This window comes from Hippoglossus stenolepis, chromosome 4 (assembly GCF_022539355.2).
Source record: "Hippoglossus stenolepis isolate QCI-W04-F060 chromosome 4, HSTE1.2, whole genome shotgun sequence".
Lineage (NCBI taxonomy): Eukaryota > Metazoa > Chordata > Actinopteri > Pleuronectiformes > Pleuronectidae > Hippoglossus > Hippoglossus stenolepis.
In genome coordinates, this window is record NC_061486.1 from 23,703,314 (window position 1) to 23,847,492 (window position 144,179).

At 42.2% G+C, this 144,179-nt stretch overlaps 3 protein-coding genes across 4 annotated transcripts in view; all 3 read left to right on the forward strand.

Moving 5' to 3' along the window:
* Positions 1-1,177, forward strand: part of LOC118105752 (uncharacterized protein DDB_G0288629) — a 2,256-nt gene extending 1,079 nt beyond the window's left edge. Inside the window, exons 3-4 of the mRNA XM_035153554.1 lie at positions 1-194; positions 977-1,177. The exon at positions 1-194 is cut by the window's left edge and continues 91 nt beyond it. Coding sequence (XP_035009445.1) covers positions 1-194; positions 977-982 — 200 coding nt within the window. The 3' untranslated portion in view covers positions 983-1,177. The remainder of the gene's footprint in view (positions 195-976) is intronic.
* A 6,454-nt stretch (positions 1,178-7,631) lies between these two features.
* igsf11 (immunoglobulin superfamily member 11) lies at positions 7,632-114,268 on the forward strand. 2 transcript variants are annotated; one of them, XM_035154148.2, is made up of 9 exons: positions 7,632-8,215; positions 39,786-39,815; positions 96,642-96,805; positions 97,123-97,131; positions 106,143-106,350; positions 106,978-107,133; positions 108,985-109,107; positions 110,623-110,770; positions 113,021-114,268. In XM_035154148.2, exons 1-9 carry the CDS (start codon positions 8,155-8,157, stop codon positions 113,574-113,576), a joined length of 1,455 nt encoding a protein of 484 aa, XP_035010039.1. In that variant the 5' UTR covers positions 7,632-8,154; the 3' UTR covers positions 113,577-114,268. The 2 variants fall into 2 exon arrangements, with proteins under 2 accessions (XP_035010039.1, XP_035010040.1); XM_035154149.2 differs by lacking the exon at positions 97,123-97,131.
* A 28,168-nt stretch (positions 114,269-142,436) lies between these two features.
* Positions 142,437-144,179, forward strand: part of LOC118105911 (limbic system associated membrane protein) — a 609,939-nt gene continuing 608,196 nt past the window's right edge. Inside the window, exon 1 of the mRNA XM_035153944.2 lies at positions 142,437-142,687. Within this exon, the coding sequence (XP_035009835.1) occupies positions 142,624-142,687 (64 nt within the window). The 5' untranslated portion in view covers positions 142,437-142,623. The remainder of the gene's footprint in view (positions 142,688-144,179) is intronic.

Genomic DNA, 144,179 nt, shown 5'->3' on the forward strand with positions numbered 1-144,179 from the left:
CTGGCAAGGACAAGAGTGACAGCAAGTCTGGCAAGGACAAGAGTGACAGCAAGTCTAGCAAGGACAAGAGTGGCTGCAAGTCAAAGGACGGACACGAGAAGAAGCAAAAGAAAGAGCACAAAGATGGGGAGAAACATGGCTCCTCATCATCCTCCTCTTCATCATCATCATCAAACTCCTCCAGCAGCGATGAGGTGAGTCATATGCTGCACTTTTAAAGGGCAAAGTTTCCATTCGTCACCACATGCTTTTCTTGACTGTTTTACTGCTGCTTCATTTTGTTGGTTGTAGCTCAATAAAATGCAGCTCGACAGGTAACGCAGCTGTCACGCCTTGTTTCAAAGGTTGACTGCCTAATAGTCAGTGGTGTGTTCACTTGTGTGGAACATCCACACAAACAGGTCTGACCAGCACCTCCTGTTTTCACCCGGCATGCCACACCACACCCTCTGTGTGTGTGTGTGCGTGTGTGTGTGTGTGTGTGTGTGTGTGTGTGTGTGTGTGTGTGTGTGTGTGTGTGTGTGTGTGTGTGTGTGTGTGTGTGTGTGTGTGTGTGTGTGTGTGTGTGTGTGTGTGTGTGTGTGTGTGTGTGTGTGTGTGTGTGTGTGTGTGTCATTTATGGCTCATTCTGTCGTCAAGAGACTCCGTCCCTGCTTTACCTGCAAATGACGGAAGGGGAGAAGAGAAGCGACAGAGTTCAGCCCCACCTCCCTCAGATAAGAGAGTCGTAAAAGAGCTGTTGTTGTTCAATCACTTCAATGGACGAGAACACGCTGCTCTCAGACCTGCTCTAAGACTTCACGACATTCCTCCTCCACAAAAAAAAGGAACAAAACCCAGTGCTTGTTACGGCTCATGCTGCTGCAGAAATGATTCATACATTAAAGATAGAGAAGGAGCTGTGGCTCTTAAGATGTCCTTTAATAAATCATGTCTCCTTTCTGCAGTAACAGCATTGTCCTTTTTGTCATTTCAGGACTGATGCTTCCTGGGGGACAGGGCTGCTCTGTTAGTCTCTTATCATGTCGTCTATTGACAAAATGAGAGTGTGTGTGTTTGAGGGTACAGTAGCATCAACTGTCCTTCTCGTCCCAGCACTGGTGTCACAGAAACATCATGGTCTTGTGTAAACGAAGGTGCCAATTCCTAGAAGTAAATGTTCTGACGACAAACAAAACGACTCCGGGTGTTTTTTGGTCTTTTTTCTCTCCGTAAAATTCTCCTGTCAAGTAAAAGTGTCTTTTCTTGTCTTCACCACTAGATGTCAGCGTTTTCTATTTTAAGGTGTCCCAAGTATATGATTGAAGAAAGTTTATTTTTAGGATTTCTTTTTTTACAATACAAAAGAAATGACAGACACTTAATAAACATGATAAAAGGGACATTTTCAAACAGGTTGTAGATGCAGACATGCATCAAGCTTGTTGAAATGATAAAAAATTTTAAAGTATGTTCTACTCTTCAACTAAAAGAATGGATAAACAAAAGGAACTTGTTTATTGTTAACCATTTGAAAAATAATTTTTCATTTTTGGCATTTTTGCTTTCTGGCATTGCTTGTTGCTTCATATCTCATATCTCTCAAATCTGTACAACTATAAGCTTTGTTATTGTAAGTCAACAAACCATAATAAACAAAAGTACAGAAATTGTGTTTATAAATAGAGAAAAAATAATCATCCCATTTTCTCCTGCCACTCTCTGTTGCCATTGTGCGTTATCAACATGTTTTCCACCGCATGTCATTAAATGGAATAATGTAACATGATGAGGTAGAAGACAGAGGCCGAGGCTTTCTGTTGCAAAAAGAACAAATGTTCTAGCTGTTGTGGTTTTTATTTTAGATCAAATTGAACAGGATCATGCAAACAACAATCTCTCACTGGAAGTCAGGGCCCCCCCCACGTCACTGTTCATAGAGGATTAAACTGGAAAACCTTGTTCCTCGGTGACAGATGACAATCGGCATCGTTCTTATTTTGACCTGAAGTGATGCTGTCAACAGGTGACAATGGACCTGAAGGAAGTATTCAGATGATTTACTTCAGTTAATACAACAATCACAGTGTAAAAATCCTCCAATGACAATCCCCTGTGGGCATCTCTTAACCGGCTGCAGGGGCTTGTTTATAATCTAAGATAAAAACCATACATTTCTGTATTTTCACGGTGGCTGAGAGAGCTCAATGCACTGCATTTGCAAGGAAGTCACAACACAAGCAAACTTCGAAAACATCTTCATCAATTTGTGAAGTTATTGAAGTCTGCTCCTCGTCAGTGGTGATGGAACTTTACAAACCTTTGAACTACAGCCAGGTTCATCACTTCTTTTGGTCCCCTGGAAACATCTCCTTTGTGGTTTTCGCAGTTTTGCAGCGCATGTGTCGTCAATTTGATAAAGTTGTTTTCTTAATTTGCAAGTGTTTATTCTATTTGCATGTGTTTTCTTAATTTGCAGTGCGTTGAGCTCTCTCAACGTAGTATTCAATCCTTTGGCAGCAGAAAGCCAAGAGCTCTGTGTTCCACCTCATTGAGTTCCACACTCATGAAGACCAGAGTCATATCTACAAAATCAAGATAGCACATGGTTCAAATAACCTGTGAAGTATTAAGACATATTATGTTTTTTATGCTAAGACATATTTTGGTGTATTTTGGCTAAATTTTGGTGAAAAAGTGTTTTGTAGTTTTTAATTTAGAACACAATTCAGTACTTTTATGATTTATACCCTGTTAGTTTATGTTGTTCAGAGTGTGGTGATATGAAGCATTTTAAGATTCTCCATGACGTCAAATGACTGCAACTTCAATGTAGTCACTGACAGACCATTTCCATTCCAGAGTGCAACGGGTTATGCATTTAAAGTGTAATATAAGTAAAGAACACTGATGTAATGTTAGTGAAATATGTATAATATAAAGAAAAGTACTCGTTATGCAGAAGGAGCCTGTTTAGGGTTATATTATAGTTTTATAGTTTTCTCATGTATAAGCAGCATCTTAATGTTGGTTTATAAAAAATATGAAATGAATGAGGTAATACATTATATATCTGTGATTTGCAGATTAACTAGTGACCATATTAGTGAGATAATGTGAAGAGTACAACATTTACCTGTGGCACAAGAGGTAGAGAGGGTCGCCCATAGATGGTCAGTGGCTCGATCCCCGGCTCCTCCAGTCTGCAAGATACTGAGGGCTGTGCTGACAGTGTAGGTGTGTGGTAGAAAAAGTAACTGAATGGTTGTGAAGCACTTTATCAATACAGTCCATTAACCATATTAAGCAGCGTCGAAATAACTCAAGCACTAATGCCTAAATATTTCACTCATGTACAATGAGAAAGTACAAAACACAGTAAAAGTACAGTAAATTAATGTTAATTAATATTCCATGTCTGACATTGACATACTCTGAGCTGAAATTATAAAAAACTGTAGCTTCTCAACACACGGTCCGACGGCTCAGACAACTTCTCCGTTTACCTGACATCAATATTCCAGTTATTGTGAACTGCAGCCGGGGCTGTCAGCAGAAGAGAATTACAACATTAAGCATCGGGGATCTCCTTCAGGTCTTTTGAATCTTTTATGGGGCGCAGAAGAAGAAAAATGAAGCAGTCTCAGAAGGGAATCAATAATAAATCAAGCATGCATCTTTCGGTGGCTGCTGGAGAAACCCAATTTAACCCATCCATCATGTTCAAAGCCTTCTGTTATTTAACCTGTGAGGGAATATTGAAGGGAGGAATCAGTGGGCGAGGTACGAGAGCGTGTTCTTGATGTATTGATGTGGTCAAATGAAACATGCACGAGGTTCCATTTGGGCCAAAAGTGTGCGTCTCTTTTCAGAGCAGCATGTGTTTCATCCATCTGACATATCCCTCATGGAGCATGTGGCTCTGTGAACTGCGTCTGTTTGATTTTGTCTTGCTTCTGCCACCTGACTGGCTGCATCACTGGTTTAGGCACAGGCAGTTGCAATCACCAGCTCTTTTAAAATTCTACTAATAAATGCAGAAATCTGTCTGTTCTATGATTTCCTCGACAACCTCTATTCCAGTCGACTTCAGACTTGGCCAGGATGTTCCTGGTGACCAGAGGAGGTGCAGTGTCCAGACTCCAACCCCCTAACGCTCCATTTACTTCAAGCTGCACTGGCTGTTTCCGTGTAAAGACGTTTGAGATCCAACACTTTTATGATGTCCCTGATGTTGTCTGTGAATTGTCAGTTTACCACAAGGTTTTGTAACATGCTTACAGGCCTACAGTCACTAGTCAAGTGCTATAAAATCCTTGGCACAAAGAAAATCTCAAAAGTCTCCCTCCGGCAGCCTAATACACCCCTCAAAATTATATATTCAAAAGTTTTGTCATGAAATAATTCCCCTCGTGGCCCCAGAGAGCAAACAGATGAGGGCCACTTCAGGCTATGAGGCAACACGTCCGTCCTTCTCGTGGTCTGAACAAAATGGATGGGAGCCTAAAGCTGTCCACTATTAAAACAAAATATTCCAAGACAAATATGCAGTGCTCTCAGCAAGGTGTAATCTGGAGGGAACCTAAAGTGCCAGATGTGGGATGTGGGCCAAATCTGGGCCCAAACTCTTTTCCTATGTGGGTTAAATTGGCTCAAATGTAATTTCCTCCACCCGCAAGATGACAGGATTGGTTCCTTAGGTACGTGACATCACAAACCCTTGCTGTCTGAATCTGTCTTTTAGTTTTTTTTATCAAACTGTTATTTGTTTACTGCAGTGTGTGGGCCCGGTTATACTGAAACGTGAATGTTTCAGTCTCTCAATCTCTGCGTGCGAGGAGGCGAACAAAAACCCTAACTCCACTTACTGTGGCAAATCACATCATGGCTTAATCTGGAGTTTAACTTTGGTGAACGTTGACCCATAATTTTCATTTTGCATGGGTGTATGTGTGCCCTTAAGGAAGAAACACTCAGCTATGGCGTTGAGCTCATTTCTTTCAAAATGCGTCTTTCATCACATAAAAGGTGCAAGGGGGACATATTTAGGGGGACAAATGCCAAAAAACGTTTTGGTGCGATATCCTCAGTTGTGAGAATTTGCAGCTTTTCTGTCTCATGTGATATTAAATAGAGTTTGAACTGTGGAGTCTCAGATTAAACATGCAATTTCAAGATATAACATTTGGCTGTGGGTTAACAAAACCTCACACATGTAAGTTTTGAAGCTGAAGTACCGGCAGCATTCTACAGCCGACAGCGGCTGAAGCTTTAAATGCATTGCACCATTAAAGCCAGTGTTCTCTTGGGTGACACCAGAGTACTTCAGGTAAAACACCAAACACCCTGCACCCGTCTCTGCACCTCTCACCTGCACCTGGTGTTGCGGTAAGAAAAAGTTGCATGACCTTTTCAGAGCGGGAGCTGAGGGGGGAAGTGATGAAAGTCGGACAGAAAGAGAGACAGTGTGAATTTAGGGCTTTTGGTAAATCCTTAAGATTCCCTAACGTCTCTGAATTCCCACCAACAGCTTTGGGACAGAGTGAAGGATGGAGCTATGGACTGATGGATAGAGGGATGTAGAGGGCACTGACACCATCGTGTCTTTCCCTTGGATTTCTTAGCTTTCTCGATGATTAATAAAACAAATTGGGGCAAGAAAAAAAGTTAGTTCATTAGTTGTGTTTTTATGAGTTTTTGAGTCACATACCTGTGTGTGGAGTCCTGAGGTGAGCGTGGTGTGATCAGAGGGATGAGAGGAGCTGGTTTTGACGCAGTCTCCACCACTGCTTCTTTTAATCAAGTGGAGCCTTCAGCCCAGAGCTGTGAGTTTTCATCCTGCTGAGCTTTACTGAAAGTGAAAACGTCTTTTAATTAGTCTTCCACAACAGAATATTTATAGATTTTTATAGGTGACACTGATGGTGACAGACTTGGAGCAAGTGAAGAACTCACCTGAATGAAAGTCTCCTCTGTGCTGCAGCAACTTGATGAGCCTCGGTTGAATATATGAGTTAAATAAAACGGAGAAGATTCTTTTTCTAATGTACAAGTGGACAGTCTAACCAAAAACGTGAGAGTACAATAGAAGCATTTCAGTGTTAAACCAAATTGGAGCCGTTTAGGTCACTATTAGTCATGTATTATTATTCTTATCAACATTAATAATAATAATAATTCCAATAATACTAGAGCGGCTCCAGAGTGCGATATTATTATTATTATTATTATATAAGTCAAACACAATATTAAAGGTATTAAAAGGTGTATTAGTCACAAATTCCCTGACACATCGAAAATATTACTTAATGTGTAGACTACTGTAAATTGTTAAGTGTCGTGAGTCTATGGGGCTTAATGGCAGCCATTCATTTTACTTATTCTATTGTAATCTATCGGTCGTTCAGTGGACGCACCGCAGGAGGGCATGCACGTCTCTCTCTCTCTCTCTCTCTCTCTCTCTCTCTCTCTCTCTCTCTCTCTCTCTCTCTCTCTCTCTCTCTCTCTCTCTCTCTCTCTCTCTCTCTGTGGCGTCAGCGGTATCCTAGCAACAGCCCGGCTCGAGCTCAGCTCTATCATCCGCCGCTGAGCGCTGTCGTCAAGCCGCGTTCACGCGCTCAGACAAAAACAGGAAGCCATCTTGATTTCTCTATCCTACAAATTAAAAGCAGATTGAATTCAGGAAAGTTCACCTGTAGCTTCATCCTGGGAGACTGTCTTGAATGAGCTGTCATCCAGCGATAAGTATGGGACCAAGCCTTTTCCATGGGAGCAGATTATACATGTAAGTAAAGTGGTATTTTGTGACATTGGAGTGGAGGAGCAACAAATATGAGCATTTGTGTGCGTTTTGCTTTTATTTATCTCACGATACCTGTAGAACACCCACAAGACATTTCTCAGAGGTTACAACAGCCCACATAAACTATTCAGTGTGAAGGTCTAGTTTCTGGTGCACGAAATGTCCAAACCATTAAATCCACGTTCTGCTGATCTGATGTTATTACATTTACAGAATACAGTATTTAAAGTATGCATCTTAAACATCAATATTAAAGGTTACAAATCTACACATTTTTTTTGCAGGGAGAATCATTTCAAGCTGATGGTTGTTCAGGGAAATTAACTTCACAAATCTTTTTTAAACAGATAAACAGTTTTATTCAGATGGAATAAAAACTAGTGACATATATGTGAAAACATGAGTTTTATCATGAGAAATATGGAATGGCTCAGATTGTGCCAAGAAGGTCAATTGGATATTATGCTTCACTTTATTGGAAAAAAAAATGTGGCATTTCACTGAAATGTATTTTTAGACGGACACAAAATATTTAATTTAGATGTTTTCCATTGTGATGATATTTCTTTCTAAAATTATTTTCTTTTTATTATGTTGTTTTTCACATTTCCTTAGTCTTTTGTGTGTTGTATTTGAATACAGGAAAGTGCGGGGGAAGTGCACATGTGTGACATATTAAAGGAAGTGCTTCACTGACCTTTCACCCTTTGCCACCTCGTGACAACGCTGTTGTCCAAACTATAATCCGCTCTGTCCCATTTACGCATCACCTCCACTTTTTTTTTTATTTTGAAAGCCTTCAGTCGGAAGTGCAGTTATTCCCTCCGCTGTGTGACTTTGCTCGCGGCTCCGCTCAGCTCCCCGCGGCAGAGCAGACAAGAAACCATGGAGCGCAACAAGACGTGTTGGAGAGTGTCGCTGAGCGCACGGGAGAAGTGCCAGCTCCTGCTCCGTGCCTAAACTCACTTTCTCGACTGTGGGAACATCTTCCTTCACCAGCGGGCGCGCACGGTGCGGTTTCTCCATCCAAGCGTGCGTAAAGTGACAGGAGAGGTGCAGAGAATTTAAAACAACAGTTTGGAGTGACCAAAGAGCGCAGGAGCGAAGGAGGAGAAGAACTAGAAGCGCCCGAAGGAGAGAGACGAGTGCCCGGCGGCGGTTTGCAATGCTCTGCGTGTTCTACTCTTTGTGCTTTTCTCGCTGTTTCTGGAAAATGTGGTGCGTAAAAACCCGCTGATTGCTTTCATGTCCGACGCCATTAGAAGGAGCGGTGACTTTTCTTGAAGTAAACTGTGAAGAGGAGCTGTGATTCGACAAGGAGAAGAAGGACCTGGGCTCCAAACCGAGAGCGAGTCCCTGAACAGTTACGAACCATGGTGAAGTTTCACAACTCGGACCTATGGATAGCCTGGCTGGTCATCTTCTGCATGGAGGGTAAGTTCATCCACCTCTGGGAACTTCAGTCTACTTCATCCAAGCTGTACGCAGCTCGCACCTTGTACACTCACCACCCCGCAATAATAATAATGATAATAATAATAATAACGATGATAATAGGTTTGAGGGAGAGGGCTTACAGTCTGAATCACGTGGACACATCATCATTACAAATCATCTGCATCAGTATTGCAAAAACAGATGTATCTGGATTTAAATTGTGCCACGGGGGCTCAACCTCTCCTCTCCAGGAGCGCGTGCCCCCCCTCCCTTCTTAATACTGTATGTTTGGATCAAGCTTATAAATCCCCGGCATTTCCATCACAAAAAACTAAAGCACAGATTTAGACTCCTTTTTTTTCTTCCTCAGTATTCCAGTCACCGTGGCATCTACTCCCCCGAAAAAGCACTTTTGGATTGTGCGCGTCTCATCCATAATGCGCTCTGCCGACTGATACTACTTTTGCTTTTGCGCGTCTTACACAACACAGATTGCTGCTTTATTTAAGAAAAAACGAGAGTGATTCACTTTAAACGTGGCACAGGAGCGGGAGAGTGTGTGTTTTGAAATAGAAACGGAGCAGACGGTGCAGGGTGGCGCTGCGTAATCCGCCCGATTAACGAAACGCACGGTGGCCAGGCGGCACAGGAGAGAGGAACACAAATCACTGTATATTCCTACAATTGTTCTATGGGGAAATTGTGCTGTGTGTGCACGTGCATGTGTGTGTTACACTAAATGGCAAAGTTCATTGTCCTTGTGTAAAGGGCTGGAGGATGGGGCATTCAAATATATCAAGATAAAAATGTTCATGTGGGACTATCGATAATTAACACGATACATTTCATATTATCATTATCTGTACAGTTTAACGACTAAAGTGAAGGTTGTGGTTTTGAACTTAAACTTGAACTAAAACTTTACAAACCTGAGGAACATCAGTTCAGCCTTATAGCTCTTCGCTGTACTTAATATATATAGATTTATATTGAACCTGTTATTTCGCTATTGATGGAAATATTGCCACAAATATTGACCATGTATTAATTTCCACTTAGTACAATGGCCTTATTGTTATTTTTATTTTAGCAATACAAAATGTTTCCATTGAGAGTGCATGTAAGTTTAGTGAGTTTTGCCATAGGTTGTATACCATAATATTGTAGTATTATATAAGTTATATATCTGTTTCCTGTATTTCAGAGAAAGAAGTTTGAGCAGAAAAGATGAATCGGTGCTAATGACTGAATGAGCATCATTAGTGAATGTATTCAAGCAAATATGATGCAGGCTAATAAATGATGATGGTTCAAATATATTATGGGATTGATAAATAGCTGTGTGTTGACAATAAATCAGCTTCTGTTTGAAATACTTCAACTCTCATAGAATATTTCATGGAAATAAAAATGCTAGAAAACACAGTCTCCCCATTGAGCCTCCTCTCCGGACAAGAAAAGCATTTCCACTGAACCATGCAGACAAACACACACACACACACACACACACACACACACCCGGGCCTGACATGTCAATTTGGACAGAACAATTGTGCGAGATTGAATTTACAGCCAGATTGCCCAGGTGTTTCACTCCGCTGCTCACTTGTTTAGCTGTGTACGTCTGCGCTGAGTGGACGGACGGTGTCTTGTCAGCTTTACTCAGGCTTACACACGTACACGTATGTGCAACAACATGATTTGATTTTCCGTCCGTCTGCCCTTTGCAAAATGGCTCGAAATGAAAGCAGTAGATGGTGGCCATCCCGTCCTTCTCCCCCCCAAAGTGATCAAATGTCTACCCAGTTTATTGCCTCGCTTATTGCAGTGAGGGAAGAAGCTTCATGACTACAAATGACTTTACTGTAGGAGAACAAACAAGCATGTGTGAGCTGAGCGGCTCCATTAACAAGAGAAGCTGCGTGCGTTCCTTCTCTGGACAGTTTCTCTTCCCTCCCCTTGCGTCTTGGTGGGGAGCTGCCAGTGTTTCTATAAATAAATTCTGATGCAGCAAACTCGGTATTGATTGTGGTTGCTTGTTTTGGCTGTGTGTACTGACCTCCACTTTTTGCATGTCAGACATTGTCACCGGATTGATCTGATCTGTTCATTATGCTCACAGTCCGGCTTGTTCCACTCAGATTTTTCCGTGTCTTTTTGGCTTGAATGGGATGTACATGCCGTCCAGTGTGTGTTTGTACCCGTGGATTGGATGTAAACGTTGGATACAAGTTTTGAAAAGCAGAAATCTGTGAGCAAATGCAAGAAGAGGAAGTGAACTTCACAGTGGGCAGGTGTCAGCCGTGGTCAAGTACTTTCAGCATTTGTCAAAGGGCGTGTCATGTTCTCCTCCACCCCTGTTACACATAGATAGTGTATGTGTTTATTTAAAAGGGACAATGCACATTAATTAAAATGCGTCCTTGTTTCCAACATGTAAATGGGCCAGATTTAGAACTCAGGCTAGTTTACATGTTGCAGTGCCTGCAGTTTGATTGGTAAAAATCATACAAATCAGAAATAGACATAAAAACACGAAAGTGCACTGACACAAACATGGAAAGAAAAACACAAATGACCAGTAAAAAAATATATATACCAGCACAGATCCGCTCTGTCCACGAAGCCCCCTATTTAACGATCCACCGCCAACAACCCTCTGGGGTGTGGTGGGGACCGATGGGGAGGTCTAATCAATTCAGTAAATTAAAGTCAAGCAGAGGAGGAGGTGGTGGTGGCTCTGAACTTTTCAACTGCACTTGTTTGTTTTGGTTGTTTGCATAATAACGTCCTATAGAACAAGTTGCCTACAGAGGAATGTTCAGATTGGCCCCGCAGGCTTCCATCCCGCTGTTTGAGATGAGGAGTCCATCGAGGGATGAGGAACGCTGGAGCATCACAAAAGAAGGACGACGTGGAGTTTTCTCCAGCTCATTGACATTCAGGGCATTCGTGTCTGCATCAAAGCTGAACTTAGACCAGTTCCCTTCTGCGCTCTCTCTGAGTCTCTGCGCAAAGTCCCCGCTATGAAATTACAGAGTGAGCCGGCTCCGTTTGTTGTTCACACCGTCTCCTCTGCTAATTTGGCTGCTTTCACTTAAATCAACGAGTATGATTCACGTCACACAGTTGGTCCACAGTATCGGAGAGGATGTTTTTGGTGATTCAAAGACCGAAAGACATCCCGCTATTACGGTAAAAACTTGAAGAAGAACTTTATTGGCATTGCCCAAGCACAACAAAATTAAGAAAAGTGTCATCCACAAATCAAATTGTTCAAATTGTTCCTGTTCCAAAGATTTACTAAGGAAAATATACAAATGTAAAAAATAAGTTGAGGAAACACAAGTCGAGGGTGCAAAGAGTATACAACAGAAGTACAGTTATTGATATGATAAATAATATGAATATTGCACATTGTATTTATGTGGTATGATAAATCTGACATAATGATCAACCCTGCACATCATATTTATGGACAAATAACATTATTTTAACATCTATATTCAATAATTAAATTCAACTTTAATTTGTATTGCACCAAATCACAACATACATTATCTGAAGGCACTTTACATATTAAGGTCCAGACCTTAAACAAAGAGAACGAGCAAACTCTTGCTGACCGTGGAGAGAACAAACTTTTTAACAGGAAGAAACGTCGAGAAGAACCGGACTCGACGTGAGCAGCCATCCGCCTCGACCGGTTGGGGTGAGCGGTAACCATCATAACCACAGTCTTTTACAAAAGACTGAGGGTCCAATGAAGAAACAAACTGCTAATCACTTTTATTAATGGCGTCAAAGCTGATGCTCAAGTACTTGGCTAGACAACAGAATATCAAGAGCCTTAAAAAGAGAAAATATGTTGAAGTGTTGAATTCAATATTTAAATATGATTCATGACACACAGTTGGTCCACAGTATCAGTGAGACCGGTACCAAGGAACAAAATGGCCCTAAATTAGGTGGAAGAATGAGCAACAGATTCGTACCACCACTATTTCAACATCTATTTTTAATTACGTAGTATTACAAAGAACAAAAGGTCTAAAAAAAGGTGATAATCACCCAAATCCTGTCAACTCAGCTAGATTTTTTTTTGCAGGTAGTTAAGAGTGAGAAGAATCACCAGAGCTTTGAATAGAGAAAAACATATTAAAGTGCCGGACAGAGCAGCGGGTCATTTAATCAGACTCTTGGTTTTTGTAACCCCAGGTGATCTTGCACATTTTTTAAATCATGTAATACACTGAGCATATAACTAGAACATGCATATGATGAAAAAAATCCTGTCTGTGTCAATTTTATCTGATAAGTAGTGTTTTTCCTCTCCTCCGCCTGCCTGCCGCTAAAAAGGAGCAGCTGGAACAAGAGTGTTGGACAGATGGAACTTTCCACCTCGATTATTTTCCCCTCTAAAAATAACCTCTCAAAAAATTAAAAGACCTCTGGGACCGCTTGCAAAGTGCATGTGCGTGTGTATGTTTGAGCGACAGAGGCGCAGAGAACTTCAGACGACAGGGTCCTCAGATGATGGCGGCGGCGGCCATTCTGGGAGTGTGAATGAATAAATGATAGGCTGATATTTAGGGGGAGAGAGCGCAGCTTCCGCCCGGTCCCACGGTCTCTTAAGCACACATTAAACTAGGTCCCAGAGAGTCCACAGGCGGCTCAGCAACGCGGCGCTCGGCCAAGCATCTGGGGCGAAACATCTGATGTGGTCAGTTCACAGAGGTTTGGGGGTTTGGGGGTTTGGAGGTTTGGCGCTTTGAGATGGTGGGGCTGGTTGTACCTTTAATCAGGGTGGCGAATGAGGAAATCGTGAGTGAATCATGAGCGTGTAGGGAGCGGGGTGAGGCGGTTGATGCAGAAATGTGATCAGTTGTGTTTTTCTAACTGCATTTGGGTTAGATGATTAAAACGCGTGCTGGGGAAGTAGGGTGGCATTTATCATGGCATCAGCTCATCGGGATTATGTACAACTATATTAAAAAGTTTTATTTTAGGCCATGTGAGAAATTTAAGACTTAATATCAGGGATCAAAATCTGTGACGCAGTTCTGTAGTATGAGCAGCAGTGGTGGAGGACACATATAATGCAAATGAATAGACAAAAATGCACTCAAGGAAAAGTACCATAATAATGTTTCTATTTGAGATGAAGTAAGTAAGGACTTGCTTTTAAATATACTTAAAGTATTAAAAGTAAAAGCACTTGCAGAGTGTAGCCTATTCTCTCATGCAACGGTCCACTCCATCATTATGGCTGACTCCATTTCAGATGTTTCTTCACCAGTGATGATGCCGCTGCAAGAGGCGGGCTCTAATGTCACCTGTCTGCTCTGATTGGATCAATGGACCAATTCCCCTCTCATTATTGATTACTTTAATAAATGTAAAAAGCAATTTGAACATGTCACACAAATCATTGTATAATATAGTGGAGGAGAAAGTATCGATATTCACTGAAGTTTAGAGTACAGGTAAAAAGTATCTGAAGATAAATCTACAGAAGTTAAGGTACATGAACAAATGTGCTTATGTACAGTAATAAACTAAATGTAATTTGTTCCACCACACCACTGAGCAGCAGCAACAGTTTGGTCTGAACATGCTCGAGCCACGAGGCCATTCGCAGGATAACCTGTCTGTGGATCTGGGAAATTGCTCTGAGATGGTAAAGCCGACCTAAGTTAGAAAGAAGGAACCTCATAAACTTGGGGCACTTGTGAACCTTATAACACAAGGATGGAAAACTAATCACCATTTAAAAATATATATAGTTTGGGGGCTATTTATTGCCTTTAATGGATAGGACAGAGAGTAAGCTGTGAAGGGGGGACAGAGAGAGAGAGAGAGTGGGGGAGGACATGCATGAATGGCCGCGGGTCAGAATCAAACCCAGGCCTCTGCTGGTTGAGGCCTTGCCAGGTGAGCTATACACCGCCCCAAAAACTAATCACCATTGACTTGTAATAGTTCTTTGTATGTTTGGTGACAGGTGCTGAGGGGAAGATGTAGTGAGTCTACACATGCGTCATATCTCGGGTCCGTAACATACACTGTGACAGGTTGTGCCATACGGATGAGACGGATGAGATCTCTTAGCTTGGCTGTCCTTTCAAGTGTGTGTGAGTGTCTGTGTGTGTGAGTGTGAAGAGCCCTGGGCTTATACATATTTAAAGCGGCTGTCTTCCTCATGTCGTGGCACCCTGAAGCTCCTCTCCTTCAAATGAGCAGTTTTGCTTTACTGGCTCCTGAGGTTTGAAGGGACCTTTGCTGACAGAACTCGCACATCACATCAGTAACTCACATTTAGCCCGGCTGATTAATAAAGATTCCGAAAAGCGTCACATGGTCACAAAAAAAGTTTTAGTTTGCGGTTTATCCACATGGCACATGCACGTAGACCTTAACTTCCCATGAGTGAATGTTCCAAAGGCCGAGCGTGAACAAAGAGGGTGGAAAAATCCTCCTCAGTCCAAAAGAGTCAGAGCAGAGTCATGAGTGTGAGTCAGCGCTCGCAACTCCTCACAAATTAGGTTTCTCCACAGACGATACTCTGACTGAATAATCCCTGTTTTGTTGCAGACTCTTGTAACATATCACATCAACAGCACAAAAATAACAAAGTTAGACCTGTGATCTCACTCTACATCTGTGTAACAGTTTTATTAACAGAAATCGTATTCAGGCAAAAAGTGGGTTACGTGCTTGGATCAATTTCCTGCACTTTGTACTTGAATGAAGGTCTTTCATCGGTTTGTATTCATCCCCCCAGTCCTGGGACAAATAGTGCCATTCTCTCCCGCTTTAAGGAACCCGCTCACACACTTTCATGCTGGAAACAATCCATGTTAATTGACTTGTATTTGACCAGACTCCTCCTACACCTTTCACTTCCCTGCCTGTGTGATATACTGTGGCTCTCAATAAGTGTCTGCCAAAGGGTCGTTAAGTTGATCTCTGGTATTACCAAGAATAGTTGCTGTGTTTATCATTGTAAGCCTTTACGAGCGCCGATCAATGACGAAGGAAATGCTCCTGTGCACACATTATTCCCACAGGTGTGTGTTAACAGGCATTCTGTGTGTGTGTGTGTGTGTGTGTGTGTGTGTGTGTGTGTGTGTGTGTGTGTGTGTGTGTGTGTGTGTGTGTGTGTGTGTGTGTGTGTGTGTGTGTGTGTGTGTGTGCGTGTGTGTGGCTTTTCCCTGGCAAATAAATTACAGTGGATCCCAGAGGATCAAGGTTTCCCCCGGACTGTAATGACCTCATCAGTTTCATCCACCAATCGCAAATCTCCAGGTTTCCAGACAGTCAGATTGTCTTTTAGGTTCATTAAGCAGATCTGAGCTCTCTCCAGTGAGCTCACTGTGGAGATGAAAGAAACCTCACTTCAGTCTGTCCAGCTGTTCTGCATAGTGGGAAATCTGTGAACAGTCTTTCAACTCCTTCAGTGGAGCCTTTAGGAGACAAATTGAAAAATTGGCACATTTCAAAAACAGGGGGATAGCAATGAATAAAACCTCTTTTACACTGAAATGAGCGGGTATAAGCAGGTTTTTTAAAAAATGTGGGTTCACCCACTAAAAAGGCAGATTGATTCCTTTGCTTTTGCCAGAACATAGTTTTCCTTTCTGCCATGTTAGACGTCACAAATGCACCAGAGTTCAATGAATGTCATAACGTCACGCAATAGGTGCAGCGTCAGCTCCTAAGTGTTTAGCTGGATGTCATGTTTCCATCACTGCCGAGTTGGGAGTAGATCCGGAAGTGAATGCTGATTGTATTCATTCCTACTGCAGATAAAAGATGTTTGTAGGTGTTAGTGGTTTTTTTGACCAGTGGAAAAGAACAGAAAAACTACTTATAGCTATTTGACCAAGCAGACCTTAAGGTTTAGAGGTGATAACATCTGTTGGAAAGACAGAGACCCGACCAGGAGGAGAGAGACAGACAGACCTTATGAGGCTGTTGTAGCTTACCAAAAAAAAAAAGAAAAGTGAATTAGATTAGCCCTGTCTCTAGTTACATTATTAATTTGTTTCATAATTCATTTGTCATTGTGTGGAAAAATCACTATGGGAGGGTGCTGATGAGATGAGCTGCCTGAGGTGTTCCTCCAGTAGCCGGTCGTTTGAGAGTTGCTGATCTGACATAATATAAATTATATAATGAATTCAAACACCCTGAAAATGTCCTGGTCGGTCATGGTACAGGAAACACTGACAGCAAATAAAGTCCGCCGCTGTGACTGGCGCACATGACAAGACTCATATGAATTTTACTTCATGAATTCATTTTACTGCAACTGCAGCATGAGGAATGTAAACAGTTATTTACCACCCCATAAACTCTGCTCTGGGGAAGCTCAGGTCACCTTTCTGGGAATTAACCCTCACCCCGCTCCTCTGTAGACCACACACTGGTTTCACAGTCAAATAAATCTGCGTTTCAAAAGGGACTGCAGTAAATTTGATTCAACAGAAATGGGTAAAGTGACACGAGGTCTCACAAAAGGCCACAAATTAGGAAATTAGACGGACTAAATAATTCCAATTTCACATATACAATTGCTAAATTAAAGGAATGGAACATAGCATTTGTTCAAGTAGCAGCTGACTATAGTAACATCCAGTCACAGGGATTTTGAGACGCCTTTGTAAACGGTCAACTCTCACTATTACTTTGATGATTCTCTGATAATAATCTTGCTAAGCCCTAATCTTACCTCTATCGGATGCTAATAGCGGGTGTTTCGGGTCTTGATGGATCTCCGTAATGGCCCGTTCCTTTCAGAGAATGACTCATCATTCCTTTTTTTTAGCGGTGGGGGTTACACGGTTAAAATGTGAAAATAGCCAATACGTTCATGATGTGATAGAAGCTACTTTCAGATATGCATTGAACTCCGGACATTTTCTGAACGGGGCTGAATGTGAGAACGCAAATGTCAGTTGCCCCTGACATTGTCCGAGTGAGCCCATGTGAGAATACTGCAGGAAAATCCACGGCAAGCGAGTGGGCATGTTGATGAGGCTTCTAACATGTGAGGAATGCAAAACTGAAAAAGAGGTGTCATACATGTAGAAGACGAAGACAAATATGTCAATTTAGAAAGAACAAGATTTGAGGGAATGTTGGTGATAAGGGCTGACACAGGATTTCTGCAGCGGAATTTATACGTTCTGTCCTTCCTCCTTCATGTTGTACCAAGATGCCACCCCTCACCTGAAGGTTCTGGACATTGTCCTGTTGTCATGAACTTGTCTCACCCACACAATCTCCTGATGCATTGCTAATATGTGAAAGGTAAACTGTGGACATTTTGTAAGATTTGGATCAGAATCAAACAGCCAAACAATATCCTTTTTGCATGTGTGGACTATGTTTAACAGCAGTAAATGACTTGTGTTGCCAGTCCAAATGTCCATTTTCGTTACATGTAGCGATTCCATATTAATGTGAAGTCCCCTCTCCCCTTGCCCTTCTTTGCGACAGAAATCCTGTGTTCTCAGTGTTCATGTGAAAGGGAGAGGCGTGGCCTTAGGGGCTCACTCCAACGTTTTCTGGATATTTTGCTCGGGGGGGCTGGCAAGAAAAGTCCCTGAAAATGTCAGGAGCCACTGCAAATATCGGAACTTCTTTGCATGTCGAAAGCAGCTTTTGATGGACATTTTGAAATACAGTGTTGGGAGCTGCAGGGATGCAGATTCCGCTGTGGGTGGTTTTAGGTCAGAGCTCCCTGACACGAGCGAGTCCTGAAGCAAGGACTATATATATCGGTAATTTCAACTGTACTCTCCGGAGTCCTGTGGGCTTGCATCACTAATTTGAAATTGATTAGCAATTGATCTGCACGACGACTAAATGACCTTACAACACTTGATGAACCCAGGGGCTGAGCTCGCTGGTGTCACACTGAGCGATAATGCAGATCCTGTGACCTGCTTTGAGTACATGGTGGTCTATTGAGTTGTCTTGACCAGATAATTGCGCAGCCTCTAAAAATACACTGTGGATAATTTCATATTCTAGAGGAACGTCATTTTGTAAATTGCTCGCTGTTGCACACAATAGGCTGTCTGTGCGCTTCCTTAATGGCTACCTCGACTGTTAAGTGCTTGCCTGAGAGCATTGACAGAAATTACGTCTCAGCTTTTGAGCTTTTTAAAACAGTTTTTCCTTCATGAATGCGGAAATGTCCTCAATCAGGCAGCATGGTGGAGTGGAGTCCTTTCTCTTTCAAGATCAATTAATTCTGCTCGTTCCAAAAACAATGTGGTCGGGGTGAAGGGATGAACTGAACTTGAATTCCTTCAGCCTGTTGTCCTCACACTCACATGTTGTGCTGAGTGACAATGCAGAACACGACAAAAAGAGAGACAGCAGAGGAGAACAGGGTGAAAAAAGGGGGCTGGATTAAATAGGTTTTCTCTGACGTAGGTAATTCATAAACTGTCTGTTTGGGTAAAGCACTGCTATAGTAATTGTGCTTTTGCTGCTTTTCTCTAGTTAAATGACTCTTCTCGTAAAAGCTAATTACCTTTGTAATCAGTGGCATAGAAACAAGGGAGATTTTGGTTTATTTTGATTTAGTTTCAGTATCAAACCGGTTAAAATAACAACGTGTCACCAAGCTAGTTGCTGAGATATGGGAATGCAGTAACAGGAACCAAAAGAAGTGTGATCGAAAAAAGAATGGGAGCATTCAGATGATCTAAGAGGCTTTATATAAGCTCACATATAAAGGAAGAAGCAATAAAGTTGAACAATGACATCACCAATGCCCTTTTAGACAAAGTGGTTTGCCACACAACATTGTGCCACTCAGGGAGAAGAGCGAATAACCTCCCCTGCGAGGCGCACGCCATAGAAAAGAATAGGGTTCATAGTGGAGTGTTCTATCTGAAACGGCCTTTACACAAACTGTCAATTGCATTCAGTTTATAGAATAATCTGCTTGGAAAGTGCAGTTGCATTTGTTTAATTGTATGCGTTGCTTTTTCCCGACGTCTTTGTGAACACGCCTCTGAAATTGTACAATCAAAACCGATAGGAAGGACGGTCCAAACTATGAAAAGTTGAGCCATGAACAATGACACTTTTCTTTGAAAGTCCAATTGCAGGACAATAAGGACACTAACTGTCGCTGGTGACGTATGTGTCCTGCTAACCCCACAAAGCCTCTGCTACTACAGTGTTATTGTCTGCTTAGTAAGGACACCAGCGTGAGACATCCCTGCAGGAGTGGACGGGCAGCTCTGGGTGTGACACACTTTGACTCTCAGTAAATGTGTGTTAAGTGCCTGAATCGCTCCCTGTAGGAGAGGTCTTTCAGCAGCTCTCTGTAGTTTCATTATTAGTCCCTCTTTTGTACGGCGCCCCAGAGCCCCCACTCTCTCTCTCGAGTGTTATTCTCCTCACTCAGGAGTCTTACTTTCAAAACACAGGTCCAACTTCACTTTCTGTCTTCATCATGACCTACATCCCTCTACGTTCCACCTCAGCCTCCTTGTACGCCTGCGTTTCTCCCTGCGATGTGATTTCCCTAGACACCAATTGTTTGTCCAGTTCCAGTCTTGTCCAGCGTCTTTCTTTCCCACTCTCTATACTTCTCTTTCAAATACTCAACGTTTCTCGCTCTCTTCTATTTCTCCATCCTCCCACACACTCCGTCCACACACAAACGACTTTCCAGGGACGAGGATGAGACTGAGAAGTGGTCCCCGGTTGTTCTGTCCTCGCAGACGACGAATGAACATGTCAGATCTGATGCATGTGAACAGGCAGGAAGAATGGCGTGTTAAGGCACAGTGAAAGAGAGAGAGAGAGAGAGAGAGAAAAGGGAGAGAAAAAGAGAGCGAGGCAAGCAAGAGAGATCCCATCTGTGAATTGTTACAGCAGACATCACCTTAACGTTGTCACTGTTGTTTCCAATAGAACGGGAGGGGGCACAGGTGGGACTTAGACAAACTGGGGAATGCACAGTTCATGTGTGGACATACAGTATGCACACATTCAGATGCACTTGCAGATGAATATCACAGACATAATTCGACAAAACATACACATGCCTTTACACAAACACGTGCGAAAAATGCTACGGGGTGATTAAAAGTGTGGACATGTTGATGCGTTCACACAAACAGCTGATGCCTGAAATAGCCTTATACAGAATTTCTCATAGTTCCCATTTTTCAAAGTGTAAATTTTTGCTCTAATAGAAATTAGGGTGACTAGCTTTTGACACCTGAACTCTTTATCACAGCCTCTCTGGGAGAATTCAGTGGTTGGTGGGAAAGGACAGTGTGGTATCAAGGAGCTACAGGCAGATTGAACCTGTGATCTTTTGGTTGTGAGATTTTTATCTGTGATTTCTGAATTTTTTTCCAGTGCAGTATACATATCCACAAATAACTTATCATGTGTTGTTCCCCAAAAACTTAAATGGAGAAAATTATATTTGAGATCTTTTGGTTTCTTTATAGCAAAGATCCACTTTTTTAGTTAGAATCCAATTCTGATATGTGCTAAAAGCTTTAATACTAAAACTCTGTAAGAATTTAATATTATTGTTGCTATGATAGTATCATTACTATAGTTGTTGGGATTATGTGCAAGGTTACATGAGGCTGTAGTAAACCACACAACATGGTAGAGCAAAAAATATACAAAATGCATGACATTTAAATGTATTCCAAAGCAATTAATTGGAACTGTTTGTGCAGTAGGCTTCACATTCACACAGGTGTAGCAGTGCAAATTGTATTTTGGACTGCTTTAATAATTTAAATTTTAATGTTTTGAAAAACTTGATCAAATCAAGCGCACAGTTATGTATTATCACCTACTAGTAAGTAGATTTCTATAAATGAGTTGAAAAGTCATATAAACTACAGGATATATTCACAGAACAGTTACATGACTAATTAATATATTATTTACTTATTTATTTTTAATAGAGACTTCACACTGAGGAATCTGGATTGGGATGTGGATCATTGAAATCAGTCCGGTATATGCTGAGTGGATTATGTCAGCAACACCCAATGCAGCAGTGGATCTAATAGCATTCAGATGTGGGCCACTTCTCTCAGTAATGTGGCACCTCTGGCCTTCTTATGGTTCCAACCAAAATGGATGTGAGCCTAAAGTTGCCCACTTGTAAAATAGCAAATGTGGCCAAAATATCCCAAAACAAATGTTGGCCCTTTTTTTGTGTAATCTGGATGTGTACCTAAAGTAGCCCATATGGTAAACGATGAATGCTAGTATGTGGGCCGGATGTGGGCCAAAACCATAAAGCTATAACTCGATCAGTTTTCAGGCTAAATGGTTTATTAGCTGCTCTTGCAATTTGATGTGTTTATATGCTGGCGTGATCCCCACTCTTCAATATGCTAACAAAAGGCAGCCTGCCCATAGCTTGTACTCTACAGTGCAAATGTGTTCACTTTGTTCTGCTGCTCTTGGTATGGTGCGTTGAGGTCTGTTCCCCCTTCTGGTTAGGGCAAAGTTGGAAGTCAGGTTAATCATCATAAAAACGAGGGTTAGGTATAATATTTGGTCCAGACTTAGACCAGCTGCTGTCCACCAATCACAGACCCAATCCAGCTGCTGAGAGGTAAAGGATAATTTTAAAAGTTTCTGTATCAACTTTTCACTCCTTCCCTTAAAAAGTAAATTAATTAAATAATTAATAACAAATATTCTTACTGTGGAAAGGAATGACTCTTTCTTATCACAAGAGGAACAAATTTTCAACAATCAACAACCGTTAGATGTGTAGGGATGTGAAAACTGGCTCAAGCTGATCTCCTGTGTTTATCTCCTTTTCTGGGGAATTTTTTCCCCATTGAAACTTAATGACAGTTCACATGGTTTAGCTTGATGACCCTTAGGGCACTAAAGCTTGTTGAGCGCCTCTAAACTGTAACGGCTGAATAAAACAGCGAGGATGAGCGCCGCTTCCTGTGTTGACTACGTAGGCGGTGTTAGTCTTGCAACAATGTAAGGGGCATGGATATCTGGGGGCACCATATGCTGCTGTGCCCCTTCAACCCTTAATCCATGCCTCTACTGTCTTATCTGGTTGCCCTCCCGGACAGCCTGGAGACTGGTGGTGGGGGCGGGGAAATACTGTCCAGTGCGCCACGCGCTGCTTTGTGTCGTAATGTGCTCAATATGCAAATCCACTCAGTCCCAGATAGTTTGCCAGAGTGTGAGAGGCCAAATTCACCACTACACACAGCACAAACACACATCCTTACATGTGTACCTACCCACCCACACAAACTGACGTGCACACACAAAGATCACCCCATCATCCCACACGCATTAATATCACAAGGATATTGCACAGACTTAACTGGTAATGCCAGATACTATTGTCACCGACCCCACTGACACACTGTGTGTGTATAAGTGTGTTGGCGTCCTATTTGTCCACTATCCTACAAAAAGCCTTTTAAGTAGATCCCAGCTATTGGAGGAGCTTTAAATAAGCATAACACAATAATGGAGTGTTTGTCCATGAACATTTGCCCCACATGACACCGGCCGGAGGGAGGGTTGAGGGTAGAAACACTCTATTCAGGAAACATGGCTGCTTCAGAGAAACATACTAACTCTAACTTTGTTTTTTATTAGAAGTAAATAGTTCTGTATGAAAAGTCCCCACTTCAAGCGAAACCCAGCACATCTAGAACGCTCAAATTTCCTTTACACCACAATTAGTGGGTATACGCAGATTTGTTTTTAAACACGGGTTAACCGGACAAGTAAGTCGATTGACTTCCCCATTGCCGGAGGAGTTTGCCTTTCAGTTTTTTCCCCCCATTTGACGTCACGTCGGAAGTGGGAACAAACACACAACAGAAGAAATAACCACGGAGGCCAGTGACAATGTTAAGGTGGTTACACTTTTATATTCTTTACTTCAGTCCCTCTTTCAAACTCAGTGGTGACGGATGTATTGCCAGTGCTGCACCTTGCCCGATATGAAGAAAGAAATCGCTGTTGCATGTTGTTCCCAAGATGTAGAAAACCATAACTACACAAAGATTCATGCTAGTTTCGTACAAACACCTGGAAGTTCAGTGCCCGTCATAACGTGTAAGTGTCTAGACTGTCAAAATATAGAAGATGAAAATAGTGTATTCACCTTGGTGTCATGTTTCCATCACCGCTGCTCGGTGCCAGAGCCGATAAAAACCTGTGTCTAAATGCTGATTGTATCCATTCCCATTGCAGACAAAAGACAGACGTCAGTGGGTGTTACTGGGTGTTTTGACCAGTGGGCTTTACGGAGTGTTAATGATCACACATACCAAATGACAATGACTGGCCAGACTGGTGGGTGTATAATATAACGGATACAGCTGTTGTGAGCACTGATCACTTGTCACCAATCTGCAACACTTAGTTATCACCTCTTTTTCACAAGGTTTTTTACACATCATGGCTAACGCTCATTAAATGTGGTGTGGCCACCGGCAAAATCGGCCCTGACAGGTGCATATGCATCCATTTTCACATTCAAGAAATTACTGCACTTGGTATAGCAGGCTACTTTGCAATTATCTTAAGCTGCTGTCAGACATGCATTAAAGTCTGGACATTTTCCTGAACATTTTCGGAGGGGCTGTATGTGAGAATGCAAATGTCCAAGTCAGATACCTCAATGTAAAGATGAGCAGTGGGGAGCTTTAACAGCTTTAAATTTGTTCTTACCTGAAAACCGGTCATCACTTTACTCTGGTATTGTTAATGGCAACATTGCTTGTCTATTTCAAGGAAAGATTTTCTCTAATACATAATTACATTGCGGTTTGTTTGCCTTCTCAGCAGAAATAAAACATAATGTGTATTTACCATCAAACAAATATTTGAATGACTGTGTGTGGCATAAGCATAATTTAATGTCTCTCAGATGGTGACTTTAATAATGCCATATTTTTTGTTCATGATCTCTTTTTGCTTGTGGAGACTAACTTCAACTACATACATTTGTACATTTTTGCAACTGATTGTTCTGACCTGCTCACTCGCCTCCTCTAATGAGCAGCTGCTGCTGATCTGCACCCAGCCTGCTTGCTAAGAGGTGATTTGTGAATATGGAACAATGTGTCAACTATTGAGCCAAGGTCCAAATCATCTGCTAAGATGGGTTTTACTACAGATTATGTCTGTCATTTGGTCTGTGACCCCTGGCTTATAGATTATAGATAGCTTTGGCTTTATTTGATCAGTTTAGTGACACACGAGCAGGTCCTTGCGTGAAAACACGCATGTATACCCACACAGAGGTCGGACATAGACATTGGCAAGCGATGGTTGCTCAGGCGGAGGTGATTGAAACCAACAGGTTTGTTGCAGATCAGAGAATGGTCCACGTCTGTTCGGTGACCGTTGAGTTAAGGTCAAGTTATTGTACCTAACATGTTTGAAAGGACTTTACATTCACTACTAGGTAAAACCACACATCTGTACAAGCATGGAGACAATCACACTTGAAGCAGAGATGTTCAACTCACACAGATAGCAGAAAAGAAATGGGCATAATGCAAAAAGAAATAGACAGCTTTGGAAACCCGGTTTCTACAGTTTAAATTAAAGTAAAATAAGATAGTGTGTCTTCCTCAAGATAATGGATTGGACTTGAAGATATCAACAGGTTTATCTCCCAGAAGGAATGGCAGCTCCAAAGATACACTGCCTGGTGGAAAATGCTCTGCTGCCTTCTAATTTCGTCTTGATTGTTGTTGACAATCTGATAGCACCCTGTGATTGAAAGATGTGACAGGGTACATACTGTAAGGGATGGTGAGACCTGATAAACATGGTTTGAACTTGCTTACTATTTATATGCTAGCAGTAGCTATCAGAGTATTTTCAGTGTGATCAAATCTTCTGATTTAATTAAATATTCCTTAACCCTTGTGTTGTCCCTGCTTCCCCCGGCTGTTGGCCTCCTCACATAGCCCACCACATATTAGCACGCACACGTAAGGCAATAGACAAGTGAGCTGCCCTTGCAGATGTATTTGTTACACCCGCGGAACACGGTGTGAGTTTTACAGTCCTTTTTCCTGGGGCATATCTGACACCTCTTCCTCTTACTCTCCCCGAGCGGGGCTGCTGCTAGGGCTATGGAGGAGGCCGGACGCTCGGGTCGAGCGTTGTCGTCGTCGTCGTGGTCAAGAGCTCTCTGTGCGGCGGCGGCTTTTACAGCCTTCACAACCGCGGCGGACGCGTCCGTGCGGGGATGCGCTCCCTTCGTGCGATGAACGGAGTCATGATAGCCTTTCCCAGCTGCTCTAGGAACACCCTCCGCTTGTTCCGCTTGCCCGGCATCCAGTCGGGGTTGATCTCTCTCCATATCACGAAGGCGTTGTAGGAAAAGACGTCGATTATGTTGTGGAAGATGACCAGGGGCCAGCAGCGACATCCTCCTGCAGCTGTGCGTTCCGATCACCTTTGTCTAGGTTGTCACGCCTCCTTTGTTGCGGTTGTAGTCCAGGACAATGACCGGTTTCCCGTCCTCGCAGTCGCTGACGTCGGCCTCTGCGTGCCGTGTGCTCAAGGCACCACGTTCCTGTTTTCTTTGGGATACTTAGGACACCAGAGTGACGGTGGCGTGAATGCGAGCGGATGAGAACACCTCTCTTCCCTTGACGCGAGCAGCCCGGTCGGAAGAAGACTCCAGGCTTGTTCTTCGGGCCGTGCCGACCGCGGTGATCTTCCTCTCAGGAGCTGCAGCGTGGTTCGTGAGGAGGTGTGGTATGCCGTGGCGTTCGACCGTCCTTCCCTCCGTCCCACAGGCTGGCGGCGGCCTCGCCCTGGGACCTGTACACGCCCGCTAAGATCAGCAGCCCCACGTGGGCGCGCAGGTCGGTCTCGTCCATCCCTTTCCATTCGTCGCCGTATTTTCGACGACCCTCCCGATTCGTCATCTCCAGGATGATGTTCTCTACCGTCGGCGTGACGAACAGGCAGAACGTGTATCAAATCCGGTAGAGGATGACATTTTAGGACGTTATAATAAAGTTATATTAACAATATAGTAATATTTAATGAGTTGCAAACTTGACTAAAATATTTTTTTTGTTATGCATATTGCGGCATAACATCCCATGTTGAGATGAACAGTTTAAAGTATATTTTGACTAAAATGCCAAGACAAATGTTAGAAACTTGACTGAGCTTTAAATTCTTGACCAAAAATTTTGAAGTTAGAATTGTCTAATCTTTAGGAAATAATTAGTTGATTTTAGCTTTTTTGGTCCAATAATTCACAATAAAAAGGACAATTTACAATTGTATGAAACGTATTAAAACACAAAGAAAAAATTATAGTATGATTCGAAATAGACTTCTAACTTTAGAAGTAAGTGTTAAGTGTACCTGTAAAAATTCACAGATTAGTTGTTGAGGGAAATGAAATTGCTCCCAATTGGCCCAGATGAGGCCCGGAAGTGAGTTCAGGATTTCTTCACATCTTGGGGTCAACAAACTGAAAGCTTTCATGAAACCCACTTTCTGAAACAAGGCCTTGTTGAATATATGGCATTTATGTTATGCAATGGATAGCATATTGTTTACAGTTTACTGTAAGCTGTTGATTTGATGTCATGAAATAGAGTCTCCTGTGGCTTAATCGTTTATTGTCAACTGCTCCCTTTATATAAACACACATACACAGACATGCACATGCATAGATGTACGCATCCACAATTTCTAACAATCCAATTAGCTAGCATCTAGTCAATTGGGGTAATTACCCAGACACTATTAAGTCATTTTCTCCCAGTGAACTATCACAACTGTAATTATTGCAAAGCAACAATGATGTGTAGTCACGGCTCATTGTCATTGCTCTTCAGTGATGTGATGTCAGTAACAATGGAAAAAATGTCGGTGAGATAACAGAGAATTGCTGTTTATAATATCGACATGGATGGAAACCACAGGACAGGAGAGAGCAGGACAGAGAGTATTATCATTGAAGGGGACTGTAAGTCGCAGCCTAATGCTTCATAAAGATATCTCATAATCAATTGCAGAATATCAAGTGATCCATCTTTTCTGGCCTGTAAACGGTTGACATTTTCCCTTTATTAAAGCTGTGAGATGATACGCAGGGTTTTAACGATGACATGAGATGATCAATGACATCATTGTACTCTGTTGGAGGGTGGTTTATTAACGCGGGACATTGTCCCATTCCAGAACGATTTCTCCATGTTTAGAGGATGATTTCCCCATTGGAATGTGGGTTTGCGAAGGCCACAGATGACTTTGTGGCTTTTCCTCTTTTGTGTATTGTAATTAAGCAGAAAGGGCTGTGTGAGGCGTTGGGAGGGAGACAGAAGAATAGAAAGAGATGTATCGTGTCTTTATTACCGTAATGGGTGATCAGAGGGAAGTGGAGATGTGAAATTGAGCACAATGGAAAAATGCTCTTTGCTAAATTGAGAACTGTGTTGAGAAGGAAGGTCTGCTGAGACTGCCATCAGTGTGCCTGCACAGCAACATGACACGCTCTATACCATTGTTATAATAAAACACAGCCCGGACAAAAGCTCATGAGTACAGGTTTCATGGTAGAGCTGAAGCAGCCACTCGGATGGTGTAACGGATTACACCACCGCAGAGCACAGTGGGGAGGAGAGGTAAAAAGAAATGACTCCAATTTTAATTAATCCTTGTTTAATTTAGGATGAAAAATGTATACCGTGAATTGGCTGTGCAGACAAGATCGGGTGTGTATATGACACATGGCTCCAGAGAGACTTATCAAAGCATCACAGACACAGAGAGGATGGAGGGGTGGCAGGCTTTAGGTGCTGAACTCTTGAAGGAACGCTCGGGGGAGAGTGACTGGAGATCAGTTTACTGAGGTGAAAAAACAGCAGAGAGAGAAAAAAATCTGCTGCTCATGCAGATTTCACACCTGGTTTAACAGTAACTCTGAGCCTGAGGCGAGGGAGGAGATGCAGGGCTCAGGATGGGTGAAGATGTGGGGGGACGGTGCAGATGGTTTGGGCTGGTCCTCATCTTTAGAATGACCCCTGTTTCCTCAAAATGAAGTTTCTATACAAATAATTGTTTTGACAGTTATGTTTTGAAGGAATTGTAATTACTCCCAGTCTTACGTTAAGTGAGAATGTCAATGTTTTTTTATTTCCAGGGACAAGAAAAGCACTTTCTTCATTACAAAGCCTAAAAACAAATACAACTGTGTTATATATTCTGACTTGTGTACTTTCATTATCCAAAAGGTTTCCAGCAATATTCAGACTCAGAGAATCCTACACTGTTTCACCTCATCATCAACTATAGGCCCTTTGTTATGCTTTGATTGACAGACTCCTTGTGGCCAAAAAGTTACATATTAGATGTTTACCTATACACTTAATGTTCTTTTTTCTTCAGTACATCTTCCCCAAATCTTAACCTTAAAAGGATAGTTCCCTCATCATCTTGACTTGGCTGACTCATCATTGACTTCAGTGGTGAACTATCCCTTTAAGTGCTATGAGTTCGAAAAAGCTAATCTCAACATTTCGACAGCATCAATTTATTCAGCAAGTTCCTCAAAACAACACACGTTTGTGTTCGGGTGACAAAGCCCTCTACTGTCCTCTAATGACAGGAGCAAAGGAGGAAACCATGTGATATTGATACAGAGTGACAATGCTCATCAACATTTTTGTCAAATCATGATCAAAGTCACTCCCAAACCTAAAGCACATGTTGATGATTGTATTACCAAAACTATAAAGCCCCCCTAACCCTAACTAAGTTATTATATTAACCCAAACCATGATCTTTCTCCAAACCTAACCAAATGTTTGTGGTTCTTAAACCTAACCAACCGTTAATCACTTCACTTTTCCTCATGTTTTTGACACGAAAACATTGTGTCTTGCACCACGCCTATCAGGACCTGCTGTTGTAGGGGGCAGGGATGCAGTGGGACCAAACAGGAGCGAAATGAGAACAGAGGGAAAACAGAAGATGTTAGAGAGTGAGAGGGAAAAGACGCAGAGGGCCTGAAAAGTTTAGCCCCGAGCTGCCTCCTCTCCTCTCCTCTCCTCTCCTCTCCTCTCCTCTCCTCTCCTCTCCTATCCTCTCCTCTCCCTCCCTCCTCCCTCCCTCCCTCCCTCCTCTCCTCCCTCTCCTCCCCCCTCCCCTCCCCTCCTCTCCCTCCTCTCCTCTCTTCCGTTCCCTCCATCTAGCAGAACATCTGGAGCTTGCCACAGCCTAAATCCGCACCCCCCCCCCTCTCTAAAACCATTTAACACTTGTTTGCTTCGTGCCATCCCTCGATCTTCCGCTCTCTGTTCAGAGGGCAGAGGCCTCTCGACAACCTAAATGCTTGATTTCCTCTCTTTTCATTTCCTCTCTTTGTTTCCCCTGCCAGCTTGGTGGCGTTGTGAATGAAAATGAAAAAATTCAAATCTTTGTTTTTACAGTTCATTTGCACTTCATTTTCTCTCCCCCGTCTGGTGGAGACTCAGGTGAGCATGAGTATTAATAGCTCCCCTCGTTCGTGACGTCAGCTGCAATCACACATGCGCCTCTCTAACACTCGGATGGTGTTTTATGTTAGTTCCACACATCGCTCTCAGTGGTTATTTAGTCAGCGCTGTAAAGCCCCCGTCAACAGAAAAGAAAATCTCTCTCGTCCTTTCTGCCTCATAGTCACAATGTTGTATTCTGTCTTTCTATCTTGTTTTTTTTCCAGTTGTACCTCCTCTATCTGTTGCTACAACTTACTTTCTGTTTCTCCCTCTTCTTCAAACCATCCTGCTCTTTAAAGGCGATCATCAAAACTGTAATTCATCTCCCTCTTCTCTCCATGTGTCAAATCCTCCTTTCTCTCTTCTTTGAAAAAGGCCTGTATACTCTGAAATGCCTGAAATCTTTGTGGGGTCCTAAATGCTAGATGTCTGTCTCTGCCAGGCGCCTTTTTAGTGCCGGTCTCCCTGGTGATGAACCAGGCAATCAGGCCGTTCTGCGCCAGACACAGAGGGGTTTGTGTGTTTGTGTCAGCGTACAGTGCTGTAGAATTGTGTGTGCGTGTGTGTGTGTGTGTGTGTGTGTGTTTTGCCCCTGATCTGTGTAGAGATGTGCACTGTATGTAAGAGGGGGAGAAAGCGGGGCAGTACGAGGGACATGCATTCACTGGCTCATTATCATGTGAATGCATTATTTTTCCTGTCAGCATGGCTCTGCCAAAACAAGGGGGTCCCTGTTCTCTCTGCCAGGGCTTGAGAGCCACAGCGGCCAGGCCCCAACGTGGTGCTGTTCTGTGCTGGCACAATTCACCAGGAGTTTAGCTCCACAGACACTGCTGTTGGCCTCATCTCGATTCAGTCCATCTGTACTGGCATCTCAACAGCTGACTCAGTCTGCAGGAATGAGATGGGAAGACTCCGTTCAGAAACATGTAACGGCTGATAGAGGACTTGATAGAAACTGGATTTAGTTATAAATAATAACATTCTGATTTACAGGGTGTGTATTATAGTTAACACCGTGATGTGCAATGCTCAATAGCATTCTAATATGTGTCTATGTGCAGGGGCGCAAGCATGAGTTAAAATAGTTTTTTTTTACCTCTGAACCTGATCAATGGACGATCAGATTTAATGAAATACTCAGATTAGATAGGAACATTGAGCAGATGTGCCAAAAAAGCCTCCCAGCATCACTCTTGCACCTGAGCCTGACAAGAGGGAGGAGAACAGCCGGCACCCTCTGCTGCTCTGTCGTTTTCGTAGGGTCTCTGAGGTGGCTGACCCAGTTTGGTTCAGCACTGACCTTGGACTGTTCGGCGGCAGGTTGGCAGGTGACTCTGACCGGCCAAACATGACGTCTCTCGTGTGTCTCTCTCTCTCTCTCTCTCTCTCTCTCTCTCTCTCTGTGTGTGTGTGTGTGTGTGTGTGTGTGTGTGTGTGTGTGTGTGTGTGTGTGTGTGTGTGTGTGTGTGTGTGTGTGTGTGTGTGTGTGTGTGTGTGTGTGTGTGTGTGTGTGTGTGTGTGTACACTAGCCAGGTGTGCTGGCCAAGAAGCAGCGAGGAGCCCATCCACACTGTGTCACTGGTGTCCTCAGTCATAAACGTTGTCCAGATAGAAGGTTTCTGTGCTGGGACACTCCTCAATGTCAGTCAGTCTGATTTTATATCCAGGAGGGTGGACTAAATATTAGAAACAGAGCAATTCACCTGTATGACAAATTACAACAGGGATAATTCAAGACCTCTCTGAAGCAGTGTTCAGAAGTAGAGCACACACCTCTGCCAAGGCCCGATAGTTCATATCACACATCCTCTAAGAAATTCCCGGATATGGACCCTGATCCATATCCATGCCAGAATTGAATGGGTTCCTTCCTGATCCAAGTTTTGTAGAAATCCATTCAGTTGTTTTTGTTTAATCTTGCTTACAAACAAACAATGCTATGTTAGATTAGCCTTAGCATGTTGCACCTAATACAACTGGAAGCTGAGTGTAAATATACAAAGCATCTTTTTAAAATTCCTTAAAGGAAAGTTATGACTTAATCATCGCCAAATAAGGAGCGTCCATCTTGTAGCAGGTGTTAGCCATGCTAATATACCACTTGCATTGATTCTAGTTTCCTTAATCGACATCCAAGGTGATATAACAACCAATAGAGGAACTTGATTTGAACCACCGAGCAAATGGCCCCTTCCATAATCATCATCAGCCCACTAATATTCGACAACGGTCCCTATACATCGGAGCTGGGTCTCTAGCTGCTGTTTGGGTATTGATTGGGCTGACAGAGACTAATGCTTTGATACACAGGCGTAGAGTTAGAGGTCAGCCCTGTGGTCTGAGCCCTCACATCTCACTGGGACCAATTTAAAGGCCTGGATATAGCCGAGGGTCCTAACAGCTCGGCTCCCTGTGCTCATGCAAACCTGAGGTGTTGTGAAGCTGCATGTGGTGCGATTCACTGTGTGTTAAGTCAGGTGTGTGTGTGTGTGTGTGTGTGTGTGTGTGTGTGTAGGTGGGAGGATGTTTTATATGCACGTGTGTTCATGCATGAGTGAAACCGTGCCGCAAAGTGCTTGTGCAAGCAACATTGAGATGCTTTGACTTGCATCTGTGAGTGATTGCACGCAGCTCACACACACTTATTATGTATAAACGGGAAGCGGAACAACACCTATGAAGCCTGGTTGAACGAGCGTATTCTAGACAGATGCAGTTATCCAGAAAGATGGCTCCGCTGTGGGGTGGGGCCTCATACATTATGAAGACCACTGGGGACTGTCTGTGGGTTGAACTCAGGTGGAGGTGAACCGGCTGTGTGAAGTGGGCTCGTAGAGGTTAAGGGCCTCTAGGATTTCACAAGCACAGATCATAATAAATGAAACCCAAAAAATTGCTCGGAGCCAGGTGTTTTGATCCATTTTTAAACATTTATTTTATCCAGGATAGCTCAGCTGAGACCCATAATCTCCTTGACAAGGAGCATCAGGACCAACATAGGAGCAGCAGAGGGGAGCAAGAGAGAAAAACAAGGCAAAATGAAGAATAAATATTCTCACAGTTTATTTTAAGGCACTTTATGTAAATGGGTGGCCTGATAAGGACTTGAACACATTGTTCTGCTCATAAGTTGAGAAGCACAGAGGGCTATTTTAGTTTCAGTGTTCAAGTGTTTGGTTTTTTCTTGTAGACTGTCACCCTGTCCATATTAATGCGGATAAACGTTTTCATCAGCATTTGAGCCTCTCATGGAATTTTAAGCCAAAATGTCCAAAGTGCGGTTGTGTATCTGTGTGTATATGAAAAACAGAGCGTATGTGAACGGTTATGTCACATATTACTTTGCGAATGCCCACTGTTGCTTTGTGTAATGATAATGCCCTAGAAACAACAACAACAATGGTGGCTATAAATAGCGTCTCTCTACTTTGATTAGCACTGGTTAGCGCCACATTACCGACATTCGCAGGTATCTGCTTTGCCCAATAGTACTTGAACCACCTATCTGCAGTAGTGTAGACAAGGCCCGAATATTAGTTTCAGTCCACTATCACAAATGGAACAACACTACATCATGTACAACACCCTCAGCACACTTTATCTTGGTTCCCCGTGGGATGGAGGTGTGATTGAGACAGAATATGAAAGAAATCTCCACTGATGGACTGTAAAATGATCTCATGATAGAAACATACTGTCCATGAATCCACTTTGTCTCCAGCAGCTCCATGCTCCAACATGTCTGTGCCAGACGGAGCCACTTGCGACTGCTATTTCCTTCACACTTTCTGCAATTACAACACGACTTGTGATTAATGGCCTGCAGTCTGCTTGATACATGTGCACTTTGTGTGTGTTTGTGAGTTGTACAATGTTGGCAAGGGTTTCTGTGGCACGTCTTTATAATCTCGGCCTATCATCTTTGCTTTGCCGTGGCTTCATAGGTGCATGTGTGTGAACATGTGCACGTTGTCTTTATTATCTTGGCTTATTGGATGTCTGCGCCAAGAGTTCTCAGTTCACACACCGGGTTAATTGACCTCTGGAGACGTTTCTCTCCTCGGTGATAATGAATGTCTGGATTATGTGATTATTCTCCATTTGCCTTAGATGTGAGATTTGTAAACCTTTGAATTCTGCGGTGGTTCACATAAAAAAAAGATATTTGAATTTTTGTATTTAAATTGTTTCTTTAATGCATGTATCAGGAATGTATTGCTAATGTTGTCTATTCTAGTGTGGAGACAGAGATAACTGTAATTACTTTATGAATTCATTTACATAATTTTAAGGTGGGGTATTGTTGGATACCCGTTTTTTTTGAAGAACAGAAGTCTTCATTTGTTTTATTCACGTGTAAATACATTTTTCAGAGGTAATATTAAAAGGTCTGATCATTAATGATTAATAGTCTTTGTGCTGTAATGTAGGTTAGGGCCCAGGAGGCCAGCGAGCTGGAACGTAAAACAAACAAATCACTCTCCATAAAGGAAAGCATCTTTTATCACCCTCCTCGCTGTGGCGTGCATTATAATGACCTGTATTCCCAATAACAAAGAGAGCTGACGATGAGGGACGATCAGTGTGATGTAGTCATGCAGGCTTTCTGTTGCTCATGCGTCTTTTTGATCCAAGAAACACACGCGATCCCTCACGGGCATTCGCAAATACACAATCAATTAAAAAACCAAATGAAGCTTTTCCGAAACAAACAACTTGATTAAGACTCAGGAGGGGGGACAATCAGGTGTGAGCACTGTGTGTCAGGAAATCACGTGTGAACGTATGCCAGGGATGCGTCTTTAAAGATGCAGTTTGTATGGTTTTAAGAAGCGCTCCGCCTCCTGCGGGAGTGTTTTTTGGGCATGTTCTCGCAAACGCTGCTGCTCGCTGTACCTGGTGATCATCCTCTGGCTGAGCACACCAGCAGGAGAGCTGAGCTGAGGTTTGCCCCTGGGAGTCACATTGCTGTTTTACCTTGAAGCTGCATTTCTTGTGTGTCCACTGAGAAGTTCTCTTCCTTTAGTTATTGTTCTCTTCTCCAGGATGTGTTCGAGCCACACAAAAGAGGCATTTCTCACTGGATACAATTTTATTTTTAATAGTAACTGGATACAACGCTTAAGGTTACTACAAGCAATTCTTTACCTTTACACTCAAGTACAGCCTGGGCTGCAATCTTCTGTCCAAATCCGAACAAGTTTAAGAGAAAACTAAAAACCCAAACCTAATCTGAACCCGATTATTATTTCAAGTTTTTGCCCAAACCCAGACCAGTCCCATCGGGTCCTGACTGGCTCTAGTCAGGTATTCACCCTCTATTTTATGTTAGTCCAGGCCACAGACGTTGACTCGCTGGGGCAATTTGAAGATATTTTACTCCCTTTTACTGAGGACACACAATTTAGTAATCCTCAAACTTATTTTTCACTGCTCAAACAGTGTGTCCCCAATGCAGGCAAAATTAAAGGCGCCCCACAGTGATTTGTTTTATTGGTGTCAGTGTGCTCTTAGAAGCAGAATAAAGAGCCGGGTGAATCCACATTATTACACTACAGAGACAAAAGCAAGAGCTGAGAGTTACTATAAAAAATAAGGAAGAATAGAATGAATAAACAGACTTGCAGTCGTTTTTTGGCTTTTGTTACAAAAACAGATTTCAGTCATAACCTCTGGAAAATTGAATATTTTCCGGAGTTTTTCATTCTCTTACGAAGAAGGCAGGAGGAGATTGTTCCAGTCTCACACGTTTACCAGGCTGGATAATGCAGGAGGCAGGACATAACATAAATTCAGCTATGGAAATTTCCTACAGCACAACACCACTAGAATTCGCTTTCATCGCACAAAGCTCTCGAATCTCTGTAACCTGCCATCCTGATAACAGCCCAAAAACATAATAAACCACAAATGTTATACAAATCTACAGAGAGAGAGAGAGAGAGAGAGAGAGAGAGAGAGAGAAGGAGAGAGAGAGAGAGAGAGAGAGAGAGAGTGATAGATAAAGTGGAAGAGAAGGTAGAAGGTGGACTGCTTAATGCACAGCCTATATTGCGCACAATGTTTCTGTTATTTATAACTTACTCAGAGCACTGCTTTGAGACATTTTGACCCACTCTGCCCAAACCCGTGACATTTTCTAATGAGCTGACTCGAACCCATTGGCAGGTGTATAAGTAAACAAAGAAACAACAATGACCACTTTTTTAAATTTTCATATTACGTTTGTGGGAAGTTATTAAAATGTTGAAAGCTAAAGATTTTCACCTTCCCACAAACGTAACAGATCCCTGCAAATGTAATAGCTATTACATTTTCCCACATACAGCCCCTCCGGAAGATTTCAGGAAAATGTCTGGACTTCAGTGCATATCTGAAAGCGGCTTGTGATTATATTGATGATTCCTTAAAGTAAGTTTCATCTTCTTTCAGTGCCGATTACTCTCCTTACTTAGTCTTTTAGTTTCTCTCCAACTTTCTTTAAAATGTGTACATCTTTCCATTTATTCCCACGGATGCCTCCAGCTTGGAGTCCGAGGGGAAGCTGCCAAGGAACTGCAAATGAGTAATTACCAACATGGATAAACACAGAGGCAGATGTTTGAACCGAGAACAAAGAGACATAGATTAACACAGTGATGTCAAACAGAGAGAAAAATGGCAGAGGCAGTGCACGAGAGGAAGAGTTACACATAAATCTGGGCCCATCAATTGGTTTTTTACCATGTTTTACTTGTGGTGAAAGTCGGTGGCTTACAGCTGGGGGGGTCGCTTGGTCTCCATGGAAACTGACATTCCCTTGAAGGTACTTGGCAGTGGCTTGCCACTGCCAATTGTTGAGGATGGATAATGGTTTGAAATTCTCCGTAAAGTGCCTCAGACATTGGGATTAAATTGTACCTGCTCGCCGCAGACTCATGCAGTGAGTCTTCACAGTTTCAGGGAGATGGGAAAAAAAGAGCTTATAATGACCTATGTCACATAACAAATGTTTAGTGTTTTTGTTCTTGGTTGCCAGTCAGTGCATGAAAAAGCACTTCACATTCATTAAAAAGGCACTTGTTGCATTGATATTCACTTATCTTTCTTGTATTCCCGGTAAGATGTTCACTTTGATTCATGCCTGCAATGCTGTTCACATCCAGGCTGTGGATTTGTGCGTTTGCATCACTTCTATTCAGACGCAGCACTGCTTTGTGTCAGATACTCAAAATTAACTATTAAAATAACAGCATGTGCAGCAGTTGTTTTTCTCTCTTAGTTCTGCACCTCTCGCTCCCTCTCTCCCTCTGAGCCTTTGCTTCGGCTGGCAGACCTATCTGAATGAAAGCGTTTAGGCACCGCTGCCTAACAACTGATGAAATGATTGCTCCTCTGCGTTTGAAAGTGCGGGAGACGGATGTGGCAGGTACAGTCTGAGGGGCCGCTGCTGATGGGCCTGTATACGTGAAAGCAGCTGAAAAGAATCAGCCAGGCGAAGTGTGAGTCTCACACTTTTGCCCTCGCCGTCAATCCATGCAGAAAATATGGAAGATTATTGCCATGCGCTTGTTTTTACCACTGAATGCATCACTGAAAGCCTTTAGTTGACTTGGAATCAATGTGTGGGTTTACATAAGCAAGGACAAGGTATGTTTTTCTTTTTAAATTGGGCCTATTGCTGTTGGATTTAAACTTGTCACACATTAAGCGGGTATTATAGGATTCTACATTTAGTAAGTGCATTACTGCCTGTGTCTAAGATTATAAGCACTCAGCTGTATACAAAACACAAAACCCTGTGTGAAGTAGAAAAAAAATCTACACGGTTTGATTTAGTTTGAGTTTAGGGATGCGTCATCGTCTTGCATCGGTTCTACTAGAACTGGTTCAAGTCCAAGAAGGCTTTCACGAAAAAATAAAAGCCCACAGAAAACAGCAGTAGTGAGAAAATACTTGTGCCATTAGGATAAATACAGCAGAGGTCATGTGGGAAATACATTGTTTGTCAGACAAGGGATTCCTGTAGCGGTAAATGATATTTGGCTGTGTGATATGAATGTCCTCGGCATGCATTTTTGTAGATACATGAACTGGATGAACAACGAAGCTATAGACAGAGATCCTGTGCACATGATTGTGAGGCATACTTGTATGCCACAGTAGCTCCTGTTGTTTCCAGAGCTCCTGTCGCCTGGGTGGTCAAGCCAGAGAAAATCAAAGGTTTTCACATTGTAACTAAAGGCTGTCTTCTCTTTTCATGATACTGTGAATGGGACTACAGACAAGGACAATGAAGCAGTGTTTCACTATCATGAGAAAAGGGACTTGATTGTTTGAAATTGAAGAGTACATCAAAAATGTATAGTTTGTTTACTGCCCTGGTCGCTCAGCTGACTGGACTACAGTCAACCTAGAGTCTGGACAAAGCACTGCAATCTAGGATAGAGATAGACATTCTAAACTAAGTGTATTTTTCCCCAAGAAAAGCAATGTCAAGTGGTGACATGCAAGCAAAAATGCTTTTATCACTGATGGTAACATTCAAAGCTCTTTCAGTGAAGGTAAAGATTCACAAACACTCAGAGCAGCTTGTCAGGAATGTCACAGATCAGTCCACAGCCAGAGGTGGACCATCCCACTGAGCAGATCCTGTTATCAGACAGCAGGTGAGGCGGGCATCTGTTAGCACATGTACAAACCAACGACACGACAGGTCTTTCATCCAGCAGGCATGAGCTGGTATGTTCCAGCGTGTCGGCTTTGGACCGGAGACCAGTAATTGAGGGCAGAGTGGTTTGGGGAATTAGGGAGAAAACGTTGTTTTGGGGGGACTTTCTACTGGCAGCGTTTGTGGGAAAGGTTTGGCACCGGGAGGTCGATAAAAGATTTACTTAAATTCCCAGTGAATCCATTATTTATTATGTATAAGTATTTTCTTCTTTTCACATCCTTTGTGGTTCGTGAGCATTACCGAACCTCTGATCCCAGAAGGGAAATGAACATAATCATATTTAGCACTGCAGCAAAGTAGCTAATGTGACCTCACAGTAAAGCACTGTGTGACTTTATTCTGTAATATTGAAACAGGGAAAAGTAAGAAGCATTGTATGCTGCTCCCATACTGGTGCATTTGGCTCCGAGTTTAATGGTGGAGTCAGCGATTCTTGGACAGAAGCTCCATCCCCTTCATTTATGCACACGTATTGCCATGGTGAACTGAACTGATCGGTTGCATATACTGATTATGATTGTACCCATTGTAAATCACCGTTTCCGGTTCTCAAATATACGTCCACGGATGCGTATGTAAACCAGATTTTTGTTCCGTCTCACACACACAGAACATAAAGCTGGCGAACTGTGAGGTGATATAAGCAACTGTGTTGGATTAAACTCGCTTACCCAACTCTGTCAGATACAAGTCAATGGAGTCACATCCAGCCACTCTTTGATTTTATTTTCTCTGTCAGAGGAAAAAAAAAGGTTTGGGAGCTGATGAGGGTGAAAATATGGCCGATAGTTTTGTGTAAGCGCTCACAAGACAATGAGTGTGTGTGCTGGATTTTCAGCAAATTATGTACGTATATCATATTGTATTTATTTATCACATGTGGATGTTTTTTTTTTTTTGTGTGGATATGCATCCATGCACAGTTATTATGCTCAGTGCCGGGGAAGGATTTAATTAACTATCCCCTGTCAGGGTAGATAATTAGTCAATAACTAACAAACACACGCACAAACACACAAAATAAGTCAATACGTTTTGCCATCCTAACACTACTGTTGAGACTGGAATGTTCTAACAACCACTCGCTTTTAAAAAGTACAAGTCTTGAGTGACACGGCTCAATAGGCAATTACAGAGGACGACTGAAACGAGGCTCAGAGAGGACCTGAGCATAGTGTGGGTTCTGTACGCCCGCAGAGAGACGCTAACATTGAGTGTCTTGTTTAAAATTCTTCATCAGTGTGGTATCGCACTGGATGATCTGTTAATGTTCCCTCACAACACAACAGTAATTATGTTTTCTTCTCTTTTGTTGCAGGTTCAAGGTTTGATCTACACACAGGGAAAGGTAAAAAAAACAAAACAACTCCAAATCTCTTCGCTTTTTCCACCACTCTCTTTCTTCCCCCTCTCTCTGCATGCCGGGGGAGACGGGATGATTAGCAGGCATTAGACTGTATCTGCAATTGTGTGTGCTCAGGTTGTGTGTGGGGATGGATGTAGAAGCATTATTGGTGGGATTTGTGAACCAGTTTGTCATTGTATTTTTTTGTTCTCTACTTTTTACTGCACACTCGCATCCACACCTAGTGCCAGAGGCTGTTCTCACTAATCGCAGTGAATATAAAATGCGGATTCAGGGTGTTTTATGGTATCAGTCATAATCACACACAAACACACTGAACACTTTCCAAAATACTAAAAATAATGCACACATGCACCTGCTGCTACTGCAAAAACAAAGAGAAAAAGACTGCAAATAATTTGTGTTTATGTCCCATATTATTTCTCCACATGGAAGCCATCTGTGAGATGCTAATGGTTGTTTTGCAAAGTTTTTAAATTAATTATTTTTTTATTTTTACGTCTGGTGTGTGTTGAGCTATGCGTGGTCTGCATGTGTAAAGGCCTCTGACAGGTTGTCTCTCCCAGCTGACTTTAACAAACTCAAAAGCACAGCAGTGTTTAGTCAGTCAACTTTTGTTTAGGATGACATTCATATAACGTTTACATTTTTTCCATGATAATGCCATCTAGGCAGCATTTTATCATCATGGTCATAGTGGACCTACAGCTCCTTTTGGTCTATTTCTGGCAGATGGAGTCTGTAATGGTTTATGTCTGTGGCCTCCCCTCTGTAGATCCCAGAGTATTTTAGTCCAGAATAATCCCCACCATCTGCTGTCTCCTCTACTACGTTTTAGCGCTCAGTATCTTTCCCTCTATCTGTCACTCTAGTTTATTTCCTATTGCATTTCCTCCCTTTGATTTCTCTATATTTTGTCCGTGATCCCTCCCTGCAGGCTTTATTTTTTCTATTACGATGCCCCTATTTCTCTCCCATTGAGTCTCTCAATTCACATCTCTTTACTAAACTTTACTTAATCTCAATCTCATTGTTTCTTCTTTCTCATGTGGATCTTTTTTCCACCTCTCTCCTGTCTTCTTTTCCGCTATCTTTTCCACGTGGCTTTACTTCTTTGATATCTACTTTTCGTCCGTCTTGTCTTAAACCTTTCGCACAGTGTTTCGCTCTTTATCCCTCTCTCTGTCCACACATATGCACACACCCACGCCAACCACTCTCCACAGGCTTTCAAATCCTAATCTGGGTTTCATGAAAACACACCATACCCCTTGGTCTCCAATTTAAAAGACTTAAAATCCGCTCCATTAGGACTATAGGGAGATACTTTTATTATGTGCATTATTCCAGGAAAACCACTCCTCAGGTCACACAAGCTTTTTGTAAATCCTCGCCTTATGTTGTGTGTAATAGCTTAGTGATCTGATTTAGTTACTACTACCACTCAGTCAGTGAATGTAGCTTAATATCTGTCCAGTTTACAGCATTGTTGAGCAGCATTTGAAGTGTCAGGTCTGACATGACGACCAGATTCATTAAACCTTTAACAAAGTAAATCAATTAGCCTGTTCTGTAAATTGGTTCAGTTACACTTGGAAGTTATTGCTTTATATGTATTGAGTAACAGATATCTATCAGGGCTGTACATTTACTCTTTAAAGATATTAAAATGTATTTATATCATCGTAAATATACATATATATTTGTACAGGATTAAGAAACTGTGTAAATCACTAATAAGAACAAAAAACAAGCTGTGTGTGTGTTGGTGTGTGTGTTGGTGTGTTTGTGCATCAACAATTTTGCGGAGATACTGTACGTACTACAACTACCAAGTACAGTAGCGAGTCATCAGTTCACCTCATACAAGCAACTACACAAATCCTCATATTACAGTCCACACACACACACAAGCAGCTGTATTTCAAACTGTGTGGCATGAGGTAAAATGTTTTCATCGACAGTTATTTACTTTTGCACGTACATGTCGCACTGTACCCTGTCTATGCTGGAACTAATTTGAGTAGTGCAACCCATTATAATGTTATAATGTGTAAATCCATACCCTGCTAAGTGTCTTTGTGAATACCTCCAAACCTGAGAAAACAATCTGACTTTCACAATAAATCAGACATTGCATTATTATATCCTGTAATAACACTTGATTCAAATGCTGCACTTTTTTTACTTTGACACCTGAATGTGAAGCATTTAAAATATGCCTACATGAACAGCAATAGTTTAGAGGTCATGGGGAATGTGGTTATGATATAATTCAAAACTGTACAAAAAATACCTGCATCCTCAGAAAATCTCATTTGAAATGTAGAACTTTCTCACAATCACCACTAAGGTGTCCAGGAAAAGGATCCTTCACTCCAGTTGTTCTGTGGCAAATGGTAAACGACTACTGCAGAAACCCTTGAGTGTGCATGTGACTGCTTCCGTTCTCCTCTCTCCAATGCTCTAAGTGAGGCTAAGCTCTTAGCCAAATTAATACAACTCAGAACATGACAACATCATGTCACTTAGTGGAGAGACACGTGCATTTGTGACGTTCATGAGCTCCTGAGAGAGAAATTCAGTAAAGGGCAGAGCGCAGGGTTTGTTCTTCTTGATGGATTCAGATGTACTTTTAATGGTACACGCATGACACAAAGATTTGTGGACAGGTACGACATCAGCACCTCAGGGACAAGGTTGTCAGACATCTCTACCACCACACACAGCTGGATTAACAATGACTGAATGGATTAGTGATTGTGTGTGTGTGTGTGTGTGTGTGTGTGTGTGTGTCTGTGTGAGACAGAGAAAGTGAGATAAAGACAGAATGATAAAACACGGTGGTGACTCTTGTATCAAATACGTATTTGATAAAGCCGGATATCTTTAACAGATACCCATAATACCCCGAAATCATCATATTTTGGCTCAACTGCTAATGACATCACAAAAGCGTGCACTCCAGATGCACGTATGAGCTTACACACACACGCACGCACACACACACACACACACACACACACACACACACACACACACACACACACACACAGTGTTGCCACTCCTAGTGATAAATCCATCAGTAACAGGTGTCACGACCTCATCCCTCCAATTCCCCCGTCTTCCGTTTCCTCTTCTCTCATTCTTCAGCAGACATCACAATCCTCTATGTGGGACCTTTGCTCTGTGAGCTCATCTGATAATGAAATGAATTGAAATGGAAGAACTGCGAGATTATGCATGTAGGTGTTCACAGCCGCGTGGGCAGTTGCGGTGCACAGTTTTGTAAGTGGCAGCGAGCGAGCCTGCCTCTCAACATACCACTCAAAATGTCAAATCTATCAGTTCTAACCATTTTACAGTCACCAGATAGGAGACAGTCATATTGAGGCAGCCAAAGATAAATTCAAACTCAGCGACACACTCATTATTACAAAACACCTGCATCTTGATTAAGGCTATAGTTGTCCTCTAAGAAACAGTTTTTTGGTCCAAACAAAAAGTACCAAATGATACTGAAGAGGGGAGCAACTGATCACAAAACTCATGGTTCGGATCAAATCCCGTTTTTGGTCATGGATTGGGTCATTTTTCATACAAGCAGTCTCATAATGAAGCAAATAATAACATAAGGGATCTTTAAGTTTCCTCATCGAGCTGTCTCACTCCATCTCTCCAAACAGTTTTTACCATCCACGCAGACAGTCCGACCTCAAAGTTTCAGCTGCAGTTTTGGGTGTACCTGCAAATGGCACACAATGCAGTTCTTTCACACTCCTATCACCCGGCCGCTGTTGTGATTGAAAGCGAACTGCATGCATCTGCGCATGTGCTACTGTGCATGTGCTACTGTGCATGTGCTACTGTGCATGTGCTACTGCCACAGACTGAATCAATTCTGTTGGAAACACTGGTCTTACGTGCCACAGACAAATTAGGACTATGTCGCATGTGTGGCCATGCTCGATGTATTGCCACTGACATATCGCTTTCAGGGGGCACATTGCCGACATAGCGTATCGGTTTTGTCCACCGCCCTTCCTCCGTCATCAGTATAATTAGTCAGGAAGCCAAAATGCTCCCATAAATGTGACATAAGTAATGCGGGAGACTTTGCCAATTCTTCCGCTCCTCCAGTAGCCATGGCTTTCAACCTGAAATTGCTTTTAACGTGCACAGTTTATTTAGTGGTTATTAGTTTTTTAAACAGTACAACTCTATTTTACCACTATAAGAAGAGGCTTCTATTTCATTGGTCATGTTTAGTTCTTTAAAAGATACCATGAGTGTGTAGGCTTGTGTGGTAGTAACGTGATTGATTTAAGCAAAAATGTAATTCCTCTCCACTGCTCTAAATGGCAACAGATATTTTTTCCATTTCCATGGGAGTCCAATATTAAAATCTGCCATGATGTCACTCTTCTGTAGTGCTTTCATCCTTGCTGCCGCAGTGTGTTCCTTGGATTACTGTATTTAAACATCGCATAACGCTCTAAAAATGTCAGTAATGAATATAAGCCTTGCAATCTGCTTGACTATTCAAAATGCTCCTAATTGAAATGCTGAAAAGACAGCACTGGCTAATCAGCTTAGAGATGTAGGCTACAGTTGAGGGATAATAAAGAGGATCTTAGTGCTGAAGAGTCTATTACCACCCCTGTAATGAGAGTTCACATAATATGATCTGAGCACAATGGAGGGATGGGGAATTTGGGGGAGAGGGAGCAGAGGGCTGGGAGAAGTAGCGTAAAGGCAAAGGAAAGAAAAGCTGACTCCCACGGTTCAGGTAGAAGGTTAAAAAAGAGAAATGCTACATCGAGGGGAAATTTGATTTAATTACAAGCTTCATGCAGGCGTAGTGCTATCATAGTAAGAAGTTAAAATATATAATTAAATCTACTGGAATCAATGAAAGGAAAGTAAAATTGGGATTACAACATATGACGAACATCTTGTTTTATAGAAGACTCGACTTGTAAAAATGTCTGTTTTTGAACATGACATGAGTGGTTTCTGATCCTCTAACCCTGTAAGATAAGGGCACAAAAGTACAAAAAAGAAACAAGTTTACCGTAGGAGAAAGGACTTCATGGTCTTTGGTGTAAAACTTCACCTTGATAGATTATGTATCATTGACAATGATAACTCGCTTTTTGGTCCTAAAGGCACCGGTGTACTCTGTTAGAACTGCTTCTCAGGGGGTCGGCTGGTTTCAAAAAATGTTATCCTGAGTGCAACATGATGGATTTCTTCCAGGAAAGGACGCCTGCTCTGTTATCCCAACATTTAAACACTATGGCATCTCCTTTCTATCAGCTATCGTGGAATTTTCACTCCACCTTTGACTGTGGTTGTTTAGATCTGGTATAAACAATTTAGCCTTCTACACAGCACGTCAGGCAAACTGTTTCTTTTTAACATAATCCAACCTCAGGTCAGTCATTTGCACAACCGTCATCGATCGTTTGTGAGGAAAATGTAAACATGTGTCATTGGTGCAATTAGGAGGAGACATACAGTTCTCGCACCTGACCACTCGAAAGATGATCGTGTATCTGATCTTAGAAACAATACAGATATGATCAACCTTCTCCATTTCACATAATGATGGAAATTATCTCATTTTTAATACATTTTTAATTTGACAAAAACATTTCTTAGAGATAAATGTTAGCTTCTAAGGTGTGAGAATATCGTGTGATTGTTTTCAAGAACTTTTTTAAAACACAAAAGGTGTGATTTCTGAGAGGCTGAAGCAGCAGGGAGCGGCAACCCTAGTTTCAGCCCCCATAACCATCTGCAGTCCAATATGACTAAAGTAACGGGATGCTTCCCTAATCTAAATAAATATAATGGAATGTGCACGGCTTTTTGGTTATCATGCGTCTTTTCATTTTACCACATCCTGTTGATTGTACAAACAAACTCACAAGTACAAGCGCCTGTAGAAGTAAAGGTTTCTAAGTTCGGACTACACTGCTTCCAGCCCCTCTGACAGGCAGCTTTGTGCAATAGAATAATGCACCAAGTTTCTGTAATTACTGAGGAATCAGTGCTGCAGTGAGTACAGTTAAAAACACAGTGCATCAAGATTCACTGGTGGCGCTGGTGGAGTAATGGACGGCCACAGGACGACTCTCAGCGGACTGTCTGCCACTCACCTCCAACTTTCGTTAATGCTCCTTCTGACCCTCCAACCTCTCCTCTCCACGCACGCACATTCTGTACATACACGCAGACAACTTTGAGAGCCTCTGTTTATGAGTCAGGCAAAGGTCAGGGCACCAGCACAGGGAACATTTCCAAGCAGCTTCCTACGGGATGAAAGGGAGAGAGACGGTGTGATATAAATCTCCGAGCATACCAGTAACCCTCACTCTTGTTCCCTCATTGTAAAGTTCATTTGGAAATTCAGTTTTATAATCTTATTAAAGTTGAAAGTTGAAGTAAACACCACTTGGAATTAACAATGCATGCCACTTAGTTATTGAAGGGCTTCTGTGAGATCAGGTGTCCAATTAAACCTGTCCTTGCTCTCACTGTCCTCGTACTTGGCACAACACATGAGCTGTATCTTATTTCATACTTTTAAATGTAATATTTTTTCTACACGATGGCAAATAAATGTCAATAATCTAAATATAACCTCAGGTATTGAATAGTTAAATATTTCAATAAACATGCTTATTTGCTTTCTTGCTGTAAGAGTGAGATGAAAACTGCTCTCATTCCCGGCTATCACATTAAAGCAACATCCAGCAGCCTAGCAACGTTGTGCAAAGACTGGATACGGGGTTAAGAAAGCGAACATTGTTCTGTCCAAAGAAAGTAAGGATTTAGAGATGCAGGTATACTGAATTTATCTCAGGACTAAGCCAGGCCGGATGTCTATCCTGGTTTCCAGTCTTTGTACGAAGCTAAGCTAACTTGTTGCTGAATGTAGCCTGTATTTGCACCGTTAGTATTGTGATTTATTGTCTTGTGTTTGAGTGCTGTTCAGTTTGTCATATTTTGAGAAATGAGCATAAAAATATTACTCAACTAGAATGGCACACTCAGTAGGGCACATACCTCTAACAAGGCCCGACAGTCCTCTTAATTTCAATCAACCTGCATAAAATTGCACACGCTCATAGTGCCCTAAATATGCACAAATTATTTTTCACATAGATCCAACGCCCAATCTCACAATGTTAAACCAAAAAATCCTGTATCTGCCCCTTGACGCAGATGCGCACCAACATTTAATGGGCTCTCCCCCGACCCATCCCACATCATTCCACCAAGATTTGAGGTAATCTGTCCATTTGTGTTTAACAGAGACACACAAAAAAAACAAACATACACACTGGGAGGAAAACATAACCAAAACCTTTGCAGAGGTAATCATTTTTTGATTTTCAGTGGCTTTGGTGATTGTACCTCCTCTTTTTCAGCCTGCGTTCAGTCTAAACACGCCAACTCCGATCTTGAGGACTTTGGTGGCTAGAGAGTAACACCCTCGTATGCCTCCACTGGTGACAGCCATTTGCTTCAAATTTGGCACAAACATTCACTTTGACTTGAGCTGATTTGATTTCGGTGCTCAAAGGTCAAGGTCTCTGTGACCTCAACACATTTTCTTTGTCGTGAAAGCCTTGAGGAAAGCCTGACACATTTGGCTCAAACATTCACTTGGACTCAAGGATGGACTGTTTTGATTTTGGTAGCCAAAGGTCAAAGGTCACGGTGGCCTCACAAAGTATCTTTATGTTTTTCTTGAAAGATAAAACTAGTGTGACTCAATGGTCATGTTTACAGAGCTACCAAGTTGGAGTGACTATAGTGCAGTCACTTGACCCATGAATGAATTCCAATATTACTTTTAAGCAATGACGACAAAGGTCATATCAGCAGTTGTTGGTGGGGTTTTTGTTTTAGTTTGGAAGAGACCATTATGTTCCACCTGTAAAATGAAACATTGTCCTTCTTTTCCCCAGTGGAAATGACGCCCTTGACTATGAGGACATGAGAGTGCTATCCATCTTCTCATCCAACTTCAGGCAGAATTCATTTTATCTGCTCTTTTTTTTTTTTTTTATCCCCCCACAGAATCTTGGGATGAATCTTATGTATGTTATTCCAAATTCTCCATGTGGGTTAAACATGATGGGAAATGTTCTATTCTTCGATGTGCCCAGATTATAATATATGGTAGCTCTCTCTGCTCTGCCCTCCAGACAGGGATAGGACTACTTTCTCTCAACATGTGTAAGGTGGGCAGATGCCAGCCACAAGAACAGAAGAAAAAGGGCACAGCTTAAGTCCCACTGCTCATTACCGTCGACAGCGCTATCATTAATCATCACACCTTCAAGTATCTGAGACCTGCAGGATGTAAACTGAGTTTGGTTCAAAGGCTATAGCTGAGATTTGGTATAATGGCCATTATGTAGGCCAAGACAAAGTGACACCGGCCATGTTTGTCTTCCACAAGGTCAGTGACTGTGATGCTATCATTGTACTGTCGGTTCCCATTGTTTCTCTCCGCACAGAAGCTTTCAACAGTTGACTCTCATCACTTAAGGACGTTGAGATTTGCATCATTTTGGGTTTGATGAGGATTTTGATCTGTCGATTCGTCTTTTGTGTTCCAGCCCGTGGGGGACGTTGTGTGTAAGCATGAGGTCGAACCCTGAGGCTGAGCAGTGGTTAGAGTCAGGCGACTTATTTAGAAAGTGTTGTGTCAGAGTAATAGGAGCTGAGAGGAAACTCCTGATACATCACACACACACACACACACACACACACACACACACACACACACACACACACTCTTGCTACCTCTGTCACTGACTAACTACTGACACTACAAACTTGACCCATTTGCTGGATTGAAACTGTTATTCATTGTAATTGTATAAGAGAGAGGAAGTGTGGAAAGCCGGGAGAAGAGTAAGACTCCTTTACAAGGACAGAGAACAGATGGGGAGGGAATATGGGGAGTTTGGAGAGGTGGGGCGGGGAGGGGGGAGTTAAAAGTTTGTCTGTGATTGACAGAGAGGGGGAGGCAAGGAGTGAAAGGGGCGGGGGTGCATGGGGGCAGCTGTCCTTAGGTGTCTCTCTCCGAGGGTTCAACCAGGAGATGTCTTTAAGTTTTTCAACCTTGGCATGAGTGCAAAGAAAACAGAGTCCTGAAATATAATTGTAAGGACAGTGGGTTGGAAAGTATTGTAATCTTTCTCAGTCTGAACAAATGTCTTCAGATGGTAGATTCATATTTAATGAAATAGATATAAATGGATGATTTGTTCTTGGATCAGTGTTTCTTGTACAAGATTGACAAAAAGTAATCTACAGTCATGACAGGGCTGTGAACTTTCTCTCCTTGGTTTTTAAATTTGAATTCCAGGGTCTGAATCCTATGAGACCTGTTTAAAACCGATTAGTGCACAATTTCAGAATGACGTGGGTGACGTTGGAAATGAGCCAGTTTTTCCATTAAAAACGACTTTTTCTGAAATAAAAAGGTTTTTGTGTGCCAGAAGCCCTGATCCAGCCGAGCAATGTGATCCATACCCCCAACCACCAGTAGCCATGATGAGGAATCGGCTGGAGTGTTCATTGATTTCTACTCAGTCTCTGTTGTGGTTTTGCCACACAGGTTGACGCCTACATCGCCACAGCGTGTTAACGCTGTCGCACCAGTGGGACACGGTGGAAACGACCTGTGGCTTATTCATCTTCTTCTGACTGCGTGCTGCTGCTTAGATTCCATGTCCTCGCCTCGTTCTATCTGCCTGTGAGGCGGTCTGTCTTCTGATGTCCTCTCATATATACATGAGGAGGACTGATATCTTACGTCCACGCACAGCTCGCCGCCCCACTGATTATAAAGCTATGTGTTTTGGGGATGATTTTGGCCATGTCGTAGCACTAATGCATTAAGAATTATTATATTGCACTTCTCTTGGGAAGAAAAGCAATTAATATTCTGCTATCATCACTTTTGAGCGATGACTGACGGATAAGAACGTTTCCCTGTGAAGGTTTTTTATTGAAAATGCCAATTTCAGAGGTAGCATGTTTCAGTGTCATTAAATCAGGCATTTATATCACAACGGAGAATTAGGGCCACGTCGAAGAAAAAAAAAGAGATTTTGAGAATAAATGTGTCTATAACAAAAGTGAGTAAAGTTGTGATATTACAAGAAAAAAGTTGTAATATAGTGAGAATTAAGTCATGATATTACAAGTATAAAGTCATAATTTTAGGTTAATTGCTTTTGTAGACAGGGAATATCATAAGATTCATCTGTTGTCTGCTTTAAAATGAGGAATGTGCAGCCTCTTGTCAAGTTATACGTTGGTATTGGTTTCAATATTTTGGCAAATAAACACCACATTATCATAAGTACCTCAATGCTATCATAAGATTGTGTTCGAAAATGTCTATTCTGAAGAAAGAACCACACAGACTTGGAGGAAGTTGTCTTTTTTGTGGAGGAGGAAATGTATAGCGAGCGACTTTATATCACTGGTTACATCTGCGTGATATTCAAAAGGATTTCTTAGTTTCTCTATGAGATTGGTTCAAGACTTTGGATCCAAACACAGATTCTCCTTGCTGTTTATTTCCCCCAAAAAAATTGTTTTTATCTTCACGTGAAATTACAACTTTATTCTCATAAAATTACCAATTTTTCTCATAATATATATAATAGTTTCTTCTCAATTTATGTATGTTACAACTTTATTCTGAACGACATTATGCTCAAAATCTGATTTTATTTCTTCAACATGGCCCTAACACACTGTCATATTTACGTGGATGAAATATTCAGTATTAAACCAAGCCACCTGGCCCCTCTTTGAATATCACTGCGAATAACTGAAATTTGAGCTGAGTTCCTTTTCCTTTTTACACATCTGCTTGCATGTCATACAGTATCTGAACTCATCTCCTGGAGAATTCATTACTCAGCATGGCAGCTATCTTTTTTTTTTTAGGTGAAGGCCATTGGACATATTTTATTTACACCTCTGTGAATTATTCAGGGGAAGTGTTTCTAGATGGAGCTAGCTAGCTAACCGTCTGTGTTGAGTTATTCTAATGATCCCCCCCCTCTATCCTGTACGTATCAGTGCGTGCCTGAAGGCTTTACCATAGCTCATCAGAGAGTTTCTGGATGGAGAGCAGGAGGATTCTCTCTCAGCAGAAAGTTTCTCGTTTAGTTGGGACGTGCATAGAAGGGACGAGACTCGCCTTCCCCAAACCTCTCGTTGTTCCAGATACGTCTCCCCCAGGTGTGCGAGTGTGATGTGTGTGCGTGCATGATTCATGTGTACAACGTGTCTTTGTGTCTTTTTACGCTTGTGCGTCCCGCTACCGTTTCCATGCAAGTCCCTCTCCCTCTTTCTTTTTGTAGAGCAATCCCTCCCTGCATTTCTTTCATCTTACCCATGCCTCACCCATTTTCATTCTACTGCCTTTTTCCCAACATCCTGCCTCCTTCCTCAGTCCATCCTCCCCCTCGCGGTTTTTCCTCCGTCCATCTCTTTGCTCCTTCTTTATCCACTCCTTCATCTCTGCTTTGAAGTGACCACAAGGCGTAGCTTATCAAAAGGAGCTTCAAGAGGCCCCTCAGCATTTTCCCAGCAGAGTTTTCGTGTGTGTGAAATAGACATATTTGTCTCCAACTGATTTCGCTGCCAGGGAATCCAACCTGTCAGAGCTGACAGAACGTTCAAACAACATCCACTTTAGAAATATTTGACTCCAGGCAGCAGTGGTGTTGCAGGTTGGGGAGGAAATGCAATTTTTGCACAGTAAGTTGGGATTCAGCAAAAATCTTTTGAAACAAAAGTGTTAGATGGATAGTTTCCCCCTCTTTTTTTGACACTCACTTCTTTTCCTTGTAGTTGTGAGGGAGCCGAACTATTCAGCTTGGACCTTGGCCAGCTGCAACTGGGTCTCTAAAAACAGCAGCCATCAGTCGCTCAGCGCAGGCTCCCTCCTTCCTCCTTCTAACACGCACACACACACACACACACACACACACACACACACACACACACACACACACACACACACTCATTCTATTCTCTCAGAGGCTTCAAGAATCCGTCCCTTACCTTCTCTGATCTACTGAGCATCAATCCCTCGCAAAAAACACAAAAAACGAGGGGACGTCAGTAAAACAAATTGAAATGATAGATTACCTGCTATATATAGAGACAGTCTTATGACGCTCCCCTTATTCATCGCTTCCCCACGGCCCCAAGACATTGGATACACCTTTTGGGTTGCGACTGCAATGCAAATAGACCCTGTCCCTCATCACAGTGCTGTTGGAATTCAATGGCTCGAGACGCACACTTTCGTAAATGGTACAGGGCCTCACTCGGAGACTCGCAGCGAGGGCGATGGTTGCAGGCGCACCTATCAGCGGGTGTTGTTGCAGTGGTAAGCCCAAGTCCTTTGTCTTAAATTGACATGATACCAGTAGCTCTGCCAGTGAAGCAAGCCACGGTTTAGCATTATATTTTTGAGCTTGAGGGTGACCCACAATTGAAAAACAGTCACATTTCACTTTTGATAAAATAGTGGTGAGTGCGCTCATGCATGTGTCTTACACTCGGTGCCCTATAGGCTCATAGTAACGTACTTATTTTTCTAGAAAGAGATAGATTACCGTGGTCCACAGTGTAATATCCTCCGTTCCGTCCTGCCCATTTGTCGGCTAAGTGTTCCTATAGACTGTCATATTGCAGATTTACGCTCTCCTGGCTCTGGGTGACAATATTGTAAAGTATGGATTAGAACCACAGTGAAAGGCCACAGATAATCTCACTTTCTCTCTCTCTCTCTCTCTCTCTCTCTCTCTCTCTCTCTCTCTCTCTCTCTCTCTCTGCTCTCTCTCTTTCTGCCACCCCCCTCTGCCTTCTTTTGTCGCTGTTAATCATAAGATATTTCTATCCAGGATTTAGCCTGTGCTCAGAAGACTGATCATTTGTGTTACAAAACAATACAGCTGGCTTCTTCCGTTGTAATCCCTTTGACATGAATATACTCACAAATATTGACGGATGCTTCATATGCAGCTCTGCTGGTTTTAACAATTTGAGAACATTTTCAGTGTTTTCAGTGTTTCAGAACAAACAGTGTTTTGGAAATAATTTCAGAAACAAAACTCCACACTGGCGTTAATTGTCATTTCTTTCCAGTCCCTTTCCAGTCAAAGATGTGTTTTGCACATTGTTACTTCACATGAATATCTGATCCTTTCTAGGTGATGCCTGTGAGTTCACGTATGTTAGAAGCTCCGGACATTTAAATTTTTTTTCTTGCCATCCCCATGGTTAGATTTCAGGAAAATTTGCATTAGCAAATAGGAACTGTAGTCACACTAATAAATAATGTCAGTTGCTTTTTGAACTTTTCAGTTCATAAGCTTCAAAGGCAACAGGAGTTAAACACTTTGTGTGGTACAACCACCAACATGCACAATGATTGTTTACATATACAGAAGAATTGTCATTATTTTCCTTTGGTCGACTCTCTATCCTTCGTTACCACAGGGAGATAAACTGCAGAGCGTTGACTCTGCTCTGATCCTCCTACATTACAACTCGTTAGTATAATGGTATAAATGCATTTAGTATTCTTTTTCACTAGATGTAAAAAAAAAGAAGTTGGCTAAAGGTTAAACACAGATAAACAAACAAATGGGTTTCTTTACTTCCTGCACCCAGAGGCCACAGATGGCTGCTTTAAATGTAAAACCTTTGTTTCTATTGAATATAAAAGGCCTATAAGAGCCGTCACTTATACAGTTGTACACAAGCCTCAGCGCATATTTATTCATTCAAAATATTGCTCTCCCTTTTGTCCGCTCTGTCTTTTTCTCTTACTCTTTCATCTTCTGTCTTGCTCATCACCATATCATCAGCATATCGCTGTGTCGTTCTCTTTCTTCTGCCACTGTGAAGCATCACTCTCCCTTCCCATCACCTTTACGTACTTTAATCTCCACCGGAGAGACGGAAGGAGAAAAAACAGACAAGGAAAAGAGAGCGAGGAAGAGGAGTAGACCCCCCCTCTTTAGGATATAATTTATGTCATTGCATATATTTACTTCAATCCAAAAGGTAAGGCCCTGCTCTCCACCAGTCAACCCCTCTACCTCTGACTCTAGACATGAATAAAGATTCTGCACCTCCAATTGGATTTTGCCGTCTTCTACTCGTCATGCAATTGCCACTCGCATCATTTTTTCATTTAAAATTTTAAAAAAAGATGAAACGCAAAAAATATGTGCCAGTGAAGGCAGAGAGAGACAAATTGAAGCCATGAAACTATTCCTTTTCATGCTGAGAGGAGAAGGAGAGTTCTGTTAGCCTAGCTGACACACCACTTAATTTGATTCATTACTGTGTGGTGACGCTATTGTCGCCCCATGCAGGGAACTGGGCCAGTTGTAGAGCTTTGAAATATCCTGATGGAAGATGGTACAACCAGCAAACTATGATAAAATATGAATCAAGCGCCCCAACTGGTGTGGCTTTTTCCTCGCCCCCAGCCTGAACTGCAAATCAACTTTACCAGAATTTCTCATGATATTTCTGAGCCAATTGTGAGAGCTACAGTTTTGTTAGAGGAGGTTCAATCCAAGCCAAACCAAGCCCATGGGGTTCATAAAAGTTGAAGGCAGCCAAGTGTGGACTGATGCTGTGCGCTACATTATCAGCTAGTGTTGGTCCAGATATTATAGAGCAGGGGTCGGCAACCTTTTTGACAATAAGTGCCAATGTGAAATTTTCCTGTTAATTAGTGTGCCATATCAACATTTTTTTATATTAAGTTTTATTATTGAACCACATTAATATTTCCAACAGACATGTGATTTTATTCCATCCATATTGGCTATATATAGAACAACACTTTAAAGAAACATGTTTGTCTCATTATGATTGCAATAATAAGTTTGTAACCCCACCAACCACACTCATATTCAGAATTGCGAAAGCTTGCTTCAGTCGCATGGTTTTTGGCAGTGGCAAAGACTTTGAGACAGTTGGCTTCTCATACCTGGACACTGCACGTTTGATTGATTCTCCTTGTCTGCCTGATCCTTGAAACTTCTTTCATAACGTGCACACAGCACGGTCCTTATGAAAACAAAGCCGTAGTCTTCTGCCCATGAGCATCACCAATACACCTGAACGGCTGCACTTCACTGAGCAGCGCCGACTGGGAGGCTTCTTCTTATTATTTAATGGCGATTGGCATCCAGCCTATGGCGCATTACTGGCACCTAGTGGCTGGGAGGTGTTAACATCAATCAAGCTAAATAATACAGGCTGCGTGACGGCAAAACCTTTGAATATTTCTTTAATAAGAAATCGCCTGTGTGCCAATGATTATGGCGCCGCGTGCCAATGATGGCACCCGTGCCTTAGGTTGCTGACCCCTGTTGTAGAGAATCAAATCTGGACTCTACAGTTGAACTTCATCAGTTTCAGGCTTTTATGTATATAATTTATATGTTAGCAATAAATCCAATGAAAACACCAGAAAAAAAATGTGGTAGTCTATGAATGCTGACTTTCCTAACCTGTTGCACTTTGCCCCAAACTCCTTAGTTGAATTAGACACTCTCTAAACACTGGACTACTTTTTGGGTCAAATGTATACACATTGATGCACAAGTGATTAATTAAACATGGCTGCATGAGAGTTTGTTTGGGACTGAATGGAAATAAACCAGTATGTGTGTTCACGATGTAGATACAACATGTCCCCTAGTGCAAAGGTATGGCTCATTTATGTGTTTTATATACTTTTTGGACAACAAAAGTATTCCATCCATCCTTCCCTCCATCCCCTCATCCATCCCTCCCTCCCTACATCCACCCCACCCCCAATCCCAGCTGACACTAGACGACAAGTGGGGTACCTCGCTGAACCTACGGTTTATTAAAGTCTTAAAGTAACCTCACCCCAATCTGCATGAAGCTGGAGTTACCTGGAGAAAACCCACGCAGACACAGAAGGGACATCCCACACAGAGTCTTAACCACTGCACCATCATGCCCCTGTTTAAAAGTCGCTCCAGGATAATATGATTTTTCAGGCTTTGGCTACACATACAATACAAATACAGTTCATTGTCGCTTTTGCTCTTTTCATTGGGTTTTTGGACGACAACTAAATACAGAATATCATCAGAATTATCTTCTCATAGAAGCTTGTACTGTAAATTATGCACTAGAAACAACATGTAGTTTTGTTATATCAACCAGTTTCTGGTTTAATGCACAATATGTTCACTGGGAAATGGCAGAACAGAGGAACAATATGTGGCTGTGATATCACTGACATATGAATGACTCAGATGGAGAGCAAAGCACAATCTGTCTGTGTGACTTGCTCTTGTATGACTCATGCAGTATGCATACAGTAGAGACAACAGGGCCGGCGTGGTTTTGGCCACAGCAAGTTGCTCAGTCATGCTGTTGTGGCTCAAATACATAAGGAGTGATGAATGAGTCATGCTACGCAATTATTGAAATTGATTGTTAATTAAGTTTTCTTAAGATATCAGGTTTAAAAGAAACACTTGTGCATTCAGAATGTTATTTTTTTTTACAGTGTAACAGAAAATTGAACATCCTGCCAGTGTCACTGCAAATGTCCAGGAGAACACATGCTGTTCTGTATGCTGTGTCGCTCTCTGGTTATTCAGGGAGCCGTAGGGAGCAGCTCCGCACTGAGAGTCACACATCACTGGGGTTCCCACCGTTGTATGATTTTATTCATATGAAATGAATATAATGTGAATTATATTAGCATACTAAACAAGACCCTGCTCTTGGCTCTCCTCATGATATCAGCTAAAACATGCATTTAAATGAGTAATTATATTATCATTTTTGTTATCCAGAGCAGGCAAGGGATAAGTCTGTTACCTGGTGCGCTAGTGCACCCTACGTTTGTTACATATATCTGTAATCTGGATTTTACGGACATACATGTGTTCCTTTGTACAATGATCCTTATTGACAAATGTGTTGAGGAGAACAATAAAGAATGTGTTGTCTTTGTTAAGACCAAGTCATTATTTACAGTCAGCGTCTGACAGAGTGATGCTTTCTTCCTTAATGATTTCTTCTCAGTGGGCTGCAATTGTCAGCCGACGAGCTATAAATCCGGAAGGCATTCAAACAAAGATGCATTTATGTTTTCCATTGTGGTTGTATAAACTACACATTTTCAACCTTACACACACCTGATTATTTTCGAAATCATCAAGAACATTTTTGAGGGCATCCTCTGTATTTTTGAAAATATTTTAAGGATATTGCCCTGCCCACCTTATTCCATGCATCTTCATATACACAGGAGTGTCGAGTGGGAAAAGCAGATCATTAGAAGTAGAGAAAGTCTCAGCCTCTGGATGGCTTTTGAACCTGTATGCTGGAGGAAGATCATTTTGATTGGCGTGCAGAGACTACATTCATTCATCACTGCTATGCCTTCATACACCGCCACAAGTGATTTTAAACCAAGCCATCCACCAACTTCATCTCTCACACCCCCCGCTTTCCAAAGCTATAAATCATCATCTAGCCACAGGCCACTAGGCACAGAGCAAGGTGACACTCCACCCTGCTACCAACACCACTGGAGGTTGGAAGCAGAGGGAGAGAGAGACAGAGAGAGAGAGAGAAAGAGAGGAGGAAAGGGCAATAGGTTGAGAACAGGGAGGCCTGAGGGAGATGGCGAGAGTGTGTGATCTATCTACTCAGCCGTCACAGTGGGAGGGAAATCTTTGATGTAAACTCTATTACTGTTTGGCGTGTAGAGACACAGCTCATACTCGGGTGGAACTCAGGGTGGTTCATGGCTCTGAAGAAAGAGTTGGTCCTGGATGGACATTCACGTAGAGACACCTACCTTTTCAGAAACGTGCAGTTGCTAGGCTGCGTACGTGAGGGAATGAGTGTGTAACAATACAGGATATGTGTCCTTTTACCCTTTCTCTCGTCTGTCTAGCCTTTGAAGAAATGGCTTGGTTTGTAGGATAACGTTTGACATCCCATGTTAAACAGTGAAAGGCCTTATCCCACTAAATGGATGTCTATGATTTTAACCAGCAGCTCATTTCCGTAGAATTGTGAAACTTCTCCAGGGAAGAGTGGATGATTTAAATGACTTCATATTTTATGTAGATCTAAGTAGCTTAATTAATACAGTAACGATTAAAAATTAAAGTGGTTATTTAAAACACTTGCTGTTAATGGAGTTGGAAGGACCCTTGAACAGCTAAAAAAGCCAGCTTGGTACTGTCCAAAATTTGTCCATGTATATTCTCCTATTTAGACAAAATGTCAAACTATTCTTTCAAATCTAGCAAAATTCACCATTCAGTTTTCAACTTTCCCAAATACACAAAAAATGTCTTTATAAGAAGTTATAGCTAACTGCCTGTTAGCTATTTAGCAAACAGAAATGTTAATTACTTACATTTTTTCATATAATTATCTTCCTGACTGGGAAAATTGACAGACGCCAACTAAAGTCAGGACAACATCTCGGAAACAACAACAACAACTCGGACAGTTGGCGTAAAGTTTGGTACACGAGTTGCAGAGTTGAAACCAATTCACTTAGTTTTACAAACAGCTCTAAATAGAAGCTTTTAATGTGAACTTGCTCAAATTCTACTCAAACTTTATGTCCATCTCTCACAAGAACCCAACATCTTTTTAGCCCATACAGATGTTTTTTGGATCAACATGCATACATTTCAAATTATTTGTGTTTGTGTCACACCTGATCCTTTTTCTATGCTCTTTGTTATAAACATCGGAAAGAGGTGACAATGTGTTGCTTAAATGCTCTAAACACTTAGATGCAACACTGTATTTCCACAATCAAAGCACACGAACACAACAAAGTCGGAACAACGACTTCGCAACTCAGAAAATGGGACTTTCCGAGGAATATCTGAATACACTAATACACTCAAGCAGGTTTATTTATCTACGAAAAAAAAATTCATCATATTGCTATAATGCAACTTCAGATGTTTCTGTATTGGAATTATGAGGAAATGCAACACCAAATGGTAGCAGCTAAAATTGCTGAGGAACTCCTTTGTACTTTCCCAGAACATGAAGAGTGCGTGTGTTCTCGTGTAGATTTGTGTCCATTCTTTTATTGAAGACTGTCTTTGATGGATAAAACCCATGTTGGTTTAAAGACCTTCACCTTCACTGCAAGACACTCACCCGAAGAAGCGTTGCTCTTTTGCCTGTAACAATACCAATGATTTATATGGCTTTCATTAATCAGCCCTCAAATGTAATGAGCTCATCCAAGTGGGAGCAGAAGGTTATGATAGCAGATTAACAGGGAGTTGGCTCACTTAACCTGCTCGCCACTGGGTCTTATTTCATGCAAGGTGCCACGGACAGAAAATCAAATTTCATTTAATTAATCGCCAGCCGAAGTTTAATGACCCTTGTGTATTGGAGCAGAGAAACCAATGTTACTCTCGCCGCTGAACTTGGCACAGTCAAGCTGCACACTGCCGGCTTGTTTTACGTTGTTTCATTCAAACACAGATGAAGCCATTTACAATCTCATATATATATATATCGCTTCTCAACTGAAACGAAGCAGGGGCGACTGGATGTGATGGTATGAGATTGACCCAGTGCGCTCAGCGGGGAAGGTTCAACACCGCCATCGTTTTATTTTCTAGTTTGTGAAAGAGAAGCATCTATCAACCCTCAATGGTAACGATGCTGCCCTTGTGCAGTGCAATGAGAGAGGCACCGCGGGAGGGAGGGAAGAAAGGCAATACACGCTATTCCTCCACTGCTATCACTTCCTTCATAATCAGCAGTAATGACATGTAGACGCTGCATGGTTGAGTCTCAGCTATGTTGTAACGACTTGATCTATTTGCTAGTGTTTCCACACGGTTTGTGTCATATACGTATAAAGAGATAATAAAGCTACATAGAGCTCACTTGTCTCGCTGAACAAAAGAAGGGATGGTGGGGATGTAAGAGGAAAAGAAAGAAAGAGAAAAGCACGTGTTAAAGCAGTGCACTTGTTAGGATGTGTTGAACATTGTTTGAGACTGTTAAGTTAAAATAAGTTCACGGAAATTGCTTTACATTTACATGTCATTTTCTAAACTCAGCACTTTATTTCAAGATGCATATTTTTAACAAGCTTTCTGTCATTTGTTTTATGTTTTACTTGACATGAGATAAGAGCATTGCTTTTTTTTATTAGAGTACTTATTTATAATCCCTGCAGGTCGATGTGAAAACAAATATTGTTAAAATATTATTGTATTTGACTTTCCTTGATTTAACATATCTGTTGTGGACTACACACATACGTTGATAAATATAATATTTCAATATATATTGCACTGAATCCTAACACGAGTGAGACATCATGATGATCCGGTCTTTTGCTTGAGGAAATTTTCTCTCTCTGGACGTCTCCAACCCGGATGTAGAGCAATAGATTTAATTTGAAATAAACACCCTGTATTACAGATTCTACAACTGTTATTTGTATAAGTATATAAAACATAGATGTTACCTACCTTGGTAAATGACACAAAGCCCTCTGACTGATTTGATGACTCAGTCAAAGAGTATGCATCGTTTATTCTAACTATATATCAGTAGGTCCTGTATCGGTAGCTGGCCAGTTTAATATATGGACATATTCATGGCTGGAGCCCGTGCACTGATTGACTCCCTGAGGAGGGAACTGAAATACTCTTACTGAGAGAGTTCGACCACAACGCTTCTCGGGTTGAAATGCAATTGACTCTATGGTTATGGGTATTTTTTTTTTTTCATCAAGGGAGAAAAGACAGAGAGAGCCACTGCTCCTTCCCCCCCGCCCCCTGCAGCATTTCTGTGACACAGACCAACGCAGCCACACAGACGGCATGTGAGCAGTGATTTCCTGATGTCAGCCACAGATGGCCTGTGCCATGCCAGATTAATGGTGATATTGGGAAGGAGACAAAAAAAAAAAATCCATGTGGAGTCTGACACATGTTCAAGTTTACACAGGAACCAAACTGTTTAGGTTCAGGATTTAATTAACAATAACTGAACCAAGGATGTATACAGTTACTACATCAACTGTTGGTCCAGGTTTGTTTATGTCAGAGATGTGCGTGTGTGTCTGCAGAATTTTGTGAGTTAGTGTGTGTTGGCTCTCTGTGTCGTGATGAAAGGGTCTGAATCTAACATGAGAGAGACAACTGAGGACAGAGAGCCAGATGGATGGATGATGGTGTGGAGGAAGAAGAGATGAAGGGAGAGACCTTTTGTTTTCTCTTATTGCCGGATCAGCATCCACTCAAGCACTTGTTTCTCTGCACATATCAATTGACGATGGTCGGAGAAATTAAGACAAATCCCCCAATAATAATTAAATGAGTTGCGTTAATGATCAAAAATACTGGTACAGTGCTGTCTTAGGCTTTTCATTGCACGTTTGCTCGCTCGCAGAACTGTACTCAGAGCTATGCTGCAATGGCAGTGGGCAATCCAACACACGCATCACCCACACGTGCACGCACACAGACATAAACACACTCGCTTTCGTCTCTCTTGCTCCAGGCAGTTCTTCTGCTTGGCTTGCAGCTCTTGTCCTCTCGTTGGATAAATGGCTGGGGTTAACCTCCCTGGTTTGCACTATGATAGCAACACCGACTGAGTAGACTGGAATCATCCATTGTTTATCCAGGAGACAACTCAAATTTGGGTCAAGACAAAGAGTAATATCACATCCAATATCTGAGGCTGTTTAGTTTGCAGGCACAGAAATGTTGCACCTTCACTCCCACATATACACTGAGCACAAACACATCCTGTGTGCACACAGTGGATGATTCTTCTCTTTACCCTCTGTAGCCTTTTTGAGTTTGATTTCCTCATCTCACACATCCTCCACTTGATCACACCTGCTGTAAAACGGTTTCAGCGTATTCCAGATCTAACCAATAACCAAGATATGTACAATATTTAATATGAGTCCTAATGATAAGACTTAATAACTTCCTCAGCTGCAGAGTCTGCATCTGGGGGCTAAATTAAATATTCTCGGCTTTATATTGAATCCATATATCTTGAGTGCAGTTTCTGTAATACCCAGTGGTAGAATTAGAAGTTTGCACTGTAAGTGTTAAGTTGTCATCACTTTGTATGTGTTTGGTTTTAGTCCCACAGCCAGCAGATGCTGGGGTCTATTTGCAGCCCGTCCCTCGCTGGTCTCCCAGATGATGTGTGAAATCTGCCTTTAACCAGTCTTCACTGCAAAAGTGTATTTGTGGGGTGTAACACCAAGCTTCGCTATAATAGAAAGCCTATTGTAAATTATTATAAAGCAGCGACTTCAAAGCCTCATGCTAGATACACAATGCAATGAAATTGGTTGAGCGAATTGTTTCAGCTCGTTCATGGATGTTGCTGTTGTTATTTGTTTTTTTATTTTTCCACTGAGGCCTGGAGGGAGAGACTGGATTCAACCGAACAGCATGCAATATAATACACAATAGAATACCAGTGGAAGCATGAGTTGACTTTGAGCTGCTTGTCTTGACTAATGGGTTAACTAATCAAGCGTGGCCATAATAGAATTTTAAATGTGGAGGAGGTTGTATTCAGAATATTATGCATCTGCTTTGCATAATTAAACTCTGGTATTATGGGAGCAAGAAGGGGATAAAATATGTTGCTGGATACTGACATATTTCTGTTAAGTGAGGAGTTTGGACCAAACACGGTGCAATGATGGATTTTCTGGTTGTTTTCCAATCCTGTATTCTAATATTATTCCGATTTCTCAATTTAATGATGATTTTATAGTTTTATTATCAATAATTTGTTGTCAGTTCTCGTCGTCTTATGGCAATGGCAATATTCGCTGATGCTTTTGTTCAAACAAACAAACAGTAAAGGAAAACGTTCAACTCAATTTTACTTAATTTAACCACATATAGAATATTTAACATATACTTTATATAGCTAACTAATGATGTCTCACATAATAGATAGCATAATAGTTATTCGGTGATATAATCTCTATGGTAACAAAACCCATACAGCTTTGTCTGGAAAATTCATTTTTTTAATTTTATTTTGGGAGCTGTTTTCCTCATGATGAAGCAAATGTAGGTCAGGGCTCACTTACCTTTGGGTTTACTCTAACCCTGCCTCACCTGACATTATATAACAACATGTTATTATAAGAATACTACTCATGCCCCATGTCTGTTCAGCTGACAGGGCAGGGCGTCCTCCTGGACACCCTGCTACTGTCCCATGGTGTGACCGCTCTGCTCTACAGTGTTTTAACCTGTCCCACTGCATGTTCTGGCTTTACAGGTTGTGACCTCACCCAGCTGTTCACTGGCTCTGATGTGTGTGTGTGTGTGTGTGTGTGTTCGTGTGTGTTTATGTAGTATAAACGTAGTAAAAACACTGACCTTGTGAGGACCGTTAGACCTCATGGGACCAAAGCCTTGTCCTAAAGGGGCAAAATGTAATTTCTGAGGTAAGGCTGCTCACCATGAATGAAAGTCAAAGCAGTGTCCTAGCTGTGGAAACGTGCGTGTGTGTGTGTGTGTGTGTGTGTGTGTGTGTGTGTGTGTGTGTGTGTGTGTGTGTGTGTGTGTGTGTGTGTGTGTGTGTGTGTGTGTGTGTGTGTGTGTGTGTGTGTGTGGACCTGGCTGTGCAGATGCCTGCTCCCCCTTCGGTGCATGCACAGTGTGATATGGGGCTTGTAGTGGCTCATTCAGGTCATCGATCTCCTCACATCACACCTGACCACCTCTCGGCAGCCACCTCCACTCTCTACCGACCACCACTGAGTCTTCATCACGGTGGCAGAGGATGTGTTTACTCTCTCTTCATCCTCCCTATACCCTCATGTCTCCCCATCGAGTGTGTAACATAAAACCCAGATTGTATTTTATAGGGGAAACTTACAGGACATGGTATTTCAAAAGTTGGCTTTAAAGATGTTACTCTGCTGGCAATTTTTTTGCTGACTTGTGTTTTATGTATTTGATACACAGGAGTGCTGGATATGTTTTGAAAATGTTCAATACTATTGTACATTTACTGATGTTAAATGCTATTGCAGACAGTCGCACAGAAATCATGTTGGTTTGATTTTTTCCCCCCTGATGCCGATTCCAATACCTGTGTATTGGCTGACATCGAGTACAGATCTAATCAGAACATCTTTCAGTGCAACATATTTAAACAGTCGTATGCCACTAGCCCTGTGAAAGGCTAGGAAGTGATGATCGCTATCATTGTTTTATGGTCTGGCTCAGGTTGAAGAGTGAAACATGCACATCCAAACTTGGCAAACACTTGGCGCTGGACAGAAATGACGAAAAATTAGAACACGAGAATTTGTACAAACCAGTTGATGCTCCTCTAAGCCTCTAACCGACAATGTTACCTCCCGGGTAAAATAAATATGTTTATGAGATCATCAACTTGTGTGTGGACATTCTCATCTTCTGCCTCTTTGAAAAATAAATACACACAGAGAATTAATGCCACACACAACAATTAATCCCTTTAAATCACTCAAAACTGATTGTCAGTCTACTTGTGGAACTTTCTAGTGTGAAAATGAACTTCTTCACTGCTCTAAAAACGGTGTTTGCCTGTGGCAGTACAGCAGAACTTGTGTTTTGGAGCAGCAAAGAAGAAGTAATTTATAGGAACAGAAAACTTTAAAGACATATTATTGGCTTGGTAGATTTACACACCCGCTAATGCGCAATACGGCATTTTCGGCAGTTTCTGAGGTTTTTCCGATGCCGATGTTGGAACATCTCTTGTTCGGAGAGAGCTTTAACTGATTTTAAGCAATTTTAGTCCATGTTTCAGAAGTGACATAACATCACTCTCACACACACACACACACACACACACACACAAACTCATGTCACATGTAAACCCTGGGGGGAATCACTGCTCACACCATAACAGAAGCTTCTTTGTTTAGAGCTGGTCCGGAAAATGATGTGACACAAAAGTGTTGCACATACTGAGGAATATTGAAGATGAACACGGGTCATAAATAAGTACTTCTTGACATTTAAACTAAAGGTTCCCACTCCGCACCAGCTTTATTAGTATTTTAGCTCGTACTTTGCGTGTCGCTGCTTGTCAATGGTGTGTAATTCATTCTTCATTTTCCAATGGCACCTTATTGGCAGTCTTATCACCCATCAGCACCTCACTGACTTAATGATTTCTTGCAAGACACCCTAAGATGGCAGTACTATTTTCTCTCGACAGCAGCTGTGGCATGTGAACGGCGAGGGGAAATTGTGCCTGTAGTTATTTTGAGAGTTTTACGCACCGGGCCGAGCCATATAAACTAACTTATCTGTGTACTCTGCGTACGTGTGAGTGTGAGAAAGAAAGAGAGAAGGTGAGAGAGGCTTCTTTGACCCCAGTGAAAGTGAGTAGGGGATCAGGTTGCCGGTGCCATTAAGTGTGGTGGCTATTCCAAGAAACAGTGTACGGTTTCATCTTTGTCATGTTGAAATGCCGAGCTCAGGCCGGATCCGTCTGTCTGTCAGTCTTTGGTCCGTGCTAATTTGGAACCGTCTTCCAGACGCCTTTTTATGTTGCCGGATTCACATGTCGAGAAGTCTCCGTCTGCATCTCAATCCCAAGGTGGGCTGGGACACTCAGAGCGGGTGTTTGTTGTGAGATTGAGTGATACACAGATACCGGCCGCCAGCACCCTACCAGGAAATTGCACTTGTGTCAGCCATTATGTGTCAAGGTGATCCCCGCTCCTAATTTTGGTGCGTATTATGATCACGGCAGCCATATGTTATATCTAGCTTCCCTGGTGGTCCAGCTGTAATTAGTCAGTATAAAGCCATGTCCATTATCTGATATCTCTAAAGATTGTTACTGATACTTATTGATACTGCACCACAGGGCCTGGGAATGCATCTCTTATCATTCAATGCTGATCTCTCCCTTGAATAACATTTCCAGTGGCATACCGTTACTTTGGGACATCCTGCGTGCTTCACTGATTACATGGTAACGGCAATTTCGTCTCATAAGACATAGTGTAGATGGTAAAACAAAATCAAGCACCATATACAGATCTCCCATTTCAGTAAATTTGTTTTCTAAATGTCCTTTAATGGGCAAAACAACAACACCAGAGGACACATTCTTCATGCGCTCGCCTAACGAGCTGCAGGAACTAATGGGCCAAAATAATTAGTCTTCACCAGCGATCACTGCGCTTGTTAATCAGCTTAGAGTGAACCTTGAATGCATAAATAGCTCTCTTACTAGTCCTAAAAAATCCACACAACATTACATACAAGTATGTCATTACTTGCCGGATTACACTGAATATATATACCAATCTTGAGTCATTACTCTTCACGCTGCAATTCAAAATCTATTTCCACTGCGATCGTTTTGAGCTCAGGCCAAAGCATGAGTGCACTTGAATACAATTAATCAAAGGGGAATGTAATAACTCAGCAGTAATCAAGCTTCGGGCGGTTTAACGAGCCGTCAGGGTGACTGACAAGTGACGAGAGCTTAGACCTACAGTGTATAAACGTCTTACAAGTGACGGGGCCCCCGTGCACATATGTGAACATCTCGACTCGTACCATGGGTCTCAACAGTGAGAGGATAATAGCCTTGGTAATGCGTTCTCATTGTTTTGCTTGCTCTACGTGTTCATTGTGATTTATGACCGAATTTGACTTGCTCATTACTGCTCCGTTCTAACCGACTTCACGCGCACAAGCTGCTCCCTGGCTGCAATAGGTGCGAGTAAACCTATTTGCATGATTTGCTGGTGCCTCTTAACTGCTTTCCTCACTGCATCTAGATGCGTAGATCCGGTGTGGTCTCCCCACGTATGTGTGTGTGTGTGTGTGTGTATAAAGTAATTGTGTATAATCGGTGTGTCATCGTGTGTATGTGTCTGTGAATATGTTGTGCGTCTGTGTTTGGGAGCTCTACTGCCGTGTGTTTTAAATAGAGTTAGCTGATGTTATGCATGTCACGTCACAGCCAATCAAGCCCCTGCTTACTGGAGCCCCTTTAAGTGTGATTTTTCACAGGCGCCAGTGTGAAATCTCAAGGATTGGATGGAAATTACACCGTCTCTATATTCAGACACTGAATCAGCCGCCGAAGTCACTCACACTGAAACCAGCTTCTCTACGTTAACGCCCACCCAGAGACTTAATATTAATTCTGGCAACTCTGGGTCAGACCTGCAAACTGTGTCTAATCACAGCTACATTCAGATGAAAGACAGTTGAAACTAGAATGTGCACTCAGAGAACACGAGGCCCGACAGTCATCCAAACTCAATCAAGCTGCACCAAATCACACACTCTCACTCCTGGGCCACATTGGCTGCGTGTGCGTCACAGAACATCTTGCTTTTTTATTTCGGCGCCCATCAGGTCAGAGCGCCCACACTGCCTGCGTGAGACGCCTGGCTCCTCTAGAGCCAGTCGCTGTGATACCTGTCACTTCCTGCACTTGTTTAAAAGTAATTATTGCGTTGAGTGTTGACTGAATCCATTCATGCGTTTTAACAGGGTTTTTATTGTTATTATTGTTGGATGATGCTCGGCTTCATACTGTAGAGTTCTGGCATTTAGTTGAGTACATACTCGTCGTCATACCGTCGTCGCGTAGCAGCTCTGCAGCTCTGCAGCAGGCTCGCTCCCTGTGTGAACAAGAGTCGCATGGGAGACGCAGCAGATCAGTGACCCAGCTGTCACCTGCTGCACACACACAGCCGCTGTGGCCAAAACATTTGATATCATTCCCCTACATATGACAGATTTTTAAAATCATTGTCTATATTATTTCTCAAAAATTGTATGGGTTCTTCCCTGACACTTACTCCACTAGGTTTCCGGGGGAATCTGTCCAGTCCAATTCTTCGAGCAAAAAATCTAACAAACACACACAACACAGACAAATCATAACCTCCTTGGTGAAAGTAAACATACGTCGGGTCTTCTATCATTTCATGGGGTTGATGATCAAATATTGAGACATTGGGACAAAAAGTGGATTGGGAATTGAAAGGCCTAGAATATACAAGTATACACATCCCATTTTAAATGAGTGCAGACAGCATCCAAATGAAATTAACAAAATAACTAAGAATAAGAACCCCTGGTCTGTGTGTTCCTACATGTTCCTATGTTGATCATATAATGGCTTGGACACCGTAGCCCTGCCTTACCCCCTTACAGTATGTAAGTGCTCCTCTCTGGACAGACCTCTCATGTCTCCATACTTGGCCTTGAATCTGACCCGCTGTTATCATAGCCAGGTGTTTATGATTCTTCCTAGGAGCTATCGTGGGGTGTGTTAGAAGCCGTGTATGATTTAAGCCTCCGCTGGGCTGAAAACGATCCTCGGATAGGCTTATGGCAGAAATGCAGCCTCTCTGGGATTCAAGTGTGAAAGTGAGTGTGTGATGGGGGAGATAGCTGCAAAGTGGAACTGACTGTCAGTTTGTATTTTTAGATGGCAAGTTTGTTAACAATCTCCCCGCCACGTCTTTCCCTCCCTCCCTCTTATCAGGTTTTGCCGTCTAATGTCTGGTGGGACATTAAACAAATAGATGAATGGACTTGACACTGTTTGTTTTACAGGCTTTTACTTTTGTGCCGAGTGATAGGCCCTGCCTCACGTGCTTTGTCTTTTTATAACAAGGTGAAAATGTACCTGTCATATCTTCCTGCTTCTTTTCAATGGTGGCAAAATGTAGCAGAAAACAGCTTTGTTGTATCACATTGTATTTTAAATAATGGAAGCTGTTCATTTTTCATTTTTTTGGAGAGTTGTTTGTCTTGTGAAATATCTGACGTGAAATATCACCCAGCAGAAATGTGTGTGTGTGTGTGTGTTTGTGTGTCAGTGTGCGCACAAGTTTGCTTGTCCACAGTTTCTTAGTGCTTGTATGAGTGTGTGTCTTTGTGTGTGTATCTCTGAGTTTACGAGCCGTAACCTTGTCAAATAGGGCTGCATCATGTGCTGATCATCCCCCCTGTCTGTCCCCAGGACAAATGCGTCTCTCTCTGCAGCACTTTGTGAGGCCTCTCTGTCTTCTTCGCCATTAATTGGGTTAGAGGATTTGTCTTTGGAAGTCTCTTAACTTTATAAGAGACTGTTTTAACTCGCCTCCCACAGAAGCTACAGCCGATATCATGTAGGATCACACGCTTACATTTGCTGTGATGAGCAGGTTACAAAGTCCAGTCAGTCACGATGAGTTTCACTCTCACATTCAAATGGCGATCCTTCTTGTTGTTGCCGTCTTGGCTTCAAATCCACAGATTTTCTTGCACATTTGTTGTTTTTTGTTACACAACAGCCAACTGCTTCCCCAGACACGCAGGTTGGCATCAGAGCAGACCTACTGTAGTTGTCTATTTTGCTTTGATTTTTATTACAAAATTTAAAGGTGAGGAATCTAAGCATATGAAGAACAACATTAGTCAATTGTGTGTTTGGACTTTAACGCACTTTATAAGTAGAGGTCCATGACTAAAGTGCCCTTAATGCAACCTGGAAAAAAGGGCCTGTTATTTTCATTCACATAGACCATATTGCTTTCAGACACCCCTTAGTACTGCAGAGATACAGTAATATACAGTGCTATATACCCCATGCTCCCCAACCCCCAATACTGCTTTTTATCTTTAATGCAGCTTAAATGAAAAAAGAAATACCCTGCCCCAAGCAGATTTTCAAAGAATTGGTTGATACTAATTGATATTCTAAACTTGCCTGTCCGCCCCTGAGGCAACCCCGTCTCTATTAAACACAACAGGATAACCAAAAAAACCTTCCTGTCTTGTTAATCTAAGCGAGAAGAGAGAGGATTTCCTAGAGGACGAGCTCCAGAGGACGGAACATCTAAGTTTTTCTTTATTTCTTTTCTTTGTTCTACTTTCTATCACAGGCACAAGATTAGGTGATGGTGTACTCTTCACTACTACTGTTGTTGGATGACTGCTCCCTGCTGTTGTAACCCTGTAACTGTATTATGGACCATATTAGACACGGCATGCATGATTTTCTATCCCTTTATGCCAAACATTGTTTTCCATTATCTTTATCATGTGGAACACATTATAGTACAAGCCGATATATTGGTGCAACAGCAGAGAGGCACATCTGTCACATCTGTATGATATGGACTGCTCCCTGAGCCACTACTCCTGCTATAAACATATTAAAGTGACAATTTCTGCTTCCATTGTGCAGGCGGATTACCTGAGTGTATGATTCACCGGCTTTGCCAGAAGGAGCCAGCCTCAGAACCTAAACATAAAATACGCTGGGAGGGAGATGAAAATTACTTTGTCTTTTTGGCATTGTGGTCCCTCCCTTTCCCCCCCCTCATCCTCTGCAGCACCTCTGTCCCTACCATCATCTCCTTGGCCAGGCCGAGAGCCAACACTTTCTAGGACTATCCCCAAGACAAGACGTGGGTATGAGATTCATCCAAGGTCACCCATTCATTTCCCAGCCTGTGACAGTTCTGTGGTACAGATATGGGTCATAGCTCTCAGTGTTCTCCCCCTTTTTTTTCTCTCTCTGACCCTCCGATAAAGGGCTTTAGGAGAAGGAGAAGGTGGGGGGGGGGGCTGAAGTTATTGTACATATATAGTCACCGTTTCGTCTGAGACGTCTCAGTGGAATTCCAGTTTAAATTTAAACTCTGCAGCTCCCAAGCAACATTGAGTGCTGTGAAGAATCCGCAACGATCCCTCATTGATTCCACAGCACCATATGGAGGCCCATTAAATTGATCGCGGTGGCAGCCAAGAGAACAGCGGCATGTTCCGCGCAAGTAGATTTCTCTCTGACACCCCCACGCAAGTCTGTATGTTACAGGTGAAGGAGGCCTGTGGTACCTTGACTGATTGGTTCCCTCATTATTTGTTAATCGTTTAGCACGCAGACAGCTCAGTAATCATGACCTCATTAGCCGTAGCCCCCACAAGGGACTAATGTGAATCGAAATGAGACAACAGTGAGGCAGAGTTGCACGTTGGTACCATTTGCATCACTTGCTGGTACAAAAAAAAACACAATACATGTGCTTCAACTGTACTCGTATTATACTGAAGGTTCCCAGACTCTACCCTCCCTCAGTGGAGAGTTGTGAATGGTGATCATACTGGCCCTCAAAACACATGCTGTCCTGGTTTTATTCATTGGTAACACTATAATGAACATACAATATAACAGCCAGGGCAGTGTGTGTCCCTACCAGCCCGTGTCTTCCCCTCACAATGAATCCTGCACTTTGTTCAATGCGAGTACATTATCTTACACCAGCATAACTCACACAGCAACCCCCCACGACCATTCTTCCTCATTCCCTTATAATCTAATGTCATCATCTTCAAAATGAGTCTATGCAAATATTGTCATCGAGGGCCCCATATGACATTTTCTCTCCCCGCATGTATTCAAATGTTAGCGATCAAATTAGCTTATAGAGTCCTGAGCAATATGTGTCTGGAAAAATGTGCGAATTGAACATATATTAAAATATGGATGTGATAAGATAGATATGCATTGCCTCTTCACCCCTCATGAGAAATATCAAGCTGAGACATCACTCTCTGCTGGGGAAGCGGGGTGTGAAGCGATCCATTTGAGGAATCGAACGTTCTTCAAATATCGTTAAAGATGAACCCATGAATCATTCATAATGTGAGCCTCTGTGAGCATGATGGGTGCCTCATCTCTCTCCCTCGTTCCTCTGTCACTAATTCACTCTTTTTTCCTCCCTGACTCCTTTTCTCTCTTTCTCCATCTCTCTCTCTCACACATGCACACACACACACACACACACACACACACACACACACACACACACACACACACACACACACACACACACACGGTAGTGGAAGGTCATCATCTTTCTCCTCCTCTTTCGGTTTTGTTTTCAATTTATTTTCGAGCTTATTCATTAGTAATAAAGCTTGGAATTTATTCACCTTTTCTAGGGATGGACTCTGCTTGGCATTTAAAGTTTGGAGTGGAACCTTCCTTTTTCTGTTTCTGATTTTTCACATTGTCCACGATGCTGATGAAAGGAGTACCGCTGGACTCACATGCACGCGTTGCCTTAACGCTCGGGCGGGGGGTATTCCCGATGCCTGGTTTTTGGTGCAATTGTCATCACGACAACAAATCACAGTCTCATGCTCGGGAAACACATAATAACGTGCCGTGCTAGCTAGCAATGCAATATTAATAAGTACTCTGGAACTAAAGTACACAATCAGGTGAACACACACTGGGTTAGCCTGCTGCCTCTTGCTCTGCTTTCGCATTAGTGTTACGTGATTGGCTTGTGCCTGCACTTGCACCTGCAGATTTGATTGACTGGTGTTTAACTTCTGCCATATGCACAGGAAATGTAACGCCACGTAACCATAAAAGAAGCATAAAAGTACACAGCAGAGGCATAAGAAACGTTTTTAAAAGCAGGTTTTATGGTGATACCTAATACAGTCGGGCATCCCTGTAAATGAGCCTTGTAACAGCAGTTACGTTTCTCACAATATTGTCACACACGTAGGAGGATCACATGGCTACTGCAAAAGAAGTGAAGTGATTCCCCTTTGAAATGTTAAGGTTTTATTATCTGATGTTTTATCTTTATTGATTCTGTTTGTTGCCAGAACTCAGGCGCCACTTGAAAAAGAGATAAGAGAAAAACACGAGAATACTCAAGAATACTCAGTGAAATAGAACCTGATAGTCATATCTGGAAATCCTCTGGAGGTCTTGGGAGTGAAAGCGAAGAGAGCTTTAACTCTGGAGGGATTGCCATGTTCCAGTCGGCACAGGCTGAGGAGAAGCAATGCTGCAAATGCGGATAAATGTTTGATTTAGGTCCACATCTGACACAGAGTCACTCTCTCTTCAAGAGTCAGAGGAGCTAACGGTGGCCTTTTTATTCTCTCTATTTCCTTAAAAGGTTGTGATGTAGTGGGAACAAATGTGCGCACTGTGCAATGAGGCGGAGCTTTCTCTGCAACAGATGAAAACATATATTCTAAGGATTTGTCCCATGTTTCCTGTATCATCCCCCGATCTTCAACGAGGCCGCGTGCACTGTGCCGAATCAGTGTTGCATGATTCAGTATATGGATAGACTTAATCCCTCTTATCCATGTGTTCTGAGGCTACAGCATGAAACTATATATTGTCCTCACAATCTGTTTCCCCCCCGAATGTTCTGAGTGTCGAACGCAGAGCACAGTGCAAAATGACATTGACTTACACTGAAATAAACGAGATTACGCATGCAATATTTACTGCTTCTCTCAAAGCTTATGCTGACGCACAAGCATATAGCACAGCTCCTATTCTCTTAAGGTATTTAACTTAAGTATGAAGCACATGCGTGGTAATGCTTGATTCTTTATGCGTGAGTGAAGTTATCTTTAACAAACAAATATATTTCTCATGCATAATCTAACACACAAACATTAACAAGCCTCTTGCTTCAGGCCCCACCTTAAGTTTCTCTCCATCTTCAGACCTATTAACGTGACTGATACAATCATGTCAAAAGGTCACAAAAAGTTCAGCGTTCGAAGGACATTGCGATGATGTTTCCCACGTTCATGTACCGTGACACGACAACACAAGCTAATATGTTGTTGCTGTTATGTTGGAACATGTGTTTGTTTGTTGTGTTTATTTGTGTGTGTGTTTCGTCCATCACCAGGAGGCAGGAGGTTTATTAGAGCAGCTGGAGTCTGAACACTCTCTGATGTAGCCCTAAACTTTAAATTACAGACTTTGCACTCGCTCAGTGTGTGTGTGTGTGTGTGTGTGTGTGTGTGTGTGTGTGTGTGTGTGTGTGTGTGTGTGTGTGTGTGTGTGTGTGTGTGTGTGTGTGTGTGTGTGTGTGTGTGTGTGTGTGTCATAGGCCTGGAAAAGAGGGTTGAGTATACAAAAATGCGTTAGAGGAGCTGGAAGAATTTGTGCATGAATGGGTGACTTGTACTCTAAGTGGTCAAAGTGCTATATAAATACATATACAATGGAAAAAGCTCATAGTTATTAGGATATAGTGATCAACCGTTTATGGATCAAACAGCTTGGGACGGAATCCTCCCGATAAAGATGCTGTTTAAATAATTTGGTTGTAATGATCAGGTCTTTTCATACATGGTTGGATCATAAAAAAGTCATTTATTACAGTTTTTAGTGGCTCTGTCAGTAATTTACTGCTCCTCTCTGTGTCTCTATCATTCGTGCCCCACACTGCCAACCAAATTGAGCCAAGCCGAGTGCGCCCCACCATCTGCTCTGGCTCTCCATACATTGACTTAGTTTACAAATTCTGTTGTTTTTACCCAGTCTGAGTTAACAGATGTGTCTGATCACACACGTTGTGAGGAGAGAGGCTCACATTAGAGAGGAAGAGAGCAAGTGGGACAAGAAAAGTATGGATTATTATGTGATGATCAGTTTTGATATTGTAACGGTTTCCACTGTACAAACTAATCAGACATGAGAAAAGTCCTCTAACCTTTTTATGTTATCCAAACACTAACGTAGGTTTCCCATAAACTCTTGGAAGGGCAGGGTGAAGCAGTATTCACTTGGCTGCCACTAAATCCTACATATCCACCCTAACCTTAAAGGTTAGGATTCTAATCTATAAGGTTTGGGTTCTAACCTTTAGGGGTAAAGGTCCAGGTTACAGTTAGTGTGCAGGAATTTAATGCAAATCTCTGTAATGTCCTCAAAAGTGACCTGTGAAAGTGCCTGTGTGTGTGTGTGTGTGTGTGTGTGTGTGTGTGTGTGTGTGTGTGTGTGTGTGTGTGTGTGTGTGTGTGTGTGTGTGTGTGTGTGTGTGTTTTGGTGAGGGGCTTGTGGATTAAGCAAATATGTGCACAGACCTCCATATGTGTGTCATAACACCATAATCTATATCTGTGTGTGAGAAACCTTAGCCTGTGCATGTGTGTGTGTATGTGTGTGTGTGTGTGTGTGTGTGTGCGCGTATGTTTTCTCCCACATGGTCCAGGTGGCGCAAGGAGGCATTCCTTCCGGCTTCCTCTTTGAACACACATACAGACAAGCTCACTCCGGAGGATGACTGCACGTTTCTACGGATGATTAGATTACATAAGAAAACATTGCAGAGACCTAGAGTTGGTAAACCCAGATTATTGAGGATTATCATCCCGTTGGCTCCGCCTCTGTTCTTGTGTGTGTGTGTGTGTGTCACTGTATGAGGAGAATGGAGGACAGGGAGATGAAACAGGAGGAGGAGGTTGGGGGAAAGGGCCGATGTGTGTATATATGTGTGTGGTGGGGGAGGTAGTGGGGGTGGTGGGGGCCGGTTGAATGATGCTGCAAACACCAGAGCCAGATGGGACAGAACCCCTAAGCAGCTTAGAGTCACAGTAATCACGCAGGCTAAGTTGCCATCAATGGTGTATGTGCATGTTTGTGTGTGTTTTTTGTGTAGATGCGCGTTTGTGCTCGTGTGTGTGGCGCCTCATACCTTAAACTGGTGGCGTGCAGACGTATGCTCGTGCATGAGAATGCAAGACAGAGAGCGAATAAGAGATTGAGCAAAAATGTTCCCATGCCATCAAGATATTAGAGGACAGAGTGAGAGGGAGAAGCTGCGAGAGGAGAGAGTGTTAGTTGTGTGGGAAGAACAGGTCAAAAAGGTGCCATAATTTCCTCCCCCCAGTTCCAATATGATATGACAGAAGACAATGGAGTGGGAAATGACACTGTGTATGTCACGTTACACAGATATCTGCCTCAGGGGGCTCGGCGATCAATAGCCCTCTGTCTATAGCAATCAGCTCATAGTTCTGTATCAAATCGATCACCCTTTGTCAACAAAGCAAAATAATACCCACAGATTTTCACGCATGTGGAAAGAACAAACGTTCCGATTTGGTAAGAACCTTTAAAATATGCATAAGCACATAAAGAGCACTCATGTCTTTTCAAAGCGTTTCTGTTGTGTTCCTCCCTGCACAGTGGTTTTCAAAACCGCAGGAAAAAAAAAGCAAACTGTAAAACCCAGGAGACGAGCCTGCACGAATGTATTTACCTACATGAATATTCAATAATTGGGCTGCAGCACTTCACAAAGGGAAGTAATCACTGATTTATTTATCAGTGTTTTTGACATGCTATGCAATTATGCCACTGCAGGCAAGCTGCTGGGCTGCTCTCTGTCCTGCTCTAAAGCTGTTGTGCATGTGTGTGGTTGAGTTTATAGTTATGTTATTGATTTAAATGGATCAATAGTGATGATTGCTCTGGTGCAGGCATAACAACTATGATCAATGAGTGATGGATACATGATATGCAACTGTATTACTGGCATTGTTTCATTTTGAACACGAAAGGAATCAGTCGTCATTAGTTCGCGAGCTCCCTTTTGTTCCAATTACTTCATTCAAATGCTAAAACCAACCGCTGCACTCACTCTCTATCTCTCACCACACCGTGCTTTGCCGTCACTCTATCTCTCCACTCTTCTGATTCTCTCTCTTTCCCTCCGCTCTCTCCAGAGAAGAGGGTGATGACAGCCAGTTTCCACCCTCTGCTCATTGAACATTCAGCTTTGCTTTTGATGGCATTAATTTGAATGTAAATGATGCTGTGATGGAAAAAAAGCTTTCACTGGGCCCAGCGCAAGATTTCTCACACAGCGAAATACCCCATGACGTCTGAGCCGGTCTGCAGAGAAAGGCAACGATAAACAACTGGCAAAGATTATCCTGAAGCCATTAACAGCTGCAGAACATAATGAAATTACACCTTCACTCAGTGGATTCGGTCAATGGTTTGATCAATACACGTCTTAATTATTCATTTGTGAATTTAGCTCACTTCCAAGGGGGTCGTTTGTGTCATGACTTATTGCCCTTTAAGGAGGGGGGTGGATCAAACATCTGAAATGTCAGTTTTTTGTGAGAGATGTTCGGATGAGACGCTGACATTTTTTTTAAAACACAAATTTGTCAAGTAGGCCAGAAGACATGCGGTGAGATTGAAAGAGCATACTGTCACTGTGTGTGGGCATACTTTAAGTTTTACTAATAGGACTATAGGCACTGTAGAATATGGCTTAATAGAAAAATAAACTTCTTAAAAGTGAAGGTTTTATTTTTGAGAAAAAAGCTCCATGTGGATCTGGTCACTGGAGGTAAACGCTCTCTTTGGAGGCTAGGTCTCTAGATCCATTCAATTAAAACAACTTTATTAATCCCACTGAGGCACTTTATTTAGAACAGCTTGAACAAAACAAAAAAAACAACAGAAAAAAACATACCCAGGTACAAGATACAACGGAGCTGCAGGGCTAAGAACATATGAAGATACATATAGAATAAATCTCATAAATTACACAAGGAAATTATGTAAGAAATGAGAGTTAAGGGTGAGGGATAAAAAATATATTAGAATACATATAGAATAAATAACAAAGACAAGATAAGATCCTTCCCTCCCTCTCTCCTCCTCTCCTCTCCTCTCCTCTCCTCTCTCTCCTCTCCTCTCCTCTCCTCTCCTCTCCCTCCTCTCTCTCCTCCCGTGACTGTGTCACCTCACTTCATTCTCCTCTGCCTAATTCAGCTCTTTTTATGCTCATGTTTCACTTCTCACCCATTCAAATGTCAGCTGTTTTCCATAATGTCCTCTGTCTTTCCCTGCCTTTGTCTAGAGAACCCATTTATTACCAAAATTCTATATTCCTATTCACCCACCTTCACTTCATCTACCTCATTAGCTCCGCCAAGGAGGTTTTCATCTGCGTTTGTTCGTTGGCAGGATTACTCAAAAACTACCTGATGGATTACCACCAACCTTGGTGGAAGGATATGGGTCAGGGAAGAGCCCAATAAATGTTGCTGTGGATACGGATCAGGGGCAGATCCAGGATTTATTTTTTTGCAAGATAGGGTGTTTTTGTTGTTGTTGTTTTTTTGGGACATTTTCCCAGTTTTCCCAGGAAATAATTAAATAATAATTTACTAATAAAACTAAATGAATGTATTGTCAAATCTCTAAATTTGATGATTCTGCATTTTTTTTATTGAAACATAAACGTTATAGTTATTCTACTTGAAGGCAAAAATTGAGACAAATGATTATAACAAAACTGAAATCACTTCATTTAAAAAGTCCATTTTCATGAGAACTTGGCTCCACAGAACAGCGGTAAGATAAGTGAAGTGTGATTCTCCAGGACTATAGGCTACACCCCGAGGAGCTCCATGCATTTATACTCTTCTAAGTCTATATTAGACCCATTTAGGATCATAAAGATCCACAATTTATATTTGCCAACACACACACTCGACCCCTCTCCCACTTATCACTGTATTTTATTAGGCAGCTCCAACTTCCTTCACGTTCAGAGAGCCGAACATGACGTTCACCCTCCTGCGTCTTTTACAACATCATTGATTTCCAGTCTCTTCCCAATGCGAGCCTTCGGCCCGCTCACCCCTGCCGTCGTACATCACTCTACATTAAGGCATCACCTTTTATATCCCTCCCTTTATATCATCGTATCCTTTACAGAAACCTCTGCCTTTATAGCTCTCTCTGCCCCTCTGACTTCAAACCGATGCCTCTCTTAACTGCCACTTATACAGTAGCTTCTCCCGTGAGGAAAATAGTTCTAATTTTCAAGATATTTCTTAGCATTGGTGAGGTTTTAAACATTTATCAACCTTCTTCGATCATGCGAGCATCCGCCTTCCTTGCATCCTCCCCTTTCAACTGCGCAGCCTGATTGGCGTAGATGTGCGGAATCAGTCAAGATGTCACTTTGAAGCTTCGTAAAAATTCTTCTCCTCCCGTTTGACTTTCCTCAGACGGAGGTACGAGAATCCCATAATATCTTTTTGGGAATCGTATGCGTTCACTGTTCTCTCCGGGGCTCTTTGAGACAGGAATAGACGGATGGAGTGTGTGACTGCCTCCACAGTAATTATGTGATGAATGCCCTCATTCTGTGTGCAGCCCCGAGCAGTGAATAGCCCAACTGATTATTGAGGGGTGTGTTCTCGTAGGAAGACATGAGAATAGATAGACTGAAACAAAGAACCTCAAAGAAAAGAGGATATAGTGTGTGTGTGTGAGCTATTAATGCTCACTCGACTTCCAGCCAAAAACTGATGTCTCAATGAACGAGTCATAGCAGGTACAACGACTGTCGTCAGCCGAGAGGTAGTCCGTTTAGAGCCACACCCGCCGCCACTGTGACCCCTGTCCAACCACACGCTCACAACTATTGACCCAGCCGTCAGTTTGCCACTTCGATGACAACACCAGTTTCTCGATTTGAGTGAAACATTAAGGCGAACACATCGAGCTTTCAGCATTTTTAAACCCCCTTCGATGGATGTTAAGCTCCATTGATAATACCACGTTCTCGCTGTCGAGCTCATATGGATTTTCCTTCACACAGGGGATACAGTGCGAGAGGCGGGGGGAGAGAGAGGGAAACAGAGCTGAAAAGATGGATCATTGAAGGATAACGTTCAACAGCTCCCATATCTAACCCCGGAACAGGCCAACATTAGTGTAAGCCTCTGAGGGCTGGGCTGTAGAAAACATACATCTGTACTGTGTTGCAATCAAACAGATGCTGCCGTCTGTGTTTGTGTGCGTGAAAAGGTGAGTGACAGTCCGTCAACCTTGCATTCCTAGTCCATGACATCATGCAGGAATATGTTGTGCTTTTCAGTCCACTCGACTTTTCTGGCGGATGTAATTATGAATAATTTTGCGAGTTAAAATTATACGTACAAACATGTGATCATTTCATGCTTGGTGTATCGCCAAAGATCAATCCAACCAACAGTCAGGGTTAATTAAGCTGTGACACAGGCTCCCTCTTAACGACATAAGGGACTCTCTTTGGGGCCCTTATCATTTTAATTTCGGCTGTTCAATGAAAACCACATATTTCCAGATTTGGTGATTTTGGAGATAAATTTGGGGATAAAGAGTTTCTTTATGGGTTGAAAAGAATTCCCCTTCGTTTGAAGTAAAAGGAAAAAGAGTGCTTGAGAGCTGAAAACGAGGCTGTTTGTCTCAGTTTATGAAAAGTTGACATTTAGATGATCCATGGTTTTCATTGGACCGTGACACCGGGCTTTAGTGATGCATATTTCCCAACAAATGTGCCATTTATCAAATGACAAAATAGTTGCCACACATACAGCTAATACTTAAACATTTATGCATTAGTAATAGAGACTACATCAGAAGAAGGAGCCGCTCCACTACACAATCAGTACTGTGTCTTACAAAGCATTTAGCCTTTAATGCTGCACTTTTACTTACAGTGGACAGTGAAGGGTGGATTTCATATGTTATGGAATATTTTACACTGCTTTATTTAGTCGTAAACTTACAAGTAAGGTCGCTGAGTTGTTTCTATAACACTTTTTTTATCTTGATTGTTAAAATCCTCTTCATATTGTGATAAATAGATAAATAAAGTTTTCTGAACAAAGTTAAGAGAAGAAGCTGGTGTCTGTGGCCCTCGCAGGACTGTGATCGAAACGACCAATCATTGTGTACGTTGCCTGTGCTCTTTTCCTGCACATGACCAGAGTCTTCAGCCCTGGAGACATACACCGCTAAAGCAGAGACGATAGCCAGGAGTTGGCGAACGAGTCACTGAAAAGTCGGCTTCTAGCAGTTGTCAGTCAGTTCATGTTCATGTGTTTTGGGGGCGTAGCTTTGACAAAAGGGCTGTTGGGAGGGGGTGGGATGTATCGATTGTATTTTTTCAAAGTGAAGCCTGCCTTTGCTAGCTTTTTCAGGATTACCAACCCTAGCTTTATGAAGAGATGTTCCGATACCATGGTTCAAGACGTCACTGCATAAACAAAGAGCCACATGGAGCCCTGGTTTCAGCTTCAGTCAAAAGTGCTTCACTTATTGATTGGTGTTGATAGACCAAGTGAAAAATGGAGATATGATAGTAAATTAGATTTTGAGTAAATTTTACTCTATCCCCGAGCTTAGTAGTTTGCATTTCAATGGTTTGTGTTTTTATCGTAAAAAAAAAGAAAAGGTAATGGTTTGTTTTGTGGTAATATAGGTAATGTTGTGTTGGAAAAAAAAAAAATATATTAAACAATGACAAGCTAAACTTATTGTATGCGATATATAGGGGCAAATTCAAAGCATTTAAAAACTAGCCCAGGACTGCTAAAGACGTGGTATCGGATGGGTTTATAGATTCACACACTTGCCGGTGCCCAACTCTGCATTTTCGGCAGTATCAGAGGCATTTTGCTATCAGAACATCTCTTAGCCTTACTAAAGTAAATACCCCTCCCACCACTGGCAATTTACCAAGGCTCTCATATAGTATGTAGACAAGACATACATGACCACCCTAACACACACACAGGGACACACACACAGTGCACGCGCACACACATGCTCACATGGTCCTCCTCTGAGGCTCACAACCAGCTCACTGCCTGTCAGTCAGGCCCTGAGGAGTCTCAACGGACCCTCACACACAGAGACGTGCAGAAAAGATCAATGGGTTTGCGTTTATAGAGCAACATAACCCCCCACCCCCACCCCACATCCCTCCCTCCCACAGACAAGACCCCCTTCACTAGCACCAAGTCTCTGACCTGTGCCTCGACAGCCAACGTAGTGAGGGTATCGATTTCCACATATTAACGCAGCCTTCATGAAAAGCCCCAGGCAGCAGGAGAGAAGAGAAGAGAAGAGAAGAGAAGAGAAGAGAAGAGAAGAGAAGAGAAGAGAAGAGAAGAGAAGAGAAGTGAAGAGAAGAGAAGAGGAGGGGGAGGAGGCTGGAGAAGATAAGAGGAGATGGAGTGGGAGAGGAGGAGGAGGGCAGGAGGAAGGAGTTTAAAGTAATGCCTGGTGCCTTCTGATACTGTACATCATGCTCAAAAAGATGCACATGTCAGATATAAGCCAGTCCTAAACTTGACTACTCGCTCCGGCCTTTGAAATTTTTAAAAGCAGAAATGCAGCTTCAATTGTACTTGCTAGTGTGTATGTGTATGTGTGTGTGTGTGTGTGTTTAAGTGTGTGTGTTTAAGTGTGTTTGTGATACGGTGTGACATGCGTGCTTTACACAGTGGACTGAGGAGGTGGAGGACACCACCTTATTAGTACATGTTTAATAGAGAATATGAACTGGAATTTAGAAATGTCCTTTTACCCACTTTTCCCTCCCAGTGTCGACAGAACATTTGCCTGCGTCTCTCCCCAGTCTCTTGGTATGCAGAGGATGTAGTTAGATGCTGATGGAGTTGGACAAGTACATGTAGAGTCACCAGATGTCTATTTTCATTTGCCAGCCAGAAACCTTTGGATACATGTCCTCTAATGGGTAATAACTAGCAAACACACCACTGTGTGAGTGGATGTAGATGGAGAACAGATATGGATAGACAGTGGATCAGTGCAGGCTACAGGAGTGGTTTGTGAAATTTCGATGCACGTTTAAAAAAACTGAATAATACAAGAAAACATGTCTGTCTGTGGAAAGAATATTTTAAGAACCATTCATCTGATTGGCTACACACTTGTAGTGTTGCAGTGTTGAATTTAGCGATTTGGACACATTAAATTCAAATTAATAACCAAAAACGTTTTAATGAACAGGCGACAGGCGCTTGACTGGGACTCATCGATGTGATATTTCCGATCAACAGCGTGATCACAACAACCGTGAAGACGACTGTTTCTCCAGTTCGGGGCTCTATGCACTGAGTCGAGCGTCTCCGAACTTCAAACAGCTCTTTGTGCAGCAGTCGCTCTAAGGATCATCGGACTGGGTCCAGCAGCTGGTCTCTAGAGCGAGAGAGAAACTGCAACCAGCATCACCACAAGCCCCAAAAACTGTCCATTACAAACAAGCAGATTTATAACGGGCACTGCACTAGTAACTGTAGTGAATCCTTGGTAACCAAAGGCTTGGTTGACAATGAAGAAGGTAATTACCGTCCTAACAGCTGGAGGTGTTTGAATGTCACATTCAGAGGATTAGATGTTTGGGGGAACATCAGTGTTGAAAGGTGACTTTGCTTGTTTTTGGCTGCAGTTGCACCGGGGGTTTGGAAAAGCTTCAAAAACTGGAATGATTCTCTTCACCTATAAACAGGAAACTCACTGTTCAATGTAACACTGTCAAACGTTTTCATCTGATGGCACCCTCTCATTTAGCACCACAGGTAAAGGAGTACGCTGTCAGCGAAGAAGGGAGCTCTTACGTCATCAGCATTTGACCTCGACGTGGTGTGGACAGAAGAAGGCAGCAGTGTTGGGGTGTTTAAAACATTAGTGTGTTGGAAGGTGCAGTGGATCTGTCCGCTATGCCTAATGGGCAGCACGTGCGGCTCCTTATTCATCAGCTGTTACTCTCTTCTGCCTTCCTTCCCTCACGCTGCCTCTCGCACACTTTTCCCCCCTGTCATGCACACACACTCGTGTTCACTCATTTTCTCTTTTCATCGCAAAAAACACTCTCTTTGTGAAGGAAGAGTAGGAGGCGTGTTTGCCAGCCATATGGCAGTGCCAGGGGCGTCCGGAGCAGATGTGCTCGGCATTGGGGCTCTGCTCCATCAAGCACATGCATACACACACATGTACACACAGTAACACACACACACACACACACTCAGAGGCTTACGCAGCAGCGCCTGTTACAGAGGAAGAGGTCACAGACTGACAACAGCATTATCTAACTCTCAAAGTGCAGCTACGCCGGCTGCAGGAGCAACATGAGCGACAATGGGGAACTTCTGAGGCCTCAGCGGGACTTTGAATCAATGAGGGCTTCAACAAAAATGTTACAGCAATTCATAGTTTGTATGTTGTCACGCTGTGTATCTGGCTCTAAGCTGTTATTCTACATTTCAATTACATAGCTGGAAGAATATACATCTCAAAAGAAAACACAATGAGAAGGCCCGTGTATGATGCAATCCTAGCACAGCACTTGCAAAAACATCTTTCCTTTGTGATGCTTTTAGGTCAATAGGATGTCGCAGTTTGTCAAAAGTTAAGTGTCTTAATCACAAAATGCAAAAGAGGCCCTCCTGCACTCCACTCTTTATGTATGCGTGCACTGAAAGCTGGTCTGCTGATCAAAGCTTTTGCCTTTGACTGATCAGAGTGTAAGAAAACTTCTCTGTGATCAGAGTTTGGTGCTTCTGACTTCTGCGTTTCTTCGCTGTCTGGGAAAAGAGCCCTCGTTGCCTGAAGAGCGCCGACTCAGCGGGTTCGTGTTGACTTTTTTTTAGAGCTGTTTTTGCTGAATAGTAAAAGAATGATGGAGGTGCGTGCGTGTGCGTGTGCGTGTGTGTGTGTGTGTGTGTGTGTGTGTGTGTGTGTGTGTGTGTGTGTGTGTGTGTGTGTGTGTGTGTGTGTGTGTGTGTTACAGTACAGTACAGTTTCCCTTGAATGATATGGCATGTAAATTTGACCAGTGTGCAGAATGAGAATGTAAGCAGGTTCCCAGTGTTTGCTGAGCCAGCGTTCGATCCAGATCAAACACCCAAAAGCAGAATAAAGTTAGAAAGCATCACTATGCTGGTCAAACAACCAAGCACAAGCTCACATCAAATAGGTTGTGCAAAAAAAATAAGCTTTCACTCAAAAGCATTTCTTTGAGTTTTTATTTCCTTGAATTACCATTCCATCACCCCGAGATAATGTTTGCTGTGATTTAAGTAGTGAAGAGGTTAAATCAAAGCAGAATGAAGCGGTACAGTAATGACTGCTGCCTGGTGTGTTGTTAAATGTTCAGTTTTTTTTTTCCATTTGGACGAATCAGCCTTCCTATAAGATTTTAAAGTAATATTTCCAGTAACACAGGGTTTAAATAGATTCACATTTAAACTCATTTCGTGATGCAAGGAGGAGGCAGAGCTTTTCCATTACTGGAAATGCTTATCTACTGCCAGTCATGCAACGAAATAGATTAGTATGATCTGAGTTGCATGTGAATTTCCCCATGTGTCTATTTGTAGAGATAGAGATGTTACGATACCATTTTTCTCTCCCCGATACAGATTCTGATACCTGGACTTTGTGTATAGGCCGGGACTGATCCCATACCAGTGCAGTTAAAAAACAATTAGACGTATTTTAAAAGTTTTATGCTGGTGAAGTGATGATTGCTGATTGATGCCACATCGGCAAATCACTTTTTCTTTGCTGCTCTAGAAACAGTATTGCCAGTGGCAGTACAGTGTAACTGCTGTAAATTTTGGTAAAAGAAAATTGCGTACTTGTTGATGCTGTATTCAGCTTTTTCGGCTGTATCAGATGCATTTCCGATGCTGCTAACGGTATCGTAACGAGGGTTGAAACGATTCCTCGAGTAACTTGAGTAAATCGATTACTAAAAATAATAATAAAAATAATCTATATACTGCCAGCGAATGTGTGTAGACAGGCTCTCGTACTGCTCAGTGGCCGCTGTGTTTCACACGGATGACTATTACTGTTGCACAACGTGCGTGTTTAGAGGGCAGAGTTCCACCGAAACCATTTATTGTTCTTTGCTCCCCGGTGCATTACAAAGGAACAAGACGACAGAAAGCATTGTTTACGACGCAAACGACATTTACCCCATAAGTTTGTTTTTTGGTGCTGCCTTCAGGTGCTGTCCAAAAACCAAATGTCTTCACAGAGTACAACCAAGCTAAAGTCTCCCGGTGTACACAGTTGACCCATTTACTAAAGCATAGCAGGCTTTTTACAGTTTTTTTATTGATTACACCTGAATAATTAAAAATAATTCTGAATGTTATGTTTAATTGCAGCGTCGTTCGTTCACAGCTTTCTTTTGTCCTGACTGATCACCAGGTTGGCTCCACTCCCACACACACAAACTCTCTCTCTCTCACTCACACACGCAAACATATTTATTATCCGATTACTCCATTAATCGATGGAATAATCAATAGAATACTAATTACTAAAATAATCGATAGCTGCAGTCCTAATCCTAACATACCAACATGTCAATGCAGTTCATCACAAGTGCTCATTTACACAAAACTGGAAATGGGAAGATTTTGTAAAAAAATGATCAAATCATGTCCTCTCATCCGCTCCTTTGTTCCAGGATCAACTGAGAAAATTAACCATTAAGAGAGATGGCACAGAAAGTAAAAGATTATTTTTTCTACCTTAAATGAGATTCAAATGTCTTTTTAAAGGGAATCGATAGATGTTAGGAGTCAGCTGAGAGCAGCTGTGCACAGGAAGATCACAAACCTTTGTGACACTGGAGGCAAAGTGGCGCATCAGCGTGTGTGAGAGTGTGTGTGTGTGTGTGTGTGTGTGTGTGTGTGTGTGTGTGTGTGTGTGTGTGTGTGTGTGTGTGTGTGTGAGACAGCTGGTGAAGTGCAGTGTCTGGGTTCTCAGTCATTTCAAATATAGCACAAGTTTGTTGAGACTGATCTTTGTATGAATATTGTAGATGTGTAACAATATATTGTGCATCACAGACATTTTATAGGAGACTACAGGTTATACTCAACACAGAATTTTCAATAGAGTCTAGAAGTGCTCTACTGTTTAAACTTTTGATTTGTAATGAAAACAAGCTCTCTCTCATCTCTATTCATACTGTATTTATAGTATATATTCTTCCATCTCTGCATTTCTTCTTGTTATACAAATATTTATCCAATTATTTGTCTTTTATACTATCAAATAACCTGTATTGAAGATATTTTTTTACTTTTAAGTTTTTTTGGGGTGTGGTTTTCACATAAGCCAAACTCCACATGTATTTTACATTTTATTTATGAAATAAACTAAACTAAACTAATGGAGAATTATAGTAATAAAAATATCCTAATGTATACAACTGCTTTAATAATTACATCTTTACATACATTTATTATATATTATATTCTAATTCTTCGAATCTTGCATCTTACACTGCACTGTGCTATAAGGAAACAGATAAAACACTCACAATGAGCTCAGTCACATTTAGGTCAGACAACAACAACGTTAGTGTGCAGCTGGGTAACAGAGAATGTCAAACAACAGCAAACACTGGAGAAAGACAGCTTTATGGAACTGTCCAGTGTTAATATCCCATAATAAACCTATTATTTCTCAGCACTTCTCTCAACTTTGTAGCTCTTAATAACAGAGAGATACTGAGTATCTAAAACACAGATGCATTTTTCCCCCTCAAATAAAATCAAGTACATGAAATCTAGTGGAGCGGGACTTTGCCAAACCACAGCCTTCCGCCTCCCTCTCTGCTTCCCGCTGATAGTACACATCAGTGGCACCGAGTTGAGCAAGGGTTCATCCTGAAGGTGAGGCCACACAGGGACTCAAACAGACGATAAATCATTACGGGCCCCTTATTGCGGACCGAATCACCTGCAGAAGCACTGCTGCTCCCATGTGGCCCAGGCCAGTGTTGGCGGGCTTAAAAAACACTGTCCTCATTTGGAGAACTACCAGAGAGAGAGAGAGAGAGAGAGAGAGAGAGAGAGAGAGAGAGAGAGAGAGAGATCAAACTGGCAGAACCACGAGTGGGAAAAAGAAACAAAGTAAAGAACAAAGAAGAGTAATTTGATGTAGAGAGAGAACAGTCTCTGCCTACAAGCCAATTACTAACCAAAGGGCAGCAGACAAGGTTACCTGAGGCTAAATGCTAGTTCCAGGAATAGTCCTGTAGTATTATCAGCTGACTGGTGTTGTGAGGCTGACTGAGAAGCTAAGACTGTATTTGTGTTTACCTGTGCCGTGCAGACAGTGGAGAGAGTGCCAGGAGTCTGGCCTTACCTGCAGACATGCAGCACGGAAAGGTAAACAGTGCTACCTGTCCACACCACGCGGCACATTCAAGGACCAGGGATGAAAAGAAAATAATTTCCTGGTGGATTTTACCTTTGTTAAATAGGCATACGTTGGATTTTTTTTGGAAAAGTCATGTAATGCCATTCATGCAATGACTAGGATGTCACTTAGTAGATCACATAACTTGGCCAAGGCCCGATAGCAAATCAAGCTGCACCAAACTGCACACACAGAAATAGGTCCCCTAAATATGCCTTCATTTTTCATCGTGATCTTTGAATTATTCCTGGGACGTGCATGACAATGTTGAAAATCTCGCAACATTTAAAAAAAGAAAGAGAAAAATTAAAAATAAAAATAAAAAACAAATCCTGGATCCACCCTCTGATCAGGATCCGAACCAACATTTAACAAGTTCCTCCCTGACCCATACCACATCCTTCCATCAAGTTTCGTGGTCATCCATGTCGTAGTTCTTGCGGAATCTTGCTCGCAAACAAAAAAACATACAAACAAACCAACAGGGGTGAAAACATTAATTTAGGTAATAACAATGTCTATGCATCATCCCGTTGTTTATGTCATCTCAAGGCGTTGTATTGTGGGAGAGCTGCAATTTTGACACCCTTAATCTTTCTTGTGAAGAGGCGACAACATCAGACACGCTGCTTCACGTGAAAGTCTTTGCATGAACCGGGCCATTGTCACCTAGTTAAAATGGACGTGAGAACGGCAGCTGCCAAACAGCGAAACACAGCCACTTGCCAATCATGTCATCTTACTGGCAGATCAGTATGCCTGGCAGGATGTTAGATTTACGTGCAGACACTGTGACAGGTTTGCCAAACATGCAAGTCTGCCAGGGAGTAGAGTTACCACACACAGAGATGGTGTGAAGGCTGTGAGGTGGCTGCTGGGGACGGGGGACAGATTCTATTTCTTTTGGGAAATCCAGGTCTGGTTCGTCGGCTGTCATTTGAAACAACATGCAGAACAGTCTGTCCTGGCAATTTCCTCTTTTTTTCTTTGATGCAGTGTGACCCAGGATGGGAACAATGTTTAAGCTCAGAGCTGCGTACGTACTTGTGATTAGTGTACTCCACTGAAGTTGGAACTTGATTTATTTATTTTTTGGTCATTGTGTGCGTGTGTGTGTGTGTGTGTGTGTGTGTCTGTGTGTGGTAGTGTCCAGGGCTGCATGTGCAGAGCCATCTGTTTGCTGCTTTAGCAGTAGTCTTCCAGTGCCCGAGCTTATCTGTGCACGAGGGCAGTGGCCTACTTCAACCTTCTGCTCGCTCAGCGCACACATGCCGAGCACACTAGTTTGGTTGATCACCCGTCAGCTTGCCCAAGATAACTTTCCCCAACTTGATTTGCATTAGCGAGCAGTCGCTGCGTTGTGACTCATCATACAAAATATTCCCCATCGCATGCTACCAATTTCAAAGTAACACTTATTTTACATATACTTTTTAGGAACAGTAATTTGGGACACTTCCAATCATGTTTCTAAATTAAACTAAAACAGCCTTGTTGCAGGATTTAATTTCAGTTCATCATTGACTTGTGCATTCCTGTCTCACTAAACTACATTTCTCAATTTTTTTAAAATTTTAAATAGTTTAAATATAAATACTGTGTTTGTCTTATGAGGGGCCAGTGTGGACGTGTTGCAAGTGGTATAGATGATGGATGAGTGGATGGAGTGATACCTTTACATTACACTACATCTAGTTAAAATTCAGCTAAAATGAGAATGAGCTCTAGTCCCTTCAAATATTCTCTCCATTCATGATTGTGGGATTCTCTAAGCGATGGCTATAGGCACAGGGACCGCTGCCATAGCTTGTATATGTGAGCTGTGAGGCCTCAGGTTTATAGTGGCGGCGCATCAGGGGCGCAGTGAGCTGGACTCGTCAGACTGAGTACAGTTGAGAGGAGAGTATTAAGCTATATAGGCCCCTGTTCAAGAGTTGGCTGTTGAGGCTAATAGGTCAACTAGGATGGGCAGGGCAGCAGATGAGGGGGAGGATGAGCAAGAGCATTTTTTAAGGCTCTTTCATTGGATGCGGGTTTGCAGGACAGGAAGAGAAGAAAAGGAATCATCATCTGATTTCCTTTTGAGCCAGCAAAATATCTCATCCTGTTTGTGACCATATACAAATAGGAGGAAGTTTAACCTGAATATTTACCAAGTCTTTCATGTATATGTGCGTGCACCAACATGTTGCATGCACCATCACTTTGCATCCTTGTCATCTATAGCTTTGATCATGCAGCTACAGCCTGATACAATATGCGCAGTCTTTGAATTAGTACAAACCATACAAGGAGTTCAATCCAAGAAATAGTCCCTGCCCCTGTGAAACGACTTGTTTTCTTTTTGTTTGTTTGAATTAAACAAATGAGATATGACAGTTGGATCTGTTCATCTTTGGACAAAGCTCAGCGAATCTACTATGCCGAGCTAAGTCTCCTGGCTATACCATTACACCATTGACTGTATATAAACATGGGCAATGTGACAGCTCCCCAAAAGTGAAACCAGTCATCTCGACTTCCCCCTGGTGGCTGGCTGCAGTACAGGCCATAAACGTCACCTCGATCATGTTTGCAGATGGGACATGGGCTTAAGAAGATGTTTCTGTCATTTGAGGTAGTTCATGCCACCCTGATGTGTGCTCATGTTTCTATTTAATTAGTTATTAAATGCTCTTAAACAGGGTGAAACGTCATGATTGACGGCTTTTACTGACTCGCAATTGGTCGACAGTGGCTTGTCCCAGTTATGGGGTATTTTGGTCTCCTTTTTGTAAAACGGCAGGAAGTGAAGGTCTGCGTACATTTTTATTTTGTTTGGCAGTGGCATCAATCTTCTCGTTTTTCTCGTAGCAGTAACTTGAAAAAGTGGATTTCCCCAACATGTCTAGTCCATTATATATATATATAAAGAAACTCAGAAACCATTGGAAAGGATTTATTGAATTTCCCAGTCAAACTCCATTAACGTGAACAAGGCTCATGGAGAAATTAAATACCCTTTCAGGTTGAAAAGTGACTTTACCTCAGCAGTGCTTTGAGCATGGTGCTTGATGCTTGATGCTTTACTGAGCAGCTGGGTACACGACTATGCCACCTGAGTTTCACACGGATGTCGCTGCTCGCTTGTTGGTTCGCCCTGGTGCCTCGCGGGCAGTGGCAACATCACAGGGCCCCCGCTACATCCACGTACAGAGCCCGTCGTGAAGCCCCTGGGTCTCCTGCAAAAGAATGGGACACAGGGCTCCATTTATGTGTGGGCACAGGTGTCGGCACACATGAATCCACGTGTAGATGTGTGCTCATGCTTGTGTCTAATTTCATGGTTTTACTACTCTTTTTTGTCCCCGCAGTCAATTCACTTTTAGTGTAAGTTTGAGTCCGGAGAGAAACTCTAAAAGGATGTGCAGATTAAACATGAAATGCGAGTGGAGCTGCCAACTGTCATGCCTGAAGCAGGAGATACATGATTTTATGCTCAATCTCTCACCGCATCCTTTTACTCGTCTCCTCTCACTACTTAAGCGGTCTCACGCTTGGAGAAGATGCAGCTGACAAAAGGTGGATATCACGCATGAAACTGACCAACTGTGATGTCTTTAATGTTGCGCTCTGGCTTAAACATTTTAAATATAGGTGTATTAAACCTAAAACACCAAGCTATGGTAATTTGGAGGAGATTATTTAAATAAATCAATGCTGCACATATTGGTGTGTGTCCTGTTTTCTCTCTTTAGTCAGTGTGTGTGTGTGTGTGTCTCTGTGTGTGTTCACACTCAACTCAGTGAAGCTCTGCCAGAGGCTCATCACATCACAGCATCAGGGGCATCTGTTTGAAACTGAAATAAAAGTAAAGCCTATGAATAAAAGAGCCCCATGAATAAAAAACACACGATGCAAATTACTTGCCAGGCAGGGATTGTCTGTCTGTGTCTATCTGCTTGTGTGTGTGTGTGTGTGTGTGTGTGTGTGTGTGTGTGTGTGTGTGTGTGTGTGTGTGTGTGTGTGTGTGTGTGTGTGTGTGTGTGTGTGTGTGTGTGTGTGTGTGTGTGTGTGTGTGTGTGTGTGTGTGTGTGTGTGCGCGCTCTCTCAGTCAAACTAAGGTGCAGCCATGATGGGATGGAGAACAAATGCAGGGTGAATACAACACTTCCACTCTTTTATTCACTCTAACACCCTTTCTTTCCTTCTCTCTCTCTCTCTCTCTCTCTCTCTCTCTCTCTCTCTCTCTCTCTCTCTCTCAGTCACACACACACACACACACACACAGATGTGTTTGGTTTTCTCATGCATTAATCAACAGCAGTTTTGACACTTGGCTCCTGAATGAGGAGACAGAGCTGTTTTAACGGAGCCATGCTAGTTCTCTCCTTGACTCCACCAGCACTGCTAGCACTGCCTGAGGTGACTTTATCAATTAGGCCTCACTGAAAACAACAGCATTTTCTCCACCTTTCTGTAGTCCTCCCCTTTTCTGTCTTTCTTCTGGTTTGTCCTTCCTCTCTTTGCTGCCGAAGTGACTGGGGCTCTCCCTTCTCTCGTGCTTCTCTTTTCCTCCTAATCGATTCCTGCTCAAACTTTCTGCCCATTTCCTGCCCACTCTTCTCTTGTCTTAGTGTCTTGTCTTAGCAATGAATGCCCAACCTGATGTTTTTATTTTGGACTCTTATTCCGGATATCTTTTTGTAATTTAATTATTGACAGCGACACTGTGCTGCAGTGGGTAGCACTGTCACCTCACAGCTAGAAGGAGTTCGGGTGCGGCCGGGGGCTTTCTTTGAAGAGTATGCATGTTTTCTCTGTTTCTGCATCAGTTTTCTCCGCGTACCTCGACTTCCTCCCACAGTCCAGAAACAGATTGGGATTAGGTTGATTGGAGACTTTAAATTGAGCGTAGGTGTTTATATGAGAGTGAATGGTTGTTTGTCTCTGTGTGTCGGCCCTGTGATGGACTGGGCATCCAGGGTGTGCCCTGCCTCTTATTCAATGTCAGCAGGGATTTGGCTGGATGGATTTTATAATTGACTAAACACACTTAACAAATAGACAACAGGAGACAACAGGTTGCTCTTTATTTACCTATGCTTATGAGTGGAATCATGCATTTCTTGGCTTTTTTCATAGGACATTAATCATGGCACACTCGCAGATCAGTCTTTCAGCTCGTAGGCTATTGTCTGATAACAAATAAGCCTCTGGGTGCAACTGCCAATATTTTGGGGCCTCCAATGTAGATAGGAGAGACTTTCGTTCAGGGTTTACTTTCTGGCTACAGTTTCTTTTCTTTAGCTATATATGTCGCTACACAAAACAGTGATACTTTTTGTAGGTGTTTTATGTTGACGACATTTTGGCTAATCTCTATTAACAGCAATTTTTATATGAATGCAGACAAATTTAAAAGCCGATGCATTTTGGTCAATGTTCGACCGATGTTCGACCCGGAGGACACCAATGCCTGCTCAAATGTTCTCGGTGTGTGAACTAGAAATAGAAACCAGAGACGGCCCCAAACTCGCCCACAGATTCTGAACATTCACATGCAGAACCTTTGAATAGAGATAACTCACAGATAAACAGATACAATGCCAGTTAGATGAAGTTATTTTTGCAAACTATGCTGCTAAATCTAATCAGCAGCCCATGACCTGACTAGTATCATCCCACAGTAACTTAATAAGGGGGACAACACAGCATTGATCTACCACAGGTACACGTAACTGTGGGCAGTAGAAGGCCAGCGTCCGGGAGAGATGTCCATGTGAGTTTTTGCTTTTCTACTGTCAGTCATGCTGGTCTGGGTCCTGCTGAGCTGAGCCTCGGGGCAGCTCCGAGCTGCAAGAGAGAGGAGGAGCGAACAAGATGTTTGTTGATGGAAAAAGTGGAGAGACTTGGCTGTTAAATCGGGCAGGACGGGCGCCTCATTTACGTCACACCTATATATGCACCTCAGCCTGGAGATATGAAGAAGACTGCAGAACTCAGTGCAACACTCAGCCTTGGGCAAGAATAGATGTGAGAAGGGAACAAAACAGAGGGGAAGCAGAAACTTTGAGGCTGTGTCTGAGTCTATTTCTCCATTATTATAATCAGTTGAGATGATTTGCATCGGCTTGTTTCTCGTATTCTATAAACAACATCACACTGTGGCATTTTGTTTTTTTTATCCGGGTGGTCCTATTTGACAACGAGCGGCTCGACACTCGTCCCTCACACATCAGACCCTTTTCAACGTGTACATTCTGGACTCACCGGACATGCTTCATGAGCAGAGCTGATGGTGTGAAGCAGAAGTTTGTGCAATAATGAGGCAACGCCAAGCAATGGCTCAGTTTAGCTGGTGAGCAGTCAAGTCTTTTACATGTGTCCCCAAAGGGCTAGTGTACATGTCACCGATGACAGACTGATGAGTTTGAATATGCATGTGTGATAGTGGGTGGTACATATCGTGTGTGTGTGTGTGTGTGTGTGTGTGTGTGTGTGTGTGTGTGTGTGTGTGTGTGTGTGTGTGTGTGTGTGTGTGTGTGTGAGAGTCAAGAGGGCATGTGTGCATTTGTACTTTGACTGTATGTGCACATATGTTTGCTCACACATGTGTTTGTGTGCTTGTTTGTAAGTGTGTGTGTGTGTGTGTGTGTGTGTGTGTGTGTGTGTGTGTGTGTGTGTGTGTGTGTGTGTGTGTGTGTGTGTGTGTGTGTGTGTGTGTGTGTGTGTGTGTGTTCTTTGGTCTTGGGGGCTTACAGGCTCTGTGCGCAGAGGTTTCCTAATCCAGTGTTTTGAAATGAGCCCTCCAGCTGTTGTGGGTTTGAGAGACTGCAGCCTTGGAGGAGGCTCAGAGTTGATAAGATGCTCCTTCTATCTTCATTCCTCTAGGAGTTTTCTTTCTTTCTTTCTCTTCTTCCTTTCTTCCCTCCTCTCCTCTCCCATTCCTTCCCTTTCTCTCTTTCTTTCTCTCCTTTCCTCCTTTTCTTCCCTCCTCTCCCTTCCTTCCTCCCTTTCTTTTCATCCTTCCTTCCTTCCTTCCCTTTCTCTCCTCTGTGAATCTTCCACATGCTATTATCTGTGTGGTCAAAAGAAGAATAAACACACGCGCACACATTCTGTTTAGCTCGTGATTGTTTTGTGTGAACTTCCTCCGTCTCGCAGTTAATCCTCCAATAAGAACACACAGTGGATGAATTCGGTGCAGGAAATGAACCTTGTGTCCATAGAGGATGATCAGATTAGAGTGGTGATCTAAGTGTGGGTTATTCATTGTATTTACAGTAAAATGGTTTGTTGATGCAGATGGGTAATTGAAGCTCATTAGCTGCATCGTGACTGTACAAGCTGGGGAGACATGTCGTGCCGCTTAACTCGCAGTCGTAGTATTTAAGCAATCGAGCAATCATGGTGAATTATACCTTTTGACATTCCAGTAGAATATAAAGCCTTTAAGTGAAACTCCTTGCACAATTTAAGTCCTTTCCTTGAATATATCCCTTGGTGGTGTGGAGCAGGTTGAGCGCTGCCTATCTCCCTTGTGCCAGCAGTGAGCCTGGAGGGCGTGTGGTGTCTGCCAGCAGAGGGGAAGCGTAGGAAGTCCAGCAGGTTTTGGACAGACAGAGACGGAGCAACGGGCAGTCTGTCAGCTAGAATATGATGGCGATATGCAAATTAGCGAGAAAGGAAGCCTAATATTCTTAGCAGATGGAAAATCCAAATATTTATAACCTAGAGAAAATAGAAATATATACAGTTTATTGATGTATTAGGGGCTCATTGCTTGCGCTTGACGTCTGGCTTGATTCATCCTGCCGCAGAAACGACATGCTGGTGGTCCCCGCTAAGATCATCATCTTACATTATCACTAACAAGAACGATTCACAGGACATGATCAATTATTCTTAATCATATCAGTGCCATCATCCTCCTCACCATGTTTAGATAAGATTACTTCCCACTGGGCTTTTTGGACATGGATACATGCATGCGGGGGAGATTTAACCTAATTTAGACTGTAATGTCTTTAGCGGGTCTAGAAATAGAATGCAGCATGTACATATTTGTCTCCGTGGGTCTGTTATGGCTGACAGCTGAGTCGAGATCAAGAAAGCAGGTCCTTGGTTGCGTAGTTTGAAAGGCGTAAACCTTTCAGAGAACAGGATAAGGGAAATATTATTCAGAGTAGCCGCAACTATTCCAACTTGTCCTGTCGATTTTTGTACATATGTATGGATACAAGCGGCGTTCCTATGAAATCAGCAGGATGCTAGTTGTTTGAGGAAAGGAATCACTCAAGAGGCAGCCCATCGTGTTCCCCCATTTAACTGTTACATATTTCATGTGATCCTTCACAGTGCGGTCTCGATGTTTGTTTATCTGCTGAGAGCGTTTCAAAAGAGGAGCTCGGTTCAGAAATCGTGTTTGTTTTTGCCATAAAGATGAAAAGGCTGCGGCGAAAAAGGACACATCGAGGAATTAAACACGACTTATGCTTTTGAAGATGTTGCACATTTCAGTGTACACGGCAGAGGTTTTGCTTATTATTATTCATATTTATAGACCTACCTTTGCCTCACTGTGTCGGTCTCTATCTGCCTCGATATCTGGGAGTAAGTAAGGGCAGGGTTTCCAATATCACTGATCCAGGTGATCAAACAGCCTGGGGTAAGCCTTTGAAACTGCACACATTTAGATATTGTATGAGATGCATTTGCTGGGAGTTGCAGATGCTCTCTGCTCTTTTCTTACCTGAAGTGATGAGTGCTTATCTACTATTCATCACCACCCTAATCAGCGCCTCCTTCTCCCTGCAGTGTGTGTGCAGGCACTGGACGTGACAGTGTCCCAGAGCAGCATCCAGGTGGCCCGTGGTCAGGCGGCCGTCCTGCCCTGCTCTTTCACCACCAGCGCTGCCCTCAACAACCTCAACATCATCTGGATGGTGATACCGCTGTCCAACGCCAACCAGCCAGAACAGGTACATCAGACCAGATGCACACACTGTGACAGAGCAGCCCCTTGGTTTTTTTACACACAGTGCTGAATTAAAGAAGTGTTAGAAAACATTTCCTGGTATTTGGACCCAGCGGGCAGAGTGCTGCAGAAACACTCTGATAAGAGAATTGCTGTGACGGTTGTAATTACGTTCAGATTGTGTGTCAGTAAGCGGCCAGAGCTGCTGTGCACTACTATGACTACTATGCTCCTACATGTATGCATCTAACTTATCTTGCAATGCACCATTATTGTATATGCATCATGTGGACGGCCGTACTGCTTCCCCACCTTTCACAGTCAAAGCAGGTACGCACAGGACTTTACTCTCAATCTGTACTAAGGTGTGCTCAGATGCAGCGCAAAGAGAATTTCAGAGTTTGCCTAAATGCATACAGGTAAAGGATAGGTGAAAAGACACTGATTGAGGTAAGTGGCCCAAATTTTGTTAGAAATAACCTGACAATTGAGAAATTAGCACATTGCATCCAGAGAGAGGATCTCTCCAGCACAGTTACATGACAGTAATTGCCATGCTATGGTTTATATATACTGTGTTAATACAGTATGTCAAACGTGCAAAAATAGGCTGCAAATCAACTTTGCACAAACAAAGATTTCTCTTTCTGGTGCATCTGAATGCACCTCTAGGATGTTAGCTTTGTATGTTATAGATATTAGATGACCTTATTAGTATAGGTCTAGTAGGGAGCTACGATGGAGTATTAGTTGAAGAAAAAAGGAATTCATAGATTTGGAGAATAAAGTCACAATATTTCGAGAATAAATTTGTAATTGAGAGGAAGCTCACATTATGAGAATGAAGTTGTAATTTTTCAAGAAAAGTCAATATTATGAGAATAGTGTCATAGTTGAGAATTCATTCTTAATATTATGACAATAAACTATTGGAAAAAAACTATTTATGAAATAAACAGCAAGGAGAATCCATGCTCGCTGAATTTGACTCCTTCTGGATCCAGAATCTTGAACCAATTTCCTCCAAGTCCACGTGGTTTTTTCTTCAGAATAGACACAGTTCCTTACACAATCTTTTCAAAGTCCTAATTCTAATCACATTACATTACATTGTGTGTGAGACCTAAAGTAAAATGTAAACTTCAAAACAAAATGCACCATATTCCTTATTTTTACACTGACAACACAGACAACACTGACAACACTGACTGATCTTCTGATATTCCCTCTGTTAACTACCTTTATGACTTTATTTTCTTAAAACTGTGAATCTATTCTCGTAATATTTCAACTTTAGTCTTTAAGTCCCAGAATTGTTTTTCTTCAACGTGACCCTGATACTAGTTACTCCATTGTAGGAAGCTTAAGGTGCCATAGTCTAGACAGTTCTATAGTAGCCTATAGACTTGTAGTGATGTGTGTCACTTTAAAACAAAGCTCATGTTACTGTTGTGAATCATTTTTGGGGCCATTGCAGATTAATTGTCACACAACACACTGTTTGATTTAGATTTAGGTTATGGCTTAACAGGAACTAAATTTGTCTTACTGGCTTCCCGTCATCGTATCCTCCCGTCCTGCTACTCTCTTCCTGTTTTTCCTCTCACCTTCTTCCCTTCTCTCTCTCTCTCTTGCTCCCCCCCTTTGAGGACTTCTGTGATTCCATTTGAGTTGTTTAACATGCAGCTGCAGGCCGTACAAGCTCACCTGCTTCCCTTCACTTTGAACTCCGGCGCTAGTCGGTCGTCCAAATAATACAATCATCTTCTGCACTAATTATCACACGCCCACGACAGGCTCTATATAGCAGCTGTTCTCACCGCACACACACACACACACACACACACACACACACACACACACACACACACACACACACACACACACACACACACACACACACACACACACACAAATACACACATCTCTCTCTATAGTTGTGAGGACTCTCACCTTAACCATCACAAAAATGTAAACCTATAACCTCAACCCAAACCTAATTGTAACCTGAACTTTAAAACCAAGTCCTGATCATCAAACAGCTCTTTGAAGTTGTGAGAAAATGTTCTCACAAAGATAGTTTCACACCAAAAGTTGCCTGCACAACCACAGAAAGACACGGACACACTAGCAAACAGACAAACCTGCAACCTCCCCACGCATACATGTACATGCAGGGTTTGTATATATATATATGCACATTAAACAGTGCATGCATGCAAAGTGCTCAATGTGAAAACAGAAATGCATGTTTCCACACATTCAGTAATGCACACATGACAGAATAATGCTCTCATGTTCACACCTGTGGATAAAGGCTAATGCAGTTTCTTCCACACACACACATACACAAAGATGCTAAAAAAACAAGAGTGAACGCGATCACGTATATAGGCCTCATGGATGAATGCATGTGACGTTTAGATGCCAGGCGAGTGATGATGGGAGCTGATACGTGTAGAAAGTTGCATCACATTCATCTCGCTGTCGTGCTATACCTCCTCGCTGTACTGCATCACATTAAACACAAACACAGTGAAGTCCATATACATGTAGCCTTGCACCTGGAAGGCCTGGGAGCAGTGATGTGGATTTCAACACGTAAATGAGCAAACGCACACACAAACTGCATACTCACACACAAGAGGGAACCAATATTGTGTGAACTCCAGCTCTGCCATCAGGGTGTGTGCGTGAAATTGGCAAGCTGTCTAAAAAGTGAGCGCAGAGATAAAGTGCTGCGTGGCGCGACAGAACAAGTACAAGGTCATTTCAGAGGAAGAGAATGTCACACATGATTACGGCTGATGCTAAAAGCCATTAAGAATTACTGAGGAGAGCCCCGTACACTTCTACACCCGCCCAACCTGTGTTAGCACTTTGGTGAGCTCACTTGGGCCACTCGCATCTCACCGCTCACATTTGAATATCATGTTGAAATACAGTCGGACTGGGATGAGTGCGACCTATTAGAAGGCTGACAGTGCAGGCTCGGCAGATTAATCCTGTTGTTTACTCTGCTTGATGCTTTATTTACCATGTTGTTTAAGACCTTGTCCTGTGCTCGACAGCCTTAGGTCTCCATGGCTGAATGCACAGTACAGGCTATAGAACTTAATGAGTCAAGAATGAGCTCCATATAATTAGTTTACGAGCAGAGCAATGAAGTGCCTGGTGCATCTGGAGTCTGTTAATTAATACTCGGGCCAGATGATACAGTAATTTGCATTAAAAAAAATGAACAATCAAAGGAATAACCAAATTATTCAATTAAACTGCAATAGCTAATATTTTGATAATAACAATAGAACAATACAAGTTGCCAAACTCTTGGGTTTGGTTTGTTTAAGGGAAAGATCACCGTTTTACAAAAAATAAGTACATTTTAAAGGTGAGAGGCCCTTCATCATCATGGTTACAATAATTAACATATGGAAAAAGAAAAAAAATGTAATTGTTGAATTGTCGTTAAGTAGAGCTCAAACCTCCACCAAGTCTGAACAGTCTCCTAAATTCAATGAAGCTGCAGCAAATTCCTCACACTGAGGTGAAATCAGCCAGAGGTAAAAAAAACTAAAAACATCTGTCATGTCAAAGTCTAACCATCCTCCCCAACATCCTCTTGGGATGTGTCACACTTTATCGGACATTCGATGTCTAATCGGCCTCCAGCAATAAAACGTAACTAACGTAATGAGCTGCATTCAAACTATGAGACATCATTTCTGACTGCTTGCTCAGATCTAAGCAGCAGACAGACACAGTTAGCAACTATCTGGTGAACCGATGGATTATTTAGCAGCTGGTCAGATGCATAACTCCAGTTGAAATGTTCATATCCTGCCTATGTTCTATTCTATGTATTGGATTTTGATATAGTGGAGATTTAAACTTGAATTCATTTAAATGACCAAATAGTAAAAAATTTAGCAATTAAGGGAGAAAGTTGATTAAACCATTTTATAGTGTATACTTTTACTCCAACATGTAAAAAAAATAAAGATGAAACTATAAAAACAAAAATAGTCTATATAACATAAATATAAAACCCTTCGATCCATCCATCCGTTATCTATACCATTTATATATAAAAAAAATGTAGCCAATCCAAGTGGATATGTGGTGAGAGGAGGGTTGCACCCTGCACCAGTTGACAGCGTATCACAGGACCAACAATCTGTTTGTTTTCGGACTGTGGGAGGAAGCTGGAGTACCTAGAGAAAACCCACGCAGACATGGGGACAACATGCAAACTCCACACAGAAAGACCCCGACTGAAGTGGGATTCGAACTTGAAACCTTCTTGCTAGCACCTGCTGCGCCAAGCTTCCCCTTAATATAAAGTGTATTCATTCAAAAAACTTTAAATCTCTGTCTGGTCATTTAAAATTCAGCTTTGCTTTGGCCGTATCCTGTTTGTTTAATCAGATTATCTGAGGTGTCGAGCAGTTTGTAGCTCAGAGGAGTGCATGTGTGTGTTTGGATGTGTGTGCACGTTCATGTTTGTGTTTATAATCTGTCCATCAGTGTTGCTGTGATCAAATGTCCTGACCTCTGTCCTCTGGAGGTGTAAAATACTGCAATCCACACACACACACACACACACACACACACACACACACACACACACACATATGACACTAGACAATGCTTTTATGTTCTCGAGCTGTTGTTTATCCTCTTTAAACTGTTTGCGGGCTATTTTGATTATTTATGCTCTAATGATATCTCTGCAGGCTACTGCCACCAGCTGTGAATCTAATTCTTAAAACTGATTTTGTTGTTGCAAATCGTTGATATTTTTTAAATATAATTTTATATCCCCACCCTTTCGAGAAGCCTGGTACGTTTATATTGTCAGTGTTGCCTGAAATCTTTTAAAATCCAATTTTGCTACATATTCTCTCTCGCTTAGTTGATGCGAGGAATGTTTTTGAAAAAGTTTTATCACTGCAGGACTTATGAAAACTTTTCTTTTGAATATCATTTCTAAATTATTTTCGGTCTGAAAAATAAATCAAATATGTTTTCATCTTTTCCTGGAAAGGCAACTGTTGATTTTACTCATTTTTATTCTTAACTCTAAAAGTAGAAACTGTGCAGTTAGTGTGAAATGAGGCTCCAGTGAAATTGAGGTCATCGAAAATCTGTGTTGCAGAAATGATGTTAATCTGTAATTGAGAACATCTGTCAGGATATTTTAGATGATCAGATTCTGATCTTTATCCGAACTAAACAGTCTGCCAAGGAGGATGGATAACATAGACGGTGCGTTCACATACCCTAGGAACGGAACCTTTCTCTCTCTTTGTTGGCCCGGTTCATGTCCTTGTGTTCAGTTGTTTGATGACGGTGGTGAACACACTGATTAAATGGAAGAGCCTTGTTGCTACTTGAATACAGGAGTTTACTATAAGCACAGATCTGTGGACAGAGATGATTCTTGGTGCAGTTCACATGCAGTATTAGGCCCAGCAGACATCTGTCCTGAGAGATCTGATCACAAGTGGACAGTGTTAAGTCCGTCTGTTCACACCTGATATTGAAATGTGTCCCGAATGTGTCTCCTGTGACCAATTGAGATCAGCTCTCACTTCCCCGCTCCATGTGCAAATAATCATGTCCATTATTTGTGTTCACGAAGACGAAATGATGTTATTTATTTATTTTTGTCTGTGGCTACAGATGTGTCTGATGACAATGTTTGTGCATGTGTGTCGGCATGAGTGAGAGCGACAGAGGGAGCGAACGAGAGTGAGCAAAGTCAGGAGGGGCTGAATGAATGAATGTGTGCAGCTATGAGGAAAGAGTTAAGTCATGAGTGTTGATATTTAGCAGTGGCTACAAACAAATCGATCTATAGACACTGAGAAGAGTAAAAATGTGTTTAACCTGTAGCAGCTCACAGACGTCAGCTGAGTGGGCGGTCCTTCATAGGTTGCCATATGATGCATTTGCGTTCATACAGTGAAATGATAGATCGGATCTGTAGTTAGCGCTGACCATCGGATCACTGAGGAGGTATTTTAATATCAGGGCTGAACAGGGGGCACACACTCTGAAAGTTTCAATTACAAAAAAAAAAAAAATCATTATCGGAGGAAGCAGAAAACAAGTCATGTCAGGATTGTTATTATACATTAGTAAGAATGGAGACTGATTCAAGGAATATTTAATGCCACCTGCCCACATAGTTTACAGATGTGGGAAACTTGGCAATGATGCAAATCACTAGTAAAATAGCAAATTGGGGCCAGCTTTGGCACCTTTGGTTGACAGGCGGTATTGCTATGGGTTACTGGCCCAGATTAGGCAAACAGGGGCCCATGCGGTATGTGGGCCAGATGTGGGATATGTGGGATGTGGGCCAAATCCAGGCCAAAACAATTTTGCTATGTGGACATGAAAAGTAACTTCAAACATTCTTGCAATTAACTATTTTTATCAAGGTTGTCACTCTTGCTATTTGTATATTGATCTGTTTGGTAAAATTCATGATGATAAAACCTGTTGCTTATCTGCACAAGGATAGCTAAATTCACATTTTTTTATGTATTCATTGTTATGAGCACATGACAGCATGACAAACGCTACGCTCCCACCCATACCTTGGACGAAATATATAACTGATATGCGAGCTATTCATGGACATTCTCCATTGATTTTGACTCATTACAATATCACTGGATCTGTTTTTTATCTCTACTCAGAACAGTGAGACTTTTTATATCAGAACGGCCTCTTCCAGACATGCACTGAACTCTGGGGATCCCCCAGACATTCTCTAGAGGAGAGCCTCTGGACTTCTTGCTGACATTCTCCGGCCGGTCCCCTCGTAAACAGTCTGAACGTTTATTACATACTTTGGAAAATACACAGTATGCATTATGTCCATTCTGCTCAGAGCACGTGTCAGAGGATAGATGGAGATAACAGCAACAGCTTACAGTCAGAAAATTGTCGAGAGGCTGTAGGGGTTTAGAGATTTATTCAGGCTTTATTGAAATGATGGCAGAGTCCCTCGTGTCTGAGGCCAACAGGGTGTCAGTCAGAAGTAGGCTACAGTCATGGGACTGGTCCAGTGATGGTTACTGTGTGTGTCCAATTGTGGCTCACATGCACAGGGTGGAACGTGGAGAAAGAGAAGATTTAGGATAGTACAATGAGAGAGGATGGTTGCACTGCGTGAGTATGTGTGTGTGTGTGGGTAGGGTTTTTTTGGAGGGAAAATGATGCAGCAGAGTTTTACCGCTGGATGAGCAGTCCAGCTCGAGTTCTTAGGGCCGACCGCCATCTGAGAGCCAGCCATGACCTCTTTTCTCTCTGCGTCCAGCTACAAAGCCAACCAGGTCACGCGAGAGGATGAGGTGATTTACAGACACACACACAGCGATGTGGTTCAACGCAGTGGACAGAAACACTGTGTGTGGTAGAACAGGTGGACACCACAAATATGAGTTGGACATTTATGAGTTCAACACAGCATTGACAATGTTTATCTCTTTTTTTTTGATTTTCAGAAACAGACAGGAACCCAGAAAACACACACACACACACACACACACTCACACAAAGTAAGAACAGGTGTATCGCTCAGGTTAGGACCTCATTTAATCCTCGGTTCATTCATGCGCACACAAACAAACAGAATGTTGTGTGGGAGGCCGATTGATTGGATCACTTTCACAGAGCATGCAGATTATATTGTCAGGTCACCAGGAGTGTAGAGCCGGGTCATCCCAGTGCTAGGGAGGGAATAAGAGCGGTAGTCACAGACACACAGGCACACAGACAGACTCTGAGCCTGATCCTAACCATAACCTAAACCAATTGTTACCCAAACACGCACACACACGAATGTGCTCCCAACTCTTTGAGGACTTAATGCATAACCATCACCAAACCATCACTAAGAAATAGTCTAAGAAGTGGTCTAAAATTCAAACTGGTCCTCACAATGTGTAGCCATCCAGTACAAACACACACACACACACACACACACACACACACACACACACACACACACACACACACACACACACACACACACACACACACAAACACAGAGGGGATGCAGTTGCAGACTCTCATCACAGCTGAGGAGCTGCCTATTCATCTGCACATAAGAGGACAAAGCGAGCGTACTGCTCTCAGGAAATTGCAGCCGTGCAATTTACAACCGTTAAGCAGTAATGGAGGACACAGTCGCATACACACTTTCATCAGACTATCAGAACTATCACTCTCACACATACATACATGTGCACACACTGACACACACACTGGTGCTGGTTGTTTCCCTGCCTGGGTCTTTGAACAGTTCAATACGAGCTCTTTTCACCAAAGTGAATAGCCCCTCTGATTCCCCTCCATGCTTTGTGTGCATGTGTGTGTCTGTGAATGTGTGTGTGTGTGTCTGAGTCTGCTGGTGAGTGCGCGTGTGATTGACTGGCTTGTGTGTGCGCATGAGTTTGTGTGTGTGTGTCCTCTTCATCTTTGTGGGCCCAGCTGAGGGGTGAGAGCTGTTTTGCATGTGGCTCGGCCTCACAAACGAGCCGTTCAAACCAAGTCTGAGGCCAGAGGAGAGCTTTGAAGAAAAAAAAAGAAAGACTCTTTATTGCACTTTATTTTGGGTCCTGAGACGAGCTCACCTCGACCCGAAGGAGCAAACTCGTCTGTACAAGCTCTGGTTGAATTGGCACGGGAGCTGATTCCTTCTGCCTCCATTTCTACTCTTGGTTTCATCAGATTGCAGTTTATATTTTTCCAAGTTAAAAAGTTTTCAATTATGCATACACACACATTTAGTGGATGCTTTTATCTGAAGAACCTTACCATGAAAGCATACTTTTAGCATGTACTTTATCCACTGGGCTAGAAAGACCACTTACAAATAAAAGGTCTTTTTATTTTATCTGTTTGTTTGTTTGTTCCTCAGGACATAACACAGTCTTTTCTTTTTTATCCTTCACGCACACTGGCCACTGGGATTTTCAGCCTCTCAGTAGATCTGTGTCTCCCTCTAGTGAGAGATGATTGTAACTGGCCACTATAGGAAATGTCCCATAATGATATTTATATACAAATCCTCTGAATGACAGAAAGCATTGAGTTTTTGTGACTGTAACAAAGGTTTTTTGATAGGATTAAAAATGTTCATGTTTCTGATTCTCAACATTTATGTCTTTTCTTTTTCCCCACCTTCTTTACCCTGACCTCAATGTATTTGTCTCCACTCCTTCCCATTTACTTATCGATCCCTTTTCTTCAACTGTCTCTCTCTCTCCGACTGGTCCCACCTTCTGTTTTTCTCTTCCCCTCCCTGGGACGTCCTGCTGCAGGTGATCATTTACCAGGGCGGTCAGGTGTTCAGCCTCGCCAACCACCTCAATGGCCGTGTGGGCTTCGTGGCCACCATGCCAAGTACAAGTGCCTCCATCTTCATCAACAACACCCAGCTGTCCGACACTGGGACCTACCAGTGCCTGGTCAACAACCTCCCGGACAGAGGGGGGCGCAACATCGGCGTCATTGGGCTCACTGTGTTGGGTAATTAACCACACATCTCCATCATAATTATATATATTGTGTAATTTTGTAAAAGTAAGAAAAGCTTAACAAACTTTTTGATATGATTCGGTCATATCTCCCTTAAATGCGACCATGTACAGCTGTCTGTGATTTGCCTCAGGTGTCAGTTAACATGAAAAAAAGACAATTGATGAACACTTGATATTTGATAGCCTAATTTGCTAAAGTTATAGGTTATTATAAACTATACATTAACAAGATGCTCCACATTCCTTATTTAAACGCAGGTTGATTTTCAGATTTTCTACTGTAAAATGATATGTGGCCCAATATTATGACTATAATCATCTTTATAAGAATCTTTATTCTCAATGTTTTTTCTTCAACATGGCCCTAATACTCTCCTGCGAATTGTAGAGCCCTGAAGACAGTTAGACATCATTTTAAACACGTTATAATTATGAAAAATTCACGTCGCCCATCAGTTTATTTTTCAGTTGATAAGTACCTAGAAGAACCCTTTTAGACAGAAATATGAGAATCTCCAGCTTTTATGAATATGTAATTTCCTCTGCAATTAGGAACACATTACATTTGCTTTATGAAGTGGTTAACATGACACCACCCACTCTCTCCATCTGCCAGTGCCCCCATCTGTGCCAGCGTGTCGAATCCAGGGCACGCTGGATGTAGGCAGTGACATCATGCTGCTCTGCAGCTCGGAGGAAGGTATTCCCACGCCATCCTACTCCTGGGAGAAGCTGGACGCGCTGCCCAGGCTGCCGCACAACGCCATGCAAGGTATTACAAACAAGCTGGCCATCGGAGTTCCCTTTTGCCCCACCTTCTCTGGTAAATCTTACACACATAGCATAGCTCAGACTCACCATCACAGCCACCTGTCATGTGCCAGGCCCGAACAACTCTCCGCCCGAAGGTTCCCCTCCTCTGATCCTGCTGAGGGGGGATGATGGATGGATGGAGTGATTCAAACTGTGTGAATCTGTGAACGAGTGTGTTTCAGGGGTGTGAGCCAAGTGATAATTTTGTGGCGTCTCTCATGCCGAATACCAACTCTGGCACAGTTGTGGACTGGTGCTGCATTGCCTCTGCTTTAACTACACGGTGACCTAACATCCAACCAGGAGCAGGGCTGTTACACTGACAGTTGGTTTTCAGCATCAGAGATCCAGTGTAGTGGACTCTCCTTTCTCTTTTCCAGCTGTGCCCATTGCACCGTCAACTAATCTTCATTACCAGTCACCTTCGTTGTTTGTACACTACTGGTCAATATAAGGTTGATATACATAGATAGCAGATAGCAGAGTCCCACAACAGTAAAATAAATAGTATAAGCAAATTCAACCACAAAGAGTGTTTCTGAGATAATTGTTATGTCTGTCAATCAGCTCTTTGAGAGCTCGCCTTAAAAAAAGATACTCACAAGATGAACATTTCCTTAATTACATCAAGACATGTAGCCTATAACAATTCCCACTGTGATTACTTACAAATACAAATATAGTTAGTGCATTCTGTTGACATTATCAAGACCCTTTTTTGAAACATATATTTATCATTCACAGTCGATTCAGGCATTTCAGTTCAATTTAAACTGGGTAATTACACAATCTTTTACAGAATATTAGGACTATTCACATTGCTCCATTAAATCTGTGTCCTTTTCTTGATGATTTTTAGTCTCCCCTGGTTCGACCTGTTACATTAAAAAGAATGACTCTCAGTCGAGCACACACCTCCAACAGTTTCCTTAAGTTCAATCAAACTGCACCAAATTTCACAACCAAATATCAGTTCCCTCAATGTGCCTCATTGTTATCAAGACCCAATGAATTATTTCCCGGGACAATGGTGAAAATGTTGAAAACTCTCACGATGTTTAAGACAGTGAATACAAAATTCCAAGACCAACACCAAACTTGAATGTGTTCTTCCCTGGACCATAACACATTCTTTCACCAAGTTTCAAGGAAGTCTTTTTGGTTGTATTTGCATAATCTGGTTTCCAAACCAACCAGCCAACCAATAAACAAACATCCCTGTACAAATGGACAGGGATGAAAACCTAACGTCCTTGGTGAAAATAAAAACCAAGACGTATCCTGTATTCGTCCACAGATATTTGAGGCTGTTTTCTAGTGTTTGCATTTCACGCTAGAGTTCCTGGACAGATCGCTGTCTCTCTTGTCTCGCTGTGTGTTTAGTTTGACACGTGCAGACTTGACACCTGTCAGGAGAGCTGGTGAACATCTGGCTCACTTGCAACAACTGAAGCTTTCTAAATCCAGTAGTGTACATCCCAGAGGCTCTGATCTCAAAACTCAACCCATTCATCATTTGTCAAAGAAAGCAGTTCACTTGTATGCCTTGTATAGAAGGTACATCGCACCTACAGTAAATGTGCTGAATGTACTTTAAACAAATTAGTTCATGTTTTATACATTTTGTGAATGACTTTTTCAGTGTATTATTCATGTAATTCCTCACACAGTATGTTTGTGCGCTTTGACATGTTGCAAGTGTTTGTGTGATAAAGTCACTTTAATTACTGTGTGGTCCTGTGTGTGTGTGTGTGTGTGTGTGTGTGTGTGTGTGTGTGTGTGTGTGTGTGTTTGCGTGTGTGTCTTCCAGACCAGATGCAGGGGTCTGTCACACTGAGAAACATCAGCACCAGCACCTCAGGACTCTACCAGTGTACCTCCAGCAATGCGATTGGCAAGAGCACCTGTCTGCTCAACCTGCAGGTTGTAGCACGTAAGTACGCTAACATGCACTGCGCCTTTCCTGCTGGATCAGTGTGACTCTCTTATTGTCGTGTACAGGCAGGCTGATATGCACCTGAGTTTGTGCACATTGACAGACTGACTCGTTTCTTGTCTTTCTCAATCCGATGGGAATAAAGTCAGAGGATTTCTCCTTGAATGACTCTTGTCAAACAGACACATATACAGAAAAAGAAAAAACAACAAGCAGAGGACAAGAGCAGAACATCTTGCAAACAGCAGCACTCTCTGTCTCTGACACCAATCGGATGAAGAGACAGAGATTGGGTTGGGGTCATTCAGGGTCAGACAGTTTGGATAGTTTGACAGGAAGAGCTGTAACGTGGTTTTTGTCCCTTTTTCATTCTCCCCCAGCTGACAGAACGTGACAGGCCTTAACTCAGTGTCAGGGATGTCTGTGTGCTGAGTCAAGTCAAGTGAAGATTTATATTGCTCAATATCATTAATTTAACTCAAGGAATAAGGGGGGTTAGGGTTAGGGTTAAGAGCATTATGACGCCCTCTGCCCACAAATCAAAGGAAAACTAGGAAGGCCAAACCTTGTTTGAATGCCTCCGTCAACCAGTGCAGTTTCCATCTACATTTTTTTCCAGATTCATATAAGGTCACTTTGACTACCAAAATCGAATCAGTTAATCCATGAGTCCAAGTGAACATGTTTGCCAAATTTGAAACAATTCTCTTCAGGTGCTCCTGAGATAGAACTGCAGGTCTCACCTCCTAACATAAAGGGTGACTGAACCGTCGCTATCAGAGCCCCCACATTATGGAATTCACTCCAATGGAAATAAACCGACTAATTCTCTACTTTCTTTTAAATCCCCTCTTAAAACCCTTCTTTTTGTTAAAGCCTTTACAAATGATTGACTTTGGCTGTTATTTACACCGACTAATCCTCTTTCTCTAATTATATGATTCTATATATTTTATTATTATTTATTTCTTCTATTTTATCTGCTTATGTTTTATTCTCATTGCTTCTATCCACTTTTTAACAAATTATTATTATTATTATTATTATTATTATTATTATTATTATTATTATTATTATTATTATTATTATTATTATTATTATTATATAATGTGGCTCAGGGGGTAGAGTGGGAGATAAGTTTGTGGTTCGATCCCTGCCATCGCGCATTGTATCCTTCAAGTGTCCTTGGGCAAGAAACTGAACCCCAAATTCCCTTAGACAACTGTGCCGGCAGTGTATAAGTGTTGTGTGATAGAGAGCACTATATGAATGTGTGTGTGTGTGTGTGTGTGTGTGTGTGTGTGTGTGTGTGTGTGTGTGTGTGTGTGTGTGTGTGTGTGAGAATGGCCAAACTGTACTGTTAAGCACTTTGAGTGGTCATCAAGACTAGAAAAGCACAATATAAATACAGATCATTATTATTATGATGATGATGATGACGGTGATTCTTTTTATTGTTATCATCAGGTGACATTTTGTGAAACTGTCCCCACCTGTCTCCCTGTGTTGCAGCTCAGCCTCAGAGCGTGGGTCTGATAGCAGGGACCATTGCCACAGGGGTCCTGGCAGTCATCATCTGTTCCCTCTTAGTGGTGGTCACACTCTTCTACTGGAAGAACAAGAACAAGTACGATGAAGAGGAGATCCCCAATGAGATCAGGTCGGTCAAAGGAAATTGGCAACCCCCAAAAGCTGATAGATAATTATAAGGGATTGTTATTTGCATATTTATATTAGACTGTCTCAGAGTGGAAACTACATCTCTGCTCCATCTATTGTAAAAGGTGATAACAAAGTGTTTTCTATTGTAGAAGTGTCAGTGTTGCAGTCTCTAAGAAATAAAAAAATGCAGGAATATGATTTAAAGTTCTGCTTTATTTTATCTGCTGGCAGCAATCTTTTGGGGCTAATTTGTCTGTTCAACCAGTCTTTGAAGCTTTGCCACTTTGTACTAATGGGCTGCGATAACTCATCTAAATCCCTCCATCATTTGGAAAATAAATCATTGTTCACATATCCAAAGTTGGTTGATTGGGTTAACATATGCCTCATTGTGAGCTCAACTAAAATCCGATAATTCACTTTTTTCCACCAATAACTGGGCTTTCTCCAACTTACAGAAAAAAACAGATGAAAACATTTTATCCCAACCAAATATAACAGGAGTGAAACATTTCTACCCGCAAGTAGGGAAAGTTGGTGACATCCTTTTTAAAGAATTAAATAATTACAATAGCCCAATCCCACCATTTAGATCTCATAATGTTTTAGTTTTTCTCTTTCGGACCATGTGAACATCATAGTTTTTGGCACCTTTGTTGCTGTTGAATTACTTGCACTGGTGTTCTAGTTATTATAACCACCCACTGTGTTTGACTGGGTCCAAAAAGATGTAAGAGCAGAAATGAATAAATAAACAGGATTAAGATTTTCTGTGAGTTGCAACTTGACTGCACAGAAAACCTTTAAATGTTTAATGATTCACATTAGGGATCCGTGCTGAATATTTGAAGACAAACTAATTGCCAATCTGGCTGCTATCACTTCTCATATTTCTGACATCTTCACATGAACTCCAGTAAGTGAAGAAGCCTCAAGTATTCAGAGTGGAAATTGGAATTAGCATCTGTTTTTGCTCTGATTAAATGTTTGGTCACATTAAGAGCCATGATGTAATCATAGAAGCTTTTAATGCCCATTAAAAAAGTGTTTTATAAAACGGAACTGAATCAGTCAATGCATGAAGTATAATTCATCTGCAGTTGTTTATTGAGTGTCACTTTCAGAGGGTGTTGCCTGATTCCATTGCCTTTTGTGGACTCATGCAAATTACTGTTGATAGATGTGACCTTAATCTACGATGCTGTCTAGACGCTGTGAACATTTGCCTGTGCTGTCGTCGCATCATATTAAGGTGTTCAATGCAACTCAGTGAAACACAGAATTAACTTGTTTATTATTTGAAAATCGAAAAGGAAATGCACAAACCTGAATCTGTTAATCTTATCAAACTCTGAGATTAAACATTATTCTATAAATTGCTATTTTGACATATTAATGGTGGTAAGAATATAAATGGATATAAAGGGATGATTTTAACTCTCTGCATTGAGCACCTGTCTGTAAGAAGTGCACCTTTAAAGCAGTAGTCAATATTGCAGTCACTTCTTAAAGAATTATGAATACGTTATAAAATTGCCATTGTGAAGCTGTTTGCCTATTTAAAAGATTGAGCACCATATGTATTCATTGTTTTTCTTAATGCTACATCACAACCATTGACAGCAAACAGCTGATTACGTACCAATCTAGCACAAACAATTTGCAATTACAGCATTAAAGTGAATTACTTTGCTGACCAACAGCTGTCTCCAGTGGTGGACAAATTATGCTTTCATTTCGCCTGAAGTTTGCATACTAATCAGCTAGGTCCAGGCCGGCTAGCCCGTCTCGTCACTTTCAAATCGCCCCTCCCCATCGCGTTGCTGTGACATCACAGTCAGCTGAGAGATGATGAAACGCTCCATAGAGCTGATGGGAACTGTAGTTAGGTTATGATTCCCTAGAAGTATGTCAATATGAGTAACCTCTTTAATATGAGGGTTGTCCACAAACCAGAGAGTCAGGGGTTCGATCCCCAACTCCTCCAGTCCACAGGCATCCTTGGTCCAAGACAGTGGACCCTAAATCAGCCCTGATGGCTGTTCTGTCACTGTGAATGATGTGATTGTAAAATGCTTTGAGCGGTGGTGAAGACTAGAAAAGCTCTATATAAATACAGTCTATATACCATATCATCCATTGTTTGATATGAAATTATTGATAAGAGATCAGTGAAGCTGCTTTTTAAGTGGTATATGTTTGTCCAACGACTCGTGACCAACGTCTCTTCGAAATCTCTCCTCAACAGAGAAGATGACCTTCCCCCGAAGAGGTCTTCATCAGTGAAGGCTTTCCACGCAGATGCGTCCTCCTCAGAGAACGACACGTTGACATCAACCAACACGTACAACAGTCGCTACTGGCACAACCCCAAAACCAACTACGACACCAACTCCTACACTCGCTACAATGGAGACACGCGCCAGACCTTCTCCACTGCTGCCCATGGCGCACATGGACACGGACAGGCCCAGAACGCAGGACACGGCAACAATACAGTGGTCACAGCACCCGGTTCAGCCCCGCTGTCTCGCCATGTGCAGCCCACGACGGCAACGACGACATCGTTTGCCAACGGCAGCCACACACTCCCGCCACCCAAGACTCTGGTGGTCACGACAAACTCTGCCCCGTCCCCTCCCGCCATGGTGCGCAGCAACGGCTCAGTGAGCCTCAAACCGGTGGTGACGTCCACGCACGGGCAGCACACGCACTCCTATGCCGTGAGTCAGGCCACGCTGGAGCGGATGGGGGCGGTGCCGGTCATGGTGCCCGCCCAGAGCAGAGCGGGCTCGCTGGTCTAAAATCTGATTTTGCAAAACAAAACGAAACAAGTTTTTGTTTTATTTGATGTTTTGAAATCCACTGATGAAAAACAGACTGAATACGGGCTGAAGCAGCCCACTGCCCTTTACAACTGTGTCTTTCTGTATGTCCTCACCTTTTTATCTCAAATCAAACTGGGATTTTAAAGCACAGAGTTCATTTGATGCCAATTCCTTCATGTAGAGGAACCTCCATTTTGTGGACACTATGTGGAATTTATTCATCCCTTTATTGGATGGATTGTTCTGTTGGCTGCAGTGGGAACTACTTTTTAACCACATGGATGATTTCACGAAGCTGGAGTGAAATTTTCCTGCAGAGCCTGAATTCCCAGATCTTATTCAGGGCTGGATCATTGTGATGATTGTGGGGGGGTTCTTTCTTTTTTTAGGACTCAAACACAAGGCATTTTCATCTCAGTGTGTCCACACAGCATGGTCAGAGTGAAGAGAGCTCAGATTCTCACATAAATGCATGTGTCCCTTTGTTTTAGGATGACAAAATTATTCATGAATTACTTCTAATCATTTCTTCTCAGTTGTTATTTTGATTGACAAAAATGATAGTGAATGAAAGTGAATGTTCAAATGTGTGTCAGGAGAAACTAACAGGATGAAAGTATACAAATGAAATGATGGTGATAAAATGGCCTTAGAAGCTTAGAGAGGGTGGGGGGTTATTGGGTGCAATACATCACATGCTATACTTTACTTCAGTGAATGCAAACATTTAAATCTTTGCACTTTTCAGAGTAATTTTATATCAAAACTGCTGTCTTATGAGTATCAAGCAATTAGTCTTACTAAAGTAACGCTTACACAACACTTCTCAAAAACGGAACGCCACTGCCCCCTGGTTTAAACTTGAACCTGCGGATGGATTTTGTTGTCGTCGTCTTCGCTGCGTTCATCCTCGCTGTCGTCCCGATCTGGTTCATGTCACATCAGGGCTGCTTTGAGAAGACGTGGATAAGAGGGTGTGTTCTTTCATAATGGCTTTATAAAGAGATCAAATATATATTTAAAAGCCCCCCTTTGACAGAGGCTAACATCTACTGTTTTATACTGTACATATTGTAACTACAGCAGTAGGCTAGATTGTGAATCAAAGGAAATACATTACATGTCTGACTGATACATATTTTACAAATCATGTGTCTTAATTTTAACGGTTCTTTTTGGGGTTTGTTAGAGAAGTGTTGTTGGTTTCAGTGAAGGGATTTTCTTTTTCATTTTTCTAATGAGTTTTGCCATTTCATTACCAGTTCTGGGATAAATAATACATTACGGTTTAACACTGATGATCCGATGTTTAACTATTGATAATAGATACCAATGCTGTACATGGTAGAAAGTGTCACTGTGTTTCTGACCTACTGTTTTTATCTTTTAACCAAATTTCCCAACTGGAAAGAAAACTACTATGAGCTGTAAAAGTGTTGATTAGAAAGAGAGTAATAAAAAGTAATTCCTCTATAGTTTCTTCTTGGCATTTTAAATGGTCCAACATTAACAAATACAATGTGATGATTTATGAATAGTGAACACTGTTTTTCATTATTGCTATTATTTCATCCACACTTTAGTTTTTAAGTTGGAAAGACATTCATGCCATTTAAGCAATTTCCTAGTAGGTGTATCATACAATCATGTGTAACTTAATTGAATTTGAAATAAAGAAAAATCCAGCTGTTAAATTAGAGTGATATGAACTTACACTTCTAGATGGTATAAACATTATTAAACCCAACAAATATTTGGATCGCAATAAATACCAGCCAAGGCTAAATTAAAAACGGTTGAATTTTAATTTCCACATCAATGGAGGCACAAATATTGAGCTGAGAACCAGTCACCTCTGATCTTCAATAACAGATTGTTGTCAGATGTGTAGGCCTGTAAATCTGCATTATTTATTCACTATTACATTAGTTACAGCAATATGTACCAGTTAAGATCAACTTCAAACACACATCTTCATGACCCAGGTCGGACCGTAGCAGCAAACCCACACTTTTACAGATATATTTATCTATATTTTAACTTTCAATATTTTTCCCTCAAGGCTGTCTGCAAATCATACATACACACACATTGATTCATAAACACAGAGAGGCTGATAGAGATCAAAAGATCAAATATCACTCATTCTCTACTGGTGTTTTCAGAATAACGTTTTCTGTCCATGTAGATTTCACCCAGTGACCCTGCGCTGAGCACTGGCTGATAAAATGGAAGAATAACTATTCTTAAATTTATTCTTTCTTTCTAGAGAGAATGATTCTCTGGAAAAAAGATGAACTGAGATTATCTTACACTAACTCTGTCCCCCCCCATTTGCGATGGAGGAAAGACAGCACAATCAGTAGAGATCTACTGAGGTTTTAAACCCAGATTAAGTTAACATCTCATCTTCTACCCCGGCCATAGGTTGGCATGTGGTACACAAGGTGGTATATGGGTTGTATATATAGATACACAATAACCTGTGGTATATTGCCAATAGTAAAAAAAAAAAACAATATGTAAATATGTATATAAACACATCTTGTTCTTACTGTTGGGTTGAAAATAAATAGGAACAATAACACTGGAACTTGTAGTGAATAAATATTGTTAATACATTCTAGTTGGCATCCAGCGTATTTATTTATTTGTGTGTGTGTGTGTGTGTGTGTGTGTGTGTGTGTGTGTGTGTGTGTGTGTGTGTGTGTGTGTGTGTGTGTGTGTGTGTGTGTGTGTGTGTGTGTGTGTATTTTGTGTACTACTCGGGATATGGGGACTTATCTTCGTTATGGGTACAAACACCCACACCCTCACAACATAAATTTAATTTAAAGGTCAAGACCATAGACTGTATAAAGATGGATGATGCGTCACCACTTCCTCCCATTATCCAGACATGAAGCCAAAACATACCGGATACAAACGGAGCCATCCAACACGCTTGACCAATCATGAGCCAGTCTCAGCCGTCGATCGTGATGTTTCGCTCTGCTTCCATCGCATCAAAAACCAAAGTTACCAGAAACAAGGAGTAGCACAAGAAAAACTTGAACATCAGTGTGATAGGAACTACCTGAAATGACACAAACCATATATATATTTATCATTTGTTTTTTTATTGATGACAAGTCCAAATGATAGAGTTATTAAGATTGAAACAAAATATCTGACTAAAACATACCACACCATAATTAAATGTGGATGTCTCTTTGCTATGCCTCTGAGCAAACATAGGATGATGTTATTTAGAACATTTTTTTCTATCAAACTCAAAGAAACCTTTATCCTAAACAATTGGGGCATCTTAGCCTTTGCTCTTTTTTTTTTTTAGCACATATAGGACGGTTGAATACAACTTTTTTCATTTCTTTTTTAAATCAAACAAACAACCAAACCTTTACACAATTAAATGTGAATGTGAAATCTGAATCTGAGCCCATCTGTAGAAGCAGAGTTGAGCCAGTTCACACTTAAAAACAATGAGTTCCAAGTTCAGTTCATGCAGATGAAAATGAACTAGTTCACGATCTATTTCGACCTCACTCAGACCGTCACCACAGTCTTTACCTTGAATGATGCCCTCATCTCCCTATCCTCAAGACCATATATCAACAATGTCACGTGAGTGACCTTAGGGGGCTGGGCTCGCCGCCCATAAAGCTCCCCGGTGAGCGCGGCCGCCTCCTCTTTGCTTCACTCGCCTCAACCGAGACCGGCAGGTAAGTGATATATTTTGGGACTCCACTTTTATCAATCCGCCACTTTTATGCAGGCACCTTGTGTCCCTGAGGATTGTATGTGGTTTTCCCCTTTTCTAATAGGGAGGCAGAGGGTTACACTGCATGTGTTAAACTCTGCTCTTTGTTTCAGGCAGCTTAATTTGCTGCACCTGGTACTAACTACTCTTGCTTGCAGCTTCGGGTAAGTGTTGTTTATCTCATGCTGTTTGTTTCCATACAGAGTTTTTTCTCTTACAGGAGTGAGTAGAAAAGTTTGGAAGCGTGATCACTAAATCATCTCTTCCTAAAGGCAAGTTGATTTAGATCGGGGGGTGCCCCCCCCCTCACCCCGTAACTCGCTGTCCGCAGTGAGTGGGGTTTCTCCAACCCCCCCTTGTCCGTTTGCGCACAGTGAGGAGTGGAGGTGAGTTTTAAGTCAACCTTTTCACGTTTATTTGCCTTTCAAAAATAAATAAATAAACAGTATTTGAGGCCAGGTAGTTTCCCCTTTACACCTCTGTGCGCAGCAGGTGGGATTGTTTACCTGTGTTCCCTGTATAAAATACAGGTGGTTCTTAGTTATCACCTTTGTTAGGTGCTAATTTTGTTTCCCTTAAGCCCTGTTCGCAGTGGCTGGACTTTTGTTCTCTCTCCACCCCCCCTTTTTTTCTGCCATTGCAGGCATACAGTGGGCATTTTCAGGTGAATTACATTTATTTCACCCCTTCCTTCGTTTTATGTGATAGTGGCCAGCTGTGATCAGCCTGTTTATTAGATCCCCTTTATCAGCTATCCGTAGCTGCTGGGCGCTATTGTTTATCTATTTGTTTATTTATTCTTAAATCACAAAAGTGACACAGAAATGTCCTCACATTTGTGTCGTTATTGCCGGGGTATCATGGATCCCTGTGATGGCCACCGTGAATGCCCTACTTGTTTGGGCATGGCACATTTGATGGATGATATTGAGAACCCCTGTGTGGCAGCAGTGGAACTGCCTGTGGAGGAGCGTGTTAAAAGAGCCAGATGGGTGGAGCAGTCTGTTCGTGCTGGGGCCGTGCAGCCTCTACCAGCCCAACTAAATGAAAGGGTACACACCTCAAGGAAAGCCCCCCGAAAACGTAGGCATGAGCACACCCCTGTTCGCAGGCGGGACTCAGGCAAGAAACAGGCTCCCAATCTTCACAGAACCCAGCTGGTCAGCAGGATGACACTCAGCTGCAAATCCTAGCTGCCATACGTGGTCTGTCAGAGAGGTTGGGTAGAGTTGAGGCCCAGTACCCGGCCACAACAGCTATGGCATCGGGGCATGGGCACTCAAAGGAATCCTCCCCAGGCAGGTTACCCTCCTATCAGGAGGAGAATGTGGTTCACCCTGACATTCTCTCTCTCTATGCTCAAAATTCCCTTTTTGAAAGTGATGAGCAGTCTGATGGTGCTGCTGGGCTAGAGCAGCCTAAATCCACACAATTTGAGGGGGCGTCCAACTTCAGCAACATGGGTGACAGTGAGCCTTCACCCATGGACGTCATCTCAAAGGTTTCAAGTGCGGCAAAAATTGTGGGGCTCAATGTTCCAACTGAGGCTCCTGCTCCAGTGGATGGGCATCACTCAGTCCCAGCAATCAGTTACTGTACCTGTGGCTGGTGACTATTTGCACATGCTCAGGAAAGCATGGAACATCCCTAGTGGTGCACCTAAGTTCAATGCAGGTTGCAGGAGACTGGCTAAGATACAGTATGCTCCTGAAACAGGAATGGGGGATATGCCTCCAGTTGAGCGGGAGATGGCAGCCTTAACATCTCTGGGTCCAGAGCGGGTAACCGCCAATCCACGCTGTCCACTGAAAGAGTGTGATAAGTCGGACCGACTGGTGTGTCGGACTTATAATGCAGCCACAAGAGCAGCCCGTTCGGGCAATGCACTCGCCATTTTATTGGCAGCTCTTAGGAGAACAGCCAACCCAGAGGACCAGGACACCATGAGCCTGATAGACTCTGCCCTTGTCACTCATTCCCAACTTACAAGGGACATTGGTGCAGCTATGTCATCTGCCATGATGTCACGGAGGCAGATCTGGTTGGCACAGACAACTCTTCCCGAGAATATCAGGAAAGAACTGACCAATATGCCAGTCGTGCCAGCACACGTTTTTCATCCTGACTCCCAGGGTGTGTTAGATAAGGCTGAACAGTCTCGGCATACCAGAGAGTCTGTACAGCGCACGTTCAGAGGGGCTGTGACTACCAGGTGTTGGGCCATGGTTCTTTGTGAAACCACACTTCGGCCTACATGTTCAGTCAAAGCCTGAAGCCGCATGTTCCTCCAGGACTCAGTCTCCCAGGGGCCATCAAAAACCAGAGCAAGGAACTCAGTCTCCCAGAGGGCATCAATGTCACACAGAGGTGTGAAAACCCCCCCAGGGACACAGGTTTCAACTCCCATTGGTCACTCTGGACCCCATGACCTGTGAGGTCACCGGGCCAATATAAGCCTGTTTTCCCCCTCTTCTGTTCTTTTTCTACACTCCCTCAACGGAGAGAAGGCTGTCGAGCCTCTTCCTGCCTCTTCCCACAATCCTTCCACAGGAGGGAAGGCTGTCGAGCCTGTTCTCCAGCTCACATCTTCTCTTCCCATCCAACTCTTCGAGAGGAGCACAAAGGTGCAGCTTCCAGCTCATCTCACCAAGGAAACCTCCTCGCCTCCAAGCTCTACCAACCCTTCAAGTAGCGACTCGATGTCCTGCTTGAAAACTTCAACCAGCAACTGAGCTACACAGCTCAACAGAAACCAGCAAGACGACACAAAACTGCGAACTGCACCTGTTAAGACTAAAATCTATGTTTTCCTTTGAATATTTGTTAAGACTAAAATCTATGTTTTCCTTTGAATATTTGTTAAGACTAAAATCTATGTTTTCCTTTTAATATTGTTAAGACTAAAATCTATGTTTTTCTTTGAATATGTGTTGTGAAGATGGCAATGAAACTGAACTCTAAACAAGTGCAGTATGTTGGACAGGGGTGGGGCAGGGGCAGTTTGGGCTGAATATGTGGGAAAATGTGCGGCCTTTAGATAGTGACTGATAGTAGCCGTTGCTGGCTGGTTTTAATCTTGAAGTTGATTGTTGTGTGTGTGTGTGTGTCACATCGCAGTTCAGTCTTGCACCTGTCTGATAATGCCTGTTTGAGAAGACTGTACATCTGTGGCATACAATACACTGTACTTTAACTTGTTCTCATACCTAACTTACTATATTACAGCATAAACTCCATTAGCTTTATTTCAAAATCACACATAGATGAATGCACTGTTTTCTTAAAAACTGTGACATACCCTTAGAAAGAATTCAAGCAGCTGCCACTAGGGTCTGAAGGACAGATAGGAAAGGCGTTGTTTTGTCTAGAAAATGCGCATGCCATACTGAAAGCCAAGCTGTCAGCCGATTCAAGGCTTGTTTTAAAACACCAAACCAAACACTGTCAGAATGTGAAGATTTGTCCAGCTACTGTCAAAGGAGGACGAAACTGGGAGCGGCTCCTCATCATTGGCGAATTCCAGTGCCTTGAGGCTGGGACCAGCCGTGCACTAGCCACGTGACTCCTCCTGCTGAAGTTCTACCTATTATTATAAATATTGCACCCATCCGCCGGGGACTCTTGACTTCCTGGCGGTATTAGGCGGCTTGCGGGTTGTACGTTGAGTGCCCATAGCTATGTAGTAGCTGTTCATTGCTTCTAAATAAATACTTTTTGAACCAGACCGACTCTACCATCTCTACCTAAGGAAAAAGAACACGACACACCGCAACTTCCTTTTTCCCCTTTCCGCGGACGGGTAACACAACTGGGCTTAATAATTATACTAGGCTAAGCAAGACTGTTTATTCGATTCTGTGTGATGTTTATAAGTTTGATTTGTAGTGTTGTGATATTGTGGTTACAAGTTATTGAGAAAGTAATGTTAGTCTGTTATGCTCTTCACAGTCTTTCATTGCATCCAATCTAGTAACTTTCTCTAATTTGGCACACACACACAGACACACGCATAACTCTTCACCTCATTATCTCTACAGGTCGTAAACATTCCAATAGGTGGGGGAAGGGTGTTATCTCTTTGGCCAGCCACCATTTTGAAAGCACGCTGACTCACACAGACACACACACATGTATACACACATACCTATCTTTGTTTAGCAATTAGACCGTTAGTAATTTGTGTTTTTATACTTTATTATATTCATAATAAATGTTTTCTTTCACAAATGTTTTTCATTAATGTTGCATAAGTGAATTTTGCCAACCTCTACACTGTCAAGAACTCCATATCCTTCAACTTAGCTAACTATCTATATGGTAATTTTGGTTATAGTTATTAATTTAATTGTTAATCAGAGTTCCAAATTTGTAGTTAGAACCTTTATGAGACTTTATTCAATAAATCTTTTCCCTTCCTTTGAAGGGTGGTGCCCCGAGGTAACTTTAATCAATTAAAGTTATTATTTAATATTAATAATCAAATATTCATATTTAATATTTTATTTTGATAACCAAATTTATTGAATGCCGAAAGGCACACCATTTTATGGTATCACGTTTAATGCATTATGGCACAACACAGGTATAAACTTAGGGGCTCCCAGCCTCCCCACCAATCATCATCCTCGTAAGGAGCCATGGGTGTATGGCAGGCAACAGGCTACAGGATTCACAGCCTCTGGTGACTCCAAACAGCCTTCACAATGTCGACGTGGGTCCCATCCCCGTTTTTGGGCTAGAGATGCACCCCAGAGGAAGCGCCCCCCCAGAAGTTCAGGACCTCAGGACGGTGCTGTCTAGGGGTGGGGGGACACCCGCCGAATTTAATTCTCAGCTATGCCTGGGCAGCTGGGAAGAAACTGTGTCAGACCCAGATACAGAACTCAGTTTCGCCTGCGGCCCCCCCTTACTCCAGGCTCCGCATGACGATGGTCAGGGACCCAGTCCAGGCTCAAATCCTGACACAGGAAATTTTAACCCTCCTGCAGAAGGATGCAATTATGAAAGTTTTCTGGGACTTTGTTTTAATTCCTTTACGATGTCTGCATCCCTCACCTCTCAGAGGGTGAGGAGGATTCTAGCCTTCCTGGAACGATTCCGTCTCGGCAGGCAGCTAGAATTTACCAACTTTCAGAGGATGCTGGGGATGATTTCAGCCGCAGCAGCTGTTGTTCCTCTGGGCCTCCTCAGGGCCCGGCCAATGCAGAGGTGGCTGAATGCCTTCAAGCTCGACCCGAAACTGGACAGACACGTGAAACTTCGTGTGACACGTGCATGTCTCCAAGCCTTACGCCCATAGGTGGACCGGGTGCTCCTGCTCCAAGGAGTCCCCCTCGGGAACATTCCATCGAGGAGGACAGTGGTGACGACAGATGCTTCCTCTCAGGTTGGGGAGCAGTCTGGGAAGGCAGGATGGTGCTCGGTTCGTGGATAGCCCCTTGGGGTGGAGAACACATCAATGTTCTGGAGTTGAGAGTGGTTCACCTTGCTCTGGAGGCTCTCCTTTCCTCCATCCAGGGCAGGCATGTCTTGATAAGAACAGACAGTTCTTCAACTGTGTATCATATAAATCACCAGGGAGGCACAAAGTCCCTGCGTTGCCTCCAGGTGGCACAGAAACAGGAGTTTCTGTGCCACCTGGAGGCCACCTGGGCCTATCAGCATCTGGCTTCACTCAAAGCAATCTTTATCCCAGGGATTGTAAATCGAGCAGCAGACCTCCTGTCCAGGACTGGTCCTCTCCCAGGAGAGTGGAGGCTTCATCCAGAAGTTGTATCCCTCTTATGGAGTCGGTTTGGCACGGCTCAGGCCGATCTATTCGCATCAGCAGAGACAACCCACTGCAGGATGTGGTTCTCTCTGAAAGGCCGGGGGGTCCTCTAGGCCTAGATGCACTATCTCAAGAATGGCCGGAAGGGTTGTTGTATGCTTTTCCTCCATTCCCTCTGATTCCCCAGGTACTCAACCGGATCGCCTCGGGCCACTTCGAGGTGCTGTTAATAGCCCCCAGGTGGCCAGGGAGGCATTGGTTCCCAACGCTCCTTCGCCTGGTTCACGGTCAACCATGGGCCCTGCCAGTCAGGGCAGACCTCCTCTCACAGGCAGAAGGTCAGATATGGCACATACAGCAGCAACATGGAGTGCTCCCTGCACGTTCTCTAGGTTCTACAGGATCAACGTGGCTTCCCCCACACCACTGGCTTCCGCGGTGCTGCTCTCAGCTGCTGGGTGAGGATGTGAGGCGGTGGAGTCCTCTGTTCTTCGCGATCCTGATGGTACTAGTCATCCAAGGTAAAGACCGTGGTGACGGTCTGAGTGAGGTCGAAATAGATCGTAAGTTATGACTATAACTATGGATCTATGAGACCGAACGATGACGCACCCTCTTGTCCCACGGGCAGTGTTCAGACAGAGGGCGCCGAGCTGCCTAGGTCACTTGATATCTAGAGACGGAGCGTGACAGTATCATAGACCTAGTTAGTCACTTAGTTATTTGTGGATGATTGCCATTTGGTAAGTGGATCTGTCGCTATTTCTGGCGGCGCAACATGAACTATGGTGTTCACTCGGAGCAACAACACTAAAATGCTGAGTCGTATGATTTTATTAGTTGGGAGCAGGTGGAGACGAAACTTACCAGCTGCAGCTTCTTGATATAAGCAGGACACTGACGCTGAGACCAGAAACCGTGTTCACGTTCTTCACAGTCGACGCTCCGAACGAGCTGATCTCACTCGTGAGCGAGTGAGTGGGCCCGGGTATGAGTACATGGAGCAGGTCATTCTGCGCATGCGTTAATGCGTTAAAATAATGAACGTGTTAATTGCACAAATTAATCATCCCACGTTAATGCGTTAATTTTGACAGCCCTAGTACTTTGATGTTCATGTCAATCACAGTCAGGGTTTTTTGACCTGTACTGCAGTCAGCCACCAGGTGGCATTTGATATGCTTTGGCGAGCAGTCACATCATCCATCTCTACAAATTCCATGATCAAGGTTAGGTTTAGGTTAAGTCTTGGGGTAGGGTTAGGTTCATTTACCATCCCCTGAAGATAGGAGGCACAAGTCTGTCTGTCTGTCTGTCTGTCTGTCTGTCTGTGTGTGTGTGTACGTACGTGTGCGTGTGTGTGTGTGTGTGTGTGTGTGTGTTTGCGTGCACGTGTGCCCAGAAGGAGCTGCTGGGTCCCGCTGTGCAGATATGATATGAATAACAAACTTCAGGCTCTGTCCAGTGAGCTCTCTATGAAACTCATCTATTGTGCCTGTGGTGCTGCTGCAGGCTGTAAAGGCAGCTTTAAAGAAAAGGGGCCATACAGAATAATAACGCAAAAATCTGCAAGTGTGCTAGTTTCTTCATGGACTTGTGGTTTCTATTCCCCAGGCAAACTGTGTAATACTGCACAAAGGAAATGCCCTCAAAGTAAAGTAAAGAATCTGGTGTGGGCCATGATACATGAACAGAGGTGTTATTTCAGTTTAAGGTAGAAACGTTTTTTTATTCCGATTTTTACCTCCACCAAGTAGGTTAAGTTTTCGTCGCAGTTTGTTTGTTTGTCTGTTGATTTGTAGGATTTGGCAAAAACTTCTGACGATAACCCGATATATGGTGTAAGGATGTAGAATGCGGGTTGGGGAAGAACCCATTACTTTTGGTGTGGATCTGGATCAGGAGAGCAGATCCAGGAATTGTACTTTTAAACTTTCTTAAACATTGTGTGACACACATTTAGTTGATTTCTCAGAGAATATTTCATGGTTCTTGATTTGAAAAACTGATATTTAGGAGTGTGTGCAATTTGGTCCAGATCCAGGATAAAGTGAATTTAAATTTGGTTTCATAAAGGGCCTCTTGGGCCTTCAGTTTTAATATAAACATGTTATATAGTTTTTAATGTGGCCTGGTCTGTGTACACAGCCCTCAGCCCTCACAGACTTATACCGAGAACGCGCCTCAAAGTCTATGAGACATTGGAACCAGGTCAGTTTGTCTGTTCCTGTTTCAGTTACGTTGCTCTTTTTGTTTTCCCTCATGTTTGTTTCCTGCTTTATTTTGATACTCTTGTCTCATCTCGTTTCAGGTCACTTAACTTCCTGCTCCTTTAGCTGGGTCTCAATTCAGGGGCTGAAGACAAATGCGTCCTTCCATCCCCGAGAAACAAAGCTTCCAACAGGTGGATCCTTCCCAGCCCAACCTATCCCAGCAATCATTAACGAACTGTTTTTTGAAGAGGTAATGTTTCAACTCAAACAAACAGTTAAGGCTAAAAATATTTTTTAAAAACCATGGGGCATTAAAACTTTCTTTTTGTGTCCAACTTTACCTCTGTTGCTAGGTAACAGCAAAAAGGGCGGGGTGAGCCGCTGAACACAGAGAGCTTTTATAGAGCAGACCATCTCATTTCGGTTTGGATCGTGTCCTCTGAGGATGCAGCCCTCCTAGTTTATTCTTAGTTTCTCTGTGTATGACCAGTTTAGTCTGATAGCTATGCTGATTGGACTGAATGTCAGTGTATCAAATCTTATTACCTTTATTGACTGTGTCTTGAGTCTGATCCTGCCCCCAGTCCTTTTGTCCCTTGTGATAGTTCCTGTCGTCCCTGACAGGCTTCGCTCTAGTTCCTGCTCGTGTTTTGTCTTTTGTTTTCCCCATAGACTGCACATAAAGATGTGTCTTGATTGCCACCTTGTGCCTGGTCGCAGTATATGTCATAAACCCTGCCTCCTCCATGTTGGCAAATGGGACATGGACCAAACAAAAGTTCGAAGTACATGCCAAATAATTTTTTCTCAAAGATGTTCATTTTAAGTAGTTATTATCACACTGTGTGTTGCTCTGAACTTTCACAGTGTAGTTGATTTATTTCACAACAAATGACTGAGGGCGTGTTAGTGTGCATAAATATAAAGTTGCTTGGCTCATTACCAGCAGCACTACTGGATACAGCTTCTTATTATTTTCTCTTGCATTTCGGGTCCACAGTGTCGCATGTGTGTGTATGTATGACTGCTCACGTTGGCTGATTTATACAGCAATTATCATTTCAACCAGCTCAGCAACTTCCTGTAAGCGTTGGGACTGGGACTACTCAGAAACTGCAGTTCTCAAATCCACCACTGGGGAGCAGTATTTACACAGTCATGCAGCCTGGAACAGCAGTAACACGTTCTTCAATACAATCACACATCCCATTTCAAGCGTTGAGGACGGTAGAGTCTGCAATTGTCATTATAAAAGTCAAAGGGGCCGTTAATGCACTTATTTAAATTCAGTAGTATAGGAGGGAAATGGCTGCTGACAGAACACTTGTCTTAATGCGATCTTAATTGATGCATTTAATCAGTGTTCATTTGTTCTTCCACTCTGACCCATAACAGCTTTAGGAATCAACAGGAGTGACCTTTGATAAGGGAGCAGTAAAAAGACCAGAGGGTCGGCGCTCTGAGGATTGTTGTCATTATTGAGACCATCAGTCTGGTACACGTGTCTGTTGAAGCATGAATATTATGTATATGTGCTGGAACTCCTAAACAGAGCCTGATTACAGTGTTTGATTAATCAAGTGACTCTTTCTTCTAATAGGTCTCCTTTTCTCTCTGGCACCACAACTGAGTTTCATTTGTCATTCCATTATCATCCTCTACTGCTCCTCAGCACTTAATCTGAGCTTTATTGCCGATAACGCCCGACTCCAAATTCAATGTTTTGCGGCTTCTTGTGTTTAAAAAGTGCTACCTGAGTATTAGTGCAATTATTTTGTATTTTGCTCTAATACATTTCTTTACACATGGCCGTCTAGACAACAGCGTTTCCCTCTTTTCACGGCTGACTGCAGCAGAAAGCTTTTAACTTCACTGAACTGTCAGGATGATACTGTGTGCTTAATGGTGGCTGTAAAACATCTGTGAATCATCAGTTACAGTACAGAGAGCCTCAGACTTTATGAGACTATTGTCTTTTATGAGTCCAACGCTCTCTGTGTTTTTATCTCTGTCTAGCTCATTAATTTAGATAGTTTGATATGTAAAGTGGGTGGCACGGTGTACCAGTGGTTAGCACTGTTGCTTCACAGCAGGAAGGTTTGAATCCCAGTCGGGTCCTCCGGGAGATTGGGTTTAGGTTAATTGGAGTCTTTAAATTGGCTGTGATAGGTTAGGTCACCAGCCTATCACAAGGCCAACATACAGAGGGTCTGAACTTATTGCGGGGCTTTCACTCTTTCACCCTGACATATCATCCATTTTGTTTGTTTGCTCATTCATTTTTGCGTCTGTCGTGTCTAAGAGGTGTCATCAACCCCCCCCACCACTCGTTCACAGTGAATCCTGCGTAGAATCTCCTGTTCTCACATCTGCTCCTTCGGACTCTCTGCTGATTTTTTTACCAGGGCGCTGGCAGGAGAAACTCTGCAGAAAGTCCAGAGGCTCAGTGTTTTTTCTAAAAGCTGCTTTGGTCTCTTTCTCTTTTTCTTTGCCCTGATTCCATATGTTCAGCATTTCAGCACTTCTGGTTTATTCTTAGTTTCTCTGTGTAAGACCAGTTTAGCCCCCCTCTAACCCGTGGTTTTTGCCTTTGCCTGCTGATTATAGTAGACCTAGTGCTGATAGGACTGACTGTCAGACCACTGAACCTTTTTACCACAAAGAAACTGTTTGATTTGATTGATTGGACATGGACCAAACTAAAAAGTCAAAGTCAAATTTTTCTCCCATAGTTTCTGTCATTTTGGCTCATTTTGTATTTCCCCGTAAAGTCGGGTTAGATCGTTATTTGATGCTATAAAAATGGGCTGAAATATAAGCTTTCAATAGCTGAGACCACTCCCGATTTGTCCTAAATCTGCATCTCTGCATGTATGGCAACCATTTCATTCCAGTGTCTGTTGAATTTGGGAGAAATGTTGTCCGTAGTTTAAAGAATAGAACAAAAAATGTTTTTTATTCCAACACAAACCTATTAATATTAACACTGATAGTCTCGTAGTGGTATCAGCAGGACCTCGCCACTCTGGCTCCAAATGCACTAAATGGCAGCGTTGGTATCCAGGATAGTTTTGGGACGTGGGAGGAAGTGGTGGCACGTCATCCATCTTTATAGACAGTCTGGTTTTCCCAGTGTTTCTGCTTCCAGCATGTGTTTTTTGCCCGTGTCCACACCCATCATTCTCACTTATAAGCCTGCTCTTTCTATTGTTAAAATAATTGTCTGTATTTTGACCCAACTTGTGTAAACCTCAACAATTAAACAGTAAAACATATCAAATCACCACTAATTCTAGCACCAAAGATAAAATTAGCAAATGCTTTATGGCTTTTAAAATCTGTGCAAATTATTTCATAGTTTAATTTGATTCAAGCCCAACCTAGACATAATGAACAGGAATTGATGTTTGTCTGCTGTGCATGTGAAGCAGGAACAAGATGAAGTAAGACTGGCATGTGCAAGTGCACATTAATCTTTGTGATGGTTCATTCGTTCAATGATCAGTGATTCACTAACTGCAGCTAAAGTGAATACATAGATCGATGAGATGCACAACAAATGAGACAGAGAGAGAGAAAGGAAAAAAAGCAGAAAGCCATTTCCCAGCAGGGCAGACAGGTGGCCAACTACAGAGCTGAATAGAGCCGATTGGGCCCCCGTGGTTACCAAGCTGAATGCACAATGCTGTTTCTGAGAAATCACTTCGGACATCCATTACTCCAAAATGTTCTCTCCTCCCTTGTGTTGGCTGTAGAGCAGCAATCTTATAATAGCCTTGATCTGCCTCTATCCCGTTCTTCCTGTGCCAGGCCCCGGTTTATTGCTCAGGGCAGATGGAGTCGTGCACCTCTTCCTGTCATTAAACCAGCAAAACAGGCAAACAAGTGGAGAGCCAAAATGTCCAGATCTGATAGGAGCAATGCAGTGCAAGGAGGGGAGGCTTGTGATATCTCCCTCTCATTTTTAATCATTTCCTCAATGAGAAGGATCCGATTTTGTGATGTGTATACCGTTACATATTATATAGGCTGTAATGAAATGTGTTGAGTTAGAGTATAAAAGAATAATATCTAATATGGTTGAAACGACCAAAGTAGAAGTCTAAGTTCAAACTCTTTAACCTTAAAGGGATAGTTCACCCAAAACCCCAAATTCACTCATTATCTACCCACCACTATGCCAAAGGAGGGTTGGGTAAAGTGTTTGAGTCCACAAAACACTTGCGTTGCAGCCAAATCAATACAATTAAAGTAAATGGTGAGCGATTCTCTAAACGTAAGGCTAAAAACATGATGTATATGATGCAGCATAGAGTCAAATTTGAATGTCGGGGCTTACGGACACTTGGATGACACCACAGAAGCAGTATGGAGGCATTTTATGTTTAAATTGTTTTTTTTAAGTTGAGTCAAGGTGTGAATGGCTGTTGATACCTGTAAGTCGTAGATCCACCCTACTTTTAGGTGCGTTCCATTTAATGTGGCTCTACGCAGCGCTGCAGAACATCATCACGTCAAGTGAACTTATCACAGGGCCGAGCTGGAGTCGGACCACGCAGGTGTTTTCCTCCAGCTGCAGCACCTGGCAACCACCTCTATGACGACACAACTGTGCTTTGATTGGCTGAGGGCTTCGCTGACACACATGACGTGTCCTATGTTTTTAAATCGAAGAAGTTCAGATCCGTTATCTGCTGTTTTATTTCTCTCCAAAGAGAATGAGATGGATTGTCTCATCTTCTGACAGTTAGTGAAAGTACATGATGTATCTACACTTGTGCCTAAATCATTTGGCAGAGATTAGAGATCACTAGGACCAAAGGCTTTGAAGACATAAACCAAAACAGCAAGAAAAAAGAAATATAGATTGTAATTTATTTGTATCTGTTGGGAGTCTTCTCAAGTCTCTAGTTCTCAAAGAGAAAGGAAGAAAGAAACATGTTCTTTCTCTAACAGTGTGTTACCGGCAAATATTGCATGTGTGTATTTTCTTCTACCTCAACCCATCAGCCAGTAAATTATTATCGTTGAAAGAGTGTTCCTCGACTTTGAGGTATAAATCACTTTCCAACCTGCTGGTCCTGTGCTGTGGAGCTGTCCTTGGTGCAACCACTTGTCAACACCAGTGCTTTTGTTCCCCTGCAGGTGAATATCAGTGTGAAAGTTAGCGAGGGTTAGTAAACGGGTAAACGGGAAACATCTACTCAAGTCAGTATTTGTAGTGACCAACGTTTCTTTCTCCAACTGCGTCCAATCTTCTAGATCCCTCCAGTTATTAAGCCACTCTACAAAGAAATGTGGCTCCAAGTGTCTGAGAGAACATTGCATAGCTCTGTGTTTTTAGGCTGTTTCAGTGTCTTCTGTCTCTACATGTAATACCAGACTGACTCCATGACGCTGAGATCAGAGGAGAATTCGAATAGTCCATCTTTCTTAGGAAGGTTCCTATGACCCAGAAGTATTTCAGTGACCGGCATAATAAGAGCTGTTTGAATTCTGTAAATAATAAGTTACGAAGCATTGAAGCTTCTTTCCTTATCTCCTTTAGCGTAGGACACATCAGACCATCCTTTATGAAGGGGAAGGAGAAAATACCGTCCCACAATTCACTGCGGCTGCAACATTTAAAGCGAAGCAACCTTAGCTGCACCTGAACACACCCACGTCATGTTTATTCCTAACGTTATTATATTAATTCAACATTTCAGTCCTGTTTTCTTTTATTTTCAATAAAATCTATTTTCTTGTTTATTTCTGTGAGTAACTGATGATTAAATTTCCCCTCTATAGAAACTGCAAATCTGTATAAAATAAATCTTTTATCAGGACGTGCCATTATGTTTTGGACAGAAAACTAACTGAAGACGTACAGCACAGATATTTTATCACTGTATCATACATCGTGCATATCTTTTGTCATATATAAACTTGGTTTAAAAAAAAACATTGTAAGTGGAGTCGTGAATTTCACAGCACTGTGGTTCTCCTTTCCTAACTACTTACAGCCTGTTCTTCACATCTTTCCTTGACCCTGTGACGTTTTCCATCTGGGTGAAGGAATAGTGGTTAGGAAAGGAGATTATTTTGACTCTTCGGCAGCCAGGCTCTGTGGGGACCAAACAATGTGTTGTAGGAGTCTAAATTCTTCTTGTCACTGAAAACGGTTCTTTATGACTCTGGCCATATGCTTGGGCTCGTTATGATGCAGAATCCATTTGGGATAAATCAGACGCTTCCCTGATGGTACTGTGTGATGGATGAGACTAAATGTTTGCACAGTGCTGTAAAATAGTTGCTAATTGAACCATAGAGGCGTCCTTGTACTTTAGGCTATGATATACAAGGCCTTCTGCGAATCCAGTAAACTTGAATACATAGGAAAAGCAATCTATTACTGCGAACGTTATTTTCCCATTTCAATGCAAGGTTCAACCAAAAATGTATACATATTATGAATACAATGACGCACACAATATGCAATGCCAAAGATGACATCCGAGGGAGGAAAGGAAGCAGCAGCTGTTTGACAACTGTGTTGTTCTCTGGTCTGATAGAGTTGCAGGACTTCTATAGATGTTGTTAACCCCCCGAGAGGGAGGTCAGAGCAGTTCATCTGGAAGAACATCTGAGGAGAATTGAGGGGGGGAGAAAGAAAGAAGAGAGAGAATTAGTTGAGGAAAACAGATTTAGTGCTGTGATGGGCAGGTTCAGAGATTAAATTGCTCAGAAAAACAATTTAGACTTCAAATCAAGATAAAGTTAAGATTAGTTCCCTCAGGAAGAGTTTTTGAAATAAATACAATACAGCACCTTTTTTTGTAAATAAAAAGGACTTTGTTGTTCCTTCAGCTTCTCAGGAACTATATTAAAATTGATTGTCTGTCGTGCTTAATTTTGTGCAACAAGAGAAAAGAGCCAAAAGGAAAACGGTAGGAGGCTCAGGAAGGAGTATAAGGGATTACATTTATAGTTTCAGAGCTACAGGCCAAGCCACAAAGGTTGCTTTCGATGCTTAGGTGATATACTGTAGCTTCTAACACACATATTTATTTACCACTTGGAATAATCTAAATCATGCTATCTAACAGTATCATATATATACATATACATATATACATTATGTATTCTGTATCACCCAAATCTTCATTAAGGCAACATCTCATCCAATGGAAACGTCTTTTGCGTCATTTAAAGCACATTATCTAATTTGATATAATCCAAAACAAAGAGGGAATTTTAACTTAATTCTTTATGTTTGAACAAACAACACATATTTGTATGAACTGTTCTGCAGGTCGATGTGATACGAAACCAGGATAAGCAGATATTTTCATTTTATTTGATTGTTGATATTTGCACAACTTGGAAAAATATACAGAAATTGACTGCATAACAAAGTATATACAATGCAGGGAGAGGCAGAAAGCCCAGTGGGCATTGTGTGCATCCTTGAATTTCAACAAAAGTGTTGAATAAAACATAATAAGAATAAAACCGATTTTTATTTTTAAACCTGTGTTGGATATATCCAGCAGTCTTCATTTTCCTGACACATTGCTGATCATTTGTTGAGTGTCACAGCCTCCTGATTTCACCAGCAGTGTGTGCACGTGTAGATGCATACTCATGCTCCCTAAAACGCCTGCACTGTCCTCTCATTTGATTTGAATGTCTTCTTGTGTGGTCCCGCCTCCTGGTTGGGTCTCTTGGCTCTTTTAACTTCTTTGTGTTTGTTTACCTTCCATTTCTCCAAATAGTTGAATGAACCCACCAAATGTATCTGGGTTGCAGTGGGATGCTGGAGCCATTTCATCACTGTTTATGCCCCTTTGGAGCAGCTACCGTGCACACACAAGCTGACACACATAACAAACACCCCAGTGATTTGAATTAATCTATTGCTTTTAGGTGTTAATTGTGAGAGCAATGAAAATGTTGTTTAATCTATATTTAGTCCGAGTTTTAATTCTATGCTGTTACTTTGCTCCAGGTTCACCATGTGACCACCACCATTGCTTTTTATGCCTCTGTGCCGGCAATAGCCAAAGGGGCCGGAGGCATCATGTTCCCGATGTGCTTCCGTACGTGCGTCTGTCTGTCCCACTTACAAAATCTCTAGAACACCTTTGGGAATTTCTTCAAGTTTAACACAAGCATTCACTCAGACTGAAAGATGAACTGATTTGATATTGGTAGCCAAAGGTCAAAGTTCGAGGTCACAGTGGCCTCACAAAGAATGTTTTTCTTGAACGAAATATCTGAAGATCGACATGAGGGACTTTCTTTGAATTTGGAACAAACATTCACTCAGACTCAAAGATGAACTGATTAGATTCTGCCGATCAAAAGTCAACAGGTCAAGGTCAGGTGAGCTTACAAAGCAGTTTGCCTTGTGAACGTGATATCTCAGGAACACATCAAGGACATTCTTTCAAATTTTGGTGGTCAAAGTTCATGGTAACATCACAAAAGATGTCTTTGGCCTCTTGAATGATATATCTCGATAAAGCCTTGAGGTCTTCAACTTCAACTTCTTCAAATTTTGATCAGTTGTCACTTGGACTCAAAGATGAATTGATTAGATTTCAGTGGTCAAAGATAAACTAGATAGACTTCATATGAATCTGGGAAAACAATTTATATTGACGTTAACTGCACTGGTCAACAGTCAGGTATCGTGTTAACCATAATGTATCCTTGACGACACATGCATACAACTCTTGGCGAGAGTTGTACCCTTCGCCAACTTGATTATATATGTGTATATACTGTGCAAAGTGCCCTTAGATAATTAGGATAATATATGTTGTATATATGTTCTAATTTGGTTTGGTTTGTCTGTTTGTGTGGAGACAAACAGTGGGAAGCAGCAACAGTTATAACTGTACCAGCACTCTGAAACACCACAAAATACTATACTTATACTGAAAAATGAAAGCAGATGATGTGGTAGGTATACACACCATTCTATACACACACACACACACACACACACACACACACACACACACACACACACACACACACACACACACACAATTCAACACAAAACACTGATTCTTTCAGATGATGTTCGACACGTTGCTTTTACTTCATTTAGCCTGAGGCACCACGTTAAAAATTAACGTTAGAGTGTGTGTGTGTGTGTGTGTGTGAGTGTGTGTGTGTGTGTGTGTTTGTGTGCGTGCATGCGAAGGAGAGATATTGGGGAAGGGGGAACTGATGGCTCCACCCGTGAGAGAAGCTGGTATATACTGTACTTGAATACATTGAACACTAAACATTGATTTATAAATGAACTTAATGTGAACTTATTGAGGCTAAAATTATGCAATGTTCTCATAAAATAGTAAAGAGGAGAGAGATTTTATAAAGTCAGGGTGACTTTACTGTACTACACACGTTTGGTACGATCCTCCATAGACAATCTCTCTGTTGTCTGAATAGAAACATGGTGTTGGATCTGACAGAGTGGAAATGCGATGCGGGGGGGGGGCTTTCTGAAATGAGAGCAATGACACTACCTCAATGTTTAGAATCAAACAGTTCACTTTAAATGTTTTCTCAGTGGTGTGCTGGGATTCAAACTGATATGGGGCCAATATGCTTGTGTGGACAGAGATCGTTTCCAAACGAATACGTATCAGTATGGCTGTAGCCTGAAACGTCCAGTTACACTGAATAGAAGCAGAAAAGTACGATTACATTGAAAGCAAGAGAGGATATTGCATCGACGTGATGGATTCAAATTTAAAGCTGGTGTCAAGGCCTTGCCACATGTCAACATAATCATTCTCCTAGCTGCTGGCAAGGACCGTTCAGCTTTCCCCTCTGTGTAATTTTCAATCTATTCCCTGATTTTGCTGCCTCCTCTGTCTCCACCCCTCGTCACCTTATCATTATACCCGCGGCAAGAAATTTATTTGCCCAGAGTGGCAGATCAACACAGGTTTTATCGGATATGCAAAGACAGCTGTTAGCTCGTGCAGAGTTTTTGTCAGTCTGGTACATATAATAATGGATGGAGTGAATATGTGGCGGAAGACAGAGTGACAGGAGAATTTTACTAAAGCAACATTCCTATTTATGCCAGTGCATAGAACTGATATGGAATAATTTATACAATTTGGAGTCTCATATCTGCCTTTGTTTGCTCAGCCATATAAATCCAAATATTTTCTCCCCCCTCCTGCTCACACAACTCTTTCCTGAGGCAGTCTGTGCGATCTGTGCTGCTTTGCAGTCTTCACGTTTTCTTTTCCACTCTCTCTATCGCTCACTCTTGGTTTTATTGTATTTGTCAGTCTTTGCCTTGGACCAAAGTTTGCAGATGGTCTTTTCTTTAGGCCATTATTTTGTTCCTGAAGCTGGTGATCAGCTTGTCCTTTTTCCTGATTGCCATTGTCAGCTTTTTTCTTTTCTTTTTAGCTCAGTAACAATTCCCTCCCCTCTAAGGCTCCATCAGTTGTCCCAATCTAACTTGATTTCCCTCCAGCTTCTCTCATCTGGAAGGAGGGCTGCTCTGATTCTTTCATTCACCTCCTTCCAGGCTTGTCGTTTGGTCCTTCCAGAAATATCAATCAATCAATCAATCAATCAATCCATATTCACAAATCACCTCTGTGCTTAACCCTCAACAAGACTGATGAAAAACTACAGAAAAAAATCCTCTTAGCAGGGAAAACAAAAACGTAGAAACCTCAGAGAGAGCAGCATGAGACTGATCCTTCTCCCTGGACGGACAGAAGGGCTATAGGTAACCGAGCACATCAACTAAATATTTGCATATTGACGAGAAAAGACAGTGTCTAACATAAAAGGATAGGTGTATCTATGTTTGGTATTTAGCATTTATATGAAAGAAAAAGTCTCAAACAGTGATGAAGGAATCATACTCCTGGATCAGCTGCCACCATGATCATGATCCACGATGTGATCCCAGCTACAATCCTCAATCTGCAATGATAAAGACACCGGGGAAGACGTCATATCAACATGTATTGATGAGACATGAATGTGATGAAGAGGAAGAGGAGGAAAGAGAAGCTCCATGTGTCCCCTGACAATCTAGACCTATAGCAGCGTCACAAAGAGCTGGTCCAAGACAGACCTGAACCTGCGATAAGTATCGAGAAATAGAAAGCCGACTCTTAAATGTAGAGAGTGTCGAAATAAACAAATGCAGAGCAGCTGTACTGGCAGGTGGCATGTGGCCCAGTCAATAAGGTTACATTAGTGGAGTTTTCTGGAACCATAGCGAGCCTAGATTGACTAAGAGCGCGCAGAGAAACCCAAAAGACAGACCGAGGCAGAAGTGAAGGAAGAAAGCAGATGGTTCAGGCATTACTGTGATATGAATGCAGTGGTTCCATTTCCCAGGGGGAGGTTTGTGGATGAAATGGCTGGATGAGCGAGCAGGGTCAGTGTGCTGCTATTTTTTCGAAGGGTGTAGTTGACAGCCAATCACTTGCTCAGCAGACTGGACAATATACTGGCGGATGTCCTTGGAAAAAGGGGAGGAAGTGGTGGAAAGCCAGACTGCAATAAATATGCCAAAATGGATACAGTTACCAACCATCAGAGCTGGGAAAGAATTTGATAAGACGCAAGTGATTTGTTCAGCTGTATAGTAATGGGAAGTATATATAGCAGGGAATATGTATTATAATGAAAACAAAAGAAGTAGAGACCAGCGTTCTACATTTATCAACTCCTGTGGGGTTTTCTTCGGACCTCATGCTCGCATATCAGCCTTTTGTCATTTATTTCTTTACCTGTACATTCTAACTCTCGATATTGCTTCAGTAGGTTATATACACACACTATATGGAACTCTGCTGCTCTGTGCATCCGCCAAAGCCTGACAGTCACCTCAAGCTACACCATATTTCATATATTCATATTAGTTCTATAAATATGCCAGAATTATTTTTTGATCAAGATTGTTGTTGAACAATGTCCTATCTTTCAATGATAAAGAAAGAGGGGGAAAAGTCCTGGATTTGCACCAAAATTCAATGGTTTCTTCTCAAAGCACTTTCTCCCACCAAGTTTCGAGGAAATCTGTTCAGGTTTTTTTGTGTAATCTTGCTTAAAAATCCACCAACCCACCAACCAAACTGCTGAAAACAACCCCCATGGTAATCATCATCATCAGGATGCGGAGAAACTCTCCAACTGACCTTTTCTGATACTCTTTAGGTACTCTTATTCCACCAGGGAATCAGGGACACTGACGATAACATGACAAAATCTGGTGCACTGAAAATGCAAAGAAGCAGAAAATGTCATTTTAAATGAGATGTCATGTTTTGCTGGCGTCATTTATCAGAATTCAAATATACTCCATCAGCTTGATAGATAAACTACGAGACTGTCATGCAGCGGGATCCCACCGGCGGTGACACTCATCAGCATGTTGACATTCTGATCTATAATTCCTCAGTCAGCTTTAATTATCAGCCGTACTCATGGGTCGGACCACGAGCTCAGATTTGGCTACACTCCTGTAAACCTCTTTGACAGACAGAGAGACAGTCAGAGACAGTCAGAGACAGTCAGACGGACTCTGGTGTCACCGGTGGTGTCTGAGAACGTCCTCGGCAGCACAGCAGTCTCTGTCCATGGTGCTGAACTCGTGGCTGCATCAAGTCTCTTCTGTCCACAGACGTATCCCATTACTGTGTGTGCAGTACACACAGAGGCACAGTAGTTATTTATTCACTATCCAAGGACTGTGGTGCTGAATGAGCAGCAACATTAATCAATTAGTGAAGTTCAGCTCGGTTCAGCGTCTCTGGATTTTAATGTTCTCCTTGGCACTGACTTCATAGACCTACTACATCTCCCTGAATAAACAGCAAAAACACATCTCAGTAGAGTTCAGCCGAGCCGAACACACAGAGAATGATGATATCTGGGTAATGAAAAGAGTGGACCTGTCAGAATTAAATAATTTCACCAACACTCACCATATGACTCAGAGTGTTTTGATTTGTATGAATCTGTGAAACTGAATGGATTGCCAGAGTCACAGCGTGATTACAACCGATAACCACTTTTCTTGGTTGTTGATTGGTTTGTAAGAATAATTTCCCGCACGGAGATGATGAATTCCATTCTGCAATTTCTTGAGGTAACTGTGGGGTCACAATAAATTTATATTCATGTTTAACAGTGGATAAAGAAGGCATTTGTTAAAAGCTTTGAGACTGTAGTTTTAGTATTAAGATAAAATGCACATGCATAAAGACACAAACACGAGAATAGTGGTAGTGTCATGAATATCAAACAATATCATCCGTCTGATCTTTTATTGACTTCAACATGAAACCTTGCTTCATTGGCAATTATCTAGTGCATGAAAATTTAGTCCGTGTAGAAAACTTTGGTTTGCTCAGCACAGTTGCCGAGTCAACTCTTGGTATAAATTGGTCAGATGAAAAGATGCTTAATCCAATTGATACAAAAATGACATTAAACAAAGCAAAAAACAACACACAGAGAAACATTCAGTATTTCATCTTCTGAAAATAACTTTAATAACCAAGATTTAGACAATCATGGAAATGTTCATTGCAAATTGATGTTGTGCTTCTTAAGCTGTAACATAATGCAACACATTATTGTCCTGTAAACCTGCGAAACACCAAATCCATCCATCCTAGAATAGGATAGAATAGAATCGAAAGCTTTTATTGTAATTGCACAAAAGAAAGCAGTAATACAAAATTAGAGGTACTACTTCTGAATAACAGTGCAAATTAATAAAAGATAAATAATTATAAATCTGACAAAAGACACAAACCAATAAATACAAGACTTATAAATACTTTGCAATATAAGAGTGGCTACATATGTGACAACATATCCTTATGGCTGAGAACCTTTTTAATCACAAGTGCCTTTGACTAGGTTATTTTACATGGTTACATCATCATTGGATTTTAATCTATTTTCATTGTATTATTTTACACAGTTTCAATTTCTTTTATCTCTATTATTTTTCTCTTTCAATTTATTTTTTAAATTTCCATGCAGATCAATTAAATTTGCTTCTTAAATAGAACTACACAAGCAAATAATATGTACCGTGAAATCCGAGAGACACTGCGCCTGTGCACCGTCGTCGTTGTCTGAGCACAGCAACAGCACCTGGTCTTGCATTATATCCTCAGGGTGTAACGTGGTCTCAAAGTGAGGACAGCTTCATCAGGCTGCAAGAGAATTTGCTTCAGATCCAATCGGAGTGAACGTACAACCAACGTGTGTCTCTCACAGCAGGAGAAGAAGTCAGAAGAACTCAAAAACAACCTAGTTTGTTCTTCCTCCTCACACTGACACATTTATTTCTGCTTTCTGTTTGATATCTGCAGCTGAAAAACTAAACCTTTTTTTCACATATACCAATCATCAGTCAGTGATTTTCGAGACCACTACAGTTTGAGTGTTCATGACTTTAAGGATCACTCTGATCCAGCAGCCTGTAGAAAAAAACTCACATTAAACCCCGTCTTGAAACACTTTGTGCTTCAGAAGGACAGTAACATGTTGGAAATGTCAGAGCTGATAATTACACTAAAGCTCTCTTGTAGCTGGTAGAGTGTCACTGTTTCGCTCGAGGGCTGCAGAGCTGCATGCATAATGACTTGGCAACTGAAGATGACTGAAAATCCTGTGAAATTACTCGGTTTAAATAAAGATTTGCAGATATTCTGGAGGCTCTGTGCAGAGCAGAGCAGATAAATTAGCTCCCCGACAGCCCACATGTGAAATCACATACTTCGCCAGCAAGACTAATGTTGGCGTCTAATGATTTAGCCTCCAATTTGATGGTTATACTCTACATGAAGGGGAATCAAAGGTGAGCTCGGGGTCAGTGTATTGTCATGAAATCTTTAATTCTCATATTAACATTTCAACATTTAAGGAAGCACATTCTCTCTGGTTAAGGATATTTATTGGAATTTAAAAAAGAAGAAAGGGAACAATCATCTCGGGCAGACCTCTGGGTGTTCATTGGTCTGCACCAACATTGAATACCAGATAGATGGATGGACGGATGGTACAGAGTAACCACAATGCCTCTGTGCTGCAGTGGAGCAGGGAAATCAGCAACATGAGGCAGATGGAGCTGTTTGAGTCCCTGACAACCCCCCAAGGCTTTCTCATACAATGGTAAACAGTGCTTAACGACAAGGGCCTGTTTGAATTATTTATGGGTTACAAATCATTTTGTAGTCATAAATATTTGATTTTGTTTGCTACTTGAAAATGTATGATTTGCCTATGCAAAACATTAACAAAAGGAATGGCCTGGTGCTGCCTTACCTAGCAGACCTCCTCCAGACTCCCATCTACAGTGCTGACCAGCTGTTACTCCCAGTGCCCAGGGACAGACCTGACAAAGACTTGCTTTTAACTACAGGTATGCAACATGGCTGCCTCACATGTCCTACGTCCGTTTGGTGCGTAGGTTGTACATTTTTTTCACAAGTGGTAGCTGCCATTGGTTTGTATGATGTATGAAAATAAATAAAAAATGATCGATGAATTATGTTCATCCCCATATAAAAATGACCAGCATATAATCGTCACCTTAAATAATCATGTCAACACACTTGTCCAGTTGTGATTTCTGCAGTTCAGGAAACTTTCAAAGATCAGGCAGTTTTTATCCAGAAGAAACCTGGAGATTGTCATGCATGCCTTCATTTCCTCTAGTTTGGATTTTGGCAATTCTCTCTTCACCTGCCTGAGCCAACAGAGTCGATTTAAATTACAGCTCGTCCAAAACGCAGGAGCCAGACTCCTCACCAAATTGCTAAAAGAGAACATGTTATTCCAATTTTACTTTCTATCCATCGGCTTACGTTTAAATTTGATTTGAAGATTTTATTTCTGACTTTTAAGGCTCGTTCTGGACTTGCACCAAAGTACATTTCAAATCTTTTGACCCCATATGTGCCTGAGGTCCTCAATGAAGGCCCTGCTCGCCATTCCATTGTCCCGGCTGAGGACCAAAGGTGACCAAGCATTTTCTGTCAGGGCTCCCGGCCTTTGGAACAATTCCTCCCTGATCAGATCTGTCTGGCAAACTCCTTATCCTCTTTTCAAATCTCTCTTGAAGACACATTTTTATAGGTGGGCTTCCTCCTAGTTCTTCAATAATGTAGTTGTGATCTGACCCTTTTGTCATCCATAACATTTTTCATTTCTAGATCTATGCTCTTTTGCTGTGTTATCTTCAAATTGAAGATAAATTATTTTGAATGAAATACTTTATTGTTGTTTAGTTTGAACTGTTTCATATTGTTTACCTTCAATTTCTAATTTTTAACTCGTAAAGCAGCTTGTAATTGTGTTTTGACAGGTGCTATAGAAATAATGTTTATTATCATTATTGTTAATAAAAAGTGGATCTGTTAGTTACCAGGTGTGCTTTCTTATAGCTTTTTTCTGCAGTAAGAAAATGTGGTTTATGTTAGTTTTGTACACATTTCCCCAAACCTCCAAACAATAAGGCATGTATACGGAGCCCCTGAAGCCCCAAAAGATGATTTTTTTTGTTTATCTTGTGCCCACAAGTTATTTATCTTAAGAAGATGTTGGTGTTTTAATGACTCAGATGCACACAGCCACCAGATTTGTACCATAACACAGAGACAATTCAGCTTATCAAGTTTTATTTTCACCTGATGCCAGACAATGAAATCCTTGTTGCTCTTGCACAGAGACACAATATTGTCAGGAATCAGTTGCTCTTACTTAGTTGCTCTTGCTTTTATTTAGTGCTAACGTTGTCACAGGTTAACAATATAGCACCTCTCCTGACTAGAGGTATATTGCTGTTTTCTTGTTGTACCTTTTATTTTGTAAAGCACTTTGGTCAACCAAGTTGATTTACATCTGCTCTATAGAGATGTATCTATTGACAGATATCTCCATGACACCTTTGATTCAAATGGATTTATTCAAGACAACAGAGTCAACGCCTCGAGTTAAAATCGTCCATTTTTATGTGTGACCACTAGGTGGCAGGCCAGGCCAAACTATGCGCCGCATGGAGGAGTCCAGCGTTTGCTTCTCCAGCACCTGGTGCGCGTCCTCGTCGACTGCTCCTGCTGCTGCTGAGACGCGTCACTTTGAGACATTATTTCCCGAGGAGAGGTCTTTAGCTGCGAGGTCAAGGTTTTACCCGGGGACAGACAGAGACCCTCGTCAGGAGACCACCGAGCTTCCACCCGGATCAGCGCTGAACTATTTAAAAAAAGGACAGCCATGCATTACTTCTGGATTTACAGCGTTTGGATCCCCAGCGTCGCTTTCCTCTTCGGATTTCAAGGCAAGCATCGACTGCTTTCATCAATGTATTAGAGATGTCAGGGCGATTTGAACAGAGGCGAGGATGCATGTGTTGCATAATGCATCTGGAAGTCCGTGTGATTTTGTTTGGGGGAGTATTGATCACCTGATTACCTGGCAGTGGCTGTGGATCAGGCTCGGGTTAATGATTGGCTCCACGAGTTCAGGCTGTTGCGCATCGTGCCTGAAATGTCAAAATGTTTGAACAGAGCTCAGCTGAGGTGCAACATTAAACTTCATGTGTGTGTGTGAGGACCAGTGCAGGAACGAGTGCTACTGAGCAGTTCAGATTACATTAAGGCACTGTTTAAATGTGAAGAGCAGGTAAGTGACAGCCAGACAATAATCTGTTGCATTTTAGTAAGAGCCTCATTTAGCAGCAGTCTGTCATCCCGTGGAGAGGAGAGCTGTGGAGGCTGAAGGCTCCTCTGGCAGCCGGCAGCTTTGTCATTTCATTAGTACTGGCTGACATTTAGTTGTCATATTAAACCTTACTTGCTGTTCTTTCAGGGGGGAAAGGGGCTCCTGGTCAACCACCTCACCTGAGTTGGTCAAGTGCCAGTCATCGAATGGCTATGTCATCTGCACCAGCTTTTGCTTAAAATGGTTGAGATGGTGTCATGTCCAGGTTTCAGCCTCTGTCTTGTTTGATCCACCAACATCTGGGATTGGGTATCGTTGGGGTTTTTTGGGGTAACGTTGCACAAATCGATACTTTTTAAAGTGGTAACCGAGCCCATATGGTGCCAGAACCGGTACGTTATTCTTAATAATAGCACAAAACGAAGGGCAACGATAAGAAAAGCTTTTTATTCAGGCATGGGAGGTGAAATTAAACACATTATCTGATAACAGTTTAAAGTGTAAACTAATTATTACTATCACCTTAATATACAAATACAAATGTAACAAAATCACATTATAAATAAAACCTAACCCAACTACTATAATTTACCACAAAATAACAGTTTCAGTGCTTATTCCAGCAGAGCACTCCAGCTCCAAACTCGTCACAAATTGTGTCCCCACCGCCAGGGACTGGGACGCCCACGCTGCTGGCTGATGTGCTGTCATGAGGTCACACAAAAAGTCCAACACAGAGCACCCGTCTGCTTTCAAAGTAGAGCGTGGATACCTGTCGGGATGCGACAGGCCAAGTCAGGTCTGGACAGAATGTTTAAATGCCTGTTGGGTTCGGGCAGGGGCTCGGTTCTGTTTCTCTCGGGTTCAGACGGGTCTAGACAGAACAATGAGGCCCAAGCCGCACTCTATTTCAAATGCATCCTGCACCACACGGCTTCATTAAGTTAGTCGAGTTCCTCCCTTCAGAAGGAATTGCATTCAAACATTTGCTGCACCTCCAAGCGTTGGAATCCCTGTGTTTGAAATACAGCCAGCTGTTGGCTAATGTTGCCTGGTGCCAGAGCTCAGGACGCAGCTCAGGCACCAAAATGAGGCGCAGACAATCTGTG

Coding starts and splice junctions, on each gene's coding strand:
- igsf11 (XM_035154148.2), top strand. CDS start 8,155: ATGGTGAAGTTTCACAACTCGGACCTATGGATAGCCTGGCTGGTCATC. Junction 8,216..39,785: donor GGTCATCTTCTGCATGGAGG/GTAAGTTCATCC, acceptor CTTTTGTTGCAG/GTTCAAGGTTTGATCTACAC. Junction 106,351..106,977: donor CATTGGGCTCACTGTGTTGG/GTAATTAACCAC, acceptor TCCATCTGCCAG/TGCCCCCATCTGTGCCAGCG.